At 35.6% G+C, this 127909-nt stretch overlaps 2 protein-coding genes across 7 annotated transcripts; one reads left to right on the top strand and one right to left on the bottom strand.

The window, feature by feature from the left end:
- The first annotated feature begins 26977 nt into the window (after window positions 1-26977).
- On the top strand, window positions 26978-108393 carry LOC123524894 (stathmin-like). 6 transcript variants are annotated; one of them, XM_053538464.1, is made up of 8 exons: window positions 26978-27118; window positions 75179-75278; window positions 91941-92060; window positions 93681-93835; window positions 97778-97969; window positions 101138-101278; window positions 103167-103313; window positions 105201-108393. In XM_053538464.1, exons 2-8 carry the CDS (start codon window positions 75269-75271, stop codon window positions 105279-105281), a joined length of 846 nt encoding a protein of 281 aa, XP_053394439.1. In that variant the 5' UTR covers window positions 26978-27118; window positions 75179-75268; the 3' UTR covers window positions 105282-108393. The 6 variants fall into 6 exon arrangements, with proteins under 6 accessions (XP_053394439.1, XP_053394442.1, XP_053394438.1 ...); XM_053538463.1 differs by lacking the exon at window positions 26978-27118 and adding an exon at window positions 65464-65580; XM_053538462.1 differs by lacking the exon at window positions 26978-27118 and adding an exon at window positions 74834-74991.
- Window positions 37643-54743, bottom strand: LOC123525795 (regulator of telomere elongation helicase 1 homolog). The gene is made up of 6 exons (XM_053538468.1): window positions 54581-54743; window positions 47998-48127; window positions 41950-42063; window positions 39644-39761; window positions 38368-38452; window positions 37643-37739 (listed from the first exon to the last, which is right to left on the bottom strand). Exons 2-6 carry the CDS (start codon window positions 48097-48099, stop codon window positions 37643-37645), a joined length of 516 nt encoding a protein of 171 aa, XP_053394443.1. The 5' UTR covers window positions 48100-48127; window positions 54581-54743.
- Window positions 108394-127909: the final 19516 nt, after the last annotated feature.

Genomic DNA, 127909 nt, shown 5'->3' with positions numbered 1-127909 from the left:
TGACATTGAAATTTGACCTCTGTGCCCTTTGCCCTTTTTAGACAGAATTGGGATTCTGACATACATCCCCCTTTAGGTGGTCCGGTGCACTTATTAAAAGCCAAACACAGCACAACTGAGTTCAGGCCAAAACTGTAATGTTAAAACATTTGACTTACACAAGAATTGTAATGAAACTTTTCTTGCATTCACTTTTTGCCCGCACTTTGGGGACCTAAAAAAGGAAGAAACATAAATAAACCCAATCATACAAATCCCACAGGTAAAATACTGACAACTTCAAAACGGCAATTTTCATAAAAATTTAATTGTCATTTCATCAAAACAACCAGAAATCAACTAAGACAAACCTGATCCACCTAATATATTGAATCTTTTTATCAAACAGAACAAGAAGGCCCTGGTGGCACCTGTTAAAAACACAGAAACCCTAACCCAAAAAAAGGAAATTTCAAGGTAAAGGTAAAACGAGGTCAGGTGATGTCTGAAGATGAGAATGGTCAAGGTTACTCCTTTATATCAAGTCATTCTAAAAGGGGTATTGATGCTAGATAAAACGGTCCCATTTGGTTAACCAAAAATCCCCAAAAAGAAAGTCCAAAAATGGGGTAAAGGAAAACGGGGAATGTGATTCTAAAGATGGGGAATGGTCAAGGTTAATCTGCTTTAGCATAAAGCTTTTAGTAAGGGGGTTTTGATGCTAGACGAAACATCCCATTTGGTTAACCTGACGGAGGAAGAACAACGGATGGCAGGACAACCCTATTTTCCCCCGCAAAATAGATCCCGGGGGGCAAAAAAAATTTGAATTTTCTATTGTTACCATCATTATTTAATATTTTTTTTTGCAGCGGTTTTTTTTTAAAACCGGACCCCCATGTTCAAAATCACACAAACACTATTCTGTTTTTTTCCCACGACTTAGCTGTAAATAGCACTAGTTTATGATGAATTCTTTTAAAATCCATGCCAAATATTGGCCAGTCCTAAAATGGGGAACTCGGCCTGAAAGGATGCTTAGGAACTGTTGCAGAAATGAACTGAAAACACTTCCTATGTACCCAAACGAAAATGAAATTGCTGAAATAAAAATTCAAAACTATAGAGGAATGACCCCAAAAATTTAGCTACTGCACTTCAAAAAATCCTAAAACAAAACTAAAAGGGTTCTATCTTTTTATCCCCTGCGTAAATTTTTGCTGAAAAGTTAAAAACCCGAAAGCAACCGTAAAGGAATTTAATTTTAAAGAGTCTGCAGCAGAGATAACAAATGTCCTAACTTGTCTCGTTGATAATCTTAAAATTCTTATTTTTTTCCTGCCTTGTACAAATATTACCAAAGGCATTAAGGAGAAATCAATTTTCTTCATTTTCAACAAAGTTTGCAAAGAAATGTGTCCCTGGCAAAGCAATCTATTATTGCAGAGATGTTTAAAGGCAACCATTATGAGACACCCTGCAAATAACTGGTCTTAATATGGCCGATAGTCAAATTCACAGACCGACAAAAAAAAATCTTGAAGCATATTAATCCAGAGACTATTCTTTGAAAAAAACAAAGTCTCACACCATTTAAATACCAACCATGAAAAATGCCAAAATTAAGGGCCTAACTCCAGTCCTAATCATAAATAAGACATACACCACATTTGGGCATTGACACTCATCCTGAGAATTTTTGATTAAATTCAAACCTGGATAAAGGGAAAATGCACGACATCACAGAATCGACAAAAAAGGGTCAAAAACCCTTAATCCCAAACTTTTCTATCTTCACACTGATCACTTTTGAGGCTTGGTGAAATTCGCAAAATCTCATGGTATAAGCAAAATGTGTACCAATAAAAAAAACAAAAGCTGTCACAGGAAACAGCGCGCTCGACTATTTCGATTTTGGGTATAAAAGGGGGCACATCTGATGAAACTAGAGCTGTCACAGTGTTTAATACCCCAGTTTGGTGAAGATATACAAAATACCTGGTCTATGTCAAAAATACACTAAAGTAATAAAGAGGTAAAAATAAAAATCTATAAAAAACACTATATAAGTATATCCAAAGCAAAAAGGGGGAAAATTCTTAATATTGGTGAATTTATGCCCCTTGTGTCTATGGTGGGGTGATGTTTTTTGAACATATTTAATTTGAATCAACCACATAAAAAACAGGAAGAGTAAGTGCTAAAACTTTAACCAAAATCAATAAAAAAAAATCAAAAATTTCCCCTTTCCCCTTGTTTAAATTTTGGGGGTATTATCTACAACAAAAATTTAATAAAACCAAAAATTAAAAATAATAAATCCCAAACTTTTAACTAAATTCTAATAAAAAAAAATTCATAAAAAACCAATTTCCCCCTTTTTGTTGGTATATTTAAAAAAGTTTAATTTAATCAAAACCTTCAAATAAAAAAATTTAAACATAAAACTTTAACCGGAAATTCCTAATAAAAAATAATTCTAAAAAGCCCCAATTAGGATTTGTTCTAAGAGGGATATAATGGAAACTATTTTAAAGTATGCTCCTTAAAATAACAAGATGAGTGAAATCTAAAATTTAACCCAAAAAAATTTTTGGGGGATAATTCATAAATTTTGGTGCCAAAGGTTATGGCCCCTTATGTCAGATGAGTGGATGAGTGAGGAATAAGTATTTCAAGTTGAACCCCTCTCAAGTATTACAGAGAAAAGTTGAAAAAAGGGGGAAAGTGCACCAAAATTTACCAAGGGGGGGACGCGGAAAACGCCGACGCCGGGGCGAAGGTAGCCCCCCCCTATACTTCGTATAGTCAGCTTAAAATCGGGGGCCCCATAAACCCTAAAACCCCTTAAAACCGAACTCCAAATAACAACATAACGGGGGCTTGGCCTCAAAACTCCGAAAAGGTTTGGTGGAAAACCTGAAAGCAATCGTGTAAGAAAGTCCAAAAGTCTAAAGTTTTTTTAAAAAAGGGCCGACCGCTGAGCAGTGCGAAATCACTGAATAAACATGACCAACAATATAAAATACTATGCTTGCACTAAAACTCCTGAAAAAGTTTTTGGGAAGTAGGGTAAAAAAATCATAAAAATTTGACAAATAAGGGGGCCCCGAAAGACCACTAAAAATTATTGAACCAAATATGCCCAAGATTGCACAACTAAGCTTGGCATGTTACTTTCTTTAAATTTTTTTTAAAATTCCTCTCAGGGTATCAACAGGTCAAGACAAAAAATAAAGGGCGAAATTTCCTTTAAAAAAATCCAACCAAAAAACCCTATAATATGAAAAGAGACTTGCATTGTCCTCCTACTTTTGGCGGAAATTCCCAATAATATAATAATAAGGGCAAAAGTATCTAGTATTCAGGACAGGGCCATTACCCCCAAATAAAAAATCAATAAACCAGAACTGTTACAATAGCAAAACTTGGTTGGAAATGATCACTTTTGTGAGGTTTAGTGAGGTAAATCTGCTGAGTGGTGTCAGAAGAATTGCATGGACATTTTTTTGTGACAGACAGAAAGATAGATGGACAGCACTAAATCAAGTCGTCTCCCCCACCAATTATACTGGAGACAATTAATGAAAAAAATGTTTTAAAGAAACTACACTTATAAGTATTCAATTATTTTATTCCAGCTTGTATGAAAAATGTTGAGGTTGCTGTTTAAAGCAAGATCACAATGACCCAGATATGAATTTACAATTTAAGTTTAATATAATTATGTACATGTATGTGTCAAATTATATAAGTAATGTGCTGTAAGTTGCTAAATCACAAAACAAACTGCAAAAAGATTTCAAATGTCTTAAACGACAAAAAGAAAAATGCAACACTCAAAATAGATAAAACACGGTAAACAGTGCTGACAAAACAGATTTTTTTTTTAAAAACAAGATAAAATTTTTATTAACCGACCTATCCTGATGATAATGGACCAAATTTCAGGGGAATTTCAAAATGCCTAATACCATTTACTTTTTTTACTGTAATTCCAATATTCTAGTTTAAAATAAGAGGGGTGATTATAAAGCTTTTCCTTTAAATGAAAAAAATTTTAAGAATGATAAAATACATAATTTTTTGATTAGATAAAGGGGCACAGAACTCAAGACCACAAAACCAAATTTTCCCCATAAGTCTTTGACTGCCTATTTGATTTTAAATTTCTGTCTGATCATTATCAATTATGACGTTTACAAGAATGAATTTGCTGGTGCAACACATGAAATAAAAATTATAGGGGTCTTTGATAAGTCAAGGGGAGCAAATTTTTGTATTTGCAGAAAACAATCTGGCGTAAAACACACTGATAAAATATTAAAAGCATTTTAAAAAATACACTTCGTCAAATTATTTAATTTGGGGATTAGTTAAGACATAAAGGGTTCCCATAGTAAATTGTTAATATTTTTTTAACCTTTACCCATTTAAATTTTCAAAAGGGACTGGTCCCATTAAATTTGGGCAGAAACCCCTTTTATTACTAAAGGGGGTGTTCACTGAAAATTTACGACTGAATAGCGAACAGGCACGTCCGACAGGCAATCGGTATGCACTGGTTGCCAAGGCAGAATTACTTGCGCCAGCAAGCAAAAGGTTAAAATATGGTTAAGCAAGGCGTCCCTTTTTGTCCTAATTGTGTGTGTAGCCCCAAAATCAACCTTGAAGGGAAAATTTTGGCCTAAAAACTGATAATGACCCCCAAATTTAACTACAATTTTAAAAATATGGATCAAGAACATTAAAAACCCAAATTTGGTCAACCGACCTAAGTCCAATGTCAGGCAAGCTAAAACTTGTTTACAGTGAGGGCCTGAAAAATTCCCAAAAAGTTCTTTTCTTAAAATAACTTTATGAAAATAATTTACATTCTGTCAACCTCCATGATATTCCGAAATTTTTTTGTACTTCCGGGAATTTTCAACAAATTTGAGACAAAATAAAAATACTTTAATGCAAAGGTAAAAAAAACATTCATGATTTACAGCGCCTGTCCTTATAACATCTGTCCAGGGGCCCTGGAAGTCTTAAATTGATTATATTTCTAGAGTCAACACCCACAAATTAAAATCTTATCTCCTTACTTTTTTGCTGAGGCAGAAAATTTTTTTTGCTCCAGGGCTCTCTCTAATCTCAACTACTAACTTATAAACTAATTGTGGGAAAAAATCAAATTTCCCCGCAAATTTTAAAAACACTATCCCAGCATGCTATCTGCAAAGTAGAGTGCAACAACACTGACGATGTAAAAACATTGTTTAAATAATGCATTGTTTCTTTGGGAAAAAATTATTTTTCACAGAAGACTGCTTTAAATTCCGCCTGTATTCAAATACTGGATGTGCTTGTAACAAAAATCAATCTTCTTTATTCATAATGGAATTCTATGGCACCATAAAATAAGATTATGATTGTAATAACTAACAAAAATCTCTTTCCCCTTTTTTTTTTAACTGGTGTTAGTTTTGTCACCATTTGTTTGTTTTTTTTCTTTGGGTTTTTAAGCCATTTTTTAAATACCTGATATCCATTTTAATGCGCACCCCTTATAATCGCACCCCCCCCATTTTTTGCCCAAAATCCCGGAAAAAAAAATTTTTTTGGTCAATTTTGAGGTGGTTGGAAAAAAAAAAGGAGTTTACATCGACACCGGTAAAAATTTTACTCCGGGCGGAGAGCCGCTTTTAGCACCGGGCCCCGCGGTACTATCGATTTTTGTTTTCCGAAAAAAAAAAAACCCTTAAAAAATTGTTGTATTTTTTTTTTTACCTTTTTTAAATTAAAAATTTTTAATAAATAATAGCAGCTGTTCAATATTTTGGAATGGATCTTCAAAAAGACATTGCTTCCAATTCAAACCATAAAAAAAAAGGTGTGATATCTTTTTGCACGATCAATAGCCAAAAAAACCGGCATTACGGTCACCTCGTGTCAAATTATGTTGTTCACAGTTTTATCTCGTTGAAGAAATTCTCCTTTAATTAGTATCATAATTTTTGTGATTTATTAAATTTCTTTCTACAAACGCTGAATCTTTCAAAACACCTTTCCCCATAGCATTAACTATTCTCAGCTGCTGTGAACCCAAAACCCGGGGCATATTGTCGTGTGAACGGGCATACTGTGTGTAACGACATTAGAATTTCCCTCATTCAACAATTTGGCCCAAGACAATGACAAAAAAAGGTAATTTTATTTCGTTCAATGTGCAGATCATATCATATCTCCATGGGGAAAATTTTATTTTTAGTACCAGGAAACAGCAACTATCATCCCCCTCGATCAATGAAGAAAATTTAAAGAAAAAACATTTGCCTAAAAAATTCGATAAAATTCCAAATAAAGACAGATATTTTTGCCCCTAGGTTGGCAAAAGGTGTGTCTTTCTCCTTACCATTTATAATGCAAAATCTTAAACCCTTTTATTCACCCTATTAAAAAGTGTTAAATTTTTATCAAACTGCTCTCCTTTTACACTACAGGACAGAAAATTATAAAAGTCCATTTGGTTTTTCTAAATTAGGGAGAGTCGTTCATCCCTACCTCTATACCCAATTCCCAAAATAATAAGACAAATATTGAAACCCCCTTGGATTGCTTTAAAAAGGGGGGAGTCGTTTATCCCTAACTTCATACCAACCTAAATAATAAAACAAATATGAAGTCCCCTTGGATTTCTTAAAAAAAGGCAGGGGAGTCTTCATCCTCACCCTATACTCAAATTCCCAAATAATAAAACAAATATTTAAGTCCCCTGGTTGCTTTAAAAAAGGCAGGGGGAGTCGTTCTCCTCTAACTTTTATTCCAATTCCCAACAAAAGACAAATTTGAAGTCCCAATTTGGGTTTCTTAAATAAGGCGGGATCGTTTCCTACCCCCTTTTATACCAATTTCCCACATAAAAGACAATTTGAAGTCCCCTTGGATTCTTTAAAAAAGGCAGGGAAGTTTGTTCCTCCCTAACTTCATTCAATTCCTAACATAATAAGACAAATATTGAAGTCCACTTGGATTGCTTAAATAAGGCAGGAGAGTCGTTCATCCTCTAACTTCTATACTCAATTCCTAACATAATAAGACAAATATTGAAATCCCCTTGGGTTGCTTAAATAAGGGAGGAGGCGTTCATCCCAAATTCTTCTCAATCCTAACAAAAAAAACAAAAATTAAGTCCACTTGGGTTCTTTAAAAAAGCAGGGGAATTTTTAAAACCCAAATTTTTTACTTAATAGGTGAGCCCCCAGTCTTCAGTATTGCTCGAAATTTTTTCAAAAGGGTTAGGGGAAACCTCTCCAGGCAATGGAAATTTTTGAGATGTCTTTTGTCAGTTTTAGCTAACTAAGAGGCTAGTACTTATAGTTCTTCTTAGAAAGAAGGCTTATATGTATCTGCTATTTACAAAAAGGCCCCAAACAACCAGACTGTCATTCCTAAGCTAGGTAGTTTGATGGAAAGGGCCCGTATCAAAAAAGGGTTTCTCCCCTCTCACATTCGGGGCTTTGTCTCCTGGTCAGATGCTTGTGTCTGTACTGTAGAGGATGATTTGGGACCCTGAGGGCTGTCGTGGCACGCAGCAATTTTAAAAAAAAAGCACCCCCCGCGGGGGCAAAAAACCCCAAAAGTTCCCAAGGTGGGAGCAAAATTTAAAAAAGCCCAAAGACAGGAACAAAAAAAAGAAAAAATTCCAAAAAAAAAAATTTTAATCCCAAAAAAAAATTTTTAGCAGGTAATTTGTCAAAATACATCTAAAAAAGGATGTACCCTCCTGTTGTACCCCAGGAAAATGGCTCGTTTTTTTCCCGCGGCAATAATAAAAAAATTTCAGAAAAAGCTATTTTAGTTTAAAACAAGAGTTTCCAAAAGTCCAAAAACGCCCCTCACAAATTTCTTTTACTCTAGCCCCTGATTTGCAAATTTAATTTTTATTTTTTTAATCATTTGTTTTTTAATTTCCCAAAAAAAAAAGGGCCAAAAAAAAATCTTACCAGGTAGAGATTGATCAAATACACCTCATAATTTGGGTGGCAGCATGTTTATACGAAAAATGTCTTTTTTTTCCCCCAGACTAGTAATGAAAAAAATTAAATTAAACTATTTATGCAAAAACAAGGAATAATTCTAAAGAAGGGGTTTCGCATGACACTTCGTCTCTGATGGGGTATAAAGTGCCAATTACCATCAAAATCCCTCCATGCATTAAAAAAGAAATGCTTTGGGCAAAGTCATTATTGTATCTGCCTTTTGGCCTCTAATGTGACCTTGACCTTTGACCCAGGGGGGCCCGGGCTGCGCATGACACTCCCCCCGGGTGAGAACATTTGTGCCAATTTACAAAATCCCCCCATGATGAAGAAAACCCACAAACCTTTTTGTTCCCGACCCAAAATTCCTTGACCTTAAACCCCAGGGACCTGGCTTGGCAACCTCCGTTTTTCTGATAAGAACAATTGTGCCAACTTTCACAAAATCCCTCCCGCATAAGAAGATATGCTCCGGACAAAATCATTCTGAATTTTGACCTTTGCTCTAAGTGGACCTTTACCTGGGCCTAGGGGGCCTGGTTTTTTTAAAATGACCCTTCCCTTATGGGTGAAAACGTGCCAATTTTATCAAAAACCCTTCAATAGAAATATGCTCCGGGCAAAGTCTGGGGACGCCGCCCCCCCGCCCGCCCGCCCGCCCGCCAGGGGCTTCCCATAATACTCCCTTTTTCAAAGGGCGTATAAAAAAGGGAAGTAAAACAAAAAAAATTATTGTAAGAAAAACAAAAAGAAACCCCTAAAGGGGATGAATGTTCCCCCCCCATGCACTGACACGTACATTGCAATTTGACGCATACAAGATTTCATAATTTGGGACTGTATTCATGTAATAGACTGTAGTATACAGTAAATTAAAAAAAGAGCTGTCCCCAACAGCCAACTCGCTATTCAAATTTTGTCCCCGAAAGGGGAAAAAATTTCCCAAAAAAAGGGTTTAAAAATCAAAAGATTTTTAAATTCAAACCGGGGATAATTTGACCAATGTATCAGTTATCCTTGCGGGTATCAACTAGTTTTTTAACCCCCAAGGCACATGGAAGTTTCAAAATTTAATTTGCATTTGTTTTGGGGATAGAAACTCGCATGTAAAAATTTAACCGAATTTTCAAAAAAACCAAAAGGGGGCATAAATTTTCCCAAATAATGCTAGAGTTATGGCCTTGCCTAGTGAGGTTGGGTTTTTGATTAGAAAAAAAAAATTTTTAAACTATATGCCTTTTGAAAATTTCCCGTAGTACTTGTCAAAACTTTTAAACCCGGATTTTCTAAGCCAAAAAAGGGGGTAATTTGCTCAAAATACATGTAAGAGTTATGGGACTTGATCCAGTGGGTTTGTAATTGTCTAGAAAAAAAAAAAAATATTTTTAAATCTATACCTTTAGTAACACTTAGTCTTGCACGCAAAACTTTTAAAAGAAATTGCTAAATCCAAAAAGGGGCATATTTGGCCAAAGAAAGGCAGAGTTATGGGCTTGGGGCTATCAAAAGTTTTATAACCCCCCGACACTGTGAAGTTTCAAAACAATACTCATTGTTTTTGGGATATAACTTGCATGAAAACTTTAACCAAAATTTTTTTAAGTCCAAAAAGGGGGGATATTTGCTCAAAAAACATGTCAAATTTGGATTGACCCCTGGGGTGGAAATTAAACTAAAAAAGAAAAAAAAAAGTTTCCAAAACTTATCCCTTTTTGTAACAGTGTAGTCTTGCACGCAAAACTTTAACCAAATTTTTCTAATCCAAAAGGGGCTAATTTTGGGCCCAAAAAAAGTCAAGTTTTGGGGCTTTTGCTATCACTATTTTAAACCCCCAAGAACTGTGAAATTTAAAACAATTTCTTAGTTTTGGGGGATAGTAACTTGTGTAAAACTTAAAACCCAAAAATTTTCTAATCCAAAAGGGGCATAATTTGCCCAAAATACATTCAGGTTTTGGGACTTGACCCAGAGAGGTGGTAATTGACCTAAAAAAGAAAAAAAAGTTTCAAAGCATTCCTTTAATTGATGGCTGTAGTACTTGCATCAAAAAATTAAACCCAAAGGTGTGACGCCCACGCCGAGCCAGGGTATAGAATACTAGACATTTTTCAATTTCACTAAAAAAAAAAAGTCCCCTAACTATGCAGAAAATTTTTCTAAAAAAAAAAACAGCACCATGCACAAAAAGGGTTGGTAGACACTTTGTGAAGTTCTTTTTAAATGTGTGCAAAGGGTTCGGAAAATTACCCACAAGATTGCATATGCAGACTGTATTACATAGTAAAGTTTTAAAAAGAAACAAAAGGGCCCAAAACTCGCAATTTTTGCCGTTAAAAAAACCTAAAATGCCCCATGCCAAAATACTGTTTTACTGATCACTTGGGAGTTTCATTAATTGTGTCAAGGGGGTGAGGGAATGGGCGCACAAGATTGTGTCTTGTTTATGTAAGTCAAAAACAAAGTCCCTAAACCGCATTTTTTTTTTCTGAAAGAACCCAACATGTCCCCTGCACAAATACTGTTGTTACTGTCACTTGTGTGAAGTTTCATTAACTGTGTCAAGGGGTGAGGGGGATGGTGTGCACAAGATTGTGTCTAGATATAGTAAGTAACAAAAAAACGCCCCAAAATGAATTTTTTTTTTCTGAAAAACCTAACATGCCCCTTCCAAATACTGTTGTTATGATCATTTGGTGAAATTTTATTTAAATGTGTCAAGGGATGAGGGGTGATGGGGACACAATTGGTCTATGTTTAGTTTTGTAACAAAAAAAAAAGTCCCATAAATCTGCAATTTTTTTCTGAAAAAACCTAAAAAGCCCCTGCACAATACTGTTGTTTCGTCTTTGTGTGAAGTTTTATTGATTGTTCAGGATTGGAAGATGTGCCACAAATTGTGTCTACGGGCAGAAAAACCCCCGGGCTGAGGGCACAGCAAACCCAAACCCGTTAACCCCCCCTTTCCTTTTTGTCGGGGGACAAAAAGGATCCCAAAAAAAAAACAAGAGCAGCAATAAAAACAAAATACACAAAACAAATCATATGACCCCCTTGCCCCTAATGTCCTTGACCCTTTAAGCGATCATCCAAAAAAAGCGCTCTGCACGTCCCTCAGTGTGGGGAACATTTTTCCAAGTTTCTTTGAAAACCCTTTAGCAGTTTAAGAGTTACGAGCGGGCCGCAAAGTCATAAAATGTGCCCCTTTACCTTGAAGTAGTCATCCGAACAAGCGCTCTCACGCGTCTCTGTGGCGAACTTTGTGCCAAATTTCTTTGAAAACCTTAAACAGTTCAGAGTTAAAAAGAGCGGACACAGCAAAGCAATTGACCTTTCCCCTAAGTGGACCCTTACCTTAAGCTAGTCCGAAACAAGGCTCTGCACGTCATCTCCCGTGGGTGAACATTTGTGTCAGTTTTTTTTGAAATCCTTCAAAGGGGGTTTAAATTACAAGGACCGAAAATTTCTAACAAACAGACGGACTACGGCACTGCGTCATAACATAAAACGTCCCTTCGGGGGATAAAAAAGCGCCTTTGAAGTGTTTTTTCATAAAAGGGCTTTTGTAAAATTTTTAAAAATAATATAATAATAAATTTTAAAACGCAAGACAAAAATTTATGTCCACGGGGTTGCTTATTTTGGGGGGTCTTCTCCCTACAGTTTTTTTTAAAAACGTGTTTGAAAACTAAAGTTATTTTTTGTAACCTTAAATCCCCTTCCCTAATTTAAAATTTTTAGTATAAGAAAAAAGTGATCAAGCTATAACAAAAATAAATGAAAAGAAAGATCTTTTGTAATAAGAAAATTTAGTTTTAAAAAGTGTAAATACCTGACCAGTAAACAAAAGTACCCATTTAATTTATAAAATAATAACAGTAAACCGATTTCTGAAGAACCCCTGGGGGTTGAACAAAAACTTATCCATGGGGTTTAGTGAGCCATTTTTGAACCCATTTTCTGTGGACATTCAATTTGTGTACCCAATTTTTACAACCCCTGTTTCTTTAGCGTGTAGGGATAAACCCTATACCAGGACCCTACCTAATTTAGTAAAATTAAAATGGAGCAATGAGCCAAAAAAAATACCGCGGTTTCATTTTGCATAGGGTTACAAAATAGACTACATTTTGTTCTAGCTCAAATTTTTTAATATTTTCTTTTTTTTATTGAAAAGATGTGCTCATCTTTTAACACAGAAACTCAAACTCATAATATTCTTCTCCAAAGGAAGATCTCATAAATGTCTTCTTGATCTTGCAAATAGAACGTAATAAGTGCATTGTCTAATTGCATTGATGCTTTAATCTGATGCAAACAATTATTGATCAAAGCTTTTCATTGATAAACAATTTGAGTATCAGCTCAAATAAATCGACATACAATTCCACAAACATTTTATATAATCAAATAATATATCATGCTATAATGGGTGAAAATTCTAAAAAACAATTTCAATTTTCCTGCGCGGCAAATTTTTTTTTTACACATGGTTTAAGTTTGCCCCGTGAGCAACTAGAAAATAGGAATAAAAGAGAGGTGTCACCCAAGCCTTGATTATCAGTGCTGGGTTTGACAGGATTTTAAATTGAAAGGAAACATCCCGAACCATGAACTGCTGAGTGAGCCCAGGTGCTTTTAATCAGGGAGGGGTTATAATACACTTACACTCCTTTTATTGAGCTGCTTTTATACACTAGTACGGTTTCCCCCTTTTGGTTTGGGGTCCCCCAGGGTTTGATTCTGGTCAGGCTGAAGTATTTTGCAAAGGGATTTTTTAATCCAAAAACGTAATAAACTTAATTAGACTGATTTTTCTGTTCCACTGGGGTTTCTAAAAAATTAGGACAGTCATTTAACCTCTACAGTGGGAAAGTGGTTTGTTTTTGAAAACTGCAATCTGACTAAAATACATATCCATTAGCTACCTAGGACTGGAAGACCTTTCATTGCCCGTTCTGACGACCCTTTCGTCCAATCAATCTAACTACAACATCTTGCAAACCTACCCGTAGCCTTTTACTTTTGGGTATTTTCAATTCTTATGTAAAAATTTTCAAAAAGCCCGGGAGCTCCGGGGAGGGGCCCCTTCTTTTTAAGCGAGGGTCCCGGGTTCGACCTCGAATCCTGCAATTTTTTTTTTTTACTCTTTGACATTCGAACAAAAGCTGATTGGATAAAAAAAAAAATCAATATGGGAAATCCAAAAAATTACAGAAGAGAAAGTGAAGGGGGGTTTCAGTCTTTGTTTAAAGATAAAATCTTTGTCAAGGAAGAACTGTGATTGAAGTTTAAATTTTTTAAAGTTTCCTTAATCACTTTTTTGAAATATTGTTAAAACTTTGGTTTAAAACCCCCTAGGAAACAAGGAAACTATTGAAAAAAATTTCCCTAAATTAAAATTCACCCATTTTTGGCCCCGACCGTAGACATTGGTAAAAATTTTTTTTTGAACATCAATAGTGCACAGTGTTTTATTCCATAGGGCATAAATGTTTTTTGTACCAAGAAATAAAAGGCATTATTAACTGAACAATGCGAAAAAATTTTTTGAATCAAAGGCTTGCAATAAACTTTTACAATAAAAAAAATCTAACCCCTTAAAACAGACACAATAACTTTTGAGCAGATGATAAATATTGAGTAAACCTGAGCACAGGGCAGTCTTACCATCTATTTTCCCCCCTCCCCAATAACCCTTTTGCATTACATTTTTTAAAGGGGATATAATTTTAAAATTTAGGGGTTTATTTAAAAAATATTCTTGTTTTTGTAAGTAAAAATTTTCTTTTAAATTCAAACTGAATGAATAAATTTTAAATAAAATTTACCCTGAAATTAAAACATGACATCATTTTTTTTTTTTGGGGGGGGGGGAAAAACACAACTTGTTTGAATTTGCAACAATAGCTGTACGGAGACAGCTCTTTACTATTTCGATGCTGGGTTGAAACCAGGGACAATCTGAGGAAGCTCAGCCAGCCTGCCCGGAGCTGTCACTGGAGTGTTTAATGACTTAAATGTGGATAAAGATATTGAAGATCCATTGAAAATTGTGACATGTGAGCTAAACAGGGACATAATGGAAAACCTTTGCAAAAGTAATGCTCCATGTGGCATATTATGTGGCTAATAATGTGGAAAAACTTATAATTTAGGTTTGAATTGAATCTATTTAGTAATAACTGGGATAGAGCAAAAGTGCATCACAACTTGAACCAGAAATTCTATTAGTAAAACAGGGGTATAACTCATAACATACTGGTGCCAGCATAATCAACCATGTGTTATATGATGTGGGTGATGATGTGGAACAACCATTTCAAGTTTAATTAATTTAGTAACAACAGAGATATAGTGAAAAAGCATCAAAATTAAATTGATTTTAAAGTAAAAAAGAGGATATAATTCATAAAATATTTGCACCAGAGTTCCTGACCTTGTGTCATATGATGAGGATGATGATGAGGAAGAACTAATTTCAGTTTTAATCAAATTCATTAAGTAATAACAAAGATTATTAAAAAAATGCACCATAATAAACCTGAAATTCTAAGTAAAAAGGGGCATAATTCATGAAATATTGGTGCAAGAGTTATGAGAATCCATTTCATCCATTTCTTAAAACAATCCTCTTTTACAATGACTAGGAATCCAAGATGGCCACCAAAATCTGAAAAGTCATGCTCTATATTCAAAACACATATCTGGAATATAATTTCTTGAAAAAGAAAATACAAAATAGCGTTGAAAAAGTTTAAAGGGTAAAATACATTGCTTTTTAGAGCATTCTTCCCTAAATTTTAACCTAAAGTGTGAAAGAATTCCCAAAAATTCTGAAATAAGCAATTCATCCATGATTTTGGACTTATATAACAGCATTTCCAGCAATAAAATAATAAACAAGAGCTGTCACTAATGGTGACAAATGCCCCCGCAGCGCCTTGACCTGGTGACCTTGACCTTTGACGTGGTGACCCCAAAGTCAATAGGGGTCATGTACTCAATAAGTACTATTAGCATGTGAAGTTTGAAGGCCCTGGGTGCAGTGGTTCGCGAGTAAAGTGCCTTCATGCAAAAAGTTAACATTGGCCCCTGTGACCTTGACCTTTGACCTGGTGACCCCAAAGTCCGTAGGGGTCGTGTACTCAATGAGTACTATCAGCACGTGAAGTTTGAAGGTCCTGGGTGCAGTGGTTTGCGAGTAAAGTGCCTTCATGCAAAAAGTTAACGTTGTGACTAACGAACAGACAGCTGAAAACTAATATGCCTCCCTTCGGGGGCATAAAAATATACAATTTAAGGTACGTTGCAGATAAGAGTTTTGAATATAATGGGGTGATTTTTCAAATTCTGTCCATCATGTTGGTGGCCATCTTGGATTCATTGTCATTAATTGTAAAATAACATTTTTCTAAGAAATTGATTTTCAAATTCAGTACGTATTTTATTTTCAAATATAACTATTTGTGAATTTTAAATAAATGGCCCTCGATCATCTCTCGTCTATAATGTTGTGTATTTTCTGCTTATATATAAAAACAAGGGGGTCATGATGGCCTTGGAATCATCAAATTTCATGAAAATAGTGTCATAAATGTGGCCTCTACAGTGTTAACAAGCTTTTCCTTTGATTTGAAAGATGACCTAGTTTTTAACCCCAAATGACCCAGTTTCGAACTTGGCCTAGGAATCATCAAGATAAACAAAGTTTAATAAAGATAGGGTCATAAATGTGTGTGTGTGTTCAGGTTTAATGTCTTTCTCAACAATTTTTCTGTCATATAAACGAGGGTAGGGTCATAAATGTAGCCTCAAGAGTGTTTTGAACTTGGCATAGGAATCATCAAGATAATTTAAACATTCTGACAAAATTTCATGAAGATAGGGTTATAAAAGAATGTGGCCTCTAGTGTTTTAACAAGCTTTTCCTTTCATTTGACCTGGTGACCTAGTTTTTGACCCCAAATGACCAAGTTTCTAACTAGGCCTAGAGATCATCAAGATAAACATTCTGTGCAAGTTTGTATCAAATCAAAGCATAAATGAAACCTCTATATGGCTGAAAGGGCCAAAATAGAAAATTTTGCCCCTTTTAAGGACAGTATTGTGTGTGTGTTCGGGTTTATTTTTTATTTATTTATTTATTTATTTATTTAGGGACAGTAACTCTAGAACCCATGAAAGAATCTAGCCGGTTTTCAAAAGGAACCAAGACCTTATTGTGACTTAAGTTTTGTGTAAATTTAGTTAAAATTGAATGTAAAATGTCACTTCTATTGTGTTCACAAGGTAAAAATTAACAAATTTTGACTCTTTCAGGAGTCAATCAGGGGCCATAACTTTGGAATCTATCACAAAATCCAAGATCTATCATTGTTAAAGATATTTTGCAAGTTTGTAACAAATCAAACCAGAAATGAAGTCTCAACATGGCTGCAAAAGCCAAAATAGCACATTTTGGCCCTTTAACAGGCCATAACTCTAGAACCCATGATGGGATCTGGCCAGTTTCTGAACAGAACTGAGATATGCCAATACAACGGAAGTTGTGTGCATTTTTGATTAAAATCAATTGCAAAATGTAGTCCCTTATTATGATCGTGTTCACAAGCCAAAATAGCAAAGTTTGGCCCTTTAATCGGCCATAACTCTGGAACCCTTGACGGGATCTGGCCAGTTTTTGAAAGAAACCAAGATATTACGCCAGTACAAGCTGTATTCAAGTTTGATTAAAATCAGTTGCAAAATGTGGCCTCTAAAGGTTAAAAAGAAATTGTGAACAGACAGCGGACAAAAGGTGATCACAAAAGCTAACCCTGTCACTACGTGAAAGGCGAGCTAAGAAGAATCCATGAGTATCCCTTGCCCTACCATGTCAGATTTAAACAGTTCAAACTGAACAGCAACAATAATATTTTTTTCCCAATATAAACAGCCGAAAGATCAACAGATGCATGATAAAGCATGGAAATTTCTTGAATAAGGAATTAGACGATATTGATTGAATGGGGCAATTTACCAAGGAAAAAAACAAAGTTCCCAAGAAACGGTATGCATCATTTCTGAATAATATAACATAATACAAGCTCTGGAATACCTCCGGGATTTCTTGCATATAAAATCATTCAAATAATGTGCTCTGAGTGTTATTTAAGATGGAGAAAACAAGGAATTGAGCAATGCTCTTCTCAAGCTTCTTAATAATTAATTTCACAGGGGCCTGTGTTCCTGTTAAATCTAACTTCTGGTTCCAACATGTAAAATTTTCATAAAATTACTTTAATTCTGATTATTTTTCATATGGGCATGTGTTCAAAATAAAACTAACCTCAGGCTAGAACACGAAAACATTTTTTTTTTTATTTCTAACATGACAGTAAATTGTTGTACATGAACATTTTATGCATTTTTTAAAAAAGTTTTTGTTTAAAAGCAGGTTTTAGTAGTGTCACTAAGAAAGACCAAATTTGTAAGTCTAAAAGAAAACAAAAGCTGTCAGAGGACAGAACCTCTTGACTATTCAGCAGCCTTGTCACTAAAGAAAGTTAATTCAATGAACACAAAAGTCTAAAAAGGGACATAATCTTACTAAACATGATCACATTTACATACAAGAACTTAACCAAGAACTGTGCACTGCTTATAAGATCATCACAGTGGACAAGTGTGTGGTTTCCATCCTTTCTCATTAGTGGGTACTGAGATACAAGTTTACATACAAAAACTTAACTAAAATTTGCTAAGTCATAAAAAGGGGCATAATTTTGTAAAATAAAATCACAATAGAGTTATGCATAACTCTGAAAATAAAGGGCGGAACCAGAATGATGAAAAGTAGGAGGTGCGCAAGTTCATATTATGATAAAGACTCAAGCAAGGTTTCATCAATTTATATCAAATACTTTTTGAGCTAGAGGCGTCACGAACTTCGGATGGACGGAAAAGACCAAATCTATATGCCCCCACCACTCATGGGGGTGCACAAAAAGTCAGTCAGTATTGAACTAGAATGTGTCTGTAGGATACATGTAGGGTGTGCCCCCACTGGTACATTTGTCAAAAATAAGGAGAAATAATTCAAATGTTTGCAGTCTGAAGGGGGTATTATAAGCCCAGTGTCCGACAAATTTATAATCTTACTGGTAGCCCATTGGGCTGCGGGCTACCAGAATCCCAGCATTTTTTTGTAGTTGCTGAAAAATTTAAACACCGAAAGTATAAAATTGCTCTATCCGAAACCGACTTACTGAGATGTGAGAATCAAAGGGGTCTGAAACAATGTTTGGTTAAAAATTAAAAAACATCAAAATAAACCTGTGTGTTTATTTCCAGTTCCGCAGACACATTCCTGTCATATTAGTCTAGGTTTTTTTGGAAAAGGGCCCCTGGTCAAATTTGGAATTTTTTCACATGGTGAATTGTCAAAATTAATCATATTAGTTTAAAACTTTATTTTCAAGTTTTATGGTAAGCATTCAGACGCATTAAAAAATCTTAAGTAACCAAGGTGAAATTTAGAGAATTTTTTTTCCAAGTTGCTGGTTCTAGACAGACCTTGCAAAAAATAACTACTACTATGTCCTGTTCAAACTTTTGTTTACACTCAGTAAGTTTCCACGCCAATAACAACTTCATTTTCCAAACAGTAGAGTTTCTGTGTGCATTGGAGGGGAAAAATTGGGTTGCGAAAATATGTGACATTTGATTTTAATGGTGTAAAAACTATCTGTCAACACGCTTTCGTTGCTTTATTCGATAAATGGTAATGTATTTATGTGTTTTGAGTAGGGCTGTCATCGATATCAACGATATTTTTTGGTCGATCGATTATCGATTCCCATTTTCAAAAATCGATATTTTACAGAGAGAAAAAAACAACTGTCTAGATAAACACTCAGACCCTCTAAAACAACTTTTTCTACCTGCAAAAATGTGCTGTAAGTAACAGAAGTTGTCAAAAAAGGTCATGTCTAAACTTGTACCGTAGCAGTCTTTTCCCACTAGCCGGCACTACCTATATGGGTAGAAGTAAAAAGGGCTCAACTTCAGAATCTATTTGCAAAAAGTTAAGTTGTCCTGTCTTGAAAGGTCGCTTCGTTGTTTGTGCATGTAAAAACATAGTGTATATACTGTTTCTACGTCAATCTCGGCTTTTTACTTGTTCGCGTATAGCTGATCACTCAGTAAAAAGGTACAGAATTTAGCTAGTGTCCGTAACAATAACAATCAAAGATGGCCGAAGAGGAAGCCGTCGCTGGCTTAAATAGTGGAAAAAGAGTCGAAAGACGGAAAGAAAAGCTTTGTTTGGGTTCGTAGAAACACAAGGTGTTACTTAAAAATGTCTTTCAGTACAACAAACAAACAGTCAAACACTACACATTTGAGGCCCATCGAAAACTTGGGCAAAAGTTAAAAAAGAAAACCAAAAAAAAAAAACAACAACAAAAAAACAACAAAAACACGCGATGCCAGTACCGAATGTAAGTGCAAGGTAAAAATTAGACAGGGTATGAAACAGGCTAAAAATAAATAAAAACATGGTAAATAAATAAATTAATTAATTTAATAAATAAATAGATATCTGTGGAAGAGAAATGCAGAATTTTAGCTGTTTGAAACCCGACTCCAGTGCCTGGTATTATAGTTCACTAGGTTGTAAAGTAGGATAAATGCAAAAGAGGAGTGAAAGCACAATGAAGATCTATAAAAGATTTCATTAATTTTCATTTATTTTATTTATTTCACAGATACAAATACAACACAATCAAACAGTAATATAAAAAGTAGGCAATAAAACTAAACATAACATTAACAAGAAGGTATATAGCATGCCCATGAACAAACAGGTTTTTAATCTAACTTAATAATCGATATATCGATGTATCGTCGATATTTGTCTTCCGATATATCGGTATCGTCGATATGCCAAAGACCCAATCAATGACAGCCCTAGTTTTGAGAGGTTTTTACGTACAAAACATACAATTTTCTGGCAGAATCATGTATTTAATTTTTGCCGAGGTGCAGACGGTCATGTCGCTAAAAATAGGAACGAGTTGGTTTTTCCTGTATTTTTTTCAGGGTTGCCAGCACTCTTGGTGAATAAAATTCCCTGACTTTTCCCTGACCAATTCATGTTTTTCACTGACCAAAACCGCCAAACATTTAAACAGCCTCCTGACCTCCCCTATAGCCGGATTATGGACACAATTGTCAGCGTCTTGTTTGAAACTTCTTTGAAAAATTTTTGTGAATTGATTAAGGTGTTTTAGTGAATTTATGATGAAAACAATTGGGAATGTCTGTGTTTAACTTTGTCAAACTGTCAATCTCAGGAAAGGATTATTAAAGAAGATGTCTTGAAGACTGCCATAGCCACAAAAGTTTGAAATGATTAACTTCTTCGAGCTTTGAAATCATTTTTCCCTGACTTTTCCCTGACTTTCCAGGATTTTCATTTTTCACTGACCAAATTTTAAAACTCCCTGACAATTCCCTGACCTTGAAAAAGAAACCAATTTCCCTGACTTTTCAAGACTGCTGGCAACCCTGTTTTTGGATTTCATTAGCGAACAAAACAATCAAAATTGGATATAAGTTGGGATTTATGGTCAGTTGTTGTTTATTGCAAGCTATAATCGAGGAAACAACCAGATACTGATTTTGTAAAATATACAATGACCGGGCTACTAAAGCTTTAAATTCATGGTTGCCCGGCGGGCTTACGTCGGGATGTTTTTGGTAGCCCGACGAAAATGTCTGGTAGCCCGTGGGCTCCGGGCAATAAATTTGTTGGACACTGTAAGCCTCAACAAACATTTAATGAAAAGGATTCATTATTCTAGGCCATATATTTTTTGAGCTATGAGCATCACAAACAAAAAATCCACTATTTTGGCTATTTCAAGGGCCATAACCCAGTAATAAGCGCTAAGATTCTCAAGAAGAATGCCAAGTGTGCAAGGTCACATCATGATAAAGACTCCAGCAAGGTTTCATGAATTTACATCAAATACTTTTTGAGCTAGGCACATTATCAGGTGAAAATGTGCATTTTTGACTATTTCAGGGGCCATAACTTTAAAAATAGGGGGTGGAGCCAGCCAAAAAAAAAGGTGCGCAAGTTTTCATCCATTTATATCATATACTTTTTGAGCTAGGTGTGTCACAAGGTGAAAATGTGCATTTGTGACCATATCAAGGGTAATAACTTTAAATCCATGGGAAGACTCCACTCTTTAAAGGCTCATAATGACTTTGTAAATTATTACAATATAAAATACATTATTTTTCTGTTAAATCTTACTTTAAATAACTGTTTTCTCAGAAATTTGACAAAAGTTTGAATACTTTTGCAATTAGTAGGAAGTATTATTGAATCTATTGTTTTTTATTACCTCCCTTTATGGCACTAATTGTATAACATCATGGAACCTGTGCAGTGCAATTCATTCATCAGAGTGAATAAGAGTGTGAAGTCTCAATCCATTTTCGAAAGTGGCTACAAAAATACCAGGTTACATACAAAAACTTTACCAAATTGAGATGCTGGTGCTGACAAATGGGCGAGTCCAACAGCTTAATAGCTGTACCTATTCTTCAATTAGTCGAGCATTAAAAATGTGTCTGAAACTGTACATAGCCAGATTGATCACATCTGAAATTGATCCTGAATGGAAGAAAATAAGAAATTTTCCTGTCATATATAAAGCTGTCCTTTTACTGTAACAGACAACTGTCTGTAGCAGCACAGCTCTTGGGAGCAATAAATACCAGATATATCACATAATGTTTGTCTATCATGGAATGCTATTTTCTGCAAAGGCCAAGTCTCTTGTACAGCTATAAAATGTGTCATATGGTGCAGCTGTTTCTTAAATCATTGTTTTTAATCAGGTTGCGAAATACATGTTCATTCTGGTAAGCAGACATCAGGTGTATAAACTTGATTTATTTTACAGTTACTGCAAATTTCTTTTGTATTTGCTGAGTTTATGTAACACCGGCACAATTAGTACATATGATGACTTTCCAGGCGCTCCTTTTAGCATTACTTCAGGCTCGGAGAGCACCAAGGTAAAACCACCAACCATTTTTAAGTCAGCTTGATGGCTTTCATTCTTTATTTCAAACAAGGTTCCACAAACACACAGCGGTGAGCAGCAAGTGATTCGAAGTCAACGACCTTAACCACTCAGCCACGGAGGCCACTCAGATCCAGTGGAACCCCTCAAATCTGGACAGTCACCAAACCAGAATGGAGGAGGACTTGCAAGCAACATGGCAGATAGTTATAAATAATCACCAGACAAGAGAGGGCCACGATGGCTTGAGTTTCATAGATTGCTTGAAGATTTTTGAAGGGTTGTCCATGGAAAATATCTGTGAAATTATTTTGAAATTCAGGGCCAGCATTTTTTGACAAGAAGATTTTTTAAGTTTCCACTTTATGCTTATAAGAAATACTATATACTTAAAAGGAAACATGTTTACCGCCTCTGGTGGCCACGTTCTTGACTAACTAGAATAATTTGAACAAACTTGGTAAATGGTCCCTCAATTAACATTTCTGTGATATTATTTAGACTAGAGTTCACAGAGACAGGTAGATCATTAACCAAGTTAATTAAAGACTTAATCTAGTGACCTAGTTTCTTACCTAACTGACCAAGTTACAAATTTATCCTAGATTTTAAACAGACAAATATCTTGACCAAGTCTAATGAAGATCAGGCTTACACAATGGATAATGCATGATGGACACATGGCAATCACAATAGCTCACCTGAAGCATTTTATGCTCAGGTAAGCAAAAATCCTGATATTACTTTGATTTTATAATTATATTCTAAGTTAGACTTCATGAACTAACAACTTTTTGTGGACATCTGGTAACATTTATAGTGAATTCACCTATCATGATAAAAGGCAAATGTTTCAGATCTTCATTTCTTAGTTGATATATATAGTTTCAAGAAATGTTTTTTGATTTCATTTCTTAAACAGACAGATTCCAGTTCACAGGGGTATTTTTCAAACCAAAACATTTTTGGGACTGTATTATGAACCAAGCAATTAACAAATGAGGAGAGGTTTCTCAATTCTATGTAATGGTGCAGAACTCATGGAGAAACAATGAGTTTATGAAAAAGAGTCTCATTAATTACCAGAAAAACAAGAAGGTAATGATGACTCTTTATCACGCACCTGTTAAACTTAGCCTTGGAATCATCAAGATAAACATTCTGACCAAGTTTCGTGAAGATTAATATGGTCATAAATGTGGCATTTAGGGTGTTAACAAGCTTTTTCTTTGATTTGACCTGGTGACCTACCAGGACGTTTTTGATCCCACATGACCCAGTTTCTAATTTGGCCTAGAGATCATCAAGATAACATTCTGTGCAGTGCAAGTTTGTATCAAATCAAAGCATAAATGAAACCTCTATATGACTGAAAGGGCCAGAATAGAAAATTTGGGCAGTAACTCTTGAACCCATAAAGGAATCTAGCCAGTTTTCGGAAGGAACCAAGATCTTATTGTAACTTAAGTTGTGTGTAAGTGTGGTTAAAATTAAATGTAAAATGTCACTTCTATCGTGTTCACAAGGTAAGAATTAACAAATATGGGCTCTTTCAGGGGTCAATAAGGGCAGTAACTCCAGAACCTATCATTGGATTAGACCAATCTATCATGGAATCCAAAATCTATTGTTGTTAAAGATATTTTGCAAGTTTGTATCAAATCAAACCATAAATGAAGTCTCTTTATGGCTGCAAAGCCAAAATAGCAAATCTGGAACCCATGATGAGATCTTGCCAGTTTTTGAACGGAACAGAGATATTATGCCGATACAAGTTGTGTGCAAGTTAGATTAAAATCGATTGCAAAACATGGTCTCTATCGTGTTCACAAGCCAAAATTGCAAATTTTGGTCCTTTAAGGGGCCATAACCCTGGAGCCCATGACGGGATCTGGCCAATTCTCGTAAAGGACCGAGATATTATGGCAATACAAGTTGTGTGCAAGTCTGGTTTTACAACTGATTGCAAAATGTGGTCTCTATCATCTTCACAAGAAATTGTGGACTGACAGACGAAAGGCGCTCACAAAAGCTCAACTTGTCAGTATGTGACAGGTGAGCTAAAAACAGTATGTTTCAAATCAAGTAAGTTATGTTTCCATGAACTTCTGAACAACTTATTCCCAGATGCTCTATATACTATGTACATTGTATTCATAACAAGATTAATTCAGACAGAAAAACATTGTTTTTTTATCATATTTTTATAGGGAATACAAACCAGCATCTGTTGTACATAATACTGGAGCTAACGAAAAACAACATTAAAAGTTCTAGCAGCAGAATCTTCTATCTTCCATGAAGCCTGAAAAGTTTATTACTGCTATTGTGTCTAAAATCTCAAAGAGAAGGTTATTATATCCATTTTCTCCTGCAGCACCTGGCCTCCACTTGTCTCATTTTCTTTCATTTCCTAGCAAAAGTTGACATTTTTCAGTACTAAAGATTACACAAAACTATATCTGTGTGGTAGTTTATAATCATTACATTTTTATAATCACTGAATTCCATTATCATCATTATCTTTATCATCATCATCATCATCATGATCTTCTTCATAATCATCAATTCATCATTTTCATTATTATCATTGGTTTTGGAAATGAGCCGCACCATGACAAAACCAACATAGTGCGTTTGCAACCAGCATGGATCCAGACCAGCCTGCACATCAGCGCAGTCTGGACAGGATCTATGCTGTTCGCTTTCAAAGCCTATTACAATTAGAAAAACCATTAGCGAACAGCATGGATCCAGACCAGACTGCGCGGATGCACAGGCTGGTCTGGATCCATGCTGGTCGCAAATGCACTATGTTGGTTTTCTCATGGTGTGGCTCAAATGATATTTTTAAGACATTATTTTGCTCTTCCCGAAATATTTGTAATGATACATCTACTGATAACAAGCAAATTCCAGAAGTGAATGAATTATTGCTATGCAATACAAAGTCCCCTACTGGAAGGTCACCTGCAGAATAACACAATAATCTTATACCTGTCAATGACGTAAGTATATATACAATATTTTATATAGAATTCTATATAAAATACCTGTGGTTTTGCGTGCTAAAGTGTGGCGCGTGGCCGTTAACTGTTACCTAGTGTAATAATGGGTTGCATACACACAATAGAATTGAATAGCCGCGGAGCAGGGCTTTAAAAGTGACAGACCACTTTTAACCATGAGTGACCAGAATGCATACCTAAGTTTCAAAGAAAGACACTTGTACTTTGCACAGTTACTCAATATAGTAAAGACATACACTCTTGTATTCCTAAGGCATCCTTAATACTCTGAACCAATTGTCTTAAGATACATGCAGCTCTGGATGGACAGAGTGAGAGGCAGACAGAAGGAAGGACTGATGGAAGGACAGAAAATATGAAAACTCAGTATCCCTCTGCCTTCTGGATAAAAATCAATACCTACAGCACAGCAGAATATTGATATATTAAGAAGACCAAGAAATTTTGATTGGATCCACAGACTCCATCTAGCAGTATCATTATGGTTATATTTAGTAAGATTTTTTTCTTACTATATATATAACCAAAAGGATACATACTGTTAGATGGGGCCTGTGATTGGATCCATTCAAAAGAACAAGCATACTGTATCAGAAAGTCATCATTTATATGATAAATTCATTTCACATGTCAAATTTTCTTTTAATTTTTCCTGTTAGGAATGGCTTTATCCTAAAATTCTGTATGTTACATCCGTCACTTGACCGTATCATCAACACAATATAGATGTCTGTGTTGGCCCTTACCGTCCTAAAATAAAGGTAACTACCCTGCATTCTCAGCAACTAATTAACAACTGCAACTTCTCAACTTTAACGATATTCAATAATTAAATCAAAGAACAAAATGTATTGAAAGCATTTGAAAATCGCATTAACGGCTCCGTAGGGAGTTAAATGACACAGCAAATGATCTGTTTGTTGAATCAATACGATGACTAACACCCGCTAATGTCTTTACGATAATAAAACACATCTATTTAGAGCTAAGGTAACAAAAATTAATAATCGGGAAACTTGCAATACTTCAATGACCTTGACCTATATAGTTATATAAATTAGCTGACATTTAATTTGAGAGTTAAAGGGTCTGTTTACCCCCTTTGTTCCACATATATTATTTTTTTGAACTGGTAAAGAGGAAATAATAGGTAGATTTTTATTAGGACAAATGCATGTTAATATTTTTTCTAAATAAACATTTTAAACTAGTTTTGAAAAATAAATTATGCACCTGCCCCAGACATTTTTCTTTAAAAATACATAATTATGTTTCAAGGTCCTTATAACGAATTTTATATCCTGAACCAACGACATTCATCTTTAATTAATTAAAACTAACTTCAGATATGCCATAGTAAAAGCTGGGGATAAATATGATTAAAAGCCAAGTGACTAAACAGTGTCTCTGATGACTGATGGCCCGGACCATGATCAATAGTGTACCAATGCTAACTTGAAATCATACCAAGCATGTAAAGCCAGCTATTCATTTATTTTCATTTATTTATTCATACATTTCATTTATTTTGTGCAAAACACTATTTTCAGAAAACTGTTGAGCATGAATCCTTACTTTTTAATAACTCCAGAATAAGTATTTCAAAAATGTAATAATAACAAAAAAAAGCCCAAAAAGACAATAATTAATTGTTAATGAGCGATAACGTATTTCATTTGCATCAGAAAGTATGGAATTCCTAACATTGCACCACAGACAGAAACATCAGGATTCTTTGAAAATTAAAGCCACCAATATTGATTAGTTCCCTCAAATGATCTTACATGACCTGGCTCAAAACGTAATATATCTTTTTTTTACCATGCAATTAGTCATCTCAGAACTGACTCACGTATTGCTCTGCTATTCAGTGGAAGTGGGGATGTCACACAACTTTGTATTGAAAACGATATTGGTAAAACAGAGTTTCAACGGAATATCGCTTGGATTGTTCCTGCAGTGAGTGAAAATTGGAAATCTACCCTGTGTGCTGTAACTGGTGAGTAAATTATATTTTTCTACATTGTTGAAATATAAAAAGGGGTGCATTTTTAAAAAATGGCTACAATTTTGAAACAATTGTAGCGGAAACATGTCATTTATTTTTCTTTTACATCTGCATAATACTTAAAGTTAATACTGTTAATTTTTTTTTTTTAAGGAAAAAGGAAAAATGGATGAAATATGACTGTCTATATTTTTATACAAATTACTTGCAATAATAACTTGATATTTTTTCTTCTCTTACTTTATTACTCAAGATATTCTGATATATAAATTTCAATACGGAAGACTGCTTCATAAATTATCTCCCTTTCCTAATTTAGTTTTAAATTTATGTGCATTCATAAGATTTTTACTACTGGGACAAACTTTTAAAACAGAAATAGCTCTATACTGTTTTGACATTCAGCAAACATAAACCAAAAAACTTAGATGAGAGGTAAGAACATTTAAAATACACCCTTAATTTACAGTAACAGGTCTAAATTAGTTAAATCTGGATAAATGACACATTTAAACTTGTACAAAGATTTTGTTTGCATATTCCAAGCTATGTGGATACAAGCAGCACCTTGAGATTGCAGCTTGCAAATTTATTCCTTTTGTATCACTTGATTTACATTCCAACATTATAGATCTAAACTATAACTTTTCTCTGTATAATTTAAAATTTCCATAGAATTAGGTTTTTAAAGTAAAGATATCAGTTGCAACAAAATGACTTTTTTCTTGTTAGAAAACAAATACTGGGTATTCTTTTTTTTAAAAGTCACTTTAATGGCCCTGATGCGATCTTAGCCTTTACCTAAATATAAGCTACTTTTATTCACTGATTCACCTTACTAGGACTGATGGAGAGGAACTGTTTTTCTCTATTTCTATTTTTAGTAACAGTGACCTTGACCCAACTGATCCAGTATGCAAGCCCAACCTCAGTTTCAATAGTTCAAACTTCATTTGAATCACTTTATCCTAACTAAATCATTGAATAGAAACTTTTCTATATATAGTAACAGTGACCTTGACATTGATGGTGACAGCCCGACATTAGTCTTTCTAAAAACTGCCTATAGGCAAAGTTTTCCCTCATTATATCAATAACATATTATTCTCAATTATTAACAGGAAAAGATAATCTGACTATATCCTGGTCCAACTGACCAACTGCAATGGCCAACTAGAAAACAGGTTTTCAATCTTTAAACATGCATAGTCACCCCTGGCAAAATGGAAGAAGGAATCAATTCTATTTTTATCTCCTAGACATTCTGAGGATGCCACAAGAGAACAGTCTACAAAAATGTGCAAATACGACAAGATATGGAACTCTATTGTAATTCAATGATATCACATCTCAAAAGGCAGGGGAAAAGAGAAATGTGATCAATAATTTCATGGAACTTATCCAAAGATATAATTTACCAAGCATTTACTCAAATGCATACAAAGATGAGATCTAAATACCATGTCGATCCTATAGTAAGCTTCCTCCTTAATTCAATTGATTTTGGACAATTTTACCAAAGAAAATAACAATTTCATGTTTGGTCTGCCTCTAACATCACCATTTTTCATCATAATGCTGAAGAGGAGGCCTATTATTCCTGGGTTCTTTACTATAAGTAAACTTTAATATCAGCTGGAGGATTAACAAGTTCAGGCCTACTACCGATTTTCCCAATCACTGAAATCAAATAGTAACTAGAGCTGCTTTTGAGAAAAACGCATGTCTCCCACAACTGCCTAATCATAACAGATTGGCATTTTTTCTCCATTATGTATCTGAGTCAACCATGCACCAATACATGTATCACTGGCATCAGTGTACAGAGCGATTTTCGGTAATTCAAGGGCCATAATTCCGAAGTGCCTGGGTCAATTTCGCTAGTTATCGAACTTGGCTGAGGACTTATTGTCAAACACATTTTGATCACGTTTGGTGAAGATCGGATATGAACTGTTCGACTCAGAGCGCAAACATCAGTGTACAAAGCGATTTTCGGTAATTCAAGGGCCATAATTCTGAAGTGCCTGGGCTAATTTGACTAGTTATCAAACTTTGATGAGGACTTATTGTCAAACACATTTTGTCCAAGTTTGGTGAAGAACAGATGAAAGCTATTAGGCTTTGAGCGTTGACATCAGTGTACAGAGCGATTTTTGGTAATTCCAGGGCCAAAATTCCAAAGTGCCTTTGCCGATTTGGCTAGTTATCAAACTTGGCCGAGGACTTATTGTAAAACACATTTTGTTCAAGTTTGGTGAAGATCGGATGAGAAATGTTTGACTTAGAGTGCCGACATAATTTGTGACGGACAGACGGACACACACACGGACAGGAGTAAATCAATATGTCTCCCATACTACTGTGTGGTGGGAGACATAATTCAACTTTTTCTTGTGTTTGTTAGAATATGGCAGTATTGTCACATATAATAATCTGTGAAAGAAAATCATTAATTTCATAAAAATCATAATCACTCCTGGGGTAACTAATATGAACGGGTTATGTGGTTATAAGGGCAATTAACCTGACAAACAAACAAAATCCCAGTACATTTTCTCTTTAAAACTTCCATAAAATAGTAATTTTGCCCCAAACCATGAATATTTAGTCCACTAAATGTAATCAGTACATATTATTTTGACCAAGGCATAAACTATTTGTGAAAAGCTTGATTTTTGTTATAACATGGAAGAACTTCTTACTTTATTGTTTGTAAAGAAATCTCTAAACTTATGTTATCTACACTCAGTGACTGCTTCCCTGATTTCTGAGAAATTACTTGCACAGTGGTAAGAAAAATGCTTATCTTATGTTATTGGGGTAAACTGTTTTTAAGGTTCAAGCTCCTTTGACCTTGACCTTAGACCTACTGACCCCAAAAGACAATTCTGCTTCATAAGCCCAAACACGCTATAAAAGTTGAAGGTTTTGGGTCAAGTTGCTCTTATGTTCTCCGGCGAAATGGAATTCATGAAATCATGAATTTTTCATCACCATTATGAATTATTCATGAACTGTTCTGGATTACTTCTTAATCTGACTTCATGAAGTTTTATGCATGAAGTGTCATTTGATCTACTTCACGAAGATATCAAGCATTATTGACAGATTCATAAAATCCTTGAAATATTCATGAACTAGTTTAAGAATGAATCAAGATTTTTTCATGAATGTCAATTATATACCTATAGAATTCAAGAAAAATTCTCGAAAAAAATGATGAACATTTTATGAGCAGTTTAAGAACATTAAATTGTTAAAACATTCTTTATGTGTTCTTTACGAAAAAGTCATGAATATATAATGAGTATATCTATGATTCATTAAAAGTACTAAAATTCAAAACCTTTTTTTAGTTCAGTACCAGTTCTTGAACCCAATTGTGAGATTCTGAACTGTCCATTCATTAAACATAAAACTTAGGTTTACCTTTTACAATAAATGAATAAGTTCATGAACTGTTCATGAATGTTCATGAACATTAAATTCATGTCACATGATCAGTTTCCATTATTTTATTGCATGCTGGGAAATTTTTTGCACATGTGATTCAGCAATTTTTAAGAAGTTTGTGTAGCAAATGAAAAGGAAATATTTATCATACTACAGTTAGGAATGGTTTAAAAGGAACACGAGTATACTGAATATCAAATAAGTAATTATAAATCGTTCATTTTAAAAATATAAAATCCTTCTAAAATGTCACAAGTTTTCATGACCCTGAAGCAAAGCTAGTATCTAAATTTTAATCTTGAGATTAAAGTAAATTATACATTGTTTAACTTATGTTTTGTATTTTATACAGCAATTCTTATTATGCTCCCAATCCCACTCCAGTTTACTGTTTGACTCAACATTTCATTTGTCGAGGGTGGAAAATGTCATTGTCACAGTGACTCAGCATGGACTAAAACAATCTCTAGCCACTAACTGAACAACACTTGACCTACAGGATTTTATCTTGTATCAAGCTATACCGATATTGTTCAAAGAATCCCATTACATGCAAATCTCTCAGGTTTCACTCCTACCACTGGTTACCTTGACTAGTTTATGAAACTTTTTTTTTTACAAAAATAGTTCATGAATAAATATTCATGAAAATCAAAATTTATGTTTAATGAATTTCAATACATTATCTCAGCTCTTAATAACAAGTGCAAGGATACTACTTAGTTAGTACAGGTATAATTCAGTAACTTCAGATTACTGTATCATCTATGGCAAAGAAGTCCTTTTATAATGTTTTGTATAATTGTTTATGAAATATTCAAGAATTTAAGCACAAATGTCTTCATGAAGTTATAAGAATATTTATTCTTGAAGTGTTCATGGAAAAAAACATGAAGTGCAAATGAGACATTGAAATAAAGAACAAAATAATGCATGAATTCTTCATGAAGTATTTTTTTCAGGAATATTTTCATGAATTCTTCATGAAGATTAATAAATACAAACTTCATGAATTCTTCATGAACACAGGCTATGCTTAATTTTTATGCATTTTAATGCATTTACCACTTCATGAATAATTCATGAATCTGTTTTCATGAGCTGCTGATGCATTTGTCTCATATGCACTTCATGTTTTTGTTGTCATGAAGTCTCCTCATGAAGAAGTCATGAATGCTTCATGAGTACTTCATGAAGTATGAATAAACATTTGACAGGGGTTATTTGAGGGAAACTGTTTTCAAGGTTCAGGCCCCTTTGACCTTGATCTTAGACTTACTTACCCCCAAAAACTATAGGGGTCATCTGCTTCATAAGCCAATTATGTACCAAGTTTGAATGTTCTGGGTCAAGTGGTTCTCAAGATATTTGGTGAAAACCATTAACTCTACTGACAGACCAACAGACATATGCAACTTACAGGAGCAAAGCAATATACCCCAGCTTCTTTCAAGGGGAATATAATTAAATAAAATAATGTTTAACTAAATTACAGCAAAATATAATACAATGGCACATGCATTTTCACATTTGTCATGGTCCATTCTATACCACTCTAAGTGACATATAAATGTGGCGTAGGTGAGTAACATTAAGGCATAATAAATATTCTAAATACATGATAAATGCAGAAGATAAAATGTCCCAGAAGCTTCCTCTGGAAGATTTAATGCAGAAAATCAACACATTTTAGTACCAATTTGGAATCTGTCTATATTTACATCTGCCTTGATCATAACTTATCATGAGCTTCTAGAATATTTCACTGCCCACAAGTTAACCCACACTATAGTGCAATAAATTCATGCAAAAACACAATTATTTCTGTGACATTTAATTAACGTCTGCTTCTAATTTCATTTCAAAAAGAAGAGCCAGTTATAGTTACAGATAATACTAATTAGTATCAGTTATGTAACAGCAGTCTGTTAACTTGTATTCCTGAAGTCTATACTGATTTATTTTCCACAAGTTTCCAATGGGGTGGGGGTGAGGGAGGCGACTTTCAAAAATCCTTTTCACAGACTGTCTGCTGTAGATGTAATGACACGAAAAAAGAACTCTTTTTATTTACTTTTTTTACTACCGATAAGTAAATTACAGCAATACATGCGAGAGTTACAAAAGGCGTTTAGATTTTGGTACTGAAATACTGTGAAATCATTAACATTTGTGGAAGACTAATTTTCGTGGATTTTGTGGTTAAGTCAATCCACAAAGTTAAATTCAAACAAACGAGTAAAATTCCCATTCCTTTTACATCCTTAATTTGAAATCTAAGAATTCATAATCGCCACGAAAGTATTCCCCAAAAACAAAAATTTTGTGCCCTTGAAATTAAATGCTTTAACACTGTGGAGTAAATTTCATACAAATCTGTACAAGCATGAAATCTCAGTATCAATGTAACAAAAATTGCTGTTTCCTTATCTCTTTCCTGATTTTGTTGCTGCAAACACCAATCTCCTGTTTACAGATGTGAATCTCATTGTAAAAATGGTATCAGTTTGTGCTACAGTTTTGCATATGGAATGGTTTTCTTGTTAGTATTAAACTCTTGAATTACCAGATTCCAGTAATCTGTGAGGCTCAGCTTAATTTAATGATTTTCATGCATACAATGTCATGTCAGCTGTGCTAAATGAACGTGAGTTCAAATTTCAATGAATGAACTTAATCAGGTAAAAGGTGTTCCCTGCAACATTGTGTTCAACCAGTAACGTCAATTTACAGAAAAGCCACCTGGTGTGCTGCAAAAGCAGTGCTAAATAGGGGTAAAATAAATGGCAAAATCCACATGGAATAAGCAGGTAAGAAATCCACCTAGGTACTGCTTTCAATTCTATAAAGCAGCTCCAATACAGGAATTATTTCTTACCTGTCTCTGGTTCAGAGCAGATTTTGACATTTATTCTACCACTATTTAGCACTACTTTTACTGAACACTAGCAATCATTTCCTAAATCGATGTTACCTGTTGAACACTGTGTGCAATATTTACCAACTTCGCTTATTGTGTGTCAGCAATAAAAGTGTTTTTTAAGTTTGACGTAATGTAATAAACATGTCTTTTTGATGACCAACTATGTATAATGTCGCAGTGAGGGATTTCACGTTGACAATTATAGTGTCTGACTGGAGGCCTGAGGTGAGTCAGTCTCAACTTGAATATTAAAAGCAAGTGAGATATTTAGTCAAATTCATTTACACTTCTCACTAATGCCCCTCAGTTTCTACACTGAACTTAAGAAACTAACATCAGAGTGATCTGCACTGTGGTTCAGACCATCGGTGTTCAGGTGAACCTTAGTTCCTATTCAATGCACTATTACTCACAAATGAAAATCCACAGTGCTGTTAGTAATTCTGGTGCTTTGGGATCCCTGAGTCAAATGTCATTTTTGATATGTCGCTCTAGTGCCAGGGGGCAACAGGGGTGCACGCTGCATATTTAATTATCTTTCTTTCATAAACAGATTCCATCCAACCAAGTCTGCTATTACTTTGCAAGGTTATAAACTAGGCTTCCAAAAGATCTCTCGACCAGACCATGTTATTTACCAACTAAAACCTATCTTTCTTATAGCTTACCATGCTAACTTAGTAATTTAGTTTGCAAAGTCATTTCTTTTGAAGTCAATTACTACAAACAGAAATGTCTAGAAGAGATGGTTGAATAGTGTTTTCAGATGTGGGAAAAAAGGTCTGGAGAGAAAAAGAATGTGTATTCTGGAAAACTGGAATGACAATTTCACAGCCAAATAATTGCATACTTTTGGTATGAATCCAGAGGCTTGGATGAATGTGCAATTTTTGTCTTTTCATAGTCATGCTTTTAAGTAAAGAACATGCCAACATTTGTTTTCAATATTCTACACAAATGAGATAGTTCAGTTGTCTCACAGTCACTTCATAAACATGTACATCTGGCACAAATCCAAGACAAATACTGCACTTTTTTAGATACACATGTTTTAAAGTCCATCAGCATATTTGTTTATAACTGTGCTGCACACAATTAAATTTATCAAATTAACATGAACTCTTGTCTCCAGTTAATTTAGTTTCCATAAGCAGGGCCATCGCCGGCTTCGTAAAAGTGGTCTGGCCTTCGGCATCCCGTGAGTGCTGAAGACAGGGGAGGGGGAAATCACAAGAGAGGGATTTCCCCTTCCCTATCCTCTCTCTTCTCTTAACGGAGGTTCGGGGGTTCTCCCTCAAGAAAATTTCAATATTTGGGATGCTAATAAGTGCGTTTTTCTTGCATATTGAAAGCATTTTCTGTTAAAATTTTCAATCAATTTCATGATATTTTTCAAGGATAACTTTCCAACATTGGCCAATTTTAGCAAATCGCTATAAATGTTGATGTATTGTTTTTATAGTTGAGATGTATGTCGGCATTTTGTTTGATTAAAAGCAATTTTTTAAGATAAATAATCATATTTTAAAATATTACCAAATGGCGTCCTGCGAGTGCCGAAGGAAGGAGAGGGGTGAGGGAGCATGAGAGGTGGATCCCCAACCCAACCCTATGATTATTTTAAGGGGGGTTTGGGGGTTGTCCCCCCGAGAAAATTTTTACATTTGGGATGCCAGTAAGTGGGTTTTTCTTGCATCTCGAAAGCAGTTTCTGTTAAGATTTTCAGTCAATTTCATGTTATTTTTCAAAGATAACTTTCCAACATTTGGTCAATTTTAGCAGATTGCTATAAATGCTGATGTATTTATTACAGCTGATATGTATGTTGTCATTATTTAAGATAAATAATCATATTTGAAAGTAATAATTAGAAGAAATTAGCTTTCGGTAAGTTTTGTTTTAAACACAATTAATTTCCATTTTTTTTAAACAATTATTATAGATTATAAAAGAAATCGTCCTTTATATCATACTGGATGAAAGATCCATCAGGAAATTGTTTAGTTATGATTAAACCAGTCAAGCAGGGTTAATAAATTTGACACGGAAAGTGTCAAAGTTGTTTTCACACCTTTGGACATACATGACCGATACCCCACTTGGTGGATAGTTACATAACAAGGCAATATTTTTACACTTTTAAAAAAGCAAAAGATGAAAGTTAATGCAAAAATCTGGTCCGGACGATTACAGCCGATATCATGCTTGGCCAAAAAAGTGGTCCGGCCATGGCCGGACCGGCCGGACCGTCCGCGACGGCCTTAATAAGAAAGTTATATAATATTATTAAACTTTCAATTTACACATATATGTTCAAATAAAATACAATTCATGGTATACTCGGAAATCATTTAACTCTGTGTGCACTAAATTTCAAGGTTGTGGCCAAAACCTGTCTTTTTCTTGGGGATATGAATTAGTGGACTTAACACTTCCACAAAAAACCAATACAAATTTCACTCGTTTGTTGGGATTTCACTTCTTGGATCGAATCAAACCCAAAATCAACTATTATAAAATACCCAAAGATACAACTGATTTCACAGCTGACGGATATTTCACAGCAGATGGAAATTTCCATCTCACAGCAGACGGAAATTTCACAGCAGACGGACATTTTAATTACAACCTCTGTAAAGTAATGTCACTATGAATACTGAAATTGTTTGTTGTGCAAAGGTTGTTGCTCTAGAGAGATTAATTTACTTAAAATATTGTCAGCCTTTATTTGTGAGGTTATTTGCTGTAACATTAGCTAGTTGCATTTTCACTCCCGTTAGATTAAAAAATATCATATACCAGCAGCATTATGGGACTTAAAGTTAGTTAGATTTCAGAGTTATTTCTGTATTGTGTGCAATTCTATTAAGATATTCTGCAAGGAACTGTCTGAAGCATTTCTGATAAGAATCAATACATTATGTATATACCAGAATGTCTGCAAATGGCAACCATTTCATGATGCTATTTCTGTAAATTCTAGCCTTATCAATCTTATAATTAATTGAAATACCCATGCATATATATTTCCATTTATTTTCAGCTACATAAGTCATATGACCTTCAAACTGCTGAAAAAGTGCTCACATGTAAATACACAGTCAAGATCAAGTTTCTTTGACTCTTTAACCTTACCCTGCTAAATACCTAAAATGGACTGGCCCATCATTCAATTTGGGCATTACCATTTATTATTTGAAGGGATGTTCATTGAAAAGTTTCTGACTGAATAGCGAACAGTGCAGACCATGATCAGCCTGCATAGACGTGCAGGCTGATATTGGTCTGCACTGGTCGCATTTTAAGGCAAAATGACTTGCCATTAGCATGCTGAAGGCTTAATTCTATAGGTTTGTCAAATTCAATCTTCAATCCTTTTTACAACATTCTTTGTTAGACTTCTGATTAACAGTAACTTTATTTGACAGACATCTAGACAAATTAAATTCCACTGCCCACCTATGTTTCTTGCATGGTGCATTTTAAAAGTGGGCAGAAATCAGGGACTACTTTCTCATCATTTTGCTCCCTATTAGGTAATGAAATAATCACAAAATAAGACTTCACAATCTATTCAGAATAAAAACTCAACAATGTTAAGCTGGTTAAAGGATGAAACCTAATATTAGTCAGAATGAACTGACATAATTCCATCCTGTAAACTTCATTTCAAATAAATATATTTTTTTGTAACTGTTTAACTGACAAAATACTGCAGTACTGCACAGTTAGAAAAAAGTTTAATATCACACAGAGGTTACATAAAGTGTGGCACCAAACTGTATCTAGCTGGTCTCAGATTCCTCGTAACCCTCACTTCCCCACATCTTAGAAATTAATACTCAAGAAATTTCAGAAACCTTGGAACACATTATTGCTGATACAGTCTGTTTGCTCTAACTCAGATAATTCGTACACCACCCTTCACTCGAACTCACCATCAGGTCCCTGCAAAATATCTACATACTGTATTTTTTCCATGGCTCGAACTACCTTGTACACTTGTGCCAAATAAAACTACTACTACTACTACTACCAATAACTCGAACAAATTTTGCTTGTCCTGTCAAGTTTGAGCAAACAAAGTTCAACTGAGATGCAACTTAGTTAACAATTTTTTTTTTATTTTACAACATCTACTGACAGGTTACCTTGTTTGTATTGTTCTGTTCCTTCTTCACCTGTTCATGTATACACAGCTGATCCCTCGACCCTATCACACTCACTTTCACACTGAAAATGGAATTACAACATGATTCAATACATACCAGGCAAACCAATACACACATAATCCCCTAAAATCAAAGCATAACAAAGAAAAGAGGGATACATGAGGAAAGATTGTAAGTTAGTCCATGTTTTTCTAGCAAAATTAACGAAACAAAAAAGTTCAGTCAAAATGAGATTCACTTGTCAGTTCAGACAAGGATTTCAAAAATACTACTACAATTTTATTGTATTATCTACAGTGAAATCATTTAATTTCACATGCATGAAATTTCACGGTTTGGTACATAGTGTCTATTTCATAAGGATAAGAAATCATGGATTTTAACTTTTGAACTTACAATGAGAATCACAGTAGGCTGTTGATTATCCAAATAAATGGAACAGGTCATAGATTCAACACAAACTCTATGCAAAAAAAAACAGGAAAACTTTGGAATTGTGTAGGGATTGATTGGTGCTTTAACTTTGTATCCAAATAAGCAGAATATTCCAATAACCAGTTTTCAAAAGGTGGAATCTTCTGTATTTTTCATGGACTGACCCAACCATGAAGTACATGAAAGTTAGTCCCCCATGAATATAAGGGATTTCACTGCATTTGGAAAAGTGGGATTAGAAGCTATTGACCAACCTGCTGTATGCTGTTCTTTTTAACTCCTGTATAACTTGTGATAACTGGGAATGTGTCCGAGATGCATAGATGATCCTTGGCACAGCTGAAGGGAGAAAAGAAGGCAATTAATTTCATTCTGAAACCTGACGTAACAGGACCTCATATAATTATATCACTTTATCTTTCTAACTTGTTATATAAAACCAGTACAGACATTACATTATCAGTCTGGATGTAAATTTGCCATTACATTATCAATTTGGAAGTAACTTGCCATTAAATTATCTATTTTGAAGTAGCTTTCCATTACATTATCTATTTGGAAGTAGCCTGCCATTACATTATCTATTTGGAAGTAGTTTGCCATTACATTATCTTTTTGGAAGTAGTTTGCCATTACATTATCTTTTTGGAAGTAGTTTACCATTACATTATCTATTTAGAAGTAGTTTGCCATTACATTATCAATTTGTTAGTAGTTTGCCATTACATTATCTATTTGGAAGTAGCTTGCCATTACATTATCTATTTGGAAATAATTTGCCATTAAATTATCTATTTGGAAGTAGTCTGCCATTAGATTATCTATTTGGAAGTAATTTGCCATTACATTATCTGTTTGGAAATAGCTTGCCACTACAACTATCTATTTGGAAGTAGTTTGCCATTCCATTATCAATTTGGAAGTAGTTTGAGTTACAACATGTGGATTTGGGTGTGCTCAATACTTTCATGGATTATAATTTACTCTTTATTTTGGTTTTAGTTATACAAGCAGTTAATGTCATACACTACTTCCCAACTTACCAGGTAACCAAAACATGGGTAAGGGGTACTTTTAAGAAAAAGTTATTTTCGTGAACAATTTCTTGGCTATCAAACTTTTTTCTTAAAAAATCAAAATCAGAAACCTAAAACTTCAGCTATCTTGGTTAGAAAAAAATCTCAACAGATGCAGCCACATTCAAAACTATGCTGAAAAGAAAAAATCACATGGTATGGGCACCTTTACCATTAACAAGAAAGTATGTTTTTTATCCTTCTTGTGATTTCCTTAACCTTTACTCTGCTAAATTTCTAAAATGGACTGGTTCATTATTCAATTTGTGAAGTACCACTTCTTATTCAAAGGTTTAAGGGATGTTCGCTGAAAACTTACTAACTGAATAGCAAACAGTGCAGACTATGATAGCATGCATGTCTGTGCAGGCTGATCTTGATCTGCACAGGTTGCAAAGGCAGAATCACTTGCCGCTAGCAGGCTGAAGGTTAAAATATAACAAACACTACTCACTGAAGTCTGATCCTCCCCAGGCAGTACCTGTGGAATTTTCCAGACTTTTAGCAATCCCCTCAATAGACTTTGTCGACAAGTTGTCAGCACCAGAACCCAGCAACTGGGAAACACTAACCTATAGCATAATAAGTTAGTTAGCATTAGCATTATACTCAAGGATTTTATTAATTACTGAAGTGAAAGGTAGAAGTTGCAAAGTAGTGGGTCTGAGATTTGTCACATTTAGAATGTTACTTGCTGCAGGAAAGTAGCTGGGGCTTCAGGCCACTATAGCAGATAGAAATACCTGACCCGGCCACCAATCCCCATCGCCCTAAATAAAACCTCTGCTTCTATGCCAATAACTTTATAATGGTGATGTAAGCATCATATTACACGGTGTATGATCAATCCTATATTGTTGGTATAAAACTTGCGGTGCCTTCACTTTTTGGTATAAGCAACGAAAATTTTACGTACAAAAAATGTGAACACGCTATGGAGCAGGAGGCGAGTACATGGAAAAATACGACTTTAGAGACGTAAGTTGATTTTACTGATGTTATCACGGAACATAAGTAACTTCTGAGCTTCCACCTGCATGAAAACAAAATGAAAAGCTTCAGCAGTTTTTGCCAAATAATCGTTACAGTTTGAGTACTGTTGAACAAATGCAGCAAATGTAATTCGTTTATTGCAAATTTTTTAAAGATTTCCGATGTTTTGAGCATAGAGTTTTACAAATATATTCATTTTTTTATCAACAGAAACAGTAAAAGAAAAGAAACCAATTATTTGAATCAATTTCTACTCTTAAAAACACGATTTCATAAAAATATAAAGCACCTATATTTTACGTATAACACTGAACTGAGGCACCTCCGTTATTTTCCAAAACTTTAATGTAATATTTAACAACTATATTTTGTTTTTCAGTGCCAAGGCTCGGAAGTGGCGTTCATCGCTACTTATTTTACTTAAAACAGTGAGTTACAGGTATGCCGCTGATTTCGTAATTATCTAGCCGCCATTTTGGATTAAACTAATTGCATGAAGGAAATAGCGTTGTCATTCTCGAATAATTAAAGTTCAAAAGATACATCAAAAGATAGATTAATTGACAAAGAGAGAGAGAGAGAGAGAGAGACAGAATATATCTCGTTGCTACATCTACATTTACTTAGATACACCCAAGGATCACACGACAAAGTTTGCGTCTCCGTTGGCCTAGTGTCGGGAGGTCGAAGCTCGAATCCCGTCAGGCCACCTGGCCTGCAAGGATAGGATTCGGGAGGTAATGCGCACAGAGAAAAAGGTGTCTCACAGTTCAAAATTGACCGGCCCTTTCAATAGGTCGGCACTATAATGAACAAAGCCTTATACAAAGATTAAAAACTGGCATGCGCATGTTTTGACAATTAGGCCTATATGCAGAAGAATGAAGGGAGGATTTTTTTCAGCCAGAAACAGACACCCCTCACAAATCGAGGGCTGAGCGCGAAACTATTGTATCTTGTTCTTTATTCATATACAGTTACAATAGTTTCGCGCTCAGCCCACGAAATACCTTCCAAAATTAATGTTTCCTAAGCTCTGGGACGAAATATCTGTGACATAATATAGGTGCCTTTATACAAAAAATATAGCTGACTTACTAAAAACTAAATATTGCAAGATTTTTGCATTTACAAGAAGTTATTTCCGCAATTTTTATGTGTAACGGTATTCTAATATTAAACACAATACAATTAAACATCCGAACCGTACCAAAATACCAGGATTTGTATTTCAAATGCATTTTCAACACATGTCACCTTCCTCTGCTATGACATGAAACTGAAAACACATATTATTTCATACATCGGATACAAAATTTGGTAAAATACTGTGTTGATTACATTTTTACATCTTCGATTTGTTCCATAAAACCATCCAAGTTATGAAATAAGACAAATCTAAGAATAAAGGGGTGGTAAATAAGGTCACTACACTTCCGACTTACCTTGTTTTTCCAAGACTAATAGGAAAAGTTAGGTGCCTGTATGCACCAGTGAGTTGAAGATGCGACTTTTGTACCAACAATATAGGATTGATCATATACGGTGTATTAATAACATAAGCAATACACCATTTTACTTGTGGTGTTAACATTCACCTTAAAATTTCTGTTTCTTTAACGGGGAAGGGAGGTGCGGGTGGTACCCCACCTGAACTAGTATCAAAACAGCCCTGCAACTTTTAGCTATAACTATTCATTTTAAATTTCACAGTGCATGTACTTCAAAGAGCCTAAATTCATCCTGTGTTGGAACTGAAACTCATACCTGTTTATTAAGTTCTGTTTGGGCTTTACGGCTCTCCTGCCAGGCCAGTGACGAGCACAGTAGACACAGAGTTTTACCTGTACCTGTTGGACTTTCTAGAACTCCATTCACATTCTGAAATAAAATAGAAAATAGTAAATCTGTGTATAAAATATTTTTGTATAACTGGCTACAACACAGGGCTTTGGAAATTTGCTGGTTTGGCGGTTCTGGACCGATTTTTGACTTTTCAGACCGATTCGTGAAGTGAAAAAAGGGAAAAAAATCGGTCCCATAAAAATGGAGACAAGCATAAATTTCGGTCTGATATCTCAATACACGATCACCTGCCAAGTAGGAAATTGTTGGCTGCACCCTCAGATAATCAATAAACGTGTCAAACGGTCTGATTGTCACTTTGATAAACGGTCCATAATTAGCACGTGACGCAACCAGTGCTCGCGCGGCACATCCTTTAATGTTTCCAGACAGCCGACTGCCATGTATTAAACATTTTTGACTGGTTTCCAAATGTTTCTGACTGGATCCAAATCATTTCGACGGGGATCCACTTCTTTTATTTAGAATCCAATGGATGGTTTATTTCAAAAGGCTATGTTTGATCAAGGTAAAAAACAAATTGTCACTGCATTTAATCAAAGAGCTATAGATTTCTAATTGTACATTATAGGTCTTTGATTTAATGAGACATCACACGGAAAACTGATAAAAATAATTTTTATAATTACTTGATTTGAAAAAATTACATGATTCATTTGTTGGGGCTCCAGTTGAAACAAGTGCAGAAAATCGCCTTTGCAACCCGACTGTACAAAAAAGAAAAAGAAAAAAAATGGACCGGCAAACACGAATGATAAAGAAAACCGGAGTGGCGCTGTTTATCAAATCGGTCTTTTAAAAAACGTTTCAAAATGAAATTTTGTTTACATCAGAAGAGAACAATATATAACTTTATAAAACACAACAGCTGTCAGTAAGACAGCACGCTTGACTTTTCTCAGTGTTTGACTCTGAATTAGAGCTTCCCCAGTAAAAAAAAATTCCAAGTTAAAAAGGGACATAATCAGAGTTATGGGAATTGTGTCTCCTGGTGTAGACTTTGATAGTAAATACATGTAACTATTTAGAGTTTCAAGTCAAAAGCTTTAATAGTAACAGAAATATTTGACTTTTAACAAAAAATTCTAAGTTAAAAAGGGGCATAATTCTGTCAAAATTCAAATCAGAGTTATGGGGATTGTTTCTCCTGGTGTAGACTGTGATGGTAAATAAGTATTTTAAGTTTCAAGTCAAAAGCTTTGATAGTAACAAGAGATATTTGACTTTATCGAAATCTCTAACCAAAAATACTAAGTTAAAAAGGGGCATAATTCTGTCAAAATTCAAACCAGAGTTATGGGAATTGTGTCTCCTGGTGTAGACTTTGATTGTAAACAACTATTTTGAGTTTCAAGTCAAAAGCTTTAATAGTAACAGAGATATTTGACTTTTAACAAAAAATTCTAAGTTAAAAAGGGGCATAATTCTGTCAAAATTCAAATCAGAGTTATGGGGATTGTTTCTCCTTGTGTAGACTGTGATGGTAAATAAGTATTTTAAGTTTCAAGTCAAAAGCTTTGATAGTAACAAGAGATATTTGACTTTATCGAAATCTCTAACCAAAAATACTAAGTTAAAAAGGGGCATAATTCTGTCAAAATTCAAACCAGAGTTATGGGAGTTGTGTCTCCTGGTGTAGACTTTGATTGTAAACAACTATTTTGAGTTTCAAGTAAAAAGTTTTAATAGTAACAGAGATATTTGACTTTATCAATTTTAAAAAAAAAAAATCTAAGTTAAAAAAGGGGCATAATTCTGTCAAAATTCAATCAGAGTTATGGGGATTGTTTCTCCTGGTGTAGACTTTGATGGTAAATAAGTATTTTAAGTTTCAAGTCAATAGCTTTGATAGTAACAGAGATATTTGACTTTATCAAAAACTTTAACCAAAATTTCTAAGTTAAAAAGTGGCATAATTCTGTCAAAATTCAAAGCAGAGTTATGGGGATTGATTCTCCTGGTGTAGACTTTGATAGTAAATATCTGTTTTAAGTTTCAAGTCAATAGCTATGATAGTAACAGAGATATTTGACTTTATCAAAAACTTTAACCAAAATTTCTAAGTTAAAAATGGGCATAATTCTGTCAAAGTTCAAAGCAGAGTTATGGGTATTGATTCTCCTGGTGTAGACTTTGATAGTAAATAACTGTTTTAAGTTTCAAGTCATTTGCTATGATAGTAACAGAGATATTTGACTTTATCAAAAACTTTAACCAACGCCGACGCCGAAAGTGGGGCGAGTGCAATAGCTCTACATTTTCTTCGAAAAGTCGAGCTAATAAGTGAAATGAAATATCAGTGGCCAACCCGCGTGACCTTTTGGTACTATATATGCGGGAAATTCAATCTCAGCGTTCACATAATGTACACATTCCGTCCGCGGCAGAGTATTCTTAAAATACTGAGGCTGTTTAGCGGAGAATATGTGTCGTGTAATTCACTTTGATGACTGTATTTTATAGAATTCCGTCAAAGAATGAGGAAACATCACGAAGTATCTGCCGTGTATACGGTACCGAAGTCACATGTGTTGGCTTTTATACTAGTTACGTACGGAAACAGGCTGATTCGGACCATGGCTGATTCGGCCCAGGCTGATTCGGACCAAATATTTTGGCTGATTCGGACCAAATACTTCAAATAAAAGTAGAAAATGACCATATATTTCGGCTGATTTGGACCACTGATTTCGGCTGATTTACGAGTCAATAAGGACCATATATTTTGGATGATTCAGCAATGTTCTGGAAATAATAGTTGATAATAGGGATTTAACTTGAAGTAGGGACGTTTATGTTATAAAATATACACCGTACAAGCAGGTAAGAAGTTTTGACTAGCTAAAATGCATCAGTTATGCATTTAAAAAGTATTTTAATTATTCTTTGCATCAGAAATTAAAATTAATACTCATAAATGTTATTTTTACTCATGATATTAGTGTCAGGAACACATTGGGCCGAATTAGCCAAGTAAATTTGGGCCGAATCAGCCATGGTCCGAATCAGCCTGTATTTGTTACGTACACAGTGTCAATGCCTCTGCAATTTTATCCTTGCAAGTATTTTCTCGGAAAAACATCGAAATTTAAACAAAGTAACTATCACACATAACACTGAATAACAGTCTTCATTGTATGGTAACTCACGGTGACCGGTAACTCAGTTGTAATGCATGACATGCTTATTTCTTTACTCTATCACGTTTTACAAAATATGTAATATTGGGAATGCGGTGGGTGGGGTAGCGCCAATGTCAGGATTTTCGTTTCGACCGATTGAGTTATCAAAATTTCAGGAGCCCTGCTACAACATAATATTTGAATCAGTTTTTATTTATACTTTTTTTTAATTAATCCAAGCACATTCCAATCACAACCACTGTTGTTGTTCTTCAGCTGTTTTTTCCCCAAATAACTTAAGAACATGACCCATCCTTCTATGTATAAGAGTTTAAATGATATTGTAGGGATAACGCATGTTTTTTTGTGTTATAACATCTGCAGAATCCCAAGGGATTCTGAAGATGTTATAACACGAAAAGAACATGCGCTAACGCTATACTAGCATAAAATGCGTAAAAATCAAGTAAAAATGAATATATTGTCCCTCAGTGTCATTCAGTTTCCACGAAATGCGCTGGAATGTCTACGTTGTTTTTTTACATTGACGTCATTTCGTTTTGGGGCCGTAATACATTTAATCTTTGCCACGGAACGCGCATATATAAAAAAGTGTTTTAACAGCACGTGAGCACGAGAATCTCTCTGTTAATACAGGTTTTCTCTCCTGTTAAAACAGCCCCGAAAATTGACAAGAACAGCAGTTTTATCTAGCATAAAAAGTTGACAAGAACAGCAGTTTTATGCTAGAATCTAGCATAAAACTGCTGTTCTTGTCAATTTTCGGGGGTGTTTTAAACTAGCATAAAACTGCTGTTCTTGTCAATTTTCGGGGGTGTTTTAAACTAGCATAAAACTGCTGTTCTTGTCAATTTTCTGGGGTGTTAACAGTGAGATTCTCGCGCTCACGTGCTGTTATAACACCTTTTTATATATATGCGCGTTCCTGGGCAAAGCGTAAACACATTATGGCCCCAAAACAGATAATTCAAATGGAAATGACGTCAACATGAAAAAACAACTAAGATATTCCCCCGCATTTCATGGAAATCAAACGATGTTGAGTTAGAATGTATTCATTTATTAGTTTTTTTTCGCATTTTATGCTAGAATAGCAATAGTGCATGTTCATTTCATGTTAGAACATCTTCAGAATACCTCGGGATTCCCGTTATAACACGAAAAAGCATGCGTTACCCTTTCATTTTCCTACATTCAGCAATTACTTCTCGTTTAATTAGGTGTAATTATAGATAAAACTTAATAATAATAAAACTTAACCAAGAAATCTGATTTTCTAAGTCCAAAAGGGGCAATAATTCTTGAAAAAAGCAGGACGGAGTTATATTTCTTGATGTACAGGATCAGCTTTTGATGGTGAACATGTGTTGCAAGTTTCAAAGCAATAGCTTTGATAGTTTAGGAGAAAAGTTGACCTAAACATAAAACTTAACCAAGAAATCTGATATTTTCTAAGTCCAAAAGGGGCCATAATTCTTGCAAAAAGCAGGATGGAGTTATGTTTCTTGCTGTACAGGGTCAGCTACTGATGGTGAACAAGTGTTGCAAGTTTCAAAGCAATACCTTGGATAGTTTAGGAGAAAAGCTGACCTAAACATAAAACTTGACCAGGCAACGCCGACACCGACACCGATCTAGTGATGACAATAACTCGTCCTTTTCTTTTTTAAAAATCAGATGAGCTTATAAATGAAGCCCAGCATTGTTTTTATCTAAATATTTCAATGAACATGTAAGAATGAAAAGTCAATGCCTTCTTGTGGTTTGTCGGCTAGTTTAACCCCATTAATTCCAGCACATCAGAACTTTGAACTGTGATAAATTAGTTGACAAACCACTTGAGGGCCTTGACACTCTGTTAATCATATCAGTAAGTTATTTAAGGTGTTGCAAAGTACATTGTACTGGACTGCCTTATGATGTTTCTATCACACAGCTTTTAATATGAGAAGCGCCATGAGAAAACCAACATAGTGCGTTTGCGACCAGCATGGATCTAGACCAGCCTGCGCATCTGCTCAGTCTGGTCAGGATCCATGCTGTTCGCTAATGGTTTTTCTAATTGCAATAGGCTTTGAAAGCGAACAGCATGGATCCTGACCAGACTGCGTGGATGCACAGGCTGATCTGAAACACACTATCATGTTGCTTTTCTCTTGTAGCAGCTCATTTAATGACTACACAAACTCATGTATTTAGCATAAAGATGAAACATAGTATATTGACTATGTTGATCCAAAACCCCGTAACTACAAAATCGCAACTTTTTAGGAGATGATAAATATATATTTACTCTGTCATAGCAAGGGCAAATTCTTTTGAACAAAGGTTGTCACAACTAGTTTTAAACTGTGTTTTATGTGCAATATTTATAGAGCTTCACATCATTAAGTTTGGTTATATGCTCAAATGCAATTACTGGACTTTTGATCTTGGTTCATAAAATGCAGTTCCTACTTAATTGTTTGTTAATGGTATTCAGTATATGATAAAAGATTTTAACGATTATGGCTGACTACAATACTTTGGCTATTCAAGTTGCTTAAAACCAATAACCGCAAATGCAAACCCTGTAAATGCACCCTTCTTTATGGCCGAAAAATCCCGTATTTGAAACACATACGTGGTTTTTGCTTATTTCACACAGTTGTATTGAAATAACACAACTGGCTACTAAGACAATGACTACATGAGAATGGGAAACTTTGCAGATATGGTTTATTCGAAAAACAGTTTTGGTCAAATTTTCAGTTATTGGGCTTTTGATCAACACAGTCAATGTACATCTTGTACTTGATTAACATACTTTCTGTAAGCATTCCACAACTTTGTTCATGTAATCTACCTGACATGGGTATGGTTCAAATGGGAAATTGACCTGCACTCCCCGTACATCTAACAATGGCATGGCTCTTCAAATCTTCAGCGGTTCAATTCTGAAACAAACAATAATATATTTCACCAGTAAGATACGTAAAACGCCGACTACTGCCTTGCAATCAAAGTCCCCTACCAGAATGTTTTTGTTGCTATAGCACCTACAACTTTACATGTAGCAAAAACATTGAAATGGCTTTCAGGTCCTCTATACTGTCCACCATATCACTGGCCAGGTTTCGAGAACAAATCTTTTGTACTTACCAGCAGTGATCCAGAAATACGTTGAATATGTCTGTAAATTGAAAAAGCTTTCAGCTATGCATATGAAATTTAATTCACCTAAGTAACGATAAAATTTTATTATTATATAGAATTTAAGCATAAAAATGTCAACCTATATATCAACACATAGCATGCATAAAGGATTGTTAGAAATTCTAACTTAGAATGGCTTTTTTCACATTTGTATACAACATTATTTAGGAAATGGTTACCATGTGAATGGTAACAGTTTAAAGAACAGTTGTGTGACACAAACGCGATTTCGCCTTTAGTCACTGACTAGGAGATATGGCATCATTTTGCCCTGCCTCGGCATGTTACATGTTACCTTGGCCACCAATTTTCCATTTCATGGCCAGTAAGTGGAAAAACATATATGGCAAAAATTTTACACACTCAAAACACTAAAATAGTGGAGGAAATTTCTGATTAAATTGTCATCACTGCCGATTTCATTTTAGTTTTAAATGCTGATTTTGTTGCAAATATGACAAAAATGTAAATAAAACTTATATGTATTAAAAGGGAATTGAATCCCTAACTGATTTATGTAAAAATTATCAAATATTTTCCAAATTTACGAACTTTCTGGTGATTTAAACCTATGTTTGTACTGTACATGATTAATATTTACCGCGTCTACACGGCCTATGCGCAAGCGACTGAACCAATAACTTTACTCAACAGTGTACTGTGATTTTTCCTCCATAAATTTAGTCCATCGAGGTTTTGATGGTAAGATTGCCCGTCACAAATATTAAACAATCTGACCGTCAAATTATTTTGACTAGGAAGTGTCTAGACGGACCTCATGCCTGTATTTCAAAATTTCCCAGGGGGACAGCCCCCTGAACCCACCCCCTCCCTCATCAAAAGGGTACTAACCTCTACATTATCTCAAAATTTTGGACCAGAGGCCACCATTTCATGCCTGTATTTCCAAAATTTCCAAGGGGAGAGCCCCCTAACCCCCAATAAGAGTTTTACAATCAAATAATGAAAAAAACTGTAAAAATGACAAATTGTTGCAACATGCATAGTGTGTTGGAGAATACACCCACTGGGCGCCCGCTCCCCCTATATGTCGTTGACTTCGATATTTTGTGGCAGAAAAAAAATTATGAAAATATTTGTCAACTGTTGTGGGTGTAGCAATACAAAGAAAACAAATAATTTATGCACAATGCTCTATGCAATGGGAGTATAGGAGAGAGTTGAATATCGTTATATTTTTTTGACTTGTTGATATCCGCCTCAGAGTACAAACCAGAAAAGGTAAAAGACGTGTTGGCAATGTTTTCTTCTTTCCGTACGTAATACCCAACGAAATCCCTTGGGCGGGAATTATGTTAACATACAGCGAGGGATGAAATAAAACAAGAGCTGTCCGTAAGACAGCCAAGCTCGACTATTCGAAATATTGTCCCAGAAGCAGGAAAATATTATCCAAAATGTTAAATATCAAGAGTTTTAAGTTCAAAAGGGGACATAATTTGACCAAAATGCATATCAGAGTTATGGGACTTGCTGCTATCAACTAGTTTTATAACCCTGAAGACACATGTGAAGTTTCAATTCAATATCTGTATTAGTTTTGGAGATAGTAACTTGCATGTAAAACCTTCACCAGAAGAATTTTCAAGTCCAAAAGGGGGCATAATTTACCCAAAATACATGTCAGAGTTATGGGACTTGACCCAGTGAGGTTGGTTATTGACCTAGAAAAAGAAAAAAATAAGTTTCAAATCTATATGCCTTTTAGTAATAGCTTATGTACTTGCACGCAAAACTTTAACCAGAATTTTCTAAGTCCAAAAGGGGGCATAATTTGGCCAAAATGAAGGTTAGAGTTATGGTACTTGCTGCTATCAACTAGTTTTATAACCCCGAAGACACATGTGAAGTTTCAATTCAATATCTGCATTAGTTTTGGAGATAGTAACTTACATGTAAAACCTTAACCAGAATTTTCTAAGTCCAAAAGGGGGCATAATTTACCCAAAATACATGTCAGAGTTATGGGACTTGACCCAGTGAGGTTGGTTATTGACCTAGAAAAATTAAAAATAAGTTTCAAATCTATATACCTTTTAGTAATAGCTGTATGTACTTGCACGCAAAACTTTAACCAGAATTTTCTAAGTTCAAAAGGGGGCATAATTTGGCCAAAATGAAGGTCAGAGTTATGGTACTTGCTGCTATCAACTAGTTTTATAACCCCGAAGACTCATGTGAAGTTTCAATTCAATATCTGCATTAGTTTTGGAGATAGTAACTTGCATGTAAAACTTTAACCAGAATTTTCTAAGTGCAAAAGGGGGCATAATTTGCTCAAAATACATGTCAGAGTTATGGAACTTGACCCAGTGAGGGTGGTAATTGACCTAGAAAAAGAATAAATAAGTTTCAAAGCTATATGCCTTTAAATGATAGCTGTATGTACTTGCATGCAAAAACTTAACCAAGGTGTGACGCCGACGCCGACGCCGACACCGACGCCGACGCCGACGCCGACGCCAGGGTGAGTAGAATAGCTAGACTATTCTTCGAATAGTCGAGCTAAAAATACATACAAAGTAATCGTTAAATTTTTCCTTTCCAATGATGTACATATTACAGTGATTTTTTTCAGTTTTGAGGGAAGGGGGTCGGTGCCCTTTGGAGGGGGAAAAAATATGACGTAAAACTAAGAAAAGGGGAATTTTCGTTTGTGTTGAAATAAACTATAGTTTCAAGTTTATTGATAAATTCAGGGCCCGTAAGAGCATGTGACATTACATATAACACAATGTAGCATATCAATACCAGATAACCAAGTAAATTTTTCAAATGTGGAGGATAAGACATCCATTAATCTACCAAAATTTACAACAGACATTAGGTCCCTTCCTAAACAAGTCGGTGAGTGGCTGTTTTTCTATTTCTGTCAAATTCTGACATTTGCAGTCACTGTTACATTTGACCTGTCACAATAAAAACAAACTGTAACAAGAGCCATGTTAGACATGGCCAATCCCCCGCCGGGTATATTATAATTGAAGGCTAAAGTTCCTGGCAAGTTAGTGTCTGAAAGTATTAATTTTGGGGAAAGCTTTGAAGAACCATTTAGATGTGGTCCGCATCAGGGGTTTTAAAGATGTGGAAGAAAGAATAAGTCAGTAGTGAGGTGGTTTACTGCTAAATTTTATTAATTTTCATGAACAGTATAGCTATGATGTTTTTCTATATGGCTACTGTAAAAAGAAGAAATGGAAAGCTAACAGGGAACAAGAGTGCCAGAATGTCACAATATATGCCCGTCACAGCAAATTTCTTTACTCTAGCAGCTGTATTTGCAAATGGAATTTTAATTGTGTGGTTGTTTAGTAATCATTGTAAGTCTTTTGTTTTTCTAAGTCCACAAGAAACCTCCTTACCAGGTAGAGATATCTTAAAATACACCTAAAATTGGAAAGTAACATCTATGTTGTACCACAGAAAAGTAGTCTTGTTTTTTCCCTATGGTCAATTATAAAAATGTTACAATATAAGTTATTTATAGTAACAACTAAGGGAAGTTAATCTTAAAAAAAAAAAAAAAAAAAAAAAAAAAATTGTAAGTCCACACAAAAATCTTTACCAGGTTAGAGATTGGTCAAAATACACCTCAAAATTGGATGTAGCATGCATGTTGTACTACAGAAAAGTGGTCTCGATTTTTCCCTACGACTAGTAATGAAGAAGTTACAATAAAAGCTATTTAAAGTAACAACAAAGGGAAGTAATTCTAAAGAAGGGAACTGCGCATGACACTTCGTCTCATGATGGTGTATAATTGTGCCAAGTTACATCAAAATCCCTCCATGTATGAAGAAGAAATGCTCCGGACAAGGTTTTCATTTTGTATCCTTTGACCTCTAAGTGTGACCTTGACCTTAGACCTAGGGACCTGGTTCTTGCGCTTGACACTCCGCCTCGTGGTGGTGAACATTTGTGCCAAGATATATCAAAATCCCTCCATGCATGAAAAAGATATGCTCCGGACAAATTTTTTTAAGAAAATATGATAAAGGGGAATAACTCAAAAAAAAGGCAAGGCAGAGTTATTGTTCTTGAACACTGTACTTCCTCCCAATGTGTTCTATCAGTGTATGAAGTTTGAAGAAAATCCCTCCAGTACTTTTGGAGTTATGCTCCTGACAATTTTTTTCAAGAAAATAAGATAAAGGGGAATAACTCAAAAAATTGGCAGGGTAGAGTTATTGTTCTTGCACACTGCACTTCCTCCCAATGTGTTCTATCAGTGTATGAAGTTTGAAGAAAATCCCTCCAGTACTTTTGGAGTTATGCTCCGGACAAAGATCGTTGGGGACGCACGGACGGAGAGCATTTCTAATATCCCCTTTGCCTTTGGCGGGGGGATAAAAAAACAATGTATGCGTTGGACTAGTCTCTCCCAAAGTATAAAATCAAACCCTGACTGACTAGAAGATGGTAAGCTCAACACTACCCGGCCAGTGATTTTTTTACTTTTTTTGGCAACAGCCCATGCCTTTTCAATTGGGAATATTTAGCGCGATAAACTTCAAAATTGGGAAAAATTAACAAACCTTAATAAAGAAATCATTTTGAAAAGTTTTATTTTAAGGTAAATTTATTTCATTCAAATATGCACAGAGGTAAAACAGACAGGACAGACAGGTTATTTTCTGATGTAACAGGATCTGATGGCTCAGATAGCTTAGGGTCACCATGAGCTTCTGTTGATTTCTGAGGGTCATTTTGTGGGGACTCAGATTTCTTGGACAGATCCCTTTGCTTTTCTGAGGTTTGATTTGAATTTAATTTCTCTTTAACTTTACCAAAAGATGTTCGAATGACCGGAGTACCGATGGCGTGTTTAAGTTTTATTTTCTTATTATAATATTTGGAATTATGCGACATTTTTCTATAATTTAGGTCAGTTTCTAACAATTTTTTTTCCAACTCATTTTGACGCATTAAAAAGCGTTTAGCGACCGTGATGAATGTCATACTAAATGCCGTACTATGCCGTGACCTGTTTTATGTAAACAACGCGTTTCGAGTTGGAAACAAAATTCTGCGAATAAACCATAATTAGAGTCGGAATTTTTATGATTATTTGCATCGTTTTAGTTCAACTTTCACAAGAAATCAATCTAATTAGGAAAAATCATCTTGTTTTTGGGCATTTTTAAGCATTTTTTTGGGAAATTTGACCATTTTTGTCAGTTGGGAAGATGCCGAATTTCGGAGTCAAATCGGCGCAACAAAATCACTGCCGGCCAAACAAACAGAATGCAAATCATTTACAGACTAACATTCAACAGCGTTGTTGCGCAGAATAATAAAGCGCTTCGATGATTCTGATTTATCAAGGGAAGTTACTCCAACCGGTGTCGATGTAAACAAAATGCAAGATACGGCGGTGAACTGTTTTCTATATGAAAATAAATGAAATAAACTAGTGAATTATGATTTAACTGATTGGCATTTTTTTATTTTCGGAGGGGAAATTTAGGCATCGGAAAGGGGAAAAAACCATACTATTTTAAGGGGGGAATGGGGCCGAATTTCGCCGAATATTTTGGTGAAAAAAAAAATGCTGTATTATCTAGATTCCTTAAAAAACTTTCAAACTATGGCAGTTAAAATAATTCAGAGGTTTAAATCGTATATTGGAAAATGGCCGATACAGGTAAACACATTACTACACGAAGCGTTTTCATTGGTCACGCCTCCGACCGCCATTACATGAAGACGATTGTACCGTTAGAGGTTTAAATTTTTTACAACAGAAATTCTTGATAAATATGTCCTGTTCTTTCATTTTTTATTGATTATTTATGATTTAAAACAACAGGTAAGCTGTTAGGGCTAAAAAATATCGTGACTACTGATAAATCGTAATTTCAATTGACTAGTTTCCACCACAGTTTTGATTGTTTCTGGTTGAGACCTCTAGGTAGACAATGTAAAATATCAAAATGTAAAATCAGTCTAACCGAGGTCTCATTATTTAGACTATCCCTGTCCCGATTGCGTGATCGGTACACTGAAATGCAACATGTTTCGATCAGGCTATTTAGCACGTCCTACAATGAACTGAATTGATGCACTGCAACTATCAGAACTGAAACATGCAGTACAGGTGCACAATTTGTGGAGCCCACATAGCGTGTCCTCACAAAAAATAATGAAAAATTATGCAAGGTTTGACTTCATACCTTCAGAAGTCCTTGCAAATTGCTTTGGCGCCTGCGAACAATAAGGGCATATTTGGAATCAATAAGATTACTTAGATTAATGATGTGTATTGTATAACTTGGGAAACACTACTTTCTATAGTTTGTCGGCCCAGTTTTGTCGTATAAATTTCTCTCTTGGCGCAATATTTTTCCGGTGTTTTTGTAATAGTAGCACTATGAATTTTTAAAATAGCTTCAGGTTGAACGACATCAAATATGTGCTTTTTTCGCCCTCGGTATGAACACACTAAACAGCTGTCCTTCGAGACACTTCATATAGTACACCACAAGGCCGGGCCCGTTTTATATTGTTATAAGCAATATCATATTTTCTTGAAGAACGTAATTAGTAAGACATGAAAAAATCAAAGGGGCCAATATTGATGTAAGATCAATATTTTCAGACAAGTAAAAAACTGCTCAAATCTGTAACAGCATAATTGTAGTGACGGTATATGACCTAAATTTCCATGATATATTGCAATTATATCATAATAAAATGCTAAAAAATAGACCTTCATGTGATTTCAGTAAGATATCTCAATTAACTTAAAGAAAATCATTTCATAAATAATCCTCAAAAATAGACATTAATGTGACTTCAGTAAGATATTGCAATCAATTTAAAGAAAATCCTGTAAGTACAGAGCAAAAAAAAATTGAAACTGCAGTTATGCGGCTCTTACACTAAAACGTCTAATGTAAATGGAAAAAACAAACACTTTAAGCATCAAAAGTATGTGAAATTTTCAAACTGTAATCGAGTTTTTAAACAAAAATGAACTTTTCAATAAAGGCGTAGATGTCGGCCACAAGCAACAATGACAGTCAAAAGTTATGCAGAAAGAATATGGATCTATTCTATGGTTAAAACATTTTTGTGGTATTTGACTGTGCTCGCAACTTAAACATTGCCGTATGATCAAACTACGGTGCAATTAAATTGTTTCTTAAAATATTGTGATTTAAAGAATATTCAGGGACATTTTTCGAACAAAATAGTATTATGTTCTCTTATGAGGCATATACATAAGTTTCATATACAGATTGATAATTTATGTATGTTGTACCAAACATATTGTATCTAGAAGACTGTCTTTTCATTAACAACATAGTCACAATTCAGTACATAGAGTCTTCATCAGGTCTGGCTGTTCCATCTGGCATAAGATGGTTGAGTTCCTCAATGAACCTGACCATGTTGACTGAACTATCTAATTTTGTAGAAAACTCTACCATCTATTGTCCAATATGAGTGAACTTTCTTGAGTTTTCTCAGTTCCCCCAGTCTGTTTACAATAAATTACTTTGATTTGGTTAGGTCTTCAGTGACAAATACACTAAAGGCTTCTGTTTTTGCTTACTTAAGTTCAGATTTGTTTTTGTAGATATCATTTCTGTTTCTGAAGCTCACAAATTTACAGATTATTTGGCTTATTAACTTTTCCAATGGTATGACTTCTATTTATATCTGATTTTTGGTGGCTGCTGCCACCAGTGTCAAAAAAAAATGCTCAGTTTGAAAAACCTTGTCAGTTCTTAAGACCATCCTAACAACACAACCAAAAATAGTTCAAAGCTTTCCAGGTAAACAATTATCTACACAACGTGCAGAATATGCAAAGCTACAATATATGCCTTAATACCATTTTTAATGTGAATTCGGCGACTAAAATCAATACAAACTGAAGTCAACGTTTTAATTAAAACAACCACGTGTATGAATACAAATATGCAAATTTATGGTCACGTGAATAAACGATGACCTCATGTCACCTGACCTGGAGCGATGATATTGATTAGCTATTGCATAGTACTGCCCCAGAGGTCACGTAGCTTATAACGTAGAAAATGTAGCTTACATATATAAAAACCTAGCCTGGGAATCCAGACTGACAATTCAATCAAAGCCTTGAGATGTCTGGTGGTTGCGGGTTTTGCTAGAATTATTTTCATTTAAAATGCAAATCTAGAAATATACATATATAAGAAACAAATACTAATGTGCCTCATATCTAAGATAAACTCTGCCTGACCTTACATGAACAGCTGGAAGTCAGTGATGTAACCATGGGCTGGAATACCTAATCATTGACAGATCTTATATAACCTAAATGGCCAGTGTGAATGGATAGAGGATGAGTAAGAGCTATTTGTTCATTGATAATTCATCCGCATTGTTCTTGAATGGGACTACTTTGTGTAGAACATGAATATCCTTCCTTTGGATGTGATTTGGAATCAAATAAAGATACTACATGATTGTCAGAAATACACTTAACTTTGGTAGCGGGATAAACCAAAAATGTTACCTCACCACAGTGTCACGTGTATAACTCCCGAAATTTAAGGCTTTATTTGATAATGAACAATGACTTCTGCTAGCAATAATCCGCGGCTAAAAATAGAAACGGAATTTCAACGGAAAAGTTTCCAAACATTTCCGGTCCATAGACAATACCAGTTTGTACCTCTGATAGCTTTTCCAGCACGTTGTAACACTTTTCAAATTTAAATGTTCGTCATAGCTATCAAATTGTAAGATATTATATAATGCAACCCTAGTGATCTAAGAATGTTACTGAATTTTCGACTGCATTGTCAGCACGCAAAAATATGACCACATGTTAATCAGGCTATTTATAGAAAATCGATAATCAGCAGTGATATGGATTTCCTCAGGCGTTGATACTGCCAATTAACACTAATTAGCGCAAATTCAGTGAGATGATTTATGAACAGGACAGTAATTTATGGATATAACTTGAACATGTACAGTTCATCGTTATATCAACAACAAAATATACTAAAACATGCTTAGCAATACGAGAGTGAACAAAAATAAAAGAACATTCAGTGAAAATTCATTCGATATTGTTTGCAATTTGACCTGCCTTGAGAATCAAAGACATATATGTTTTCTAAATAATATTCCATCACGGATAATCTTCCTTCAGCAAATATACAATATAAGATACTATATGTATGCATAGATACACATGTATTCGGTACAATTTCGTCTGACAAAACACGAGTTATCAACGTAGAAACCCACAGGTCGCCCAAGCTGACAAATGTTGCAAGCTCGCTTTGACTAAGTGGTGCAACTGTATCACGATTTCATCAACTTGTAAGCCTGTGAAAGTGGGCGCAGCGATGATACTAATACTCGCCTTTTTGAAACGGCAATCTGCCAGACTGTAGCAAGACGCCGGATAACAAATTTGGCCAACTTAAGAATTGAATTGTTTCAAGACAGATTCTGCTCACTTCAGCTAAATTCATTCGAGTCGCACCATGAGAAAAACAACATAGTGCATTTGTGACCAGCATGGACCCAGATCAAACACTCTGGTCAGCATCCTTGCTGTTCGCTAACGGTTTCTCTAGTTGCAATAGGCTTTGAAAGCTAACAGCATGGATTCTGACCAGACTGCGCGGATGCACAGGCTGATCTGGATCCATGCTGGTTGCAAACGAATTATGTTGGTTTTCTGATGGTGCGTCTCAATATATCTGGATTGATACAAATATATGTATAAAAATTAAAACGGTTTCGTTTCATCAGTTACATATTTTTCGACGTTTTTCTCGGTCTGACTAAAGTTGTAAGTTTGTCTGACTTAATGTCCAGCAGTTTTGCGAAGCCTGCTGTTATGTCTAGCGAACTTTTGAGTGTAACAGATGGAGTGATAATTAATGCACCTCTAAAATACACTGGCTGCAGAACTGTCATTCTGTGATGCATTTGTGGTGCATGTTTGTGTTGTTTTCTTTCACAAAGGTCTCATGAAAACCACAGCTATGTGATACGGACTAAATCAGTGTGTATAATAATTCATGACAGACACTGCCCAAAAGCTTTAAAAAGAAATCTTAAAAGCTGACTGATTTGGAGAAAAAGCTTATATTTTCTGGTCCTTCGGGATCATTGATTTCAACTCATTTAGATTTGAAGATTGAATACTGCTTAAGCCGGTGCTAGGGGGCGTGGGCAGTGTTGCATTTTCCATTACTGCTCATGAACAGACTCAATCAAACCGAGTCTGCAATTTTCACTGTTTGCATTGTTCTCGGTGCTTCCGAGGGATCTACTTTCCAGATTTTGTATTATTTATTCATAGTAAAACATCTTCGATGTAATTTATGTTGTAGTTTTCGTAACAAATAATCAAAAAGGATCAAAACTATTCGTTAAAAACTGAATTAGTGTGTATGTAAACAATGACTGGCATTGAAAAGGGATTAATTTTGAAACCAAAGCCGAATATTAAAAACAAGAGCTGTCGGAGGACAGCAACGCTCGACTATTTAACAGCCTTGTCGCTTGAATGAATAAGAAAGTCGAAAAAGGGGCATAATTTAGTAAAAAAATAAAATAGGGTTATGGAACCTGCATAGTGCTTATCAGCTCATGACAGTGGACAAGTGTATGAAGTTTCAATCCATTCCCATTAGTGGGTACTGAGATACCAGCTTACATATAAGAATTTAACCCAAAAACTCCTAAGTTCAAAAAGGGGCATAATTTTGTGAAATGCAAAGTTGAGTTATTGACCCTTTGCACTGCATGTCATATCATGACAGTGAACTAGTGTGTGAAGTTTCAATCCTTTCCCATTAGTGGATACTGAGATACCAGCTTACATACAAAAACTTAACCAAAAATTTCTATGCTGAAAAAGGGGCATAATTTTGTAAAAAAGCAAAATAAAGTTATGGGACCTGCTTTGTGCATGTCAGATCATGACAGTAAACAAGTGTGTGAAGTTTCAATCCATTCCCATTAGTGAGTACTGAGATACCAGCTTACATACAAAACCTTAACCAAAAAATTCTAAGTCGAAAAAGGGGCATAATTTTGTAAAAAAGCAAAATAGAGTTATGGAACCTGTGCAATGTAAGTCAGTTTATCACAGTAAATAAGTGTGTGAAGTTTCAATCCATTCCCACAAGTGGTTACTGAGATACCAGCTTACATACAAAACCTTAACCAAAAATTTTTAAGTCAAAAAAGGGGCATAATTTTGTAAAAAAGCAAAACAGAGTTATGGAACCTGTGCAATGTAAGTCAGTTTATCACAGTGAATAAGTGTGTGAAGTTTCAATCCATTCCCACAAGTGGTTGCTGAGATACCAGCTTACATACAAAAACTTAACCAAATCGGGACGCAGACGCCGACGCGGACGCCGACGCGGACGCCGACGCATGGGCGAGTCCAATAGCTCTACTATTCTATGAATAGTCGAGCTAAAAAATGCAAAAAAAAGTTCTTATGGTTTATATTAACGATTCCTCAGTTGTCGCTTTCTTTGCAATATTTTAAACATTGATTAGCAGCCACCATCAGCGCTTTGAGCGCTTTGATTTAATATTGGCGGGACCCATTTTCTGGCAGATTTTCAAGTACTGCATTATCAGTTGATTTTTCTGGTCTCAAGAAGATCCACTAGACTTTACACCTGTTTCATTTTAGTTAACATTGTGGAATCTGAGAATATTTCTCCTGCTGTATTGCTCCTGGTCTGAGAGTTTGTTTGACAACGCATTAATATCTTACTTACTGCTGGTTTTGTATTTGTATTTTCATTTTTTTCATTTTCTGCTTCAAGGCTTTTTATTTTGTTAGATTGGAGGTCAGATAAGTTTGATTGTTTCTGTTTTATTTCGTCTATGTCAGACAAACATTTGTTCAGATTTTCAGTTACAGGTTTAACTACGGCTTCTACTATGGTTGATATAACTGGGGTCATGGCAAATTTCATTTGTTCTGTTATCTGAGGGCTTGATACCACCGATGTAATTATATCAGCGGTGTTCAGCAGAGTGGTACCTGAGGGTGGTTGTTGATTTGGGTCAAGAGGCACAGGTACCTGTTGAGGCGCATGGAGGTGCATGTCAGGGGACAACATTCTAGAGCGGATCTGGTCTAGGGCTCCAGCGTGATTCTGGCCCTGTTCAGATGGACTTACGATCTCCATATGTCCCCTCTTTAGTTTTGGAGTACCGAGGGTTTCAGACATTTTCCGCAGTAGATATTAAAGACAAATGTTTGTGTTATTGTTTTCGGATCAACTGACCAACGAAGATTTTCAAACAAAGGGAATGGGTTAATCGTCCGATACTACACTATATGTATATTTCATTTATTTAATCACGCTGGCTACAAAGATGTCCTTTTTATATGCATCCGTAGTAATTTTCTTGTTTTTTTAAGATGTATTGACGAAGTTTATTGATTTTTCAAATGGCTTGAACGTTTTCGTTTTCTTATGCGGCAGCCATGTAACCGGAAGTCTTATCTTTGCCCTTGTTATCAAATTAGGCTTACAGAAAAGCAAACTTGCCAGTATGGATCAAATAAAGAGATATTTTGGAAATATATACACATTTCAATTTGTTAAAAATAAAATCCACGTAAGGCTGTCGAATGCTACTTCGACGAAAAATAAAATTTTATATAATTTGAAATTAATGTAACATTTTGAAAGTACAAAGCTTCTAAGAGGTGACAATCTAAATGGGCGCGCTATGCTAGTTGAAAGTACTGATAAACCAGATACGTTAATACGTTAATATCAAGCTCATAGAAATACAAATTATTTATCTTGAATATCATATAAAATTGTAGTGAAACATTTCACCCGTCACATCATAAATACTTTTTGCAATGTAACATGTCATAATGTTCCATCTTAGCAAACTTACCGGTATGTTTACTTAGCTCTCAGATAGTGAGCGGTGAGTTGGAAGGTGGTGTGTGTGTGGGGGGGGGGGGGGGGGGGGGGGGGGGGGCTGGGTGGTTAAAATATCTCAGCGTACTGTCACCTAATACTACAACGTGACTGTGAACTGCAAACTCTGGTAAGAACTAAAACATCACATATTACATAATTATGCACTCTGAATGCCCTCAACAATACATCGGGTGTTTATCTGACAGATTTACTTAACGAATAAAAATATGAACAATTGAAAAGCAAGTATAAATAATCAACAGCAAAAATCTCGTTCCAAAACTGAAGCTTCCTTAAACCGCAACTCACGGCGTGTGAATGTGCATATGACTTACACAAGCACGGACACATGCACACACGTACACGCACAAGCGCACAAATTATAAATGTACAACATAGGTAAATGTATATATTCTATAAATAATCTATAAATTCTATACTGTTGAAACATCAAAGGTGTTCGATATCTTGTCATTGATCAACTGAAGATTTATTTAATCAATAGTACTTATAAAAGGATGTCCGCAGTCCTAGACTATCCCTTACATGCTGGTAGGAATCTGTACCTCTATGAGACTCTACAGGTACTGATCCGTAACCCTACACACTTCCTTTTTTATGGCAAGGCAGTCCGGTAACAGGTCCTCTATCCGTATATGAACTTTCTTGGGCTACTCTAATCAATAAAAATATTGAAAAGGTAATTGCAGAGAGAGTACAACACTCAACAAAATTCCTAATCGGTCAGTTTATATTGTATTACTATTTTGTTAATAATGCATGTATTCACACGAAATTTCACATACCGACATTTGAATAGATACTGAAGCTGAAGGACTGATGTGCCTTAAGGTAGTTCTGCACGTTTTGATAGAAATTTTTTCTACAATGTAGAATTTTATTAAACTCTGATTTTTCAAAACTTCAGAATATACATAAAAAATTCAGCAAATAAAAAAGATAGGATCGTGTGCTTGATTTTTTGCTAGACTGATCTGAAAAATTTGGACCTCACACAATATTTTATAATGGGAGTCTATGGGAAAATCATAACTTTCATAAAATATATTCGCGAATAGAATTTTTTCTACAATGTAGATTTTGATGAAACTTCTCACAGTTGTAAATAAACACATGGTCTATAATTTGGTGAAATAAAATGTACAGGTCCGTGTGTTTATTTTTGAGATATTTGACCATGATTAAAAAGATCCGGACATTTTACACTAATTTTAAGACATTAGTTTGAATATCTTAACGTGCCATATGTTTTAATATCATATTTTGACTTTAGAAATATAGCAACAGTGCCATTGTAATAAATGTACTCACAGGTTTCGATGAATTCGTAAAATGATTTTCAATTCCGTACGCCGAATCCAGGATTTATTCTACGTTTTTCGGATAAATGACATTACGCCATCACCTCCGGTTTATCAAACGTGCAGAACTACCTTAAGGCGATATTGGCATACTAGGAGAGGTATTAGCCCGAGGGATTTTACACCAGCCCTGTTTTATAACCTTTTTATTGCACATATTCTACTGTTAAAGTGAAAACGAGATTAAGATCATTTAATGTTGCACAGCGTCATTGAATGTTCATGTAATGCGCGGGAACGTCAACGTTGCCTGATTACGTTGACGTCATTTCCTTTCAAACATTTGTTTTAAGTTATGCATTCTAGGGCCGTAGTTTCTTGTGTCCGCCTTATTTAACAATGTTAAAAGAGGAAGCTAGCGAAAAATGTTAATATACCGTGCATTCTTTTGAAAAAATAAATGTTAGTTTATATATATTTGACATTCTGTCAGTGGCTGATATGGCCGGAAGTGTGCCTGATATCGATATCAGGCACACCAGCTCACACGAAAACTAATATTCGTCTCACGCTGTTCTGTAGTGGAAATATTGCGTGACTTTAATCTTTTTATAACATACGCATCTACACTTAAAATTATTATATAAATGAGTCTAAGTTGTTATTAAGCCCGAGTGAAACTGAAAATAACATTTTTAAAGTACTTTTAAACGCGACGTCATACATGAAAATGACGTCACACATCCTATATGAAATCTGAACGTCAATATGGAAAAATATTGACGTTTCAGGTTCCACTGAAAATTGTCGGAGTTTTTAAATGAGTATGTAATAAATAGAGGATATTACATGAGTTTCTTTTCATATTGAATTTATTAAACAAATTGAATCAAATAATAATAAAAGTTTAATAAATTCAATGTGGAAAGTCACAAATGAAATATTCTTTTTATCACATGTTAACTTTCCCTCTCGAAACATCAAAAATTCTTCTTTCTTTTACTATATAAACAAGTCAATTTGACCAACGTCTCTTTTCCATAAACGAAGTCGACGTCAAAGCTTTATTACACTAGTGTATTATCATTTTTATGTAATGGCTTTATTACACTCCTGCGACGTCATATATGTGATAATACCTTGTACAGACTCAGAGAGATGAAAAAAGCATTTAATACTTATTAATTTATTTCCATCCTACATTGAACGATTCAACTGTCTACTACCGAATAATCGTCTAGCGATTATGACTGACAGGCGCTGTCAGGAAACAGTGTTTGAGTAAAATGTTACGTGCAAAGTTAAAAAGATAAAAGACCCAAAGTGTAAAGTTAAAATCAGTGGATTATAGTATTTAGAGAGAGTGCGAGTCCAGCCCGCTGACAATTGTCTGCAAACTGGGACTGGACTGGATATATGTTGGTAAACTGTTCCATAGTCTGATAGTCCTTTGGGAAAAGGAATTTTCATGGTGCAATGTTTTGGACTGGGGAATTAAGAAGTTTAAATTTCGTGTCTGTGTGAGATTATGATGGTCCACTGCCACTGATTCATTTCTTATCATATAGAACATAACCAATGATGAATGATTTCTTCTTTGTTCTAGGGTCTTCCAATTTAGTTCTGATAACATATCTGAGAGGTTACTGGTATACTGGTAATCATTAAAAACATAGCGGGCTGCAGATCTTTGTACCCTTTCTACTTTATAAGTGAGATATTTTTGCCAGGGGTGCCAGACTGTGGAACAGTACTCGACCTTGGGGCGGACATAGGTTTTATAGGCCATTTCTTTAACGTGTCTGTTAGTAGTCTTTACATTCCTTTTGATGAAGCGAAGGGTATTACTGGCCTTGGATGTTTTGTTATTTATGTGATTTGACCAGGTCAAGTTATTACTTATAGTAACACCAAGATATTTTGCATGGTCAGTGGACTGAAGTTGGACATTATGTAGGGTGTAAGAATATATGACAGTATTTCTTTTACGGTACATTCTTAGAACTTCACATTTATCGGGATTAAATTCCATTGACCATTCTTTTTCCCATTTTTGTAAACAGTAGAGGTCTTGCTGTAAGCTTTCTGTGGAGTATTTGGATTTGATGGTAAGGTAGACAATGATTGAGCCGTGGGGGACCCTTATACGACAGGTAAACTTTCAAAGACTTTACCCTCAACAAGGACTTGCTGAGATCTGTTACTGAGAAATGACTTAACCCATATGGTGACCATATTATTGATATTTGTGGACTAATCTATGGTGGTCTGGTTACAAGTAGGTCAATGCCATATATCTGATTCTTACTATTTTGCGGAACAGGGTAAAACGCAGACGACATACAGACAGAGTGACTGCAGACCACAAACACAAAGAAGGGTTATCCCTTGTGCAGACCATATAGGTAAAGAAGGATATTGGAAAATGCAGACGACATATAAATAAAATAAAAATGTATGGGTTTAATTACTTATTATGGCACATTAATTATGCAAACTGTTAAAAGTTATAGCTTTTATCCTTAAGTTCAATTAAATGGGTACCTTCGAAATTAAAAAGTTTAATTGGTTCAATATTTTGCAATGTGTTTTGAAAATTACTGAAATTAATTTTTTAAAGCATTCTTTTGAAAAAGTGTTTGTTTTTTTATTTTAGGAAGGTGTTGTATAGCGTTACAAGTTAAGGTTAACCAGTGAGAAATGAAGATAACATTTCTATTTTAGAGTTAGCAGCCCAGTAAATATCAATATAGTATGCTCACACCTTAAACATTGATTTCACGAAAATAGATCCTTGGCAGAGACACCGCAGTCATTGCCCAATCAAAAATTCAAGATACACTGACGTCATATCCTGCCGGTGTAGCGCGCTCTTTCGACAAACAAAAAAACACAAAAATAATAATTACAGCCTGTCAGGTGATTGTTCAGCTATACATGTGAATGAAAAAGAACATTTTGTCATGATCTCCAGTTAATCATCCCATTCTGATAGCCAGTGTCAAATGTTGGCCATGAAATTGAAAGATTTTTATGTCTTGATCAAGTTGATGTTTTCAGACTAAACTGCGAAAAAATACGGATTCAAAGACGACTACCCTTGATTAAGATACAAAATTTTAAGTCGGTGTTACATAAATAGACAGTATATGCAAACACGTCAAGCTGACAAACGCCACGCAGGCTATTCTTAGGCTCTCCCGTAAGAATAGTGAAAAGCCCGCAAGTGGTTATTCCTATGACAGTTTTGTATTACAATACATTGTATGCCCTTTTCTCGTTATTCCGAGCCCCTAAGCCGGTTTTTCAGTGCTGGTCAGTAGAAGATTTAAGTTTCAAAAGAGTTTTTGCTATAGTTTGGTACTCCAACATCTAAACTTATAAAATCCCCATGAAGAAAAATTCTAAGGATTTTTGTAAATGAATAATCTAGGCTTTCACATGATGACCCTAACCCTCTGAAACAGCCAAATTCTTTCTCGTTAAAACCGAGTCTTGCAATCATTTGTACTAGCTCTGAAAAATTAAGGCTTTTTTGAAAAAGTTCTTTGTTAAAATTAAGACAGATATATTAATTGTGTTAGCGGACAAAAAAGTTTTAAATAAGTGCTTTCTGTTTTCTGTAAGAAGGTGTATATATTACCCCAAGATTTTAGATAAGCAATTTGGCCAAAATTTCTGTTGATTATTTCTATTTTAATGCAAGTAATTCTATTTCTTTTACTTTTGTTATTGTCATATGATTTTTTACAACATACATAAAATTTAGAAACAGGAAATAGCTGCAAGTGCAAATTTTCCAAGGCTCAGATCATGAGAAGCTTCGGATTTACGAGAAGAGGATACTGATGTCATTCAACTGATATTTTCAACCATTTGTCATAGTGTTACAATAAACAGGCTGGGCACATCTCCAATCGGGGTAATTACCTGTTCGGGGTTATTACCCGATCGGGGTATACAAGAACAATAGAAAGTACAAAGTTTTGATAACTTTTTTATTAAGAAAGTGCTAATGTCTATTTAGGTCAACTTCGTATGTTATTACGTTGACATATGATAATTTTTTTGACAGATTTTGTTGTAAAAATTCAGTTTACCATTTTTTAACATATGCAAAATGGATTAAAATGGTACAAAGCATATTTGTTATGACGATTAAAGCTGTGTAAAAATATTTATGTAGCACTTAAAGAAAAGAAATATATATAAATTTGATGCTTTTCTATTGTTCTAGTGTACGCGTCGGGGTTAATAACCGTTACGAGGTATTTACCGATTGGGAGATGTGCCAGCTGAAAAAAGCAAGTAGAATTGATGCAAACACATCAAGCTGATGTGTGACAAACGTCAAGTGATAAACTAAATTTAAAGTGCAATAAACATGTTTAAAGTGGTAAGAGATTTGTACTGATATGGAAAAATCCATGTATAACACAAATCATTGATCAATAATTATAATAACTGGTTTATTTGAAAACACTTGGTAAATGTTTTTAGTGTTTCAGTATTAATAACGTATGTATATTTTAAATTTTACATCTACATCTACATCTGTAAATTTGAACAATCGGTTTCCGATTTATTTAGAAGACAAATTTCAGTTGGATAATTATTTTACGCTTACGATAAATTCCTTAGTATATTCCGATTTATTAGAAGACAATATTCAGTTAAATAATTATTTTACACTGAGATAAATTTTGTTGTATATTTCCGATTATATTGAAGACAATTTCAGTTTAAAAAATTATTTTTACATGAAGTAATGGACTTAAGATAGCACTCTCTAAAAGTTACTTCATTTTAGGCTATTTCATTATTTCAACTGAACTATTCACCTCTGGAAAGAAAAGCATTTTAGCCTGTTCGATGTTATTCTGTACGAACGTTATGCTGATTACTTTAACAGTGTGCAACATTAACGGTAGCCGGATCGCCAATGGCTACGAAAAATCGGCTCGGGCGACAGAAAATCGGCAGACCGTAGCCCATCGGGCTATGAAATATTCTGAGGATTAAATTTACCAAAAAGATCAGTTGCTTTGAAGCTTCAAACTTCGCTCAAATCTAATCTCAAAGCGAATTCAAGTCGCCCGATTTTTTTTTGGATGCACACTCGCTAATCTCTTGACAATTTTCATAATGTGCGTTGAATACACATACACACACGCCGATAGCATAACTTAAGCTCCATCTACTTCAGGTATTTCTGAGATTTTCGCGAGAAGTGTGAAAGCGAATCAAATTATCGGTTTCACCAGAGGCAATTGTAATAGGCCAATCAGCGCCGCGGTTACGTCTTTGACACTTAGCATTTAATTGTCAAACTGCGAGTCGTTTTCTAAAGAAATTGTCAATTACATATATGCGATTAATTGGAATTATAGACACAATTATTTGGTATCCATGGTAAAAGACCGACATGTAAAGTATTAACTTCGTAAGTCTGACTTTGATGGATGAATTGATCTGAATATGTATTTCTAGGTTTGACACAGTTTTCTTTCAGTTTTATTCAAATGAAAAACTGTTCACACAAGTGGTGACTCAGTATTAATAATAAACCCCTTTTCATCCTGCATTCTTTTTTTACACCATATAGCACCAAAAAAGATTCAGCACCGTCTTGAACAGAAAACATTAACTTTAGCACTGTATAAGATAATGACTTGAAACTTAAAATGTATCTTTATCATCATCATCTGCTATAATAATAAATGAAATAAATAAATAAAATGAAATAAAAATAAAAAGAAATATAATTTGATTTTAGCAAAGTCTTTATACTTCATGTGCATGTACTTTCTTGGACTGTTTTTTCTGATATAATTTAATTCCATCAAAATAAAAGAATGTCAGTACCCAGGCCATACTTGACCTTTTACCCCTCTGAGTAGTAGGGTCTTTTTATATCAGGGGTTCCATTTGACCCGGGACCCCGGGTCCGGACCCGGGAGATTTTCAAAAGACCCTCAAAGGACCCGGCATGATACTTGCCTGTGCGTCCTTCGGGACCTGGAGGCATTTTCCTTTGATAATCCTTTCTCTTATCAATCATTTCCTTCAGTAAAACTATTTCCACGATAGACACGTGTATTCCAAAATAAACGCTCGCAGTCATGCCCTCCTGCCTTTGATCTTTTGCTAAATCCCGCCCTTTCTCCTGTAGACATGCCTCGCTGATTTTTTTATCAGCAAGGTACGTCACGGCAAGTGCACATAGGTAACAAGAATCAATGAAGTGTTGTAATTAATTGATAAAGCGTATTGATCCTGTGGACAGTCAAAAAAGGCGCCAATTATTAAATTATCGTAAGCCGCTGATTACCGAGCATGTGAAAAGTGCCCTGCAAGATTTTTTCATGCAAACCTTAAATTAGACCATTGCTTAGTGATCATACCGTAATTTCAACAAGAAACTTCACAAATTTTGATGAATTTTGAAAGCAAAAATAAGATTAGAATGTCCGTTCACGAGTCTGATTACACCCGATGTCATATGCATATTTCCAAAATTCCTTGAAAAAAACTGACTTTCAATGCAGTTTTTAGCTCGACTATTCGAAGAATAAGTAGAGCTATCCTACTCACCACGGCGTCGGCGTCGGCGTCACACCCTGGTTAAGTTTTTCGTACCAGTTCACATTTTGACAAAGTCTTTTGAGATAAAGCTTTGAAACTTTCATCACTTGTTTACCATCACCATGTCCAGTTATAGGCAAGAGTACATAACTCTGTCAAGCATTTTGACTGAATTATGGCCCCTTTTGACTTAGAAATCTTGGTTAAGTTTTTCGTACCAGTTCATATTTTGACAAAGTCTTTTGAGATAAAGCTTTGAAACTTTCAACACTTGTTTACCATCACCATGTCCAGTTATAGGCAAGAGTACATAACTCTGTCAAGCATTTTGACTGAATTATGGCCCCTTTTGACTTAGAAATCTTGGTTAAGTTTTTCGTACCAGTTCATATTTTGACAAAGTCTTTTGAGATAAAGCTTTGAAACTTTCAACACTTGTTTACCATCACCATGTCCAGTTGTAGGCAAGAGTACATAACTCCATCAAGCATTTTGACTGAATTATGGCCCCTTTTTGACTTAGAAATCTTGGTTAAGTTTTTCGTACCAGTCCACATTTTGACAAAGTCTTTTGAGATAAAGCTTTGAAACTTTCAACACTTGTTTACCATCACAATATCCAGTTGTAGGCAAGAGTACATAACTCCATCAAGCATTTTGACTGAATTATGGCCCCTTTTGACTAAGAAATCTTGGTTAAGTTTTTCGTACCAGTTTATATTTTGTGTAAAGTGTTTGACATATGGCTTTGAAACTTTTATATCTTGTTCAGGATAATAGTCTCTATCAATAGGCAAGAGTACGTAACTTTCTCCTCTTTTTTGGCTGAATTATGGCCCTTTTTGAACTTGGAAACTGGTTCTGTTTTGTATATGTCCATGTTTTGTCAAGACTATTTGACATATGTCTTTTAAACTTTAAACACTTGTTTATCATTATGATTTCCATCTCTAGGCAAGAGTACATAACTCTGACAACTATTTTGACTGAATTATGGCCCTTTTTGGACTTTCAAATTTGTTCAGTTTTTCTTACAAGTCAGCGTTTTGTCAAAACTATTTGAACTGTGGCTTTGAAACTTTTAACACTAGTTTATCAACATGATTTCCATCTGTAGGCAAGAGTACATAACTCTGTCAACTATTTTGACTGAATTATGGCCCCTTTTGGACTTGGAAATTAGTTAAATTTTTCATATAAGTCCATGTTTTGCCTAACATATAACTTAACATATTTGCCATCATGGTCACACATTGCCATTTAGTGCAAGACTAATCGAAATCCACAAATACAGGAACATTTTTTGTTTAATCCATTTTTTTGTTTAGTCTGAAAATCTATGGAAATATTTTGACCCCATTCTTCAATCAATTCTTCGAATAGTCGAGCGCGCTGTCATCCGACAGCTCTTGTTAATGATAAGTAGTATAATTATTTGAGGAACTATCTCTCATTCAGCTTAGTTTGCCAAGTAAACTGAGCAAAAACTACTTTCCGGTGACATTCCGAAAGTGTACCAGTATCCGGATAGTACATTTTGGATACATTTTTATATAGTGTTATAGCACTGTTCTGTTATTAAAAATTAAATGAAACATAGAAGAAAAACCTAATCAAAATAACATGAATTTTGATAAATATTAGTTTACAATATATGACCTGAAACTGACATTTTTATTATGCTGTAACATGATCTTAGGTTTATTGTTTTCTTAGGTAAAGATCTACGTATTACTAAAAAAAATACAGTCAATTATATGGACGTGTTGGGACAGGACTCCTGTATTTTGGAAAAGGACCCTTCAAAATTTGGGCCCAAGGGTCCTGGGACTCTTGGGTTTTCAGGTCTAGTGGAACCCCTGTTATATCTTGGTGTATCTTCCTTATAATTTAAAGAAGAGGTCTCTTATTGAGACATAAATTCATTTTACTGTCAAATAGCTGAATAGTGGAGCCCGCTGTCTTACGGACAGCTCTTGTTTTCCTACCTGATTCATGTATTGCAACATGACACAGACCTGTCCCTATCTCAGAGCATGGTAACGCTAATGGGTCAAAGGTCATGTCCCATCTTTTATGGAGCTTTTTTTTTAATTGGCCGAAATGACTTAATGAGTTATTTAGGCTGTGTGTCAATAAATAACAGGCTCGACATTGGTGCCCTCTGGGCATCAACCTTCTAGTTATTAGATTGGGGTATGTCGTTGGTCGCGCGGGCGGCGGCATCAAACTGGTGTTTCCGGTCAATAACTTTTGTTTCGGTAAAGATATTTGAATAAAACTTGGTATGTATGTAGCTTATATAAAGACAAAGGCTGGGATTGATTTTGGGGTTTCTGGGGTCAAGGTCAAGGTCACTGAAACTTAAAATAGAAAAAGGGTTTCCGGTCAATAACTTAGGAATGAGCTATCATGATGAAACTTGGTGTATAGAAAACTTATATAAATTTGTAGCTTGGGATTGATTTTGGGGTTTCTGGGGTCAAGGTCATTGTTACTAAAAATAGGGTTAGGGTTTAGGGTTAGGGTTGTGCTTTAAAGTGGTGCACTGTGATTCAGTATACTTTTTTATTCTTATGAAAAGTGTTGAAAACCTGGTTTTGTGGCATTGCCGCGTTTCTTGTTTTGATTTCTTAGACTTACTTATATTGTTTCTTCATAGAATCCATTACACGGTACACACCTACTGCCTCCAAACGGCTCTCAATATCTATCGTACCTCCTGCCACAAGCAGAATTTTTAGCACATTTTTACACAAATGTACCCCGGATACCGTATTTTACCTAAGTCTTGGGACAGCATAAAATAATTATATTTTTCACTGTCCCAAGACTTATTTCCCAAAAAAATAATTATTTTGAAAAGTGTCCCAAAAATATGGACACAATAATCATCATCGGGTAACATCCCCCACCCACCCGTGTTGAAAGCGAAAAAAAAAAACTTAACCGATTAATGGTAATTATTCTGTTGATAAACAAAGTAATTGGCCTTATTTTCATCATTAATTAACACCCCCTCAAAGAGCTAAAAGAAGTGTGTCGGTATCATGACATTAGAAGTGGAGATCAAAGCGGTATAGTTTCCCTGAGATTTTCATGGCATTACGTCATGTTTTCGCGCCATGTTGCACATCACTGTTTGATCGTACCGCCTCATTTCTTAAGTGGTGAGAGGTAGATCTAGTGTTGTTACAATCAGTAAAAAAAAACTTCTTTTTAATTTGTTAAAGTGAATGTACAATATCCCATATAAACTGACAGGTAAACGTGTCAAACTATAATAGTGGATATCTTACCTCTGTGACCTATTTGCCCTCGAGGAAATTACAAAATGGTTTGAGAAGAATATCTTATATAAAGTGTCGTGTCAAAAAATACATGTACATGTACAAAGATTCATTCATAACTTCTTAAAAATATTATTGTTTTTGTTTTATAACCGCATTTTCTATTTACGTTCATGAGGTCACGTAACAGAAATCTGTTTGCCAAAAATCGTTTTACTTCATATTTTTAAATTGCTGCCGCCTTTTCATTACTTAAGATTTTTCTGTTCTGTTTTTTGTACTTTCTGGTCAAAAGTCTGCATTTTATGCCCATAGTTTGTATCATTTATTTACTTTTAGAAAGAAATTAGTATTTAGGATCGCGCTGTTTGAAATTGTGCAAGTAATTTTATGAAAATTCAACCGTTTTTATAGAATTTTGCCAACATTTCTGTCGATACCTTTTTAAAATCGTTACAGAATTCAAACTATATTACTTCTCAATCGGTGTTGAAAATCTGAAGCGATAAAATCAAAAAATGTATGCGTGACGCGCGTTTTTTTATATACGTGTCGATGAACAAAAGTAACGGCGTTGTAAGTTAGACATTACGATAGGTCGCACGTGCTCGTGGAATGGAAAATTACCGGCATGGCGTTTTGATATCTGTACGATTCGCGGGTAAATTCCAGTCAGTGGTAAATAAAAATAAATAACGGAAAATGGACATCTTGGCTGCAGCAAAAAAAAACAAAAAAACAATACAACACTTCACTGATATGGTAAAAAAACACTTTACTAGTAAAAACATGACACGAAAATGTTAAAAAAAATAGTCTTTGGTTCTTATAATTATTTGGTATTTTGATCGATACAACACCAGTGTTCGCGTTTACAGCGTAAAAATATCTAAATACGCAACGAATTTGGTTGGTACGCAAATTTTTCAAGACCATTGCGTACATGGGACGCAAATTAAAAACGGAACTGAATGTTTTAATTTAAAGACAACAAATACTAATCACGATGTCGGAATCCTGTAGTCATTCAGTGACGTATTCAGACTGGTTTAGCGTATTGATCAAAATCTCTACTTATCGAAGTTATCGATGTAAATTATATGGAAACAGTCCAGGTACTTCTTGCATTGCAAATCGAAAGTAAGATGGAGTCTCCGGCGAACGCGAACACTGGTTTTATTTCTCAAAGCAGGGCTTTAGCTAGGGGTCGACATGAGTGAAATTCAAGTCGCCCAATTTTTGTTATTCATCCACTAACAGCCTATTGTGGTACAGCCTGTTGACACTTTACTCGAATACACATGGCATAATTTCGCCTCTGTCTCCCGATAAAGAGAAGTTCAAAAGCAATTATAATGCACCTTTGATTTGATAAACTAACAGAAGGGATTTAGAGCGCTCTATATTACATTAACTTGTACATTCTCCTTTGACTTTTCAAAAAAAAATTTTCTTGAGTAATTTCCTTAAATGCGTGTAATTTGAATCATTTTACTCCGAACTTAGAAACATATCACTGACACTGTCTGTGACGAAAATAACTTTACTGAAATTTACACAAATTTCTGACAACTGCTGCAGAAACTGGGTTTCTCTAATATTTTTATACCTCTTATCAGAACTAGAATGCATTTATGAAGTTAAAGAAGAGGTGTTATTTATTGTAAAAATTGAACATTTGTCAGTATTGTAGCCGCAAAACCTGGGACTCAACCATATTTGGCTAGGACTCAACATTTTTGGGAGTACTGAGTCCCAGGGACTCAGTGAAATTTTCAGAAAACGCGAACACTGAACACTATACAATGTATAATAACGGTATTTGGGTTACACCTTGAATCAGTACACAACCTTAGTCCCAACACTAAGGAACGAAAAATATGCTGAGAAAATACATGTCCAAAAACTTAGGGTCAAGAAAAATAATTATTTTTCCACATTTTAGGGGTGTCCCAAGATTTAGGGTGTCCCAAGACTTAGGTAAAATACGGTAATATATTGAAAATATGTTTTATTCAGATATAGTCGAGTGTGCTGTCCTTTGTACAGCTCTTTGTTAGTTCTGTGCCTGTTCTGCAAAAAATTTTAACGAAAGGCAAAATGAGTCCATTTTGACCTCATGTTTGCCATGAAACTAAATGATTTGAGGAGGCATTGCACTGCAATGCATGTATGCTGTAGAATAGGGCTGCATGCAGCAGAAAAATCAGCTACAAGTTTCCAATACTTTGGTCTCATCTGCTAGTAGACAGCCTGCGTGAATCATCATTGAGCCTGCCCGTTTTCTTGTACAGTTGTGAAGCTTATTGTTAGAACAGCTAAGAATATTACTTTGGTCTAGTAGATCAAATAACTTTTATTTGTTTTGTGCTGTTATTACTAACTGATAAGAAAACTGAACAAAAAGCAGTGTTTTGTAAAAAAAGTTTTCTTCATTGATGGATTTGTTTTTGTGGTAAGTGATGTGCCAACCGATGATGACCAATTTGTAATTCATTTACTGTTAAATTCTAGAAAGAGTCCCAGTATATTTTTGCATGAATTGGAACTGCATAAATATGGAACTGACTGTAAAGGGTAATTAAATGTCATAGTGGATAGCTTGAAATTATTGTGCAGAAGTGATTGTTTTCTCGTTTCAGAGAGCAGGAGTGGTGAAGTAATACCAGAGTGAACTGTAGTTTGGGATTTTGTTCTGTGCCTGCAAAGAAAAATCGGATAATTCAAACAAAATGTCACAAGGTAAATTATTGTGCTTAGATATTTGATATATTCATCTTTCAAAAAAAAAATGATGAAGAGAATCTAATCGAAAATATGTTTTTTTTTTGGACAACATGTTAAAATGATATTCTGTATATTATACAACTATATATTTCTGGATTATTTTACACAGAGTATAGTTTAGTTAAGAACTTAAGACTGGTTTTCTGTGTTTCTTGACTAATTCTTTTTATTCCCCAACTAAGGCTTTTGCCATATTTGAGAAGTGGTATGGGATGTCTGAATAATACCTAAAAATTCTCATGAAATGTTAACTACAGTACTTCTGTTTATCTTAGGTCGTGCAGAATGATAGTTACCAGTTTATGTTACATGACAGCATTTTTACACACCCAAATGGACATACTTTGACATGATTTAATTTCGTAGGCACGAAATTTGTAGTTTTGTTCCAAGTGGCACTTATATAGGGATATACATTTTTTTATGTATTATTATGTTTGAAGATTACATCAATGGGAAATATAATTTTTGTTCATTTGGATTAACTTTCGTGGACTGACACAACGGCAAAATCTATGAAATTTAGTCCACTGTAAATATTAATGATTTTACAGTACTTGTAGTTTGATGGCGCAGATCATCTCTATCTGTTAGCAATTTTGTTTCCATTCATTAACTTCGAGACTGCATTGACCTATTAACCTCGAACTTGATATGCACTTTACTTATGGGCAGGGCATTTTGAAGGCATTTATGCTCAAAGGTCAGGGTCTCACTGACTTGTAGTACAAAAACCATTTCAAACCCGCCTGCTTAGCTCAGTAGGTAGAGCGTTTGTCTACGGATTGCGGGGTCGTGAGTTCGATCCTCGGGCAGGGCGTATGTTCTCTGTGACTATTTGATAAACAACATTGTGTCTGAAATCATTAGTCCTCCACCTCTGTTTCATGTGGGGAAGTTGGCAGTTACTTGCGGAGAACAGGTTTGTACTGGTACAGAATCCAGGAACACTGGTTAGGTTAAGCCCGCCCGCTTAGCTCAGTAGGAAAGAGCGTCGGTCTACGGATCGCGGGGTTGTGAGTTCGATCCTAGGGCGGGGCGTATGTTGATAAATGACATTGTGTCTGAAATCATTAGTCCTCCACCTCTGATTCATGTGGGGAAGTTGGCAGTTACTTGCGGAGAACAGGTTTGTACTGGTACAGAATCCAGGAACACTGGTTAGGTTAACTGCCCGCTGTTATATAACTGAAATACTGTTGAAAAACGGCGTTAAACCCAAAACAAACAAACTGGTTAGGTTAACTGCCCGCCGTTACATGACTGATATACTGTTGAAAAATGGTAACAAAAACAAACAAACAAAAACCATTTCAGGTGTGTTGAAGTTCAAGATTATATTGACAACAGGGGTCACGCTGTCGATCGCCACTTGAGCCATTTGCGACAAAAAATTAAATGTGGCTCCGAAATTTTCTAATTGGCGAAAATGGCCCGAAGCTATGTCTGTCTGCAAAACTACAAAAAGGTGTGAAAAATCGATAATCTGTGTAGACACAACATCCGTTATTGAAAGGGAGGGAGTCAGTTTCCAAATTTTTTATTTGATCAGGCAGTTTTTATGGGCAGTCAGCCGTTAGACAAATTTTCTATGATTGCCGAGGGTTAGTTTGGGCAAAAACATATAAAAATGCTTTAGACATGCAGAAATTGTAAGTATTGAATAGCTATGATGATAGAAAAGCAATAAAACATAGGTATTTTAACAAATATTTAATTCTAACTTACGTTTTCCGAATTTGTCACCCGTTTTCGCGACCGTGATTTTCGGATATTTCTGTCATTTCTGACGAGATTTTTTAGTGCAATCTTAATAAAAAGCCAATAAAAAGTCTACATTTAAGAAAAATATGACAACTGTTGCAAAAGGAGCTCTTTTTTTGAAGTATTTTTCGAGAATAAAACATGAGAAGGCATTGAACCCTACCCACTTATAGGCAATGTGCAAAAAAAGACTGTTTTTATGCCCCCGAAGGGAGGCATATAGTTTTTGAACCGTCTGTCTGTCTGTCGGTCTGTCCACAATTTTCGTGTCCGGTCCATATCTTTCTTTGTCATCGATGGATGGATTTTCAAATAACTTGGCATAAATGTGTACCACAGTAAGACGACGTGCAGTGCACAAGACCCAGGTCCATAGCTCAAAGGTCAAGGTCACACTTAGACGTTAAAGGATAGTGCATTGATGGGCGTGTCCGGTCCATATCTTTGTCATCGATGGATGGATTTTCAAATAACTTGGCATGAATGTGTACCACAGTAAGACGACGTGCAGTGTGCAAGACCCAGGTCTGTAGCTCAAAGGTCAAGGTCACACTTAGACGTTAAAGGATAGTGCATTGATGGGCGTGTCCGGTCCATATCTTTGTCATCGATGGATGGATTTTCAAATAACTTGGCATGAATGTGTACCACAGTAAGACGACGTGCAGTGCGCAAGACCCAGGTCCGTTGCTCAAAGGTCAAGGTCACACTTAGACGTTAAAGGATAGTGCATTGATGGGCGTGTCCGGTCCATTTCTTTGTCATCGATGTATGGATTTTCAAATAACTTGGCATTAATGTGTACCACAGTAAGACGACGTGTCCTGCGCAAGACTCAGGTTCGTAGCTCAAAGGTCAAGGTCACACTTAGATGTTAAAGGATAGTGCATTGATGGGCGTGTCCGGTCCATATCTTTGTCATCGACGGATGGATTTTCAAATAACTTGGCATGAATGTGTACCACAATAAGACGACGTGTCACACGCAAGACCCAGGTTCGTAGCTAAAAGGTCAAGGTCACACTTAGACGTTAAAGATCATTTTTCATGATAGTGCATTGATGGGCATGTCCGGTCCATATCTTTGTCATTCATGCATGGATTTTAAAATAACTATACATGAATGTGTGACACAGTAAGACAATGTGTCGCGCGCAAGACCCAGCTCCATAGGTCAAAGGTCCTAAACTCTAACATCGGCCATAACTATTCATTCAAAGTGCCATCGGGGGCATGTGTCATCCTACGGAGACAGCTCTTGTTTCTTTAAACATTCTTTTTTTTTTTTTTTTGACATCTTTATTTTAAATGTGATTTTCAGAATTTTTTTTATTACATGTAAATGGCAGATGTTTATAAAAATGATAATTTGAGAAAGAAAAATTGATTTTTTAATTGTAGTTTATTAATTTGTAGGGTTACTAAGAAATATGAAATAACTACATTAATTTCTTGAGTAGTATGAGTACTTTGGTACATATAATGTAGTCCTACAAGAACGTCAATGCTAGCTATGTGCTTTGCCGTTGTTGGCCTCATAATTTTATCTTCGGAAAAAGCAGTGGCTCAGAGAAAAAAATTCCCAGTGTGACCCCTGGACAATTAGTTTTAAAAAAAAAGAACATTCACTTTGGGCCCCTCTTAAGTTGGAGGTTGCTTAGTCAAAGGTAATAGTCACTGAGCGAAGTGATCAGATGGACATATTATATGTCAGTGCTGATCATCCATCTGTTTTTAGTTTACCCACACATTGTTTTGAAGTATAATATCATTTTCAAACTTGCGGCACATTGCATTAAGGCATATTACCGGTATGCTCCACAGAGTGGTGTTTCAATAAAAATATTGTCTTTGATTCATCATGCATGTCCCAAGCTAACAAAGTAAACATTTGATTTAATTATTTTGATTTATTCTGAAATTTTCCGCCCTGCAAAACACTGATTCTCGGAACATTATAGTAAGGTGATCCTACCTAAGCAATTTAGATTCCAGTTTTAATAGGGCAAGACAACAGATTTGGGCTAACAAACATGTATATGTAAAAAATGTGCCCAGACAATGTTAAAAATTTTGTCTGCCAATTACAGTGAAGCCAAATGTAAAAAGAAATCTGAAGAAGCAAAAATGATGCATTTTTACCAGCATGGTGCAAACTTCAACTCTGGCTTCATTTTTCAGTGCATTGTTACTTTTGTCAAGACTCGCTTATTGCTGAAAACCGTAATGGCATTGATCTGGATATGACAGTTTGAGAATTATTTTAACACTTGTTGAATTTCTGAATACTCAGTCTGAGGATTTTAACTGGGCTGGTTGAAATTCGCTCTAGCTTGTAAATTACACTTTCAGTGGTAGTGAAATTAGTTACAGTCTGACTTGTCCAACTTTTCCAAGAGCCCATACGTACTAGTAGAATTTCACCATATTTGACTTAAATAAATAATCATACAGTCAAGTAGAAAATAGCTCTCCTGAAGACTTTGCTGCCCTTGCCTTTAACCTAAAGCCTTACCTGGAAATCTGTAAAGTCATTTAGGAATTTACTATACAATGTTAGGAAGGGGATGTATACCAAATGTTAAAATTTTAATGTTAAGCATCAAGCTTCAATATTGGGAGAATAAAAGGAAGGATACTGAACTACCCATGCTCTATTTGGCCATTGCATTCAGGTAAGCTTCTCATTTTTAGCTCACCTGAGCCAAAGGCTCATGGTGAGCTTTTGTGACCGGTCAATGTCCATCGTGTGTCGTGTGTCCGTCAACATTTTCTAAAAAAATCTTCTTGAAAACCACTGAGCAGAATTTCACTAAACTTCACAGGAATGATCCTTGGGTGGCCTTCTTTCAAAATTTTTCAAAGAATTGAATTCCATGCAGAACTCTGGTTGCCATGGCAACCGAAAGGAAAAACTTCAAAAATCTTCTTGACCAAAACCACAGGGCCTATGGCTTTGATATCTGGTGTAGCATCATCTAGTGGTTCTCTGCCAAGGTTGTTCAAATTATCCCTGAAGGGTTAAATATGGCCCCGCCCAGGGGGTCACATTGTTTATATAGACTTATATAGGGAAAACTTTGAAAATCTTCTTGTACAAAATCACACGGCCTAGGGCTTTGATATTTGGTATGTAGCATCATGTAGTGGTCCTCTACTAAGATTGTTCAAATTATCCCCCTAGGGTCAAATATGGCCCCCACCCCGGGGGTCCCAAGTTTTACATAGACTTACATAGGAAAAAAAGTTTAAAAATCTCGTCTGAAACCACAAGACGTAAGCCTTTGATATTTTGTTTGTAACATTGCAGGGCACTAGACAACTTTTGGGGACAGATACCCATACCCTCAGGAAGGGGAATTTTTCGACATTTTAAGACGAAAAGGGAAAGTTTAAGCTATGTATATGTAACTACTTTTCACACTTATTAATACTGTTTTCAGTCATTCCTAACTGATGTGACTATATTGCAACAGTAATCTTCCTTAGAGGCACTATATAATATTAAAAGAAAGGGTTCATATCTATTTGTGTCAAACAACCTATCATCAGGGGAATTTTCTTTTGAGAAAGGGGAAAAAAACATATTATTAGGAGGGGAATGGTACCCATATTCGGCTCCAAAAATGGCCAAACGAGTGCACTGCATTGTCTTATGATCCTCAACCAAAATTGTTAAAATTTTACCCCTGGGGTGAAAAGAGGCCCTGCAAAGGGGATTCCATGTTTTATATAGACTTATATAGGAAAAAACTTTAAAAATCTTCTTGTCTGAAACCACACAACCTAGGCTTTTGATATTTGGTATGATGCATTGCCTAGTAGTTCTCTACCAAAATTGTTCAAATTATGCTCCTGGAGTTAAAAGAGGCCCTGCCCCAGAGTCACTTAATTATTATATGAGTTATATAGGAAAAAATACTTAAAAAATAAGCTGATCCTATTTCCAAGATTGTTTAATTATAATTACCTGATGACCATTTAGTAATATGATGTCACTTGACTATGACCTTGACCCGCTGACCTACTTTTTTGTTTTTTAAGATACAGCCTTGAAATTCGGATGACATACACACTTTTGCACACCGATCGTAAAACAGTCTTCATTGGCTTTCTTAATATTTTTGCATCAGTTTGACATTTGAAACATGTAGCTCATATTACTCAGGTGAGCGATCCAGGGTCATCATGACCCTCTTTTATCTTTTATCAACCCACACTGAAAGTTGGAATGCATTTGAATATTGCAACTGAATACTGTCAGCTCAAGTTAGAAGAGGTAGTACATGTATTGAATTCATTAACAAAGCAAATTTTTGTCAGAGAGCTGTGTTTCATTCGTAATGTGCCCAGCTTATGTATCTTCCAATATTTCTGCTGAATCAGCTTTTCGTGTTTTGTCACAAACTTAATAATTTTAACCTTATAATGTGCCCAGACAATGTCAAGAATTTTGTCTGCCAATTCCAATAGAAATAGTACTTAATCGACTAATCATAGCAGAAAATTTATATCAAGACTTCATTCCATTTCATTGTGATGTTTCAGTTTTGGATTCCCGCACTGCCATATATACCAGTATCATCTTCTTAAAACTACCGTATAACCCCGTATTAACCCCCGCCCCCCATGTTTTTTGGGGAAAATAAAAAAATCTTACCTTCAAAAATTGGTCCTAGATCCAACACAATAATATCCAGACAACAATTCCATAACAGTACAAATGAATTTCAAAAAAAACCCACACTTCATTAACACAAACTTTTAAACACGTCAACAGGCATGGCACAAATAAATCTACTGTGTGTAAGTACTGAATATGCTACGTGCAGGTAAATCCACATAAACATCTGGGCCATAAACGCTACAGTATTGATCGAATTTAACTCGGATCACGTCACTCCGCGCGCGACTTTACACAGATTCCCAGTACGATGACGTATCGGGTTAATATGTCAGTGCATGAATTGGGATGAATAGGGGGGCGTTTATGAGTTACTGACATTGTTTGGATCAAATTTTTCGTAAAATGCATCGCCCCCGGGGGCGTTTAAACGGGGTTATACGGTATGCTATATTGGGTTGAATGTTTCATACACCAAGATGATGTTCAAAACCCATGATTGTCTCAGTTGTGCCAGGCAAAGGTCAGAAGTGAAGATTAAATTATATTTTGGCTTTTAAATTTTTGATCCATAGTTTCTAAACACTTTGCAGAATATTCATATAACATTGAAAGGTAGCCTTATCTAATTTATGAGTAAAACCAGTGTTTTGATTGCACTACCTCAAGGTGAATATCACAAATTTTTATGAAGAATAAATGTCGGATTTCTGTCTGCTCCATATGTTCTAAACCCCTGAACTCAAGATCACATGTAGAACCAGTGGTCTTACTGTGCTTGTCAAAGGTGAAGGTCTCAACTGAGAGACAAACCTTAGAACCTTGGATTTTGTTTCCAGTTTGAAACCCTTCAAAAGGTATTCATGAAACACAAGTTGGATGTTTGTCTAATCAAGGCATTTCATCCTTACAGGCATGTTTTCTCCAAAATTAGATTGCCTTTATGTATATATGTATCTCAGTTCCCAGTAATGGGAATGGATTGAACTAATGGGAATGGATTGAAACTTCACACACTTGTTCACTCTGATGATCTTACATGCAGTGCATAGTTTCCATAACTCATGTTTACTATGTATATTTTCCAAATTATGCCCCTTTTTGACGTATATATACATTTAGTTGAAAAGGCTTTTGAATAGTCGAGCATTGCTGTCCAAAAAGGATCACTCTGGAGTTAGAAACATATGATAAAAATAAATTAAGATTGGAATGGTTAAAGGAACGGGGATTTCTGTTGGAAATGAATGTGGCAAATGGTTGAAGAAACCAGATCTTTGGGAAACATGTTAAGCTTCAAATTCATGGAGAAAAATCAGTAAAAGGGCTTTCTATTGACAAAAAACATAAATAACTTTGTAGTTGAGGGGTTGAATTTGCCCCCAAGACCTACCAGGGCTATGCATGTGGTCCTGGTTTTTCCATTTTACCAACTTCCACCCATGACTTGGTGTTTATGAGGAAAGAATTTTAAGTGTATTGATAGGTTTAATTGTGACAGGTGTACATAATGTGTTTTCTAGGTGAACATTTTTTCCGCATTTTGCATGAAAATAACAGGAAACTTCATGTTTGAAAGTACAGATATCTGTTCCAAAAAGTCAGCTAGTCTCCGATCCCTGAAGTATTTAGCAAGCATTCTCTAGGAGGTTCAAACTGAACAAAATTTTTAAGTTATTTTTAATGTCAAATCAAGCCTCCTCAGTTGAACTACACACATGCTCCATGTCCGTTTTGCAGATCACTTTTGTACCATTGTAGCAGTACTTGGTGCTAAGTGCATATATATAATTTCAGAAAAATGAAATTCAAGTAAATAATTGAAATTGGAAATATATCTTCCTTGTCATTTATTTCTGAATATTTCTCCATTTTAGCACATTATATAATCATGACAGTATTGATTTTAAGTACCAGTGCCTTTATTCACCAGCTTCCTAACTATCTCTTATCTGTTGGTTTTGTTCCTGGAATGACACACTGTCCAGCATATCATCAGTCTAATTGTTCCTTAATTGATATATACTGTGTGGTATTTCCATATTATTGGCTACATTTGATTGATTAGATTGCACAGCATTAATATTTGGCATTTACAAAAGTAACAGCCTTGAAAGTTAAGTCAATATGGATAACCATTTTGTAACCTTCCCAGGCACTTTCGAGAAAAAAACTACAGGCTATGAGACACATAGGAAAAAGTTGTTTACTAAGTTTCTGCGTTCGCAAAAATTGCTGTATCATCAAAAAAATGAAATGAAAAAAATTGATGTACTAACTTGCTGATGCCTGCATCATTGTAGATCTTGGTATACTGTCTTACTTTAAAAGCAGACATTTTCGCGATGGTTTAACTTTTATTCTCGCTATATTTGCGAGGTCCCTCTCCTCGAATTGAATATTCAGTGTGTGTCTGTCTGTCACAAATCTTGTCCGCACTCTAAGTTGAACATTTCTCATCCTATCTTCACCAAACTTGAACAAAATATGTTTGACCATAAGACCTCGGCCAAGTTCGATAATCAGCCAAATCGGTCCATGCACTTTGGAGTTATGGCCCTTGAATTACCGAAAATCGGCCTTTTTACTCTTGTCCGCACTCTTAACTGGAACATTTCTCATCTGATCATCACCAAACTTCAACAAATGTGTTAGACCATAAGTCCTCGCCCAAGTGTGATACCTAGCGAAATGGGCTAAGCCACTTCAGAATTATGGCCTCTGAATTACCGAAAATCGGCCTTTTTACTCTTATTCACGCTGTAAGTCAAACATTTCTCATCCGATCATCACCAAACTTCAACAAAATGTTTTTGACCATAACTCCTCGGCCAAGTTCATTAACTAGCCAAATCACCCGAGGCACTTTAGAATTATGGCCCTTGAATTACCCAAAATCAGCCTTTTTACTCTTCAAAGGTATAATTGTAGTGAGTAAACAGTATATAAAGACTTACTTGCTATTTAGATGATTAGGCAGTTGTGGGAGACATGTGCTTTTCTCAAAACAGCTCTAGTTTCAATCTGACTAGGATGTTTATAAATAATGGCTTATCTCCATGATGACCAAATGTTACCATTCCAAGTTGATAAGTTTTCCAATGTTTTATGAACATGAATAGGATTTGCTATCTTCGTTGAAATAGGTATTTCGGTAATGTTGAACCTTTACCCTGCTAAATTTCTAACATGGACTGGTCCATCATTCAATTTGGGCAGCAGCACTTATTATTCAAAGGGGTGTTCACTGAAAAATAACTGACTGAATAGCAAACAGTGCAGAGCATGATCAGCCTGCACCTTGTTCTGCACTGGTCGCAATGCCGTATAAAGGCATATGCTAGAATTTGGTGCAAAATTTTTACCAGTAATAGAATTTCCTCAAACTTTGGATATTGAAGGACAGTCATCTAAGAAACAAAAATTTGCAATAAAACTGATAGGTCACCCATATTAAAAAAGAGTTATCTGCCCTTGAAAATGTCACTTAAAATATAAGCGTACGCTAGAATTCCCTGGGGAAAGTCATTTTCCCCAGCTAATTCTAACGTACGCCTTTAAGCAGGCTAAAGGTTAAAAAAAAAACAGATTTATTGTGAAATCATTTCTGTTTGTGGGGGACTAATATTCATGCACTTTGTGTTTGATACATTCCTTGAAATTAAATCTCAACATACAGGTAAAATTTCCAATTTTTTTTACCTTCGGAAGTTGAAATCCAAGAATTCCTATCCCTACAAATTGGCTGTTTTGGTCAAAACTACGAAATTTCATGCCCACAAAATGAAATGGTTTTATACAAAAGTATACCAAACAGAACTGAATGAACTGTTGGATAATGCACACTGCAGAATCCCGCAGTGCATGTTTTCCTTAGATTTTCAATCAATACTGTAGAACTGATTGATCATAGATGCAGGTAACTGGTTGGTGCCTTCAAGTCTGTAGATAAAAAACATATCAGTGAGAGTGACTCACCATGTCACAGTAAACGTCGCCCCCACTGGGACACGTTACATCAATATTGATGTAAAAAAAGCAATGTATCAATTGTTACATTGTTGGAAGAAATAGAGGAGCAAATAGCTTAAGAGAGACAGAGACAGAGCAAGGCAAACTGTTTTACAGATCAATAGCTGAAAACTGTTCAGGTTCATGGTTCTGCAGTTTTACATGGAAATAATAAATTTAAAGAGAATGTTTGTTTTGTGAATATTTAATAAATGAGAGGGTGAAATGGGAGAAATAATGTTGGTTATAAGCTATTACAATAAAACAAAATATTGTTTGAGGTCACAAGGGGATGAGTAAAATGCTCTAGTTATCCAGGGTTTTGTCAAAAGAAGGCCTTTGGCTTTTATACGCCCGAATAGGGCATTTTATGTTATGACGCCGGTGTCCATCTGTCTGTTTGTCCGTTAGCAATTTCATGTCTGCTCTGTTCTCTTGAACCCCTTCAAGGATTTCGAAGATACTTGTCACTAGGGGTGGGTATTGCCACGAAAATTGGTATTGCGATATATTGCAATATTGTATGTGGATATTGCAATATACTGGGATATATTGTACCAGTTATTAATGAACAAAAACATGATGAATCATACTGTTTTTTTCAAATTTATTCAATTAAAAATGAGTAAAATGACTAGTATCAACAACACGAGTGTTTGCTCCACCTTCTCAATCAATAAAAATACCAGTAAACAAAAAAATAAAAAGTTTTGACTAGATTATGGGGAGTATTGTCAATTTGTCATACACAAATAATATTAACTGTTGATGATTTTGCCTTTATTTTCAACAATCTCGAAGTCCGACATGTTGCTATCATGCTATGACGCCGATTACCAGATATTCAAAAGCGAAAGTAGACTGCGTCAAAATATTATTTAGTTTATTGTGCGGCACTACATTCGGTTTACGGATACAATCATATAACACAGGTTGCTCAATTCACCGATTATAAACGAGGAAAGTGGTATAGCTGTTGTATGAATAATAAATTCTAGTTGATAGAAAAATTACTAATGAGGCGCTGACAAATACGAAATTATATTCATCTAAATTTTCTTATTGGTTTTATTATGTGGAATTGGGTCCGTAAAATAGCTGTAAACCAGTCTGCTACCTGCACCGGAAATGAAAGGAGAAAAATGAAAACAAAGTTGAATCGTGCTGGTAAGAAAAGGATTTTTTTTGTGAATCTTCTTGGTTTACGTTAGTGTTACTTAATGTTATAAAATAACCGGTATTCGAAAATCGTATCGCAATATCGTATCGTCGGAAAAAACATCGCAATAACCGGTCTACCGCGGTATATCGCCCACCCCTACTTGTCACAAATGTTCACCTCATCGAAATGACGTGCAGAGCACATGTTTTGGATGGCTTGCTTCAAGGTCAAGGTCACACTTAGAGGTCAAAGGTCATATGACTGTTTCATGTCCGCTCTGTAACGCTTGAACTGCTTGAAGGATTTTAAAGAAACTTGGCACAAATGTTCACCACATTGAGACGGCATGCAGAGCGCATGTTTCTGATGGCTCCCTTCAAGGTCATAGTCACACTTAGGGGTCAAACGTCATACCTTTGGGCATATATTGCTCCGCAATTGCAGTGCTCTTGTTCAGGAGTGGACCTGAATTCAGGCTTGTATTGACAATCTGCCTTTGTAGATCTTGAAAACTTCATATAAAACCTCACATCACAGCTTTAAAGGTTCAGTAAAGGACTAAATTTATAGTGTTCTGTCAGGGCCATCACTTCCCAATAGTGGCCTTGAGCGAAGTGCAAAGTCACGATGAAGAACTGGAGGTATGATTGCCAAGTGGGGAATTATTTCACAGTTCAGCCTTTGTGATCTCGCTCTTTGTTCATTGCTCATGAAATTTTCGCGCTTCGCAGTCTTGATCAGACCTATCGCTAGAGTAAGCATTTCATGAAGAGCAAGATGACAATGGGGAAATTGCAAAATAATCTCAGGCTTCGTCATCATGGTCTCATGCTTCACAAACTTGTGCGATTTTGCGTCTCGCTCATGGCCACTGTCAGAATGGAGGCAATGGCCCTAACAGAACACTGCATCAATTTCATTAAACTTCATGGGATTAGAAACATTTCTGTAAGAAGAAGGAATTTTCCTGATGTACTGTTTAAACACATACATTTGTTCCTTTGAAATGTAATTTATGGAGAAAACCATGATTTATTGCAGTCGCATTTTGTAACTTAAAAAGTGTAAAATAGTTACGACATAAAGATGGTCTCAAAAAATGCAGACAGCCAGTCTTAACAAATGAACAAAAAAGTATTGTTGTTGTTTTTTTTTCAGACATTTTGATTAAACTGTAAAGATTATATAAATATCTAAAATTTAAATCTATGTAATGGTACAGGAACATAGAATTTTGTATCATTTTTGAGACAACATAAGGTCTAAAGAAGATTGTTTGTTGTCTTTTCATAAACTATCAGACAGTGGTAAGTACTTTTCTAGGATGGCTTGATTAAATATGCATATAAATGATTGCAGTAGCATTGATTTTGGTATTTCGTGGACATTGAAAACCAGACAAATTAATCTTATGCTTTTGTTGGAGAAAGTATGGAGGTTTTTGATCATAGAGATTCCGGATATTTTTATTATGTCTGAATATGAAGTACCAACTTATACGTCAGTAGAGTACTGAAGTGATAAAATGAATTTTCTAGACTTAAAGGTGGTTATTCAGATTTGATCAAGGAATGGATTTGATCAAAAGTTTTAAGAACTGATGTTACACTTATTTGCCTTCACTGAGTGCTTAATACATGTTAGATTTTCACTGGAGGTATTTTTAGCTGTTGCCCGACCCACTGGTCAGAGTCATTTAAGCATATTCATAAATTTTCTAAACATACTTTGCTGAAGGAAAGATATGGATGTACGAGCTTTTGTATTGTATATGTCAAAGATTTACATTGACACATATATTTAACTGAAATACATTAGAAATGCTAATTTGTAAATCATTATTACCTCCCCTTACCTACATTGATTTAATCTTGGATTAATTCGAAATAACAAGTGAATTTGGAAGTTTTAGATCTTCCCTTTTGGTTCATATTGTTTGAATCAGATGCAAGTGTAAAATTAGAAATTATATTGAAATCAAAAGAAACAGTCCATTTTTGGAATATGTTAGTTTTTAAAAAGGAGTAGTAACTGTTACAAAATTTCATAAAACATAATATTATATACATACATTTCTAATAGGGATCTATGAAAAATGTTTTAAGATGCTGTTTGACCACCTTTAATATAGAAAATAGCTTCTTATAACATGCCCATGCCATCTTGTAACTAGTATACTGTTTCGCATATATGAAAGAAAGTTTCTATTATTAGATTTATGATTTTCTATTTAAAAGAAAATCTAACTTGTGAATCAAATTTACAAAGGCGGTGATTTAAGGATCATGGTTGAATTCTTTCCAATGTTGACAAGTGAATTTTACTGTTGCATGGTCTTCTCGTGAAACTCAGAGGAGTGTTGGAGGCACATCAATGGGATAAAGTCCTATCTTTTCACGAAGGGCTAGAGTGACTTATGAAACTTAGTCTAAGTTCTGCAACGAAATGGAGTTCCCCAAGGAGGAATATCCTCACTTCTTTTCTTCATCAATGATCTGGTGTGCTGAATTTAGAGGAGCAACTCTCTCTATGCGAATATTGGTCTTGGTCTCAGAGGAAATGCAAACTAGCTAACTACAGATCAAAAGCCAGACAGGCTTTCACTGGGAGAACATGGTGTTCAGGTCACCACTGAGAAGTCACTGCACAACCCTGTTTCACTGTCACAAAGCAGACAGATGCTGGCTATATAGATTGTGCACCATTGCGAAGTGGGGAGCAACATCTGGAGTAACGTTCGACAGCCTTACATGGAAGGACATCTACCAAGCAGAAGCAAGGACGAAAATTCCCTTCTACGGTAACTTGCGGTACAAATTGGTGAGACACGAAAAACATACTCAAGACAGTATACTTGGGTCCATTAGCCATCCAAAGTTCTCTCAGTGTGATAACAGCAGCCAAGAAAATCACAGATGGTTAGACAAGGTGCAAATCAGGCCTTAGTCATTACAGAGCACTGAAATCTAACCCATTAAGGCCATTTGACGCTACGCCATGCCCCACTTGCAAGAGAAGAGATCGCAAATTGTACAAACAAAATACAAACTTCAGATATTTCCTGAAGCCAATTAGAAGGGTTACCAAAAACGTTAAAAGAGGACACTTTGACAGAACAAAGCTCACAAACCTTTGCAAGCACTGGACAACCATTCCTTCACTGTATCAGATTAACAGAGCCATGGAAACTGACCAATCAACTGACTATACTACCAAGTTTCCTGGTCTTCCCCCAGGTCTTCAATGAATACCCGCTATCCTTTACACAGGCCTGACAAACACTATTGTGAGAAATGGACAATGTGTACACAGACGGTCAGCTCAGCTGCAATAAAACGGAAGAGTGCATCTTTCAACTGTATCTCGAAGATCAGAGACAAATAGTATCCCAACCGGAAGGCACTGTACCAACTATAGAGCAGAGGTTAAGGCCATCAAACAAGCTATTAAACTCATTAAGGAGTCACCAGAGAGCTGCCCCAACATGGTTATCTTCACGGATGCTTTGTCAGTACTCCAAGCACTGGAAAATTCCAAACAAACATCCATCTCCAGGGCACTGTTCAGTCTATGCAAAACAAGAGTTGTGTCCTTACAATGGATACCTGCACACTGTGGTGTACCTGGAAATGAGAATGCAGACAGATTAGCCAAGCTTGGAGCTACAGATAACCAGCCACAGAATGCCATTACTCACGAGGAGAAGGTGACAATGATCAAAGCACTTACAAAGCCAAGGCCAACCAAGGATGACTACCACCTACTAGAAAGATCATCTTTAGGCTCCGCACAGGACATAACAGGTTAAATGCCCACATGTGCACAAAGCTTAAATTGTCTCCCTCTCCGATGTGCCCCTGTGGTCTGGAACAGCAAACTGCTGAGCACATTCTGCAGAGATGCCCACGTCTGGAAAACCAAAGAAAAAGTGTTTGGCCAAACAGCACCCCAATGAATTACAAAAAATGCACGGCAAGGAGGAGGACCTGAAGAGGACAGCATCCTTCATTGCTGGATCAGGGGTGACAGTGTAGGCGGTGAACGCCAAGAAGAAGAAGAACTGTTTGCAAGTGGATTTTTATTGGGATTTCTACACCCCTGAGGATATTTCAAAAAATTATTTCACATACCGTATTTTCCCGAATTAAGGCGCCCCCCCCCTAATTAAAGCCCCCCACCCGTTTTGGAGGGGGAAAAAAGTCAACAAGAACGAAAAAAAATCACCTTCCTCATTTTTATAAGACCACATAATAAGTAATTTACAGTAAGTATCCAATGTATTAAGAATTAAACACACTTTTAAACAGTACATGTACCGTAAATCCAAAACGTTTATACTAAGTATCATCAAGAATCATCAAATAGAAAATTAAACGGTAAATCCATTTTTGATTTGTTTTTGCACCACCCGCGCACAAGCTTCCTGTCGACTTTAAACAAATTTGCGGCAAAGTGTTAACCTTTTCTTCAGCAGTTTTAATAACTTTTAATTTAAAAGCGGGCACATAAGCAGCGTGTCAAACCACTGACATTGTGTATTGCTACCCGCATGTACTAAGGAAAATCTTATCGGAGTACACAGCTGTTTGGGTATGATGACGTAATGTGTAATGTCGCGAGCGTGTCAAGGAATACATGAGGTACCGTATTTAAATGCATAATTTTAAGACACACTGCATTAAATTGGATGCCAAATAATTACGTTTTGGGGGAATTAAACAACACAGAAACACTTTACAGTTGGTTTGAACGATGCTTTTAAGTTTTGTAAAAATTTTAATTTTTTATTTTTTTACCTCAAATGAACACTCTTTGGAATATGTAACGCCCCTGGGGGCGTTTATTCGGGAAAATACGGTAGTTATTTTTTTCCAGATTATTCCTGAAGAGACAAAATATTTGGTATTATATAAATTCTACTACACATCATGAATAATATGAAACCAAACTAACCAGTTAATGCTCGTATAATGATTACTGTAAAATGCTCTTTGATATAAATTTGCCTTAATAATCTGTATTCTTTTATATTGTCTTTATTTGCCTTCTGGAACAGTTTGCAATTTGCTGAATTTTTTCTCGTGTATGCGGGGATCTCCCAAAACAAAACTACACCATCAGATCCATCCGGGGCGACCCGGACATTTTGACGCTGTAATTGTTTGGAAAGGGAAAGGTGATGAATGTCAACATTGTAATTTTTTGTCACTTGCAGGATCTTGTAAATTTATTTGCTTCAGACAATGGGCCAATATTAAACCTCTACTGCATTGTTTTCTTAAAGTGGCGTTGAATGTTGAGCCAACTTTTTCTTCATCATTGTAGTTTCTTCTCTCTTTTTTCAGGAAGATTTGAGGAATTTAGTATTGGCCTATCAGTTTTATTTGCTTTTTCCTTCAGATTTTACTTACTCTTTTATGAGTCTTCTTGTACATTATTTCGTGGCAATACTGAGATATGTTATGTTTGTAGCATTGTAGCATAATATATAGAATGTCAGTTTGTCCAGCGCAGTAAGTCTTTAACATGGCAATGTGTACTGTCTAGTTATTCTTTGATTGCGGCAAGCTTTTAAAATGCCTTGAGATTTATGAACTGTATTTTAATGGAAGTCCAGTGCCTAGTTATAATGTGAACTTTATTCAATGTTTTCTTATTATTAGTGTGATAATAGCAAATTGTATTAAATTTTATTTCTATGCTTTTGACGAGTTTCTGTTTACACAAACTTGTACTAGTGCTTGTTCACTTGAAAGTCTTCTGTTTTTACTTTATAGTAATGAAATTATCATTCAAGAAATTGAAGACAAATTTTTCTGGTAATATTGTATTGCCTGCTTGGGAGATTTTGTGTAATATGTAAAGTAAGAACAGTATTCAAAAAATAGTGAGCAAATAACTAGAATTCACCTTTTCCTTTTAAAGAGACAAAGATTTAGAAATGTTTTTGTCAGAAGTGATATTTTCAGGTAGATGTGGAACTTATTGGGCTTTGTTAGAAAAAAGTGTCACCTTTAATTTTAGGTGGAATAATGCAAAGGATATGGTATATCAAACATGGTCTGTCTTACAACATTGGCAAGCTTTGTTATGGTGGTGCCCAGTCACCAAATTACAATTTCTTTGGAATTCAAGAGTATTAAATGCAATATCCTATGCAATATTCCTTGATATTTCACCATTTCCTGTTTAAATCACAAATATAAGATCTTTGAAAAATAATCATAACACTTCGGCCAATGTTGATAAATACATGAATTTTATGCAAATACCTCTATCTTCTCTAAGTCCATAAATTTGGGAGATTCCATAATGGCTTTATACAAGCTTGAGATACATTTCTGTCTCAAATGATTTTTGTGTTTTTTATTTTTAGTGCGTTTTTCTCTTTGTTTATTATGTATAATATAATATTTGTCCTTTTTTGCATATACTGATAGTATGCATGCTGATGCTTTAACACTGTTAATATTTCCCGTAATTAGACTGGTATTATATTACATTTTGCTTCCTCAGGAAATTGAAATTTTTCCGACAGAAGCATTATTACAGCTATTAACATCTTCAGAAATATTATCTTGGTACCTGAGACACTAAAGTTTTATTTGGTCTCGACAGGAAAGGCTTTAAGAGAATATACAATGTCTGGCAGTTTATCAGTAATTACTCAAGATCAATAATGCTTTTCCGTGATTTGGTCAATATTCCTACAATCGTTCCTGAATTCCAGGAGGCGATTTGAAGAAAATGTTAAGCCAAGTACTAATCTTGAGTAATCTCCCCTTTCTCGAAACAGAAAGTGTTAAGACAAATGCCGGAAGTGTTGCATATGAGGTGATCCTGAAGCCAGCCTCGGGGGATGTTCCCCGCCCACCGTCACCACCGAAGGACAAGGGCCTCACACATGATGATATTGTACGCAAACTTCAGGAAGCAGAGGAAAGAAGACTGGTATGTTCCTTTTACTCAGTGTTACACCCCCAAACCTAGCCATATGTCCACTGTCACTAATGATGTCTGCCCAAATTTGTGTCACAAAGTATTTGACTTAGTGTCACCAATCCTCCGACTGTAATCAGCATGTGAATTTGTGCTCCTGGGTTTTAGTAAGGATCCCACTTGGCCACACCAGAGAAGTGGCCCGTGAATTAGTCAAAACGGCCTAAAAGTTTGTGTTGCACATAACTCAAAAAGTATTTTTACCTAGAGTAGTGAAACATCAGGGCGTCATTATTTAACATGTAAAATTGTGCACCTGTTGTTCTTTTTGAAATGTCACTCTGCCAGACCATATTTAAATATGGCTGTTGTCATAGCCAAAAATATGCATTAAGGGCATAAAAGTTTCTGTTGCACATATCCCAAAATGTATTTGATCAGGAGTCATAAGATTATATAGGAATGTTGTGCAGCATGTTAAGTTGTGCATCTGAGATTTTATTAAGAGATGTAACCTTATTTACTTGCCCCTACAAAAAATTTTTCAGTTTCTTTTGTAGCATATAAAAATTAACTTGTCTTGCATTGACTCAAGTACGACATGACAGCTAAATGACAGGAGGTGGGGACACCAGTGTCCTATACAATATACGTCTAGTTTTTATACGCCCAAAGGGACCTATTATGTTATACCCCCGGTGTCCGTCCGTCCGTTAGCAATTTCGTGTCCGCTCTGTAACTCTTGAACCCCTTGAAGGATTTCAAAGAAACTTGACACGAATGTTCACCACACTGAGACGATGTGCAGAGCATATATTTTGGATGTCTCGCTTCAAGGTCAAGGTCACAGGGGTCAAAGATCATATGTGTGTGTTTCGTGCAAAAACTCTTGAACCGCTTGGAGGATTTCAGAGAAACTTGGCACAAATGTTAACCACACTGAGACGACGTGCAGAGCGCTTGTTTCGGATGACTAGCTTCAAGGTCAAGGTCACACATAGGAGTGAAAGGTCATATATGACTGCTGTGTCCGCTCTGTAACTCTGGAACTGCTTGAAGGATTTCAGAGAAACTTGGCACAAATGTTCATCACACTGAGGCGACGTGCAGAGTGCATGTTTTGGATGACTCGCTTCAAGGTCAAGGTCACACTTAGGGGTCAAAGGTCATATATGACTTTGCTTTGTGTATATTGCTCTGCATTGCAGTGCTCTTCTTTTTATTTGGCAGATCCCTTTTTTGTTCTCTTACAATAAATTTTTAGTGAATTACTTCCCTTTTTTGTTACTATAAATAGCCTATTTTGAAACTTTTTTTATTATTGGCCATAGGGAAAAACCGAGACCACTTTTCTGTGGTACAACATGGATGGTACATCCAAATTTTAGATGTATTTTGACATAACTTTACCTGATAAGAATTGTTTTGTGGACTTGTATTTTGTTTGGAATTTCTTCTTTTTGTTGTTCCTGTCCTTTGGGCTTCAACAGTCAAGTTCTTTAAATTTTGCTCCCATCCTCTGATGTAACCCTTTGGGCGTATATTGTCCCCACTTGGCGGCGCTCTTGTTTCAGCTGATCTTATAGCCTTTACTGGGTCATGATTTCCAAATGAAAAAATACCTTATTTCCCAATTGTACCCAACAAAGAACTGTTTTCAAAAATTGAATCTTTCAGTAGATAAGTATGACCTTTGTTGTCACATGAACCTTGAGGATGAAAACAATTTTGTGTATCAGCTGATAAACACAAGTGCCTAATGCTTTTTTACCTCATAGAATTATTGCCTGTGGTCAACAGATGACCTATAATGTTTTAGGGGTCAATGGGTTGAGAGTCAAAAACATAGCAGCCTTGAAACTGAAAACGGGTTCTGATAAGTGTCAGTGAAAGAGTGGGGCGTATTATGCGAAACCCCGTGGCGGGCGGGCGGTGTCCAAAAGCATGTACGCTCTCTAAGTCAAACAGTTTTCATCAGATCTTCACCAAACTTGGTGATATTTGTGGGCATAATACCTCAGCCAAGTTCGATAACCAGCAAAATCACCTCAGGCACTCAAGGATTAGGGCCCTTGAATTACTAGAAAAAACTGCAAATTTAGCCTTGTCCGCTCTCTAAGTCAAACAGTTTTCATATGATCTTTCGCAAACTTGCATAATACCTCAGCCAAGTTCGATAACCAGCAAAATCACCTCAGGCACTCAAGGATTAGGGCCCTTGAATTACTAGAAAAAACTGCAAATTTAGTAGGGATGGGAACGAATACTGAAATCAATATTCGAATATTCGGTTTGCGATATTCGAATATATTCGAATATTCGGTTTGTTTTAATGGAAGCTTTAAATTCTTATTAAGTGATTGGCATATACACAACGTATTCATTTGTTTACAGCGTGGATCATCGTACGTAATAAGGCCAAAAAAATGTTTGTTTCGGATAACCCGATCCTACTTAGCAAAACCCGCCGATCCTAGCATTTTATTTCACGATTCTGTTAGTATAATCATGAAGATATTTAACTAATTCAGTGTTTTAGCTTCAAAATGATACAAAAAATTCAAAACGATTATAATTTAGACCGTCGCAATTTTATCTAAAAATAGCAGGTCGTCCCATTTAAACACGTGACGCGCTGTTGTATTACCGCCGCCATTTTGAAAATTTTTAATCGGCGTGTAAAAATCATCGTGTAAAAAGCAAGTAAGGCAAACTTAAACCTCCTTCAACATGAACTTATGCATCAGTCATATGTTATCTTGATTTTATTATAAAGTACTTCAAAAGTTAATTCGAATACGGCCGATTGCGGATGAAACCCGATTCTGCGGATGGTCTGAAACGTGGTCAAAATATTGTGAACAGATCGGCAATATCTACAAGTTTGGTATTGTTTTCGAAAAAAAATTCTACAACTTGTTACATAAAACAGGCGCCAATAAAAATGAACAAAAGATAAAAAGATATCACATTTACGCCTAATACAAACTGTTAGTCCGTAGCGATGACCCCAGGTAATTATGTATTGCAATTTTCTTGTTAATTGGACATCTTTTGACATGCATCTGACACAATGACGCCTGTTGCAAAATGTTAATCCGTAACAATGGCCCCTGCCAATTATGCATTGCTATTTGCTTGTTAATTGGACATCTTTTGATACTCGATAAACAAACATAACATGGTTTTATTCTGTAGAACTAGCATGCTCATATTGCCCAAAATCAATGATACTTATTTTGAACAAAAATATACAATAATTTACGAATATTCGAATTTGATTTTCATATTCGAATATTCGACCGATTTCCGAATATTCGAATATTCGTTCCCATCCCTAAAATTTAGCCTTGTCCGCTCTCTAAGTCAAACAGTTTTCATATGATCTTTCGCAAACTTGCAGATAATGTTTGTAGGCATAATATCTCAGCCAAGTTCGATAACCAGCCAAATCGCCCCAGGCACGCCCTTGAATTACTCGAAATCTGGGAATTTAGCCTTGTCCTCTCCCTAGGTCGAACAGTTTTCATCTGATCTTCACCGAACTTGCTGACAGTGTTTGTGGGCATAATATTTCGGCCAAGTTAGATAACCAGTCAACTCGCCCCAGCACTCTTGGATTATGGCCCTTGAATTAGGCAAAGTTCAATGACAGGCGTATTTTGTGACAGTCTGCCACTCTTGTTGCTTTTAGATTTGATAGAATCATTGCCTTAGGTCAGATGACTTGTATTGTTTTTGGCCAGTACTGCAGGTGTTAAAGTCACAGTAACCTTGACATTGATAATAGTTTCCAATCAATAACTGTTATTTTTTAGATAATTTGGTCACATGTCAAGGTCACAGCACATATAAAATTACATGTGTACCAAAATTACATAAGGAGTTGCCTCGGACAGGCCATCAAGATGGGGAAGCTTAATATTTGTTTTACAAACCATTCTTGTTCTTCAGTCAATGGAAGCAGAAAAGTTAGCCCCACTACAGAAACAGAAAGAACGTGCACAAGAAGCTCTCGAAAAGGCCAAACAGGAAGAGGAAAGCTTTGCCCAAGCCACCCGAGAGAAACTGCGTAGGTCGATGGAGGTAAACAAGGAGAACAGAGACTCTCAGATTCAGGCCCTACAGACACGACTTCGTGAACATGTAAGCTTTACCTCACTTTATTTCGTGCAGCTCAGCAGTTGGAGGCATACAGATCGGTCTGCCGTCTATATGTCTGTGGCAGTATTGATATGTAACAAGTATATCATAATATTAAATTGGTAAAACTCAAAGATGGTCAGTCAATGTTTGGACCATTGTAACCAGAGTTTTGACCCTTCATTAATATAATGATTTAATCCATTGATGAATAGGCCAGTTTCTGTAGTTTTCACAGGTGTCCTGTGCAAAGAAGCGATTGTTGAAATACCTAGTGCATTTAAATAGCAATTGCTACAAGGGAAAACACCTTATTTGTTGTGCTTTTTGCTGTGTACTGGTGGTGTTGCATATAGAAGTATATCACACTTTATAATGTCGTTTGTAATGCTTGCACTTTCTTTATTTCTATTCATATCAGTGTCAGTGTTAGGATGGTAATGGCTTGCTGTATACTGTCTCAAGACAGGCTTGAAAAAGTATCATGCTGTATTAAATGCCAGAATCTGAGAAATTTGAACTGCAATGTTTGTGTTATTTATGGCGAAAAATCACTTTTATTAGAAGAAAATGCATACTTTTACCAGTATTAAAACGAGCTGTCGTAGGACAGCAACGCTCAACTATTCAACAGCCTTGTCAGTTGAATTAATATAAAAGTTGAAAAAAAGGGACACGATTTAGTAAAAATGCAATACAGAGTTATGGAACCTGTAGAATGCATACATGTCAGCGCAACACAGTGGATGAGTGTGTGAAGTTTCAATCCATTTCCATTTGGGGTACTGAGATACAAGCTTACATACAAAAACTGCTTCATCAAAAAAGGGACATAATTTTGTAACAATGCAAACTAGAGTTTTGGAACCTGTGCAGTGCATGTCAGATCATGACAGTGAACAAGTGTGTGAAGTTTCAATCCATTCCTGCAATTGGTTACTGAGATACCAGCTTACATACAAAAACTTAACCAAATTGGGATGCTGACATCAACGCACAGTTGAGTCCAATAGCTCTACCTGTTCTTTGAATAGTTGAGCTAAAACTCACCACAGCTTTTGTAAGTTTTTTGTGACTTGTAATATACAAGTAGAAACCTAACAGAAACCAACAAAAACACAGTTTCCATGGTTCGCACAGGTCTTAAAAAGTACTTGAATTTGAAACTGCCAAAAGCTCCATGTAAAGTACTTGAATTTTCAAAAAAGAAAACAAGTAAATTTTGATAAATTGCCCTTGAATTAATGTTCTGCGAATAGAAAATCAGAAAAAATAACAGATCAGACCAAAATGTCGGGGGGGGGGGGGGGGGGGGGGGGGGGGCGGGACGAACAGATGACAGACCTATGTTCAACAGGGCTTACCAACGAGTAAATGATAGTACGGTATGGTACCGGGATGGGTTTTAGTACTCTAAAACGCAATTATCACAACGTGAGTTTTCAAGTTTTATTTCAAATCTTGGCCCTTTAAGGGCATCAGCATTACAGATAAATGCATGTACAAATTAATAGCCAAAACAGTTCAGCAAACAAATATCACAAACCATCTAAACACTAGTAACATTTACTAACATAACAGGAATGTGACCAACATAAACTCAAAGTAGCATGCATGAGCCCTGTCACAAGAAAACCGACCCAGTGACCCCACAACCATGGCAAATCAAGACATGCCCATGCATCCGCGCAGATCCAGCAGAACCCAGAAAACGCCTGCACTCACTGCAGAAATTTAAAGACGTCTTAACTGACAGATTAAGTTCCACCAAAACCCCACAGATACACAGACCGCCCAAGACCCAACCAGACAACGAATCCCTGAGACGGCCCAAAAGCAACAGAGCCCATACAAAATCTTTCTTACTCAAATACAAATTTCTTTGCATTAATATGGGATGGTATGAAAATTGAGCATTTAAGTATGTGAAGTTTGTTGAGAAATTTTATCGGTGCTGTATTGAAGATCATTTCCATAGAAAATCACTTGAATTTTGTTTTGAAAGTTCTGTATGAACCATGGTTTCATAGATACCAGACATACTAGTGAATCATGTAGTAGTTATGTTGAGAATTCCCATTTCTCAGCTAATTTACTTTTGGGGTTAGTTTCTAGGAATATTCACAGTTTTAAATTTGTCTGTCACTGTTTTGCGAACATGTGTATAAAAGGCAAAAATAAGATTTGCAAATTATATGACTCACAGTTTCAGACAGTGTAAAGCAGCATTTTTTGTTGTCGTATGCAAGTGCACACTTCAAAAGCTGAAGATTTCACAGAAAAGGATTTGGAAAAGAAAACCTTTAGTTAGCAATATTTTTTATTTTTAGCAAGTATTTCCTTCATTGTGTTCTCATTACCATTAAATATGCTTTTATAACATTTATTTATGCATGTTGTATTGTGTGTAGTTTCATAAATATTGTATCTCTATTGTGTTCACACAGAACGTTTATTTCTGGGTTGAAACAGGGTGAAAAGGCTTGAGAAAATCAGAGGATTTAAATTGCAAAAGTTCCTTTGAATTCTGTATTTTATGTTTTTCTTTTGCAACTGGAATACTACATTTCTTGTAAATATAATAATTTTGGTGTATTGCCTGTCAAGAAAATTCCTTGCCCTGGACCTCTGCTGCTATTGTCTTTATGTATGTTGTATTACTTCATGGTAAAATAACTGCATATATGTCACTCATGTTTTTTTCAATGACTGCAATTCTTAAAATGTTACCTTTTATGTCTTAAGAACAGTAGTCTTTCCATGCACTTGATGCATATTTTGAAGGGCAAAAAGGGACTATAAAATGTTTTAAAAACAAAGAATTAGCTTTGTTTTTCAGTAAATGCCATTCTGCATCTTTATGCTTTTAGATTTGACTGTTTACCTTTTGTTCAAGTACATGAAGATTTTATGCCGTTACAATTACTAAAGCATCCATACAAGCCATTTCTGGAATATCTTGTAAAGCATTCTTGTAAGAACACAGAATCAGAATTAGTTGTTTAATTACATCTTTCCATATTCTACTGAGGAATTGAATTTGTCAAGTTGTAGAAAGATCGTGGAGCGAGAAGCTTGTTCCTTTATAACCTTTCGTAAAGTCTAGTTTTAGCCAAGAAATATGTTTATTGGAAGATCTTGATAATTAAACATTGCATTGTTGTTGTCCAGCTGTTGAAAGTTGAAGAGACGTGTAGAAAGAGTGACGAGATGGCGAAGGAACTCGAGGAACGAATCAAAAACAAGCTGGAACAGAAGGCGGGGAAAAGAAACTCTCAAATTGAAAGTATGGTGCTTAGATTGAGGGAACATGTGAGTTACCACTCCAGTATAGTCAACTTTCAATGACCAATATAGACAGTAGGCTGTAAAATAGAGTTTTCTTCATCTTCCCATTGCCTGCTCGCATTGATGAGGACTTACAGCATAGGACTTAAAATCAGATTACAAAACGGGATCCATATTGAATAATGTGGAGAACATAATATAATCTATACATCTTTGTTGTCTAGTTAATAGAAAATTAGTTTATTTTTTGATGAGTTAGATCTATCTTGTTTCGTTAATTATTTTATTACTACTGTATTGCTCTCTTTCTGAAGTGTGAGCTAACTTGTTTAATTGAAGAAAAAGACTTCCAACTTTATCTCACATTGTTTACCAAAAGCACCTTTTCTACTAATCGCTGCAGATAAAGGGGTCTCTATGTTCAATAGTTAAGGTAGCCGATGTTGTTTCACTTGCCCCCAAACACTAAGAGTTGAAGTCTTACTTGGGTCATCATTTAAGGAAGTCATCCAGCTGGCTCGGGGGCAGGTTAATGGCTCTACTCAGGTGCCCTTTTTTGTCTTTAAAAGTACCTGAAGGGGCATCTTCTTTGGTCATCTTCCCCATTAAAGTTGGAAAATTGCCATATAACATGAATTGTGTCAGGGTGTTTTAAAACCCTACCAAACAAACTCTTCAGACTGAATTTTTCTCTAGTCTGTATTGTCCGTTATTACGCCCAATCTTTGAAGAAGGAGGGGTATATTGTTTTGCAGATGTTGGTCAGTCCCTAGACAAATTGGTTTCTGGATGATAACTCAAAAACGCTTGGGCCTAGGATCATGGAAGTTAAGGTTGGTCATGACCAGCAAATGACCCCTATTGATTTTGAGGTCAAAGGTCAGGGTCACAGTGACCCGGAACAGTTAAACCGTTTTTGGACAACTTGAACGCTTGGGCCTACTAGGATCATGAAACTTGATAGGGAGGTTGGTCATGACAAACAGATGACCCCTATTGATTTTGAGGTCAAAGGTCAGGGTCACAGTGACCTAGAACAGTTAAACCGTTTCCGGATGATAACTTGAACGCTTGGGCTTAGGATCATGAAACTTGATAGGGAGGTTGGTCATGACCAGCAAATGACTCCTATTGATTGTTAGTTCAAAAGAAAGGGTCACAGTGACCTGGAACAGTTAAACCGTTTCCGGACAATAACTTGAACGCTTGGGCCTAGGATCATGAAACTTGATATGGAGGTTGGTCATGACCAACAGATGACCCCTATTGATTTTGAGGTCAGTAGATCAAAGGTCAAGGTCACAGTGACCCGGAATAGTTAAACCTTTCCGGATGATAATTTGAGAATGCTTGGGCCTAGGATCATGAAACCAGAACAGGAGAACTTTTTTTGCCCAATTACTAGAGAATGCTTTGGTCTAAGATCACATTTGATTCAAAGGTCACTTTTGACTGGTAAATGACACATAATTATTGATTTGAGGTAGGTACGTCAAACGTCCAGTACACAGTGACCAAATATTTTCTGTTCCTTGTACAATTACTGAATGCATCAACGGGGGGCATTTCCTGTTCTACGAGCTCTTGTTAACTAGTTTTATCTTGTCTTGCCTGGTTGGCAGTAGAATCTATTTTAAACATGCTACATGCATAATGTTGGAAATTAGGTGAGGAGATGACTTTGAATAATTTAAGATAAAAAAATATTGAAGCTGTATTTAAACAGTCAACAAATGAATGAATATTCATTGTCCATTTGCATACATCTCATCAAGTTTGGCACACCAAAAGAGGCAATATGTTAACAGTTATAAACGCTCTGCTCTGTTGATTCTTTGTTATGTATTTAGTTTATAGCATGCAGTTATTGTGTAGTGATATAGTCTTGTGTGCTTTTTTCTGCAATTTCCAGGAAAAGCATGTGGAGGAGGTGATCAAAGCAAATGAGAACATGATGAAGAGCAAATACTCGGAGGAAAAAGTCTTGGAGAAGATCCAGAAGGCCATTCAAAACAGAGAGAAGTACCTCACAGAGCAGCGAAACAGGCTTAGAGAACATGTAAGATCAAAAGGGTTGAAGTAATACAAATGTACCACGATGGACATACAAAATGTTTCTGATGTGTGGCCTCTGGTAGAGCAGTTGAATTATGTTGGATATGCACTTTGCTGCCAGTGTAGGGATGTATTTGCTCTACAAAATTACTGTACAGTCAGGCTTCATGAATTGAAATTTTGGAATTAAATTTGTGTTACTCTTTGGTGGATGGAATGGAATGTGAAGATCAGAGAGGATTTATGTTGGATATTGTTAGCTATCAAATCACTTGCATGTCATGTGACCGTACTATCTTTTAACACTTGAAGAATATTTGGTATTATAAAATTTATACTATACATTTCTTACCGTATATGTAAACTCATAGATGCACTGGTATTGAAGTGGACTTTGCATACCTTCTGACCATTTGTTTAAGCTTATTTGTACTAAGGTACGATAATTAACACAACCACGTAACTGCACAAAACTACTCTTAACTTGAGGAAAAAATATTTTAATGCAAACATTAAGCTATCCGTGTGATATTCTTACACAACAAACATTGTTTTCCAGTGAAAATTGTTGGATATATTCAGTGGTTTGCTACATATAATTCTCCAAATGTTTGGAACTTAAAAGATACTTATCTTACAAATGTAATGTAAATATGTTCGTCTAAGTTTATTAGCTCATCTGATTTTTTGAAAAAAAATGATGAGTTATTGTCATCACTTGAGCGGTTGTCGGCGTCGGCGTCGGCGTTGCCTGGTTAAGTTTTATGTTTAGGTCAGCTTTTCTCCTAAACTATCAAAGCTATTGCTTTGAAACTTGGAATACTTGTTCACCATCATAAGCTGACCCTGTATAGCAAGAAACATAACTCCATCTTGCTTTTTGCAAGATTTATGGCCCCTTTTGTACTTAGAAAATATCAGATTTCTTGGTTAAGTTTTATGTTTAGGTCAACTTTTCTCCTAAACTATCAAAGCTATTGCTTTGAAACTTGGAATACTTGTTCACCATCATAAGCAGACCCTGTACATCAAGAAACATAACTCCATCTTGCTTTTTGCAAGAATTATTGCCCCTTTTGGACTTAGAAAATCAGTTTTCTTGGTTAAGTTTTATGTTTAGGTCAGCTTTTATCCTAAACTATCAAAGCTATTGCTTTAAAACTTGCAACACTTGTTCACCATCATAAGCTGACCCTGTACAGCAAGCAACATAACTCCATCCTGCTTTTTGCAATAATTATTGCCCCTTTTGGACTTAGAAAAATCATTTTCTTGGTTGAATATTATGTTTAAGTCAACTTTTCTCATAAACTATCAAAGCTATTGCTTTAAAACTTGCAACAGTTTTTCACCATCATAAGTGGACACTGTACATCAAGAAACATAACTCTATCCTGCTTTTTGCAAGAATGATGGCCCTTTTTAGACTTAGAAAATCATGGGTAGGACAATATTTCTATTATACAAAAAAAATCAGATGAGCGTCAGCACCCGCAAGGCGGTGCTCTTGTTAAATGTTGTTGTTCGAAATTTGATACATGGAAGGCCTATTGAAATATATAGTAAATTCCTACATATCTGAAATATTAACCTCTTATATTACTTACTATTATAAAATGATATTATATAAATTGCCAATCTGACAATAGTTTGTGATATTGACCAGCCTATAGTTCAATACAGCTTTGCTTGGCTACAGTAAATAAGTTGAGAGAAAAAAAAAATTGTTTCAGATGTCATATAAGAATGGCTTGGCAGTCAGTAGTCAAAACTATCTACCTTCATACCTTGGGCAATAGTTTTGACTGTTATTCAATAAATGTGTACTGTTTCTGTGCTAGTGTTGTAATGCATATTTTTTATACATTTAATCACATCTTGCAAATTTCAGGAGAAGAAAATTGAAGAAGTGAGAAAAAACAAGTCAGCACTGAAAACAGAAGATGGCGGTGACGCGAGCCCAGATCAGTAAATGCTTGTGTGGAGTGAAGTGACTTGTATATAGAAAATGTGAGGGGACCAATAATACATCCAACTACACAGATTCAATCGGCTCATTGTGCTAATGCAACACAAGTTTTTTATGCGTCATCCTAATGTTGCCATTTGTTCTTTAATGTTACGATGTTTGGATTTCGAGTGTTGTGTGAAAGCAGATTTTCTTGCATGTTACAAAAAACAGATTTTAATCCTTAAATTCATGAAAGAATACTATTAGATAAGAATATGAAGCATTTATTAAAAGTATGGAAGCCCATCTCGGACTGAATTTTATCTGAGAAGTTGGAATTTACAATCAGATGTTCACAAGTTCAATTTAGTAATAGCTTGTGATAATATAAAATGGTCAGTACTGTTTTTATATGTTACATACAATTGAAAATGTTTGGAAAATAAGTTGTATACAAATAATACATGTAAACATGTTTACTTCGTTCTCTAGCATACATCAAAATTAGAAACAAATGTATGAATATTAAATGTGTGTTTACAGTTTTGGCTTAAAACTTCATTTCTCCAAATGATATATTGTTTTTCATCATAAAGGTATCCTAATCAAATGTTGTTGAAACTCATAACATTTCTTGCTGTGTGGCTTTTGTGAGTTTATATTTTGCACGGTATTGGTAATTCACGTAAAAATCAAAATTATCTAACCGTTGTATCTTATTTTTCGAAATCAATGGAAATAAGTTTAGGTAAATGGAATATGTGTTTTTGAGATATAGAACTTCTTGTTTAATTTTTCAAAAAAAGGTTCTGTCTGTGAGTCCAGTTTTCTTAAATTCCAAGATTTTACCTCCTGTAAAATTTTGAAGCATTTTTAAGTCATTTGCACCTTCACAATGTGCAACCTATAAAGATTAGAAAATTGAACTGCACATGACACCAAAGTGGGCTGTTTTCTGCCAATAGGAAAAGTAGGTTACAGTTTTACTTTTTTGCCAAAGATTTTAATAACAGCTATTTTTTCTATTCCTTTACCCGAGTTTTCTGCTTCATACCTTCCAGCACCAAACTCTTGTCTGTCTTGCTCAAGCTGGTTTATTCTGATCACTCAACCAAGCTAGTTTACAAGTAATATAACTTTAATAGAACTTTACTTGCATAAAATTATCAACAAATGCCTTTCAACCAATGTTGAAACACATGATTTTTATTTTTGTTTTCATCATAGACAATCGTAGTAGACTGGATTTAATCCATTTTCTTATTCCATACTTTCGTTAAGAAAATAGGAATGTCCATGTTTTCTGTAAAGTTGTCTTTGTCAAGTTATATTTAGTATTACATGAATCTCGAGTTGTGTTTGTTTACCACTGCAGTACTAATAGTGCTATTATATTTCTTATTTCTTTGTTATTGGAACCTTGTACAAAACGCCTGTTATTTTAGAATAGTTGTGTAAATTTTACATTACCCCAGTGCTGTACAACTGCCTTATTATTATTACAATATTATCGGTATGGTTAGTGATTCTTAGGTATTGTACATTTGTAGTTTCTTTTTATTAATGACAGGGCTGAAATGAACATCAAAATGCTAAAAATAGCATTCTGTAATACTATGTTACTAAATAACAGATGTGCTTTCTTTAGTCTGGTGTGCACAGCATTTTGGTTAAATTAACATAAAGATGGAAATGTCTTGGCTCTTTTTGAAAAACATCAAGAAAAGACAAGATCAAAAGTTTACCATAATATATTTTTCTAAACCTTTGCATTAAAATGTTAACAATTTTGTCTTTGGGAACTTGAGTTATGTGTTCGTTTCAGCTGTTAGTTAAGTAGGTTTAGCAATGTTTCACATGGTTTAAAGTAGTCTTGCTGATACATTAATTGTGAGGCCTGACTCAATTCAAATGCAATGTCTTCAATGCAAGTTGTCTGTGCATAATGGCTTCTTTCATGTTAAATGTATAAATCTGTCTCGAACAATCCCAGTATTTTCTTTGCTTACGGATCGGGCCTAAAAATAGACCTAAATAATTCTTTCCTCCAGCTTTTCGTGTCCATTCTTAGTCTTCATAAAACAAAAAAAAGCAAAAAGTTTTGTTACTTTTTAGAAATGTAGAATTTGCAATAATGAAGAGAAATTTAAAATAATGCAGAGGGACAACGTCTGGATTTCATCCAAAGTGAAATGCTATTAAGGCAGTGTTTTTCCCTGATGAGTTTGAAAAACATGAACCTAACATGTTCCATATAGATCTGCTAGTTGAAAATGTGAGAATCATTTTAATGTAATTGGGGAAAATAATAGAAATTAAGTCACTGTTGTGATAGCTTCTAATTTGTCACCTAGTTTATTGAGGTGTTGATTTGGACATTTTCCCAGAAATTTGGGGGAGAAAAGATCCATCATTGATCAGAAATAAGCATGGATACCTGCTATAAAAAATTAAGCTGGAATTTTTATTTTAGTGTTTTAACCTTTGTTAGTATAAAGGAATTGTGGTCTATTTTTAGGCCTTATGTTATCATGCTTTCAGCAGCAATTTTAATGGCTGCCACATAATAAGCATTCATTTATTTATTCTGTTCCAGTCATTCAATTTTGTATCTGTAGTTGTGTTAGCTATTTTCATAAAATAATTCATTCTCATTTCATTATTGGACAGTGAAAAAAGTATGGCTTTATTGCTGTGGTGGATTCAGTGTAAGATATTTAAAGATGATATCAGTATTTGCAAAGAAAAATGATATCTGTACATAGAAAATGGATTTATTGTTGGATGTGTAAACATATTGGGTTTTTTTCCGAGTATTAAAGCTCACATTGGTGATAGTAGATTAAAAGAAAAACAAATATGCGGATACTGAAAGTGCCATATTTAGTTATTCTTTATGTATTATAAACTTGAGTTTAATGGAATAAATGTAAAATTGCAAAATTAGGCCTACATATTTCCTACTAAAAAAAAAAGAAATTGAACTGTATAGCCAATGCGCCAGTCAGATTTTTACTCATTAATATATACATGTATCTGTATATGGCATGCTGGAAGCTTTTCATTGTTGGTATCTTTTTGTCTTCAGTATAGAATTATCTTCATATGCTAATAATAAACCATGTTCATGAAATGCTTTGTTGTTGTTGTTGGTTGATATACCCTATACTGATAGGGAGAGAACAATTATCGAAACATTTTAGTAATGTGAATGCTCTCTGTGGATTTTGACAGAAGAACTTAGCAGGTTCTTTTTAGCTCACCTGTCACATAGTGACAGGATGGGCTTTCATGATTGCCCTTTGTCTGTCCACATTTTCTTGTCTGCACGATGGTGGTTTCATTTATGATTTTATTTTAACCAAACTTGCACACAACTTGTATCACCATAAGATCTTGGTTCCTTTCTTGAACTGGCCAGATCCCATTATGGGTTCCAGAGTTATGGCCCCTGAAAGGGTCGAACTTAGCTATTTTGACCTTGTCTGCACAAAAGCAGCTTTATTTATAATTTGATTTTTACCAAACTTGCACACAACTTGTATCACCATAAGATCTTGGTTCCTTTCTTGAACTGGCCAGGTCCCATTATGGGTTCCAGAGTTATGGCCCCTGAAAGGGCCAAAATTAGCTATTTTGACCTTATCTGCACAATAGCAGCTTCATTTATGATTTGAATGTAATCAAACTTGCATAAAACTTGTGTCACCATAAGATCTTGGTTCCTTTGTTGAACTGGCCAGATCCCATAATGGGTTTCAGATTTATGGCCCCTGGAAGGGCCAAAATCAGCTATTTTGACCTTGTCTGCGCAATAGCAGCTTCATTTATGATTTGATTTTAAACAAACTTGCACACAACTTGTATCACCACAAGATCTTGATTCCTTTCTTGAACTGGCCAGATTCCATTATGGGTTCCAGAGTTATGGCCCCTGATAGGGCCAGAATTAGCTATTTTGACTTTGTTTGCACAATAGCAGCTTCATTTATGATTTGAATTTAATCAAACTTACACAAAAGCTTGTGTCACCATAAGATCTTGATTCCTTTCTTGAACTGGTCAGATCCCATTATGGGTTCCAGAGTTATGGCCCCTGAAAGGGCCAAAATTAGCTATTTTGACTTTGTCTGCACAATAGCAGCTTCATTTATGATTTGTTTTTAACCAATCTTGCACACAATTTGTATCACCATAAGATCTCAATTCCTTTTTAGCTCGACTGTACGAAGTATAAGGAGAGCTATTCTACTCGCCCCGGCGTCGGCGTCTTTCCATGTCCCCACCTTGGATAAAGTTTTTTTTACACTTTCTCTTTTTTCAACTTATCTCTGTAATTACTTGATGGATTTGATTCAAACTTGAAATACTTATTCCTCATCATCATCTGACATCAGGGCCATAACTCTGGCACCTATATTTCATGAATTATCCCCCCTTTTCACTTAGATTTTCAGGTTAAAGTTTTGGTGCACTTTCACTCTACCTCTGTTATTACTGAATGGATTCGATTCAAACTTAAAATAGTTGTTCAGCATCATCACCCAGATCATATGACACAAGATGCCTAACACTGGCACCAATTTTTCATGAATTATTTCCCCTTTTTACTTAGAATTTTAGGTTAAAGTTTTGATGCACTTTCACTCTGTCTCTGTTATTTTGTTTTTTTTGTTTTAGGTTTAACGCCGTTTTTCAACAGTATTTCAGTCATGTAACGGCTGGCAGTTAACGTAACCAGTGTTCCTGGATTCTGTACCAGTACAAACCTGTTCTCCGCAAGTAACTGCCAACTTCCCCACATGAATCGGAGGTGGAGGACTAATGAGTCTCTGTTATTACTGAATGGATTTGATTCAAACTTAAAATAGTTGTTCAACATCATCAACCACACCATATGACGCAAGGTTCATAACTCTGGCACATAATTTTTTTTTCATTTGAATTTAATTCCCTCCTCTTTTTACTTAGAATTAATTAGTGATTTAAAATGTGATTTGATGCACTTTCACTTCGTCTTCAGTTATTAAATTTTGAATGGAATGAATTTGATTCCAAACAATATAACATTAGGTTCAATCTCATCACTCACATCAATAATTCATGACCACATAATGCAATGCATAACTCTCTTGGCGACCTTAATAATTATATGTATAATTATAGCCCCGGTAATTATTATAAACGCCCCAAAGGGAAGGACAATATAGTTTTTGAAAGTTTCTTACGGTCATTGTCACTTCTTTACTGTGTCCCGTACCATCAGTATCTTCTATCCATGGACTAAATTTTCATAATAATTTGCATTTAATGGTTTACACATACAATAAGACGAACGTTGATTGCGACCGTAAACCCAGAGTCCGTTGCTCAAATTTCAGATCGACGACTAACATCGTAAAGTAATTATATTTGCATTGCATGAGGCCTTGCAAAAGTCAAAAATGCATTTGTCACTTCAATGATGAGAATTTTCAAATCATACAATTTGGCCATTAATTGTACCACAAGTAGTTAGTTAGGGTAAGACCACCAATTGTTTTCCATAGACTTACATATAACATTATGGCGTGTACGGCCTCATACATCGAACATGTATATTTACTACATATTTCAAGAATATCTTAGTTCTACCAAAATATCGACGAAAAACATATGATAGTGATACTTTATTAAGTAATTCGTGTGAATGAGATGACCCCTGTTTACATCGTTGCATGGGGAGAAATTCGTTTGATAATATTTTTTTCATACACATAAATTGTAGCAATATTTTGTCAAAATGTATAATAAATTACGTAAATGCAGTGAAAAATATCATTTTTGAAAAAATAATCACTTCTGGGTTTGTTCACATGACTGACAATCAGAACGCACAGAGTTTAACTATTATCCCAGGTATACACTTACCTCATCCAGTAAGTTCTGTCTTGGAATGGTGGTCTGCTTGATGATGTTGTATCACATTTTCAATTTTACAGGTTTGTCAAAATGATCCATACCAAATGTCTTACAAGTTTCATCAAGAATGTTGTTAGAAGATAGGACAGTTACGAGGTCACCTTGTCGATTATATGCCAGATTCAGTCTGTCGTGTCTGATTGCATTTCGTGAAGATTAAGTTCTGCTTGATCGACTGGAAGCTGAAGTTCATTCCGTAAAAATAGAAATAAGTCTATTATTTTGATCATGCTGACATTAGAGATAAATGCCTTTTGGCCAAAGCTCAATAATGGACATTTTCCGAAAAAGAGCCAATTTAAATATCAAATTTCACGTATTTGCAGAAACGTTTCTACATCTTTACAAAGTTTGGGCATTAATACCTGTGAGGCTTCCGACGAAAGTATGTTAGCTCAATAAAGGGTGGACACAATGTTTTCATAGACTTAATTATAACATATGGCGTGTACGGCTTCATAATCGAAACATGTTATCTTATAATATTTCAGAACTATCTTGTTCTACCAAAATATCGGACGAAAACTATGAATATGAACTTTATTAAGTAATTTTCGTGTGAATGAGATGACCCCCTGTTTACATCGTTGGCATGGCGGGGAAAATTCGTTTGATAAAACTTTTTTCAATACACATAAAATGTAGCAAATTTTGTCAAAATGTATAATAAAATACTGTAAATGCAGTGAAAAAATATCAATTTGAAAAAAATAATCACTTCCTGGGTTTGTTCACATGACTGACCAATCAGAACGCACAGACGTTACCTTATTCCCAGGTATACACTTACCTCATTCCCAGTAAGTTCCCTGTACTTTTTGGAATTGGTGGTCTCTGACCTATAGATGAATGTTTTGTATCACATTTTCCAATTTTACAGTGATATTGTCAAACATGATCCAATACCAAATGTCTTACAAAGTTTCATCAAGAAATGTTCAGTTTTAAGAAAGATATGGACAGTTTACTGAGGTCACCCTCTGTCGATTTATATGCCCAGATTCAGTCCCTGTCGTCGTCTGATTGCAATTTTTCGTGAAGATTTAAGTTATCTGCATTGGATTCGACTTGGAAGCTGAAATATGATTCATTCCGTAAAAAATAGAAATAAAGTCTATTAATTTTGATCATTGCCTGACATTACAGAGATAAAAATGATCCCTTTTGGCCCAAAAGCTCAGATAAAATGGGCACATTTGTCCGAAAAAGAGGCCAAAATTTAAAAAATATTCAAATTTCACGCTTATTTTTGCACGAAAACGTCTTTCTACATCATTTACAACAGATTTGTGGCCATTAACATTACCTGTGATGGCTTCCGACGAAAGTCATGTTTTAGCTCTAATAAAGGGTAGAGACCACCAATTGTTTTCCCATAGACTTACATTATAACATTATGGCGTGTACGGCCTTCCATACATCGAAACATGTATATCTTACTACATATTTTTCAAGAACTATCTTAGTTCTACCAAAATATCGGACGAAAAACATATGAATAGTGATACTTTATTTAAGTAATTTTCGTGTGAATGAGATGACCCCCTGTTTACATCGTTGGCATGGCGGGAGAAATTCGTTTGATAAAACTTTTTTTCAATACACATAAAATGTAGCAAATTTTGTCAAAATGTATAATAAAATACTGTAAATGCAGTGAAAAAATATCAATTTTGAAAAAATAATCACTTCCTGGGTTTGTTCACATGACTGACCAATCAGAACGCACAGACGTTACCTTATTCCCAGGTATACACTTACCTCATTCCCAGTAAGTTCCCTGTACTTTTTGGAATTGGTGGTCTCTGACCTAAGACGACTTGTTGCACGTAAGACCCAGGTCCGTAGCTCAAAGGTCAAGGTCACACTTAGACGTTAAAGGTCATTTTTCATGATAGTGCATTGATGGTCGTGTCCGGTTTCCCTATTTTTGTCAATCATGCATGATTTTAAAAAACGATGAATGTGGACACAGTAAACGCGTGTTGGCGCAAGACCAGCTCCGCAGTCAAGGTCCTAAACTTACATCGCCATAACATCATTAAGTGCCATCGGGGGCATGTGTTTCCTATTGAGACAGCTCTTGTTCTTAGGATATATTTATATAGTGTTTGAACATTTGATCTTTACTCTTGATTACTTTAATTGATATTTTTGAAAATAGACTCAGGCTACTGTGCAATATCTTCATCCACAACTGGAGTCATAAAACACTCCAGTGACAGCTCTAGTTTCCTCAGATGTGCCAAGTTTCACTATCCAGCAGCGAAATAGTCGAGCGCGCTGTCTCCTGTGACAGCTCTTGTTATACGCCCTAAGAGACGTATTATGTTATCGCCTCGGTGTCCGTCTGTCTGTCTGTCTGTCTGTTGGTTAGCAATTTCCCTTCAACTCTGTAACTCTTGAACCCCTTGAAGGATCTCAAAGAAACCAGACACAAATGTTCACCTCATCGAAACGATGTGCAGACCGCATGTTTTGGATGGCTCACTTCAAGGTCAAGGTCACACTTAGGGGTATAAGGTCATATGACTTTGTTTTGTGTCTATATTGCTCTGCATTTTCGTTGCATTGCAGTTCTCCTGTTTTTATTTGGCAGATCCTTCTTTTGTTCACTTACAATAATTTTTTTTTAATTACGTCCCTTTTATATTACTATAAATAGCTTATTTAGTAACTTTCCTATTATTGGCCATAGGGAAAAACCGAGACCACTTTTGTGTGGTACAACATGGATGGACCTCCAATTTATAGGTGTATTTTGACATATCTGTACCGTTAAGAAAATTTAAACTATATTTGTACCCCCCGACAACAAAGTTGTAAGGGGGCGTATACTGGTTTCAGGTTGTCTGTCTGTTCGTCTGTCTGTCCGTCAGTCTGTAGACGCAATCTTGTGCGCACCATCTCTCCTTATCCCCTTGACAGAATTTAATGAAACTTCACACAAGTGATCAGTACCAACAGTAGTTGTGCATGGGGCATGTTAGGTTCTTTTAGAACAAAAATTTTTAGAGTTATGGGACTTTGTTTTTTTGTTACTTTACTATATACATAGACACAATCTTGTGCGCATCATCTCTCCTCATCCCCTTGACACAATTTAATGAAACTTTACACAAGTGATCAGTACCAACAGTAGTTGTGCATGGGGCATGTTAGGTTCTTTTAGAAAAAAAATTTGCAGAGTTATGGGACTTTGTTGTTTTGTTACTATACTATATACATAGACACAATCTTGTGCGCACCATCTCTCCTCCTCCCCTTGACACAATTTAATGAAACTTCACACTAGTGATCAGTAACAACAGTAGTTGTGCATGGGGCATGTTAGGTTCTTTTAGAAAAAAAATTTGCAGAGTTATCGGACTTTGTTTTTTTGTTATTATACTATATACATAGACACAATCTTGTGCGCACCATCTCTCCTCATCTCCTTGACAGAATTTAATGAAACTTCACACAAGTGTTCAGTAACAACAGTAGTTGTGCATAGGGCATGTTAGGTTCTTTCAGAAAAAAAAATTTGCAGAGTTATGTGACTTTGTTTTTTTGTTACTATACATAGACACAATCTTGTGCGCACCATCTCTCCTCATCCCCTTGACACAATTTACAGAAACTTCACACAAGTGATCAGTAACAACAGTAGTTGTGCATGGGGCATGTTAGGTTCTTTCAACGACAAAAATTGCAGAGTTATGGGACTTTGTTTCTTGTTAACATACTATGTACATACAGTCTGCATATGCAATCTTGTGCGTGCCTAATCTACCAAACCCTTGCACACAATTTAATGAAACTTCACACAAGTGATCAGTACCAACCCTAGTTGTGCATGGTGCATGTTACATTCTTTTAGATAAATATTCTGCATAGTTATGGGACTTTGTTTTTTGTTACTATACTGTATACATACAGTCTATATATATACAGTCCACATAATTATGCAATCTTGTGTGCGTCAAATTGCAATGTACTGTGTCAGTGCATGCGGGGGGTACATTCATCACCTTTAGTGATAGCTCTAGTTTCTCATGATTTTTTTGATTGATCTTATGATTTTTTGACCTTGTCCTTAAGTGCAATGATGACAGGTGAGCGATATAGTGCCATTATGGCCCTCTTGTTGTGTATATGTGAAATTCTGGTGAGGCAAGACAAAAATGTTCGGCAAACTGCTCACTTCTACATGTAGACATCATTTTTATTTAACAATAATTGTTGAGATGGCACTAAAGCAGTCATTCAGTATAATACTGGCATGAAAATAATCGGTACCTGTTGACTAACTTCACACCATCTTGTTAAATAGCAGGTTGTTGGTTCCTCCCACGCTGCACTTGTGTGTCTGAGCTAATGATTTCTGGGGTCTTTCTATACTTCAAGCAGGAATGGTTTTTTAGCTCACCTGAGCAATGCTCAGGTGAGTTTTTCTGATCGCTCGATGTCCGTCGTCTGGCGTCTGTCGTCCGTCGTCTGTCAACATTTAGCTTGTGTATGCGATAGAGGCTGTATTTTTCAATTAATCTTCATGAATATTGGTCAGAATGATAACCTTGATGAAATCTAGGCCGAGTTCGAAAATGGGTCATCTCGGGTCAAAAACTAGGTCACTAGGTCAAATCAAAGAAAAACCTTGTGTATGCGATAGAGGCTGTATTTTTCATTTAATCTTCATAAATATTGGTCAGAATGATAACCTTGATGAATTCTAGGCAGAGTTCGAAAATGGGTCATCTCGGGTCAAAAACTAGGTCACTAGGTCAAATCAAAGAAAAACCTTGTGTATGTGATAGAGGCTGTATTTTTCAATTAATCTTCATGAATATTGGTCAGAATGATAACCTTGATGAAATCTAAGCCGAGTTCGAAAATGGGTCATCTCGGGTCAAAAACTAGGTCACTAGGTCAAATCAAAGAAAAACCTTGTGTATGCGATAGAGGCGGTATTTTTCAATTCTTCTTCATGAATATTGGTCAGAATGATAACCTTGATGAAATCTAGGCCGAGTTCGAAAATGGGTCATCTCGGGTCAAAAACTAGGTCACTAGGTCAAATCAAAGAAAAACCTTGTGTATGCGATAGAGGCTGTATTTTTCAATTGATCTTCATGAATTTTGGTCAGAATGATTGCCTTGATGAAATCTAGGCTGAGTTCGAAACTGGGTCATCTGGAATCAAAAACTAGGTCACTAGGTCAAATCAAAGAAAAACCTTGTGTATGCGATAGAGGCGGTATTTTTCAATTTATCTTCAAGAATTTTGGTCAGAATGATTACCTTGATGAAATCTAGGCCGAGTTCGAAAATGGGTCATCTTGGTTCAAAAACTAGGTCACTAGGTCACTAGGTCATATCACGTAAAAACCTTGTGTATGCGATAGAGGCTGTATTTTTCAATTGATCTTCACGAATTTTGGTCAGAATAATACCCTTGATGAAATTTAGACCAAGTTCGAAAATGGGTCATCTGGGGTCAAAAACTAGGTCACTAGGTCAAATCAAAGAAAAACCTTGTGTATGCAATAGAGGCGGTATTTTTCAACTGATCTTCATTAAATTCAGCCAGAATGATTACCTTGATAAAATCTAGTCCGAGTTCGAAAATGGGTCATCTGGGATCAAAAACTAGGCCACTAGGTCAAATCGAAGAAAAACATTGTGTATGCAATAGAGGATGTATTTTTCAATTGATCTTCATGAAATTTGGTCAGAGTGATTGCGTTGATAAATTCTAGGTCGATTTTGAATATGGGTTATCTGAGGTCAAAAACTAGGTCACTAGGTCAAATTAAAGAAAAATCTTGTGTATGCGATAGAGACTGTTTTTTTCAATTGATTTTTATGAAATTCGGTCAGGTTGATTGCCTTAATGAAATCTAGGTCGAATTTGAACATGGGTCATCTGAGGTCAAAAACTAGGTCACTTGGTCAAATCAAAGAAAAAACTTATGTATGTGATAGAGGCTGTATTTTTCAGTTGATCTTCATGAATTTTTGGTCAGAATGATTGCCTTGATAAAATCTAGGTCGAGTTTGAACATGGGTCATCTAGGGTCAAAAACTAGGTCATATATAAGAAAATGCTTGTTTTATCGCAAGAGACCAATTTTTTGGTCCAATCTTAATGAAAATTGGTCAGAATATTTGTTTCCATGAAATCACTAGGTCAAACATGTTTTACACTGTTACGGAGTGTTTCTTAGGTGAGCGACCTAGGGCCATCTTGGCCCTCTTGTATGATTTTAAAGGTCTGTTAAATGCAACACCGTAAACAAGTACATACAATCAAAAACATCGGATGGAAATATGAAAAAATACTCAATTCAATAGTTCTTTAAAAATGTTTGGTCAGTAATTGCCATGCCTGGATGACGTAGACAAGCTCAAAAGTGCTATTCACTTCGGCAGAAATTTTAGATTTTTTACCCACTCCATAGCATGGTATGAACACTCGCATCCACACCTGAATGTCCCACTTCATTTTATGTATAGTCCGTCACTTCTTAATGCATGGATGGATATTCAACAAATATTCCCTCGCACAAAGTTCAAGGTTACATATATCAAACTTTGTTTTGCCTCTATGATTTACAAGTGCGTCTTGATTTCAAATACATGTTGCAGAAGTCTTTGCCACAACCTTGTGAGTTTACTTAATTTTCCAAGAAAAGGATAGTGGAGAATAGTTTAGTAACAAGTTCCATATTATGGTTTTATGTGTAAACAATATTTCAATAACGCAGCAACTATTATATATGCCATCGAATTTATATGATTATGACAAAACAGTTGCGTATTTCAAGAGATTGGCATGGATGTGTGTTTGTCTTAGATAGGAAGTCTGTATGTCTGTGATATTTAGCTCACCTGTCGCGTAGTGACAATGTGAGCTTTTGCGATTGTCCTTCGTCCAACAAACTTTGTATTGGCATTTCTCTGTTCCTTCTGAAAACTGGCCAGATCCCATCATGCTATTTTGGCTTTTGAACACGATAGAGACCACATTTTGCAATAGAATTAAACTTGCATACAACTTGTATTGGCATATTATCTCTGTTCCTTTCGAAAAACTGGACAGATCCCATCATGGGTTCCAGAATTATGACTCCTTAAAAGGCCAAAATTTGCTATTTTGGCTTTTGCAGTCTCTATACAGCCATATAGAGACTTCATTCATGGTTTTATAACTTTGATTTGATACAAACTTGCAAAATATCTTTAACATCAATAGGTCTTGGATTCCATGATGAAATCTGTCAGATTCAATCATAGGTTCCGGACCTACGGTCCCTGATTGACCCCTGAAAGAGCAAAAATTTTATTTTTACCTTGTGAACACGATAGAAGTGCCATTTTACATTTGATTTTAATCACACATACAACTTTTAAAGTCACAATAAGATTTTGGTTCCTTTCGAAAACGGGCTAGATTCCTTCATGGTTCTAGAGTTACTGCCCTGAAAAGGCCAAAATTTTCTATTTTGGCCCTTTCAGCCTTATAGTTTTTAGCTCGACTATTCAAGGAATAGTAGGGCTATTGGACTTGTCTGTGCGTCCGCGTCCCGATTTGGTTAAGTTTTTGTATGTAAGCTGGTTTCCAGTAACCACTTGTGGGAATGGATTGAAACTTCACACACTTATTCACTGTGTTAAACTGACTTACACTGCACAGGTTCCATAACTCTCTTTTGCTTTTTTACAAAATTATGCCCCTTTTTCGACTTAGAAATTTTGGTTAAGGTTATGTATGTAAGCTGGTATCTCAGTGTCCATTCATGGGAATGGATTGAAACTTCACACACTTGTTCACTCTGACATGCACTAAGCAGGTCCCATAACTCTGCTTTGCATTTTTTCAAAATTACGTCCCTTTTTTCACTTAGAAGTTTTTGTTAAGTTTTTGTATGTAAGCTGGTATCTCGGTATCCACAAATTGGAATGGATATAAACTTCATACACTTGTTCATTGTCATGATCTGACATGCACTGTGCAGGTCCAATAACTCTACTTTGGAAATGTTTCAAAATTATGCCCCTTTTTAACCAGGTTTTCAACGAAAACCTGAGTTATTAGATTGGGGTAGATGTCGGTCGGGCGGGCGGGCGGCAGCGGCGGCGGCGGCGGCGGCGGCGTCGTCGTCAAACTGGTGTTTCCGGTCAATAACTTTTGTTTCGGTAAAGATATTTGAATGAAACTTGGTATGTATGTAGCTTATATCAAGACAAAGACTGGGATTGATTTTGGGGTTTCTTTGGTCAAGGTCAAGGTCACTGTTACTTAAAATAGAAAAAGGGTTTCCGGTCAATAACTTTTGTTTTTGGTAAAGATATTTGAATAAAACTTGGTATGTATGTAGCTTATATCAAGACAAAGGCTGGGATTGATTTTGGGGTTTCTGGGGTCAAGGTCAAGGTCATTGTTACTTAAAATAGAAAAAGGGTTTCCGGTCAATAACTTAACTTAGGAATGAGCTATCATGATGAAACTTGGTGTATAGAAAACTTATATAAAGTTGTAGCTTGGGATTGATTTTGGGGTTTCTGGGATCAAGGTCAAGGTCATTGTTACTAAAAATAGGGTTAGGGTTAGGTTAGGGTTAGGGTTAGCATATCTTCTACATGCATGGAGGGATTTTGATGAATGTTGGCACAATTGTTCACCATCATGAGACGGAGTGTCATGCGCAAGAACCAGGTCCCTAGGTCTAAGGTCAAGGTCACACTTAGAGGTCAAAGGATACAAGAATGAAAACTTTGTCCGGAGCATATCTTCTTCATGCATAGAGGGATTTTGATGTAACTTGGCACAATTATACACCATCATGAGACGAAGTGTCTTGCGCAGTTCCCTTCTTTAGAATTACTTCCCTTTGTTGTGACTATAAATAGCTTATATTGTAACTTTTTCATTACTAGACGTAGGGAAAAATCGAGACCACTTTTCTGTAGTACAACATGCATGTTACATCCAATTTTGAGGTGTATTTTGACCAAACTCTACCTGGTAAGGATTTCTGTGTGGACTTACAATTTTTTTTTTTTGTATTTTTTTTTTTTTTTTTTTTTTTTAAGATTAACTTCCCTTAGTTGTTACTATAAATAACTTTTATTGTAACTTCTTTATAATTGACCGTAGGGAAAAACCAAGACCACTTTTCTGTGGTACAACATAGTTGTTACTTTCTAATTTTAGGTGTATTTTAAGGTATCTCTACCTGGTAAGGAGTTTTTTTGTGGACTTAGAAAAACAAAAGAATTACAATGATTACTAAACAACCACAAAATTAAAATTACATCTGCAAATACAGGTGCTAGAGTAAAGAAATTTGCTTTGACGGGCGTATATTGTGACATTCTGGCACTCTTGTTTATTCTTATGAAAAGTGTTGAAAACCTGGTTTCGTGGCATTGCCGCATTTCTTGTTTCACTTAGAAGTTTTTTGTTAGTTTTTGTATGTCATGAGCTGATAAACACTGCAGATTCCATAACCCTGTTTCCCATTTTTACAAAATTTTGCCCCTTTTTAGCTCGACTATTCAAAGAATAGGGGAGTTAACCTACTTGCCCCGGCGTCGATGTGAGCGTTAGCATGAGCGTCACACAAATGTTAAAGTTTGCGTACCACCCCAAATATTTTCAAAGTCCATTGAGATATTGCTTTCATATTTTGCATACTTGTTTACCATCATGACTCCAGTCTGTAAAAAGGAGGAGGCAACTCTATCAAGCATTTTGACTGAATTATGGCCCCTTTTCGACTTGGAATAAATATTAAAGTTTGCGTACCACCGCAAATATTTTCAAAGTCCATTGAGATATTGCTTTCATATTTTGCATACTTGTTAACCATCATGACCCCAGTCTGTAAAATGGAGGAGGCAACACTATCAAGCATTTTGACTGAATTATGGCCCCTTTTCGACTTAGAATATGCTTATTGTAATGTTAAAGTTTTACTCATTGCTTATATTATACTCTCAAGCACTGAGAACAGTCGAGCGCGCTATCCACTGACAGCTCTTGTTTGACTTGTATTTATTCAATTGACAAGGCTGTTGAATAGTCAAGCGTTGCTGTCCTCCGACAGCTCTTGTTATTTATGCTTTGATTTGATACATACCTGTAAAGACTGTTTATCTTGATTATCTCTTGGCGAAGTTCCAAAAGGGGCCATGCAGGGTCAAAAACTAGGTCACCAGGTCAGACCAAAGGAGAAGCTTGTTAACACCCTAGAGGCCACATTTATGACCCTTCATGAAACTTGATCAGAATGCTTTTGATGATTCCAAGGCCAAGTTTAACATGTGAGCGATATAGGGTAATCATTAAAACATGGAGAGTTGAAAGAAAAAAACGCAAAGAATTAAATAACAATCCATTGTTTCGGCCATTATTCTTTCTAAGTATGGAGCAAATTTTTGACAAGTGTTCCTCCAAATCCAATCCTATGAAAGAATGTTTGCATATATACACAACTACTGAAACACGCCTGTATAACTTAAACCAATTCTTCATATGAGGAAACCATCAAGCTGGTTTAAGGAAGGTTGATGGCTCTACCCAAGGGCCCGCCCATGCCTGAAATAATGCCCAGAGGGGCACCTAAGGTCCTTCTCCGCAATGGAAAGATGGAAAGCCCTATATTCAAATATGGCGGTGCGTTTATAAGCCTTTAATTTATTGAAATGAGAATATCGTCTAATGTTATCTCCGAATTAAAGAAAATGACTGAAATCCACAAACGAAAGCAGCCAGCTATGACATTAAAATGGATCATTTTGTCAAATGTAAAATTTGAGCTATTTCTATACAGCTCGGCCCCCAAACTTTTTACCACCACCCAATTAAACTATTGTTTTCAGAAATAAAGTTGACAGTAGATAAAGGAAAAAGAAGCCTGTATTAGAGAGCATGTAGATGCACTGGTAAAGATTTGATGTGATTTCTACCGTCAGTTAGGGGAAACAACATTTTCTTTTTAGCTCACCTGAGGCAAAGGCTCATGGTAAGCTTTTGTGACCACTCGATGTCCGCCATATGAGGTGTGTCATCCGTCCATCAACATTTTCTAAAAAAATCTTCTTGAAAACCACTGGGCAGAATAACACCAAACTTCACAGGAATGATCCTTGGGTGGCCCCATTTCAAAATTGTTCAAAGAATTGAATTCCATATGGAACTCTGGTTGCCATGGCAACAGAAAGAAAAAAAAGAAATCTTCTTGTCCAAAACCATAGATCCTAGGGCTTTGATATCTGGTGTGTAGCATCATCTAGTGGTCCTCTACCAAGATTGTTCAAATTATCCCCCTAGGGTCAAATATAGCCCTGCCCTGGGGGTCACTTGGTTTATTATACACCCGAAGGAACGTATTATGTTATGGTCCAGGTGTCCGTCTGTCCGTTAGCAATTTCGTGTCCGCTCTGTAACTCTTCAACCCCTTGAAGGATTTCAGATAAATGACAAATGTTCACCACACTGAGACGCCGTGCAGAGCGCATCTTTTGGATGTCTCATTTCAAGGTCAAGGTCACACTTAGGGGTCAAAGGTCATATGAGTGTGTTTCGTATCCGCTCTGTAACTCTTGAACTGCTTGAAGGATTTCAAAGAAAATTGGCACAAATGTTCACCACACTGAGACGACGTGCAGAGCGCATGTTTTGGATGTCTCATTTCAAGGTCAAGGTCAGACTTAGGGGTCAAAGGTTATATGAGTGTGTTTCGTGTCCGCCCTGTAACTCTTGAACTGCATGAAGGATTTCAAAGAAACTTGGCACAAATGTTCACCACACTGAGACGACATGCAGAGTGCTTGTTTCTGATGACTAACTTGAAGGTCAAGGTTACACTGAGGAGTTTAAAGTCATATATGACTTTGCTGTGTCCGCTTTGTAACTCTTGAACTGCTTGAAGGATTTCAAAGAAACTTGGCACAGATGTTCACCACACTGAGACGACGTGCAGAGCGCATGTTTTGGATGACTAACTTCAAGGTCAAGGTCACACTTAGGGGTCAAAGGTCATATATGACTTTGCTTTGTATATATTGCTATGCACTGCAGTGCTCTTGTTTTTATTTGGCAGATATCTTTTTGTTCTCTTACAATAATTTTTTTTTTAATTACTTCCCTTTTTTGTTACTATATATAGCTTATTTTGAAACTTTTTTATTATTGGCTGTAGGGAAAAACCAAGACCACTTTTCTGTGGTACAACATGGATGGTACATCCAAATTTTAGATGTATTTTGACATAACTTTACCTGGTAAGAATTGTTTTGTGGACTTAAATTTTTTTTTTTTTAAATTTCTTCTTTTTGTTGTTCCTGTCCTTTGGGCTTCAACAGTCATGTTCTTTAAATTTTGCTCCCATCCTGTGATGTAACCCTTCGGGCGTATATTGCCCCGCTTGGCGGCGCTCTTGTATAGACTTCTATAGGGAAAACTTTGAAAATCTTGTACAAAACCACATGGCCTAGGGCTTTGATATTTGGTTTGTAGCATCATCTAGTGGTCCTCTACCAAGACTGTTCAAATTATCCCCCTAGGGTCAGATATGGCCCTGCCCCGGGGGTTCCAAGTTTTACATAGACTCATATAGGAAAAAAAGTTTAAAAATGGCCTCTGATATTTAGTATGTAGCATTGTCTTGCGGTGCTCTACCAAGATTGTTCAAATTATTACCCAGGGGTGAAAAGAGGCACTGCTCCGAGGTCCAAAGTTTTACATTGACTTATATAGGAAAAAACTTTAAAAGTCTTCTTGTCTGAAACTGAAAGGCCAAGGCTTTTGATATTTGGTATGTTGCATTGCCTAGTGGTCCTCTACCAATATTAATCAAATTATTACCCTGGGGTGAAAAGAGGCCCTGACCTGGGGTCCCAAGTTTTACATAGACTTATATAGGAAAAAACTTTTTGCCTGAAACTGCAAGACCTAGGCTTTTGGTATTTGGTATGATGCATTGCCTAGTAATCCTCTACCAAAATTGTTCAAATTATGCCCCAGGGGTGAAAAGAGGCCCTGCCCCGGGGTCACTTAGTAATTATACGGGTTATATAGGAAAATTAAGTACTTAAAAATTATCCTATTTCCTAGACTGTTTAATTATAATTACCTGATGACCCCAAGTAATATGATGTCACTTGACTGTGACCTTGACCAGCTGACCTGAGCACAAAGTGCTCATGGTGAGCTATTGTGATTACGCTGCGTCTGTCTGTCGTCCGTCCAGACGTTTGTCCGTCGTCAACATTTGTGTTTAAACGACATCTCCTCCAAAACCAATGAATGGATTTTGATGAAACTTGGCCATATTGTTCCTTGGGTGGTCCTCTACCAAAGTTGTTCAAATGGTTCCGCTTGGTTGCACATAGAGGCTGCCAGAGCTAAAAATAGAAAAAACTTCAAACAATATCTCCTCCTAAACCGATGGTGTGATTTTGAAATAATTTCACACAAATGGCCCTTATGTCACCCTCTACCAAGATTGTTCAAATTATACTGAGTCATCAAAAAAAACATGCCTGCTGGAGGGCGTGGTCACTTTTCCATATATGTATATAGTGGAAACTTTAAAAATCTTCTTGTATGAAACTGCTTGCCCGATTTTGGAATAATTTTACACAAATGGTCCTTGTGTGACCCTCTACCAAGATTGTTCAAATTATTTTGATTCGTCAAAAAACATGGCCGCTAGAGGGCGTGGTCACTTTTCCCTATAATTATGTATATATTGGAAACTTTAAAAAAATTTCTTGTGTGAAACTGCTGGGCCGATTTTAGAATAATTTTACACAAGTGGTCCTTGTGTCACCCTCTACCAAGATTGTTCAAATTATTTTGATTCATCAAAAAACATGGCCGCCAGTCTAGGGCGTGGTCACTTTTCCCTATCTGTATATAGTGGAAACTTTAAAAATCTTCTTATGTGAAACTGCTGGCCCGATTTTAGAATAATTTTACACAAATGGTCCTTGTGTGACCCTCTACCAAGATTGTTCAAAATATTTTGATTCATCAAAAAACATGGCCACCAGTCTGGTCACTTTTCCCTATCTGTATATAGTGGAAACTTTAAAAATCTTCTTGTGTGAAACTGATGGCTTGATTTTAGAATAATTTTACACAAATGGTCCTTGTGTGACCCTCTACCAAGATTGTTCAAATTATTTTGATCTGTCAAAAAACATGGCCGCCAGAGGCGTGGTCACTTTTCCCTGTATGTATATAGTGGAAATTTTAAAAATATTCTTGTTTGAAACTGCAATATTTTACACATTCAAATGGTTCTTGTGTGACCCTCTACCAAGATTGTTCAAATTATTCTGATTCGTAAAAAACATGGCTGCCAGGGGGCGTGGTCACTTTTCTTCTCTGAATCAATAATAGCTAGAGCCTTGATACTTGGCGTGTGATATTAGATTTGTAATGTTTACCATAATTGTTTAAATTATTGCCCTAGGTTCAAAAGTGTGTGTGACATGTATATAATATAGGCTAACTTAGAAGAAACCTAACTCTGTATTTACACAAACACATTTGAAGTCTTGTACACAGGTGAGTGCTTTAGGGTCAATGACCCTCTTGTTTAAGATACAGCCTTGACCCAGATTCGAACTTGACCTAGGGATCATCAAGCACTCTGATCAACGTTCATGAAGATAGGGTCATAAATGTGGCCTCTAGAGTGTTAACAAGCGTTCCTCTGATTTGAGTGGGTGACCTAGTTTTTGACCCCACATAACCCAGCTTCAAACTTGGCCTAGGGAGCATCAAGATAAAAAATTCTGACCGAGTTTTAGGACGATAGGGTTATAAATATGGCCTCAACAGTGTTAACAAGCTTTTCCTTTAATTTGAGCGGGTGACCTTGTTCTTGACACCACATGACCCCGATTCGAACATATCCTAGAAATCATCAAAATAAACATTCTGACCAAGTTTCATGAAGAAAGGATCTTAAATTTGACCTCTAGAGTGTTAACGATTTGACTGCGTGACCTAGTTTTTGAACCCATATGAATCAGATTTGATCTTGACCTAGAGGCAATCTAGACAAACATTCTGACCAATTCTCAAAAGTTTCAAACAAACTGTGGACTGTTAACAAGAGTTTCTTTTGATCTGGCCTACTGACCTATTTTTTTGCCCCACATGACCCAGTTTCAAACTTTACCTAGAGATCATCAGGACAAACATTTGACCAAGTTTCATAAATATTGGGTCACAACTGCGGCCTCCAGAGTAATAACAATTAAGGCAAATGTTGACGGACGCCGGACAGTGACGGGTCACACGAAGTGCTCAAGGTCAGCTAAAAATATAATAAAAAAAATGAAAATTAAAAAATATATATATAAGAAAAGGTTTTCCTATATAATTCTATGTAAAACCAGTGAGCCCCAGGGCGGGGCCAATTTTGACCCCAGGGGCATAATTTGAAAAAAACTTTGTAAAAGGCCACTACATAATGCTATCACGAACTTGATAGAGGACCTCGCCAGGATGCTACAGACCAAATTGGGTGTTATTCTGACTAGTATAGTTTCAAAAAAGAAGATGTTTAAGTGAAAATGTGAACGACCCACCTATACTACATCTATACTAATAGCTCACCGAACAAAAACCGTGAGATAGCTCCTACGCCAATGATAACTACCTCGTACAAATTTCATTGAAAATGAACAATTAAGTGTCACTGGCTTGTTACTTTTTAATCGCTGGTGAAGCAATAACATTAGTAGTACCATAACTTTAACATTCTAAGGTCATGCCAGCTGTAAAGTGCTTAAGGGTATAGTTGATAGCTAACAAACTTTTTTTCTGGAATTCAAAGAAAAAAATTGAATTTAGTAGTTTCTTCCTGTATACAAGAAATGCCTATTCTTTTCAAAACATTCAACTTTTACTGAGAATTCATGCCTTTTTTTAGCTCACCAGAGCCAAAGGCTCAGGGTGAGCTATTCTGATCACTCACTCTCCAGCGTCCGGCGTCCGGCGTCCGTAAACGACATCTCCTCATAAACCGCTAGGCCAATTTCATCCAAACTTCACAGGAATGTTCCTTGGGTGAAGCTCTACAAAAATTTTCAAAGAATTGAATTCCATGCAAAACTCTGGTTGCCATGGCAACCGAGAGAAAAACTTTAAAAATCTTCTTCTCAAAAACCAGAAGCCCTAGAGCTTAGATATTTGGTGTGAAGCATTGCCTAGTGGACCTCTACCAAGTTTATACAAATCATGACCCCGGGGTCAAAATTGACCCCGCCCCATGGGTCACTTGATTTTACATAGGAAAATCTTAAAAAATCTTCTTCTCAAAAACCAGAAGCCCTAGAGCTTAGATATTTGACATGTAGCATTGCCTAGTGGACCTCTACTAAAGTTGTTCAAATCATGACCTCGGGTCAAAATTGACCCCGCCCCAGGGGTCACTTGATTTTAGATAGATTCCTATAAGAAAATCTTCAAATTTTTTTAAAAAATAAACCAGAAGGCCTAGAGCTTAGATATTTGACACGTAGCATTGCCATGTGGACCTCTACAAAATTTGTCCAAATCACGTCCCCCGGGGTCAAAATTGACCCTGCCCCAGGGGTAACTTGATTTTACATAGGAAAATCTTCAAAAAATTTCTGAAAATAAACCAGAAGGCCTAGAGCTTAGATGTTTCACATGT

This window comes from Mercenaria mercenaria, chromosome 3 (assembly GCF_021730395.1).
Source record: "Mercenaria mercenaria strain notata chromosome 3, MADL_Memer_1, whole genome shotgun sequence".
Taxonomy (NCBI): domain Eukaryota; kingdom Metazoa; phylum Mollusca; class Bivalvia; order Venerida; family Veneridae; genus Mercenaria; species Mercenaria mercenaria.
The sequence above is the reverse complement of the archived record's forward strand: the minus strand, read 5'-3'. Positions and strand labels throughout refer to the sequence as shown.

Coding starts and splice junctions, on each gene's coding strand:
- LOC123525795 (XM_053538468.1), bottom strand. CDS start 48,099: ATGCCATTGTTAGATGTACGGGGAGTGCAGGTCAATTTCCCATTTGAA. Junction 42,064..47,997: donor TTGTGGAATGCTTACAGAAA/GTATGTTAATCA, acceptor ATTTTATTTCAG/AATGTGAATGGAGTTCTAGA. Junction 39,762..41,949: donor AAACAGAACTTAATAAACAG/GTATGAGTTTCA, acceptor ATTATGCTATAG/GTTAGTGTTTCCCAGTTGCT.
- LOC123524894 (XM_053538464.1), top strand. Junction 93,836..97,777: donor AAGCAGAGGAAAGAAGACTG/GTATGTTCCTTT, acceptor CTTGTTCTTCAG/TCAATGGAAGCAGAAAAGTT. Junction 103,314..105,200: donor GAAACAGGCTTAGAGAACAT/GTAAGATCAAAA, acceptor TGCAAATTTCAG/GAGAAGAAAATTGAAGAAGT.